Source organism: Mytilus californianus, unplaced genomic scaffold (assembly GCF_021869535.1).
Source record: "Mytilus californianus isolate M0D057914Y unplaced genomic scaffold, xbMytCali1.0.p SCAF_6, whole genome shotgun sequence".
Classification (NCBI taxonomy): Eukaryota; Metazoa; Mollusca; class Bivalvia; order Mytilida; family Mytilidae; genus Mytilus; species Mytilus californianus.
This window is the reverse complement of record NW_026262712.1, coordinates 82,198,724-82,342,902: the sequence shown is the minus strand read 5'-3', so window position 1 is coordinate 82,342,902 and position 144,179 is coordinate 82,198,724. Positions and strand designations below refer to the sequence as shown.

At 32.0% G+C, this 144,179-nt stretch overlaps 2 protein-coding genes and 2 long non-coding RNA genes across 6 annotated transcripts; 1 reads left to right on the top strand and 3 right to left on the bottom strand.

The window, feature by feature from the left end:
* Positions 1-978: 978 nt before the first annotated feature.
* On the bottom strand, positions 979-3,585 carry LOC127705854 (uncharacterized). The gene is made up of 2 exons (XR_007984070.1): positions 3,406-3,585; positions 979-1,134 (listed from the first exon to the last, which is right to left on the bottom strand). It is a non-coding gene; the product is annotated as an uncharacterized LOC127705854 (long non-coding RNA).
* Positions 3,586-45,059: 41,474 nt separating this feature from the next.
* On the bottom strand, positions 45,060-134,245 carry LOC127705843 (excitatory amino acid transporter 1-like). 3 transcript variants are annotated; one of them, XM_052210194.1, is made up of 11 exons: positions 133,951-134,245; positions 131,826-131,900; positions 130,449-130,571; positions 128,908-128,986; positions 127,073-127,115; positions 125,628-125,754; positions 125,065-125,191; positions 47,086-47,319; positions 46,030-46,224; positions 45,705-45,839; positions 45,060-45,505 (listed from the first exon to the last, which is right to left on the bottom strand). In XM_052210194.1, exons 1-11 carry the CDS (start codon positions 134,093-134,095, stop codon positions 45,298-45,300), a joined length of 1,491 nt encoding a protein of 496 aa, XP_052066154.1. In that variant the 5' UTR covers positions 134,096-134,245; the 3' UTR covers positions 45,060-45,297. The 3 variants fall into 3 exon arrangements, with proteins under 3 accessions (XP_052066154.1, XP_052066155.1, XP_052066153.1); XM_052210193.1 differs by lacking the exons at positions 45,060-45,505; positions 45,705-45,839; positions 46,030-46,224; positions 47,086-47,319 and adding exons at positions 120,097-120,889; positions 122,692-122,826; positions 123,068-123,262; positions 124,071-124,304; XM_052210195.1 differs by lacking the exons at positions 45,060-45,505; positions 45,705-45,839 and having other exon boundaries at positions 46,121-46,224; positions 47,210-47,319.
* Positions 88,094-96,697, top strand: LOC127705853 (uncharacterized). The gene is made up of 4 exons (XR_007984069.1): positions 88,094-88,271; positions 88,846-88,971; positions 89,624-89,749; positions 96,682-96,697. It is a non-coding gene; the product is annotated as an uncharacterized LOC127705853 (long non-coding RNA).
* LOC127705844 (excitatory amino acid transporter 1-like) lies at positions 101,144-115,154 on the bottom strand. The gene is made up of 11 exons (XM_052210196.1): positions 114,863-115,154; positions 114,169-114,243; positions 113,065-113,187; positions 110,271-110,349; positions 109,504-109,546; positions 107,677-107,803; positions 106,996-107,122; positions 105,912-106,145; positions 104,768-104,962; positions 102,830-102,964; positions 101,144-101,599 (listed from the first exon to the last, which is right to left on the bottom strand). Exons 1-11 carry the CDS (start codon positions 115,005-115,007, stop codon positions 101,413-101,415), a joined length of 1,470 nt encoding a protein of 489 aa, XP_052066156.1. The 5' UTR covers positions 115,008-115,154; the 3' UTR covers positions 101,144-101,412.
* Positions 134,246-144,179: the final 9,934 nt, after the last annotated feature.

Genomic DNA, 144,179 nt, shown 5'->3' with positions numbered 1-144,179 from the left:
GTGTTGATCAGGATTAAACACTTGTCATTATATGATCCAATCAGAGCTTACCGTCCAAAATTGATGACATAAGTTGAATGATTTTCTTCCAGATTTGCTGCCTATTTGAACATGTACTACACGGACTCTTTTTATTTATAGGATCAATCGTGCATTGGTGAGTTGATAGGGATTTTATCTTTTGATTATATTTGATTTTTTTATATATATTTCCTGTCTTTTTTATTGAAGTATAAACGTTGGTACCAGCATTTCTTTCAGCATTGTCCAGAATACTATTCATGTCCATATATTGAAAAAAAAAAAACATTTACGGACCGACCATTTAGCTTCAAAAGGGGGTGTGTTCTTTTCTGAGTAAGAAAATTATTTAGTTTTTCAACTATATAATATATTATATATTTTTTCTCATAAAATTGGGGATCAAAATGTTTTTTTAGGAAAAAACCATAACCCACCTTTTGAAGTTAAATGGTCAATCCCTTAGTGTACTAATATGAATAGTTACTGGAATTGTTTGAAAAAAAATATAGTTATTGATGCTAACGTAAATATTTTAATTAAAAAGACAGGAAATATGTCGGTGAAACAAAAAAGTTCAAATCTAATTGAAATTTAAAGTGCCCATGAACTCACTGATCATGCACGAGTGATTCTATTCATAAAAAGTGTCCGTGTAACAACTAAAAAGTGTCCGTGTATCATCTAAAAAGTGTCCGTGTAACACCCGTTAATGTACTGTTTTTCTATAGCTCTGCTGGGGGCAAAGTCGTACAATTTACCTAAACCAAAATAAGTAAATATTTTTTTTCAATGTATTTGAAAATTTGAGTTTTCGAAAAATACGACGTTTCTTTTGCAGTTCAGTATAATATAAAGAGACTCACTTCGGAGAGCTTTTCTACCAAAACAGATCTAGCAGGATCGAACCAGTACAATTTGTTTGACAGTAACAACCGATGGGGAAAAAATCAAACATACGACTATTTCTTTATTATACAAGATTCAGTTCAAAAGATAAACCATTGAATTTCCACAAAAATGCCCGAAGTTACGACTGAATTGATCAATCGATTCTCTATGAGTTATATGCGCAAGATGTGTACCATTTGTAACCAATGTTAGAACCTTCGACTGCAAATATAAAAAATAAGAGTATTAATACTAGTAATAAATCTATGGAATAGAAGTGTGTAAATTTTACGAATAGCCTTATAAAAAGTAACTTGTACATTTATTATAATTTTTTATGACATCTATCATAAAACTTATAATGTATTCGTTTTGACAAAAAATTAGATATACTATGTGTACTATATACATATATAAAAAGGAATGAAGCTAATATATTTTTATCTGAAACGAAAGAAGAAATCATCAAACTTTGCATCTTTCAGCTTTCACATGATTGGAATTGTTTAATCGCCTTGAATCTATGTAATGCAATGTATGAGTTAAAGTTATCTCCATATTGTTTTAAAGTGCACAGCACTCATTCGGTACATCACAAGGTATATTTTGCTTTTTTTTTCTAAATACCATCTCTTTTGCGTTAAATAGGATTCTCTTCAAGAACATTTTAATATTGTTGTGTAAAACTTCTCTTTGGTATTAGAGTCAGTCGAATTTTTAGTTCGGTAGAACACTATTTATGTCACTTAACCTTTGTAATTCTATGTTTAATTTTTTTAGGAACATTCCGATTGTTGAGTATCCTAAGGTGTCAGTGTAAAACTATATCCCAAACTAGTGGCGATATCGGTCATCGTTTTAATCCAATGAAAATATGCAAGACTGAAGAAGTACCTCACAAGGTTCTCTGAGTTTCTTTAAAATATAGATTCAATCAAGTCTGAGGTAAAATATTAACCATAAGAGTCAATGTGAATGTTTACCAATCGGCTTGTCATATTAGTCATATATATGTCAAGTACCTCATAAGGAATGCCACCGTTAAAATGTAAGATGGGTTTCTCGTAACATTTTTCAATATAACCTTCTATGTGAAATGATACACCCGAGGTTTCATAATAGTTGATTATTCAACTCCAAAATGACAAAAAATCTTTCAGCACATCAGCCCTTACCTTTCCTTTTTGACTGGTGCCACTAGTGTATCAGGATTAGCTAACCCTTCCAGAGAACCCCATGTATTTTTGTCGAGTTCACGTTCCTCAGTTTTTAGTTTTCTACGTAGTGTTTTGAACCTGTTTATCTTTTTGTCGTAGATCCTTATTTAATTTGATTTTTAAGAATTATTCCTTATTGTATACCAGTAAGAATGTGCATTGCCGTTTTTCACTAGTTATCATTCTTTATATTGTTCACATCTCCGTCATCCTTAATTTCATTACAGGCAGAACATTTGTTTCAGTTATACCTTATTGCATACCAGTAAGAATGCTTGGTTCCGTTATATAACACAAAATCCAGATACATAATAGAAAAACATAGGACATGGGGTATTCATCCATGACACAAAATCAGTACATGTACAGCAAAAAACACACAAAAAGCAAAGGAACAGTGCTTGTATTGCTATTCTTCAACTCAAACTCACAATGAGGCATTCAACACGGAGGAAAAAAAAACAACAAAAAACTCTCACCTCACTGCAAGTTTAAGTCGGCCCCTAGCACCGGTTTGAGCGGAATTCTTTGCAAAATGATTCGGATATACTTTGTATGAAGTATTACCACCAAATCGGGCCCGGTAAAAAATAACATATTGGAAAGAAGTACATATTTAAAACAAAATAGTTCCTACATTATGTTTTGTCATCAACACTTATCTGCAGGGTCAAAATGTCCTGCTCTATACTACTCAACAGTGTTAAAATTTTCCATCGGCTGCAAGGATGACCAGTGACGACTATATGAAATAGTCAAACGACACGACAAGATATTATGCATAAAACTTTATGTAAGATTTTCCGAGGGAACCATCAGGTACTCTCAAAACAGATATATTTGGAAGTGTGTGTGCATAAAAAAAAGGTCCGAAAAGATCACTTCAACCCGTCTACGGTCAACATTTCATGAAGAAGTTAAAGTTTTAGTTTGAGTTACAATTGCATTATCTGTAAAAACTGAAGATAAGAACACTAGACTCAGACAGTATTATATAATTTTCATGTAAAATATTTCTAAAGACTGAATTATAATAGGATTATATTTGATTACATTTAAACTGGTCAAATTGATCAACATATATGAAAAGGTTTTAGATTTTGATATATAGATCTAAAACAATATTTGCATACTAAGGTCAGCTAACAACCGTCTTAAAATGTAATACACAAATTTTCGTAAAACGAACTATACCCGATTTTTATATTTTTTTTTAGTTTTCCACTGTAAATTGACCTTGTAATATTCTTGTATACAAATTTGTACCAATAAATACCTCTACTGATGTCAGGCCTCTAGGGGTATGTATCAATGAATGCTCCGACTCCGTCATGTTGTAAGCGTAGCACTTTTTCTGTCGGTGTGCTGTAATTTTCACTCCAAACATTCTCTGAAACAAGTATTGAATCCACATTCTCTGAATCTTTTCAGTCGTGTTTGTCCATAGAATAACTACAGTATTATTAAGATGCACAAATGATAATATAAAAAGTTGAAACACTTGAACTTACATCAAATAAATGGTTTGTTGTGTTTACTGAATGAAGGTCATTTATACTTTCTCCGTAACTAAAGTTTTCATGGTGTACATGTATACATTTGTATGTGTATTACGCCGCTGCTTTGGGTGTCACGTAAAAGTGTGAGCTATTGTGTACAGATTCAATGAGCATTTGTCAAGTAAGGACTATAATCAAGTATGGTCAATCCTTCAACAATAATTCAATTAATAACAGATTTTCGATTGCTGCAGATCGAATCCTTCTAACGATTTTTGTCTGCCATTGTTTTGGATGTGGCACCTGTGTTGCTATAGAATTGTAGTATCAACATTTTTTATGTAATGTGTTTTATTTGTTTGTTTCTTGTTTAATACACTGTACCTCTCCTTTACCATCTTTACAATTTTTACTTACCGAATCAGGCTCATATAGAAATTGTAGGTCTGTATGTTCTGGGTGATCTGACAAGCATGTTTTGAAACCATATCCAACCTTTAATACAGAAATACAAATGGGTTACAGGCTTGAAGTTAATAAAAAATACATGTGGTATAATCTTTCAATAAAGTTGGAACATGAAGACATCATTTGATATATTTGTATGAGGGTGCAGCTATTTTGATCCTCAATGCTCTTCAACTTCGAACTTTTTAGGTCTTTTAACTTTTTTATTATAACATTACTGACGAGTCTTTTGTAGACAAAAAGCGCGTCTGGCGTACACAATAATAAGCCTGGTATCCTCGATGAGTTTTCTACAAATGATAATTTGTTTCTCGAAAATTACTTTCCAAAATTTTTTTTTTAAAAGGAAGTAAAATGTCTTAACCTTATAAATGGTATACATTATCTATAACCATTAATTTGATTCATTTATTGGCTAAATGCGATGGGCTTAACGCAAAAAGAAGACGTTGATACTCTTTCGAAATGGGTTATGGCTGTGAAGTTTTCGATTTGAAGTAGCATTTAAAACCTAAATGGGTCTATGAACACTCATACTACATCGATCATCAAAGACCAAAGTATTGATTATCATCTCTTGGATCTCCTTTACAAATATGTTGGTGTCTCTGCAGATAAGCCTCGAAGGCTCCTCCTGCCAACCTGTCCCTTTATTTCATACAGGAATTTCTTAGAAAGTATGAAAAGAAGATAGTGTTATCCTTTAACTTCACTTTCCGCTATAAAGATGATGTCTTCTCATTAATTAGTTCACAGTTTAGTGACTATGCCTCATATCTTGACTTTCATCTAGAAATTGACAATGAGTGGCGGCTGAGAATAAAACTTTACGACAAGAGAGAAGATTTTAGCTTGATAATTCTGAACTGTTCACTGCTATGTAGCAACATTCTAGCAGCGCCTGTATATGAGGTATATATCTTCCAGTTGATACGATATTTCGGAGCTTGCGTTTCACTATTGAACTCAACAGCTCTTAAAAGACTGAACAAAAAATTATAACGTCATGATCAGTCTTTCAGTCAATTTTCAGTGGTGGTAAATTCAGTACTGTTCAGACAATAAAATTGAGAATGGAAATGGGGAATGTGTCAAAGAGACAACAACCCGACCATAGAACAGACAACAGCAGAAGGTAGACTACTTTCGGGTTCGTTGCATTTCGTCAAAAACTTTTGTTTTAGTGAACATCATTCGTGCGTTTAGGGGCATTGTCACTTCCTTCCCATGTTGAGCGAGCGGTGGAAAATATGATGCTATATTGCACGAATTATTCGGCAAATTAAATTCTTATAACTGATAATCAGCACTGCTGTCATTAGGGAATTGTGAATAAGTAGCAATGGAACACACATTATTTCTAGATTAGCCTGTATAATGACGATCACGAAGGCGCTTGATGAAATTAAATAGTGCAGGGATACAGGCGGTCTCCCTCTATCTGGTAAATGACGTCATAAAGGCGCGCACAATTGACGAACTTTTCCAGGAAGGACAGAACTCGAAAGTGGTCTTGTTTGCAGTCAATTAAGGTCTGGTCCGAGGACACAGTTATATATATATATATATGTTGGTGTCATATTTCAAATTTCAAATGTGACGTCACTTTGTGCGTTGAGGCTTTGGCTAACCCGGCTGTGTATTTTTTTATGTGTTGGATTAAGTTGTTTTATGTAATGTATCCGTTTTTATTCTGTAGTTAGTCCCCACTTCGGTTTTATCATGTATATCTATTATATAGTCATTTTATAAAATTTACTGTTTGCAAAAGTATAAATTGTTCTAAATAATAAGGGACGTTCTTGTCCCAGGCAGAAAACCCTGGCCGTGTTAGGCGCAACTTTTTGGAAGTTTTGGTCCTCGGTGCTCTTCAGCTTTTTACTTGTTTTGGCTTTCAAACTTTTTTCATCTGAATGTCACTGGTTAGTCTTGTGTGGACGAGACGCACGTCTGGCGTATTAAATTTTAAACCTAGTAACTTTTGTTAGCTATTATTCGTGTGTTTCTTTGTCCTATATGTTCTCCCATTTATTTGTATTGTAGTCATGTCATGTAATGTTGTCATTTTAATGTTATATTTAACATTGCAATAAAAGCTGGAGGTTTGGCATGCCACAAAACCAGGTTCAACCCACCATTTTTTTCTTAAAATGTCCTGTACCAAGTCAGGAAAATGGCCATTGTTACATTATAGTTCGTTTCTGTGTGTGTTACATTTTAATGTTGTGATTTTGTTGTGTCGTTGTTCTCCTCTTATATTTGATGCGTTTCCCTCAGTTTTAGTTTGTAACTCGGATTTGTTTTTATCTCTATCGATTTATGAGTTTCGAACAGCGGTATACTACTGTTGCCTTAATTTATTGTCCTTTGATTTTCGTTGCCTACAAATATAGTCCCTAGTGACGACAGTGCAAATTTTTTTCATACACTTTCCAAATTTATATCTTTATATTTTATGCATGAAATATTAATTAAGGGGATGAAATAACATTTAGAAAAAATTTGGGTGCTGAATCTTTATGTTAATTAGTGATTTGGTCCAGTTAAAAAAGGTCAAAAATTAGTATGTCTGAAGCTGTCAAACTGAACTTTAGACACCCTTAACATAGAATTGTCAATATTTTGAGGGAGAGCTGGTAGAATTTTCTATAATTGTGATATTATTTGTCCCAATAGTAGTACACTACACTGTAAAAATCTTTTTGAGCTAGAGCAGGTGCTATTTTTTAAATTTGAATGTATTGTCTAAAAGAAATGCACTACGAAATAACTGTGTTCTCGGGCCATCTGTTTAGTCTGCGTTTAGACTGTTCAGTAGTTGCTATTTACCAGTACAAAATAACACTGTATATAGTTTCGGACTATCAGCAAGAAAATATCTGAAAAAAACTTAAATCCTTCAAAAGACAAAAAAAAAAAAAACGTTTTTAAGTTCAAACTTCTCAGATGGTGTAAAATTATCGTTAAAGACTTAAATTAATTTGTTTGTTTTTTGTATCATGATTTCCATGATTAAGGGTTGCTGCTTACAATGAAGCTATAAAACAAAGGGTTCCAAGTTTGAAGTCATCTCTTCAAAGCCATGACGAGTTGTTTAACCGTTATGGAGTATCTGTTTCACAGATGACGATGGATATGTTACATTATCGTAACTTCAATCCCGTCTTCTTATCCTCGAATGTGACATCACAGAAGGTGACTTATCACCGATTTAATTCTTGTATGAGAACCAAAACGTAGCACCTGAGGTCACCCCCAGTTTTTTTTGGGTTCGTGCTGCTCAGTCTTTAGTTTCAAATGTTGTGAATTGTGGGCTGTTGTTTGTCTTTTTGTCTTTTTTCGTTTTTTGCCATAGTGTTGTCAGTTTGGCTTCGAATATTCCTTTGGTATTTTCTGCCTCTTTTTGCATGTAAGATAAAACATATTATTTCTGAGCGTAATCGTAACTTTAATTAGTATAAGGTACATTTTTTAAACAATCATAAATATTTCATGCAAAACGCTTCCCGATAGTTGACAGTCACTTTTCACATAATGACTGTTTAGATAATGAAAACTTCAAAAAAAGGAAAGATGCAACAGTAACTGATGTATGCAACATATCAATTTTGATAGTCAACAATATTCAAAATTCAGAATTATTCATAAAAAAGAAGCATATATACTTACCAAGATAATTGTTAGGGACCATAGAAAATATTCAAGCTTCATTGTCAATTTAAATGTTAATTAATGTATAACAACCAGATTTTATTGACTGGTGACCGTATAATGTATTGATAAGAAAGCCAGCAGGATAAATAAGAACCAAATTTAGGTCAAGATCAGCACGTAAAGTACAAATGTCAGCAGAAACAATTGAATTGAAGTCAAAAGAAAGTGCGATGTATTTTATAATTGTCTGTTGTGCTCACACTCGCTCATCCAATCAACTGAGAAAGGTAGATACTTTAACGAAGTGCAATAGTTTTTTGCAGTGCAGTGTTTATTACGAAACAATTGTGACCGAAAGTTGTTTGTAATTGCACTAGTATCGTTGCGATATTTAACAAACTATTAACTTGTTAGGTATGCAATTATATTTTTATGAAGCTAAGTAGTCTGTGGCAATGGTTCAGGACTAGGATGTTGCAGTTGATGTCTCAACCTCGATCCCGTTTATTAATATAATCTGGGGTCAATACAGATTTACAAATAAAAAAAACCACAATTATTATTAAATATAATATAAAATAGTTTGAATGAATTCAAGACGTAAATCGTGCACGACTATAAAATGTATATTAGGCGTTGTAAGAGAAAAAAAAAGAAGATAATAAGACAAAAATAAAGATATGTTAAAAATTTGGTTGATAGTTGTTTGCATAAGAACAAAAATCGACATCTTAACATCACCAGATATTTAATAATAATACCATCTCTAATTGCTTCCTTGTAACAAATATATAATGTCATCATGGTTGTAGTCCGAGTGCCTGCAGTGTTGGCACACAGGAAACTATGGCTTCCTTGTAACACTAACAAATGAGATTTATATTCTAAAATGTTCCGTCTGTGACGCTAGATGTAAGTGATTCAAAACTTTCAATAACATCTTTTTTTCAACACAGGCTTGCTCTGTTTGATGGGATGAAGGAATAACAAACAAACAAATATGTATGAATTGAAAAAGAGGGACGAAAGATACAAGAGGGACAGTCAAACTCATAGATCGAAAACAAACTGACAACGCCATGGCCAAAAATAAAAAGACAAACAGACAAATAATAGTACAGATGACACAACATAGAAAACCAAAGACTAAGCAACACGAACCCCACCAAAACTGGGGGTGATCTCAGGTGCTCCGGAAAGGTAAGCAGATCCTGCCTCACGTGTGGCACCCGTCGTGTTGCTTATGTTATTACAAATCCGGTAAATAGTCTAATTCGGTAAGTACATTCGTGAAAAGGGAGGGTATTGTAGTTACGACATAAGGAACATATCCGATATCATCTGTGAAACGGTTATTCCATAACGGTCAACCAACTCGTGATGGCGTCCGTAAAATTTACGAAGAGATGACTTCAACTTCACCATTTGGAACTCTTGGTTTAATAGCTTCCTTGTGAGCAGCAATCCTATATCAAGGAAATCATGATAGGAAACACAAGCCCGGGAATATCGTATCAATTGGGAGATATATATTCCGTATGCAGGCGCTGCTGGAATGTTGCTACATAGAAATGGAAAGTTCACAATTGGGAAGCTGAAATTATCTCTTTTGTCGTAAAGTTTGGTTTTCAACCGACCCTCATTGTCAATTTCTAGATGTAAGTCAAGATATGAGGCAGACTTAACTGTGTCTGTAGTATCACAGTCATTTATTATTAAAATGACGAAGAAGCAACACAATGAAAAACATGTATAATAATTAAATCAATAAATCATATTTATAAACAATATATATGGTTATAATGACAAAACCTTATTGACCCTAGCATAATTAGCACAGGAGCAATGTTTTAAAGAAGTCTTAACTCTCAGTTGGCCAACAAATCAGACAGTCGGACCATAACTTCGATACCTTCATTTGCACGAGAGTTGTGATTAAACATAACAGTCACCAGAATGATATTCTGCGTGAGGATCGGAAAAGATTTAGGTTAAAGGAACTAAATGTGGTTCACCCAAATTGTATTAACAAAACAAAAACAACTGCTTTTTCTAAATGTAGTTTAAAAAAAATGTGTTAAAATTGGCGTTTTCGGATGTATAAATCCATACACACTTACAATAGACACGTTGCTCATTTTGAAAACAAAGTTACAAGAATAATTCATTCTTTTGTAATTTGATAAATAACTATTTACAACCTACGAATCAAAAATTACAAAGTGATATTTTGAGATACAAAAGAGAAACTTTCAAATGAAAACCATGGAAATAGATTCGGTAACAACATGCTTTATTAATTGTAAGACAGTATATTTCTTTAATTTGTACATTCTGACAAGAATTGAGAATATATATATATACACACACACACACACACACATCCTAAACTGTTTCTGAGTACTTTCATTATGATATAAATCTAGTTCTACATTTGATTCATCCTTTGTTCTTAAAAAAATATTTATATCCCTACCACTGCAGGCAAATGTTCATTTCCCCTCTCTTTAAATGTACCTCTAATACATGATAAGTGAACTACTGCAACTATCGACTTCTCATGAGGGTCTCGCAAGGTCGGATATAAATAAGTCGCAAACGTTTAGGCTGGAAAATAATCTGATTTGTCGCCCTTTTACTGATAAGTTTGTATAAAATAACCCTGAGATTACAAACCGCATTATACAGGCAACAGTATAAAAACCAGGAAACTTTTATTATTCATTCGTTAATTTATTAATTTGTGTTAATGTTAAATACAACACTGTTCATTTTTATACCATAACAGAACTGCAATCTTCATGTTTACTAAAAACTTGAAAACATTGAAAAATAATTCTTCAATACTTTTTTCATTTCAAATACTTAAGAATCATGAATCGTTTACAAATGAATTGGAATTACCATCTTATTTAAATTATTTTCGTGCTGGTAAACATTTCTTTTATATAACTTTACCTAGGCCTTGGAGTCTAGAAAAAAAAACATTTAAAAAAAAAAAGAATTAAGATAACACAACAGAAGCGTACTTTCTGCACCAACAAAGTCAGCTTGTATCAAGCGTCATGCGAGGTATTATCATCACTTAAAACTATTAGACATCTTTTAAGAAACAATTTCGAACATTTAAACTAAATCTTTCACTAATGATACTGTGATGATCCTAAACTAATGTACAGTTTTTGTGGACAAACCCAGGTAAGAAATGACCACCACGAGGGAACATAATTAGAACCACAGGAAAACACGATCAAACATACAAATATACTATCCACACTGATCTGTGTCCACACTTGTAACATATGAAAAAAAAATGCTTAAGATTTGATTATTTTCATATATTTAAAGGTTAAATGTCGATTCATAAACACTATTAAATCACATTTATATAAAACCTAATATCTAGATCGAGTTCCATACCTTTATAAGGGGACGACTAGACCGTTTGATATTCTGGGGAGGGACACAATCGGATTTTTTTTTCGGATTGATCTTTCAATTGCTTATTTTATACAGAGACATATAAGACAATCTGGTGGAGTGTTGTCTCATTGGCAATTATACCACATCTTCTTATTTTCAAATGTACTATAAATCTCTGTTTTAAACAAAAAGAGAAGTCGGACGAATATACCCCGCTCCCCCACTACCCTTCAATCTACTCCTTTTAATATAGGCCAAACAGAATTAACAACAGTCTTTTCTTTTCTATCTAGAAAATAAAAAGTGGTATATTTGTTCTTTTATCTGTCCTCATTTGGTTACCACACATTTATAGTCTGTCGTAAAAGTGATATGTATCATTCATATTCCCCCTAATTTTCAACGAAAACAAAGTATTTTGATCACTTTTTTTCTAAACAAGGAACTATTTAAATTATACAATCAATAAAATTTAAAATCAAATAATGAATTAAAAAAACAGCCCCAGAAAAGATGAATGGTCGGCGTTTCATTGAACTTTTAAAAATTCGCCCTTACAACAAATAAGACAGCAGTTGTTTGAAGTATAACGACACATGAATACAATTAGGATAATGAGGTTAAAGAAACAGTTTTTTTCTTTCAAAACACAACGTTCAATAAGTGTATGCAATGATGACACCTAAATGAAATCAACGGCATATATTTTATGATAGTTTTGCTATGTAGTTGATTTCGTATATTTGTAAGCTGGTAACGCATTGATATGTACATAATATCCCCCTTGTTATTATCTATATAATTATAAATATCATCTTTACATTACAGTATATTGCAAGACGCCGTACAGAAAATAAGTTGTTAATTTGCAATTCGCCGTATAGTAAAGAAGAACTGTTTTAGTCCAAATTCTTTAGAAAACATCTTTTCGATAGCGAATTTCAGTAAATATGAAGTCACAGTATCATGATAATCTAAAAATGTGTCTGGAAAAAGAATGAAAAACAGTTGAATATGGCCAGCGGGACCTCGGAGGGCGATTGACCTCGAAATTTTCTGATACTTAGTTCACAGTTTTGGAGTATAACACAAAATATTGTCCTTGTTTGCTTTTATTTCGATAAAATAATTAAAGAGATATAAGAAGATGTGGTATGAGTGCCAATTAGACAACTCTCCATCCAAGTCAAAATTTATAAAAGTAAACCATTATAGGTCAAAGTATGGTCTTCAACACGGAGCCTATGCTCACACCGAACAGTAAGCTATAAAGGGCCACAAAAATTACTAGTGTAAAACCATTCAAACGGGAAAACCAACGGTCTAATCTGTATAAATAACGAGAAGAGAGAAACACTTATGAACCACATCAACAAACGACAACTACTGAACATCAGATTCCTGACTTAGGACAGGTGCAAACCTTCAACCTTATCTGAAACAATAATGTAACTTCACAACATAGAAAGACACACTATAAAATATCAATTGAAATGGCTTAACTCAATCAAAAGACATATTAACACCAGTGAACATATACCGAACAAATAAATTTGATCTATGATACAATGTAAATACAAAATAAATAAACTAAGGGAAGAATAATCAAAGTAACATGTTATACCGCTGTGAAATGTTAAACAATTTAAGAAAAACAATATGCTTGAACAAAAATATCAGCCATTTGCAATAACTTTAAACACAGGTAAATGAAAATAATTGTGTTGTTAGGTATACGTGTACAGTTCAAATGGAGAAAGGAAATAGTTTTACAAAATAAATACTTTTAATGTTAATAGTACGAAGAATTGAAAATTTATAGTAATACCAAACACTTATCAAAGCTGGTATATAGACCAGATATAACCCCGAAGAAGTAAACATTAAATAACAAAAAAGCATTACAATTAGTATCAACAGGTCAAATAAACAAGAAAGTTCGATTTGAGAGTACTCGCAGTTACTGACAACTAGTTAAAAGCCAAAAACATTTAATAATAAAAAATCATGCATCAGAGACTAAAATCAACTAAAACACATCCCAGCACTATATATCAGAAAATCGTTTCATGAGCGGTAACCTCATCAAAACAGTAAACACGGTTTAAATTAAAGGAATTCTTACCTTGTTTATGTTTTCTCCTTATTCTCTGCTTCGTTGGTACCCAATTTCCGGTGGCGATGATACACAGTGACCATGATATATATTTAACTGAAGATATGACATCAATATAATTTTCGTCTTTAATACATTCATGATTATTCATGCAATTTTGCATAAGCTTTTATTATCAGTGTTGTTCGGTCACATGTGAAACTATTGTTTTTTATTTTACATGTGAAATTATCGGGTTTGTTTTCTCTGGGAAATCACGGTAATTCATTGCAACCAATGTAAAAAGATTTTTTATTTCTTTGTCTGTTCATTATAACATTTCATTAATTTTTCTCTTGGTAATAAATCTGTAAAACAAAACTTGACAGTTCATGCGACAAGATAAACGATACGGAACTGAATATTCATATATTGAGATTCACTTTGTAGAGCTTTTTTGCCAAAACAGATCTAGCAGGATCTAACCAGTATAATTTGTTTGACAGTAATAACCGATGGGCAAACAAATAAAACATATTGCTATTCTTTATTATACAAGATTCAGTTCAAAAGATATACTATTGTATTTCCACAAAAGTGCCCGAAGTTACGACTGAATTGATTAATCGATTCTCCGTGAGTTATATGAGCAAGGTCTGCACCATTTGTAACCAATGTTAGAACCTTTGACTACAAATATAAAATAATAGTAGTAATAGTAGTAATGAATCTATGGAGTAAAAGTGTGTAAATATTACTAATAGCCTTATAAAAGTAGACGGTACATTTAAAAAACTGTAATGACAGCTATCATAAAACTTATAATATATCATAGTTTCGAAAAAAAGAATTAGATATTCTATATGTATCAAAAAGTAAAAAAGCTAATGTATTCTTATTTTAAACGAAAGGAGAAATCATTAAACTTTGCAACTTTCTGCCTTCACATGATTGGAATGAGTTTATTTAATCGCCTTGCATATATGTAATGCAATGTATGAGTTAAACTGATCTCCATATTGTTTTAAAGTGCACAGCACTCAATCGGAATATCACAAGATATATTTTGCTTTTTTCTAAATACCATCTCTTTTGAGTTAAATGTGGTTCTCAGCAACATTCAAAAGATTGTGTAAAATCTCTCTGTGATATTATTTTCGGAAGAACACTGTTTACGTCACCAAACCTTTGTCATACTAGGTTTAATTTTTTAAGGAACATTCCGAAGGTGTCAGTGTAAACTATGTCCAAAACTATTGGCGAGGTCGGTCATCGTTTTCATCCAATGGAAATGTGCAAGACTGAAGAAGTACCTCAAAATGTTCTCTGAATTTCGTTAGAATACAGATTCAATTATTTCTAAATTCTGAGGTAAAATATCAACCATAAGAGTCAATGTGAAAATTTACCAATCGGCTTGTCATATTAGTCATATACATATGTCAAGTACCTCATAAGGAATGTCACCGTTCAAAAGTAAAATAACAAAAATACCGAACTCCTAAGAAAATTCAAGTCATTGTAAATTGACCTGATGAAATTTTTGTAAATGGATTTGTACTAATAAATACCTCTACTGATTTCAGGCCTACAGGGGTGTGTATCAATGAATGCTCCGACTCCGTCATGTTGTAAGCGTAGCACTTTTTATGTCGGCGTCCTGTTGTAATTTTCACTCCAAACATTCTCTGAAACAAGTATTGTATCCACATTCTCTGAATCTTTTCAGTCGTGTTTGTTCATAAAATAACTACAGTATTATTAAGATGCACAAATAATGATATAAAAAATTGAAATATTTAAAAACACTTGGACTTACAACAACTATATGTTTTGTTGTGTTTACTGAATGAAGGTCATTAATTTTCATACTTTGTTACTAGATGTACATGTGTATATACGCAACTGTTTTGGGTATCAAATAAAAGTGTTAGCTATTGTGCACAGTATCAATGTGCATTTATCAAGTAAGGACTATTATCATGTATGGTCAATCGTTCACCAATAATTCCATCAAAAACAGATTTTCGATTGTTGCAGATCGACCCATTAAAGAATTTTCTAACGTTTTTTGTCTGCCATTGTTTTGAACTTTGCACCTGTGTTAGTATCGACATTTTTGTGTCTTGCATGTCTTGCGTTTTATTTGTTTGTTTCCTATTTTCCTACATTGTACCTCTCCTTTACCATCTTTACAACTTCTACTTACCGAATCAGGCTCATATAGAAATTGTAGGTCTGTATGTTCTGAGTGATCTGACAAGCATGTTTTGAAACCATATCCAACCTTTAATAAAGAAATGTAAATGGATTGCAGGCTTAATTTCGATAAAAAATAAGTGTGGTATAAATCATTAAAACAAATGGGAACAGAAAATCATTTAATATTTTTGTATGATGGTACAGTTATTGTGGTCCTCAATGCTTTTCAACTTCGTACTTTACTTGGTCTTTTAACTTTTTTTTATTAGAACATCACTGATGAGTTTTTTGAAGACAAAATCCGCGTCTGGCGGACGCAATTATAAGCCTGGTATCCTCAATGAGTTTTTTCTACATGTGATGATTTGTATCTTGAAAAGTTGTTTCCACGGGTATTTTTAAAAAGGAAGTAAAATGCTTTAACCAAATAATTGGTATATATAATCTACTAGTATTCAAGTTATTTGATTCATTTATGAGCTAAAGGCGATGGGCTGAAGCAAAACGAAGACGTTGGTATTTTTCTTAATGGGTTAGGGCTGTGAGATCGTTGATTTAAATTAGAATTAACAACCTAAATGGGTCTATGTACACTCATATTCAATCGATCATCAAAGACCAAAATATTGATTAGCATCTCTTAGATCTCCTTGACAAATATTTTGGTGTCTCTGCATATAAGCATCAAACACCATAGTGTCTGTGTGTAAATCACAGTAATACATTGTACTGTTTGATAAAGGAATTAGGTATTGCAAATTCACTTAGAAACTTAACACTTACCAAAAAGGAAATTATAAATAATCATATATAGGTCTGTTCAATGTTCCTTTTGAATTGAAATCAAATATGAAAATCTTAATTTTATTTCACTGTATTGGATACCTAAAATTGTTCGTACAACCAACGTTATATTGCTGGGTTTGTCAAGTGTTCTACGAAACCTATTTTAAAACTATTCCCATAAGATTTATCAGCAACCAAAGTTGGATTTCATAGTTAACCTACCTGCCATAGGGGCGCTGTAAATCAGATATGGATACTAAAACATTTTAAAGAGCTGATAGGGTTCATGCAATCTAAATCCCTTTTCTCTTGCAAATGTATAAAATCATTTGATGTTTGTACTCTTTACACAAGTAGTCCTCATTCAAATGTTGAACACAGATTGAAAGATATGAATATCTTGATTTAGGGAGGGATATATCATACGTTGTAAGAACCACTCTGATTCAAACAAAAATTCTTTGAAACTGACGTTATCAATATTGTTGATTTCTTGATTGACAACATATTTGTTATGTTTGAAGGACGTTTTTTTTAACACTATGAAAACCACCTGCTCTCCTCTTGCCGACCTGTTCATTTATTCATATCAGGCAGACTTCATACAGGAGTTTCTTATGAAGTAGGAAAAGAAGCAAGTGTTATTTGTTATGATTTAGAGACAGTTTAATTTACGTCAAACGTTAATGGTATTTTTAACGCCTTTTTTATTTTACCATTGTTAACGTCACTATATATTTTGTTAACGTTGCTCTATTAATAGTATTATTATGTAAGACGTTATTATATAGAGTTGAGATTACACAATCAAATAAAATAGACGTTGTTTACTGCCTGTCCATACATCGAGTTTACACATCCGTCTCATTGGTGCCTTTACCAGAGGATATAATGACGAAAAAGAAGGCCAATAGAGTTGGTCATCGAGGAGTCGACAGAAAATTAATTTCCTAAATAGAAGAAGAGTTGGATAAATCATCAACAGAACGCGACGAAATCGAATAATTTGTGAGACTTTGAAGGAGAAAAGGGACATTCTTACACAACTGGACAATGACATTCTTGAAGAAATTACTGAGGAAAACATAGAAGCTGAGATAAAAGACGCAGATCGGTATGTTTTAGATATGTAGAACGTATTTTGACAAAAGTTCGCAATTCATCAAGCTCAAAACAGAAAAACAAATCAAATGAAACTAGCTCTAATCAGAACTTAAATCCAAATGCAGCAGATTTCGTTTTTATCAACTCCTCATCTACATGCAATACTTCACATCCCATGCAGCGTAATGATATGCACTACAGATCGTCAATAAGAGCAACAAACTCTAGCATCTATCACAAGCTACAAAAATTAAATCTTCCATATTTTAATGGCAATTTGTTGAACTGGCAACCTTTCTGGGATGCGTATCAATCAACAATACATGATAACCAAACATTAACAGACGTGCAAAAGTTTACGTATTTGCAAAATCAAATTCAGGGATAAGCCGCGCAATGTATCGCCGGATTACCACTCACATATTCAAATTACTATCAAACCGTAGCAATACTGAGAGAGAGGTTTGGTAAGAACCACAAAATCGAGAACGCATATAATCAAAATTTGATTGATTTTCCTGCGCCGAGGTCAAACGCAGACAGCTTGAGAAACTTTCTGACAGAATCGAGTGTAGCATACGCGGTTTAGAATCTTTAGGAACAAGTGAGAGCACATTTGGAACCATTATTACTCCTATTATATACAATAAGTTGCCGTCCGATGTACAAAACACATAACCCGAGACCGCGGAAACGACGACTGGGACATCAAATCATTGAGGGTAGTATGCGTACAGGTCGCAAGACAATCAATAGGTCCAAGTAATGAAGAATTAGAAATTTTACCGACCGCTTCGTGTATTGCCGGTTATGCCGGAACGATTAACGGAAAGAACGGAAAACAGCCGATGACACGTAAGAAACACTTTTTTTGTAAAGAACAGCATCATCCGAATATATGTAAAAACGTGAAAGATGTTGAGAAAGGCATAAAAATTGTGAAGCGAAAAAAACGTATGTTTTAACTGTTTTGGAAATCACAGATTAGCTGAATGTAAATCTGAATTTAAATGCCGACAGGACGGAAAGAGACATCACACGAGTTTACTTGTACATAACACAGAATCAAGAGCTTGACTGCAAACGAGAAAATCGCATACAAGACCTAGCACATACTGCCGTTGAGGAAACGCCCGCATTATTGCATTCTACTGTTACCGCACAAACAGATGTTCTACTGAAAACTGCCGTAACACTAGTTTGGTCCGATAATCGATGCATCATGACAAATATTTTACTTGACGAGGGAGCGCAGAGCTCATTTATTACTGAAGACTTAGCGCGCAAATTAAAAATTGAGACCACTGAAAAGATTGCACTTAAACTATTTTGATTTGGCGGAAACGAAGGACAGGTTATCATCTTGATAAAGCAAAAATAGTGATTGAAACAGTTGATTATAACAGAATAGAAATTGAAGTAATCATGGTACCAAAAAATTGCCGCTCCTATTCAGACGAAATCAAGGAAGGACATCAAAGCACTGCCATACTTACATATATTACGACTCGCACTTCCGATATCAGCAGAGGACAAATTCAACATATTCTTGTTTATTGACGCAGACTGTTACTGGTCAATAGTTGAAGATGAAATAATAAGAGGAGATGGACCGACCGCAGTAAAATCTATAATTGGTATTCTTTTGTCGGGACCATAATGACTTAGAACGGAAGTAGTACATATAATCTGACATGATGAACATTTTAAATGATTTTTTGATGAGTCATTGCTTGCGACTTGGAAAAGGTTTGGAGCTTAGAATCGTTAGGAGTTTCAGGAAGCGATCACATAAAGAGTCAGTCGGAAGTTACCTTCGAAACCAGACTTCCGTCTGCTGCCGCATAACATGGACTTGGTTCAACAAAGAACAGCTAATGTTATTTAGCGTTTAGCAAACAAGCCCGATTTACTAAAATTTATCGAGTTATTATTAAGGAGCAGGAGAGGAGATACTTTATTGAAAAGGTTGAGGAAACAAAGCTTCCCATCGATCAACCCGTACACTATATTCCACATCATCATGTCGCCAAGGAATCATCAACTACGCCGATGGTAATTGTTTATGATTGTAGCTGCAAAGATGGAAGAGGTAATCTAAGTCTTAATGAATGCTTAGAATCACACCGCCTGTTATGAATGACATCACGGGAATCCTTATGAAATTTCGTGCTAAAAATATGCTACAACCGCAGATTTAGAAAAAACATTTCTACAAATACAGCTCGACGAGAAAGACCGAGATGCAACGAGGTTCCTGTGGCTTAGCGACCCTGCAAATACACCAAGTCCGCTAATAACATCGCTTTAAGTACGTACTCTTCGGAGCTACATGTTCGTCATTCATATTGAGCGCCACATTTTTCTAGCACTTTAAGGAACATCCGGGAAAACTTTCAGATACTCTAGAAAATGGATTATATGTGGACAACATTTTAACTGACTTTGATAACGAAAACAGCGTAATAGATTATTACAGGAGATCGAGGGAATTACTCTCGAATTCGAACAGTCTGAAATTACAAGAAATCGCTTGCAAAGAAAAAACCTTAGTCAAAGATGAACTCACTAAAGTTCTTGGTATGCAATGGAACGCTAAACGGACAAATTGTTTTATCAAAGTAACAACTTCGAGATAGATGAAAAAGGAAAACTGACAAAACGATATATTTTACGACAATCATCCAAGATTTTCGATCCGTTAGTATTATAAAGCTCTGTAACTGTAAAAGCAAAAGTATTTATGCTATCACTTTGGAAGCTAAATCTAGAGTTGGACGAAATATACCCGGACAATATTCAATCGACATGGATATTAATTTCACGAGATCTTGCATCGAGCTTAGAAAAACTAGAGTAACACATAATTACAAACTCTACATGTATTTACCGATGCACCAACACATGCTTACGGCGCATGCGCATACATCAAATATGACAGAAACCAACAATAGTGATGGCAAAGAATCGAGTTGTGCCTATTAAGACTATTACTTTACCGAAACTAGAGCTCATGAGTGCTGTAATTGGAGCAAGTCTTGCTGATCATATCTAATAAAACTTTCCGGGAACTTTGAGTGAAATACAATTTTTGAATGACAGTCAAATCGTGCTAAGTTGGCTTGCATCCGCAAAACCACAAAGACAATTTATTGAAAAAAGATTTGAAGAAATCAAAAATGTGTGTGGAAACAATTTATGGAGGTACTCTACAAAGTACAATCCAGCAGATCTGCTTATCCGTGGTATAACATCTGAAGAACTAAAACAGAATAAAATATGTTTTAGTGGGCCTCAATGGTTGAACAACAAAAAAAATTGACCAACATGGAACGGAAACAATGAAACGTCTAGCGTATGTACAACAATGTCGGATGACGATGAAAAATTAAAACAACGGAGACCGATCAAATTGTAGGTATAGAAGATATCATAGATATCGACCGGTACAATTCTTTTAAAAAAAATTAACCCGCATTACCGCATATGTGATGAGATTTGCAGCAAACTGCAGAGCAACGGAACACGAACTTAAGACAATTTTGTTACATTTTGCTGAAATTGAATATGCTAAATAAATATGGATTTGATATGCACAAAGCAAAATACTTAGAGACTAAATAAATTATATAGATAATTCTACAAAACGTAAAACACTCGTACGACAACTAAAGCTCTTTCTAGACAAAAAGAAACTATTACGTGTGGTGTCCAGTTGCAGAAAAAGTCAAGTTTCCATATCTTTTACCGGCAAAGGATCGTCTTACACATTTGATAGTGTTAGAAGCACACGATAACACTCTACATTCAGGTATAAATGTTACTCTAGCTTACATACAGCAAACGTTTTCGGTTCAGAAATTAAGACAGTGTGTGAAATCTATATTAACGTAAAATATGAAAACAACACGCTATAAATTTCATGTGTCCGAAGCGCTTTTCTAGATTAACCTTCATCAGAAACACCCAAAGCCGAATATTTGAAAGGATATATAAGAACCGAAACAATTGAAGAGCTATATATTCAAAAGAACCTATAAAAATAGTCAAATTCATCTAGGGTCTAAAGTAATCGGGAAATCTTATCCCGCACCAGAAAACCACCATTACCGAAAAAGAAAGTTCAAGCTGCTACACCCTTTAGCACTACCGGTGTAGACTTTACAGGAGCTTTAACGATTAGAAACCGACACAACGAGGAATCGAGGGCTTACATTTGCCTATTTACATGTGCCGTCATTCGAGCTGTGCATTTGGAATTAGTTTACGATCTCAGCGAATAATCTTTTTTATTGTGTTTCCGGTGATTTGTAAGTCGATGTTCAGTGCCGAAAATAATGATGTCAGACAATGCGGTAACGTTCAAAGTTGCATCAAGCGAAATTTCAGGACTTTGCAATTCTAAAAAAGTATTCAGTTATGGTTTGAATGATAATGTATCCCAAATAGAGCTCCGTCGTTCGGGGTCATGTGGGAAAGGTTGATTGGCTTGACAAGAACATAACTTAAGAAAGTATTAGGACGCGCACATGTCAACGATGAGACTCTAAGGACTGTATTAACAGAGATCGAAGCTACGCTCAACGACCGTCCAATCACGTATATATCAAGCGTTACGACAGAAACAATTGATTGAGGATATCTGGACAAGATAGAAAAGAGAATACCTTACTTCATTCTGAGAATTTTACCAGAGAGTGAGAGTCGACATTCGGAAGATTAAAGAAGGCCATGTAATTCAAATAAACGCGACGAATCTAAACGCGTTCATTGGACAGGTGTTGTGCAAGACACTATTAAAGGCAAGGACGGTTTAGTGCGCGTTGCTGTGGTGTGTACCAAGTTAGGAATAACAAATAGACCGGTGACGAAACTGTTCCCATTTGAAGTCAACAGCATGGACTGTTATCTGAGACGAAGTGAACGAAGAAACTAACGCGTGTGAACAGACTTGCTAATTTTACTTATTTGTGAATAGACTGTCAAAGTGTTAACGTAAATTTCGAAATTTATATATATTGATGAGATAAATCTATTTAAGTTTGTTCCGCATGCCACAATACATCACAGCTAATGAACATTGTACCTTGTGGCCTCGAATATGTCGATGATATATTAGAGACAGTTTAATTTACGTCAAACGTTAACGGTACTTTTAACGCCGTTTTCATTTAACCATTGTTAACGTCACTATATCTTTTGTTAACGTTGGTCTATTGTTATGTAAAACGTTATTTTGTCGGCAATTTGTACATTTTCCCTTTGATCTTACTGCCAAATACTTTTAAGACCATGGACATGACTTGATACTCGAAAATATACTAGTCAACAAAAGAAACGATACAAGGCAATGTATTTTCCATATATAATGAAATTGAATACACTGTACCAAGGTAAATAATTGCCCTATTGGTCTAATATTTACAGAGTGTTATTTTCTTATCAAAACCATTGATTAAAGGCAAATACGCGATTTTTTGTTGTTGCAATTTTTGTTATTTCAAAAATCGTATTTAAAACTTTAAACTTAAACATGGTCTGCTTAACATTTTGAACGCCTTTGCAGATATTTGAATACTTAATTCTCATCTTCGAAATTAAGGTCCGACTTTTGTCATCATTTTCTGCAAAACAAATTTGCCCCGTGTGTTCAATAACACAGTATTTTCTCACTTTCCAATTTGGTCAGATTCTTTTAATCATATGCATTTGCTTTGCAAATGAATGTTTTTCATTGGATAATTTAACAGTTTTTCCTATTTATTATATTTTTTTTAATACTGATTTCAACTGCTCCAATATAAACTCGCCCTAACGGGCTCGCTTGATATTCTTGCTGATAAAGTTAGTATCAAAAACAAAATTGCCATTATTCTATATATATTCAGTTGAGATTACACAATCAAACGAAATAGACCTTTTATTCCTGTTCATACATCGAGATTACACATTCGTCACAAGCAGCGCCTACATATGGGGTACATGTCTCCCAGTTGTATGTTGTATGAATAAATTTGCGTGCATTTCATTCATATTTCAGAGCTTGCGTTTCACTTCTTAACTGAACAAAAATTATAACGTCATGATCAGTCTTTCAGTCAATATTCAGTCCTGTCCACTGCGCTAAATACAGTACTGTTCAGACAATTTGTTTGCAGTCAATTATCATCCGTTCAATCTGTGTTTAGACTGTTCAGTAGTTGTTATTTACCAGTTTAAAAAATAACACAGTATATAGTTTCGGACTATCAGCAAGAAAATATCTGAAAAAAACTTAAACTCCTTCAAAAGACTTAACGTTTTAAGATCAGACTTCTCAGATGATGTTAAAATCAAAATAATCGTTTAAGGCTAACATTCATTTCTTTGTTTTTCCTATCATGATTTCCATGATAGAGGGTTGATGCTTAAAAGGAAGCTATAAAACAAAGGGTTCCAAGTGGAAATGTCAAAGTCATCTCTTCAACGCCATGACGAGTTGGTTGACCGTTATGGTATATCTGTTTCACAGATGACGATGGATATGTTACATTATCGTAACTTCAGTTCCGTCTTCTTATCCTCGAATGTGACATCACAGAAGGAGACTTGTCGCCGACTTTGTTCCTGTATTAGAATCAAAGCGGAGCACCTGAGGTCACCCCCGGTTTTTATTTGGGTTCGTGCTGCTCAGTCTTTAGTTTTGAATGTTGTGATTTGTGGGCTGTTGTTTGTCTGTTCGTCTTTTTTCATTTTTTTGCCATAGTGTTGTCAGTTTGGCTTCGAATATCCCTTTGGTATCTTCTGCCTCTTTTTGCATGTAAGATAAAAAAAATCTTTCTGAGCGTAATCTCAAGTTTAATCTAGCAGTAGAGAAATCTTTGAAAAAGTCATAAATATTCTATGCAAAACGCTGCCCCATAATTGACAGTCACTTTTCACATAATGACTGTTTATGCAATGAAGGCAATACATTATTTTAACTTCAAAAATAAAGGGAAGTTGCAACAGTAACTGTAGTAGTTCAATGATAAATACAAGTTTTGATAGTCAACTATATTCACAATTCACAATTATTTATAGAAAAAAGCATATATGCTTACCAAGATAACTGTTAGCGACCATAGAAAATATTCAAGCTTCATTGTCAGTTTGAATGTTTATTCTTGTATACTAACCAGACTTTATTGACTGGTGACCGTATAATGTATTGATAAGAAATCAAACAGGTTAAGTTGGAACTAAGATTTAGGTCAAGGTAAGCATAGACATCACGTAAAGTACAAATTTCAACAGAAAGAATTGAATGGAAATCCAAGGAAGGTGCTATTTCTTTTCATAGTTGTCCTTTTGCTCACACACGCTCATCTAACCAACTGAGATACGCAGATTTTTATACGGAGTGCAATGTTTTGTTGCAGTGCAGTGGTTATTATCAAACAATTTTGACAGAACGTTTTTTTGTAATTGCATTTGTACCGTTGCAATATATATACCAAACTGTTAACTTACTAGTTATGACATAATATTTTGATATAGCTATGTGGTATAGAGCAATGGTTTAAGAACAGAAGTGTTAAAGTTGATGTCTCAACATCCCGTTTATTCATATAATTAGGGGTCATTACAGATTTACAAATTTAAAAATTACAGTTATAAAATTGTTTTTATGATTGATGTTTGCTGAAGAACAAAAAAAAAAGGACATCTAAACGTCGCCATATATATGATAATGTCATCTAGGTTGTTGTCCGATTCTCACTGGAAAATAGGACTTTTTTGTAACATTTATTTAATAATGTTAACGAGGTTTTGGTCCGACTGCCTGATCGAAGTACTGGCTCACAGGCAAATATGGTTTCCTTTTAACACCAGCGAATGACTTCTCTGAGATCTGTGTCTCCAATATATGTTAGTGAGCCAAAGCAGCCTTCAATAACGCATCAATGGCAATGTTTCAAAGATTAGCCAACAAATCAGACAGTCGGACAATAACGTTAATGACTTCAACTGAAAGAGAGTTCTGTGATTGAACATAACAATCACTAGAATGATATTCTGCGTGAGGATCGGGAAAGATTTTGGAACTTAATGTGCTTCATCTAAATTGTATTAGCAGAAAGATATAGCTGGTCTTTTTTTTTCTAAATGTAATAAAAAAAATTGGGTTAAAATTGGCGTTTAAAATAAACTTATAAGAATTATTTATTCTTTTTTTGTTTTAAATTGATGAATAACTATTAACAACCTACTAATATGATATTTTGAGAAAGAACAGAGTAACTTTCACATGAAACCGCGGAAATAATTTCGGTTAAAACGCGCTTTATTAATTGGAAAATCGTATATTTATTTAATTTTTACATTCTGACAAGAAATCAGAATGTGTACACATATATATATATACACACACACACACGCAAACATCAATATTAAACTGATTCTGAGTACTTTTATTATGCTACAGAACTAGTTGTACACTTGATTCATCCTTCAACTTTGTAGTATAGGGTCAGCAGATGGTCCATTTCTGTCAAGTTTTTGTATTGCTGCGAGTAGAGTATACAAAAGACCAACTTACTGAAGTTCCTGGAAAGAACTATCGCTCCACATCAACAAGTGGAAACTCGTCAAGACATCTATAATTCGTAGATGTCACACCGTGACATGATCAAAAGCTATTGCAATAATGAATACTAGTTTACGTATTTCTTAAAAATAAAATTATATCCCTACCACTGTGTGTAGATGTTTATTTCCCCTCTCTTTACATGTATACCTCTATTACATACAGATTTAACATCTACTACTACTACGGGGTGTTTAATGACATCGACTATCCACGAGGTTCTCACACGGTCTGATATAAATGTATAAACTCATCATATATGCCATAATTAAAACTGAGAGAACCCAAACCATTTATTCTATGTATGATTTCAAACGTTTAGGCTAGAAAGTAATCTGATTTGTCGCCCTTTTATCGATAAGTGAAATAACAAACCGTTCATTTAAAAATAGTTGAATATGCTTGTAAAAGAAAATCCGTTAACTTATCAAAATCTTTAGAAATGTACTACTATTAATTATTTTTTCTCGTCCTCTAATTCGCCGATATTTTTCCGTATGCAGTGAACTTAACTACGAGACCTCGCGTATGATATTTGTCCACCGTATAGCGCAAGTGCGCGGAAAAAGCCAGCCTGGGATCTTGGCACACTGCTCGACAGTACTGATGCGGAGAGGAGGTTTGACAAGGATGCCAGGCTAGGAAAATCCGTGAAGAAACAATGTAAACAAACGTGCACTGGAAGGTAAATATTACACGTAATAGTTGATTCTTAAAGAACTGCACCAAATCATTTAAGAACTATTATAAAAAAGTTTAATAAATAAATGGGAACGCATGGAAAATATATAAAAACATAGCATTGCTCTATCAATACACTTATTTTTCACGAGCTTCATGATTCTGTGATGATTGTTTGTCAATGTCCCGATCCGGTAAACTTAAGCAACAAACTCGAAAGTTAATAAGTTTGCAATAATCAATCACGGAATGAAATATCATTTGTCGAACCTACGTTATCACGGCCGTCACTCGGCTAACCGAGAGATTGGTCGGTTAATCTATATTGAGTATGCGGCTATATCGGCGGTTGGTCTGTTAATTGGTTTGGCTAAAGTCTGTTAATCAGGTGTTATCGAGAAAATACTTGCAAGTTCAGTATGTTTCTTTGTATAACTTTTTTAATATATTTTTTATCATAAAAATTATTCATGTCTGACAAAACAATTCAATGTACTGAATCCAGTGGTGTAATTTTTTTTTTTTTCTAGCTTCGATAAACAATCAATAAAATGAAAAGGCGGGTTACTCACCAATAAATTTATACACATTTTACACACACAAAATGTACACAAAATGACAACTTGGCTAAATTTACTTGCATGCAATATTTTGAACATCGAAAAAAGACAGGCATTATGTTTGTTAACCATATTAATATCGTTGTGTGAAAAATCTACACGAAAATCTGTATTTTGGTGATATTAATCAATTTTTATTAAAAACCTGGTCTGTTAATGGGTCGGATGTATAAAACCCGGTCTGTTATTTGGTCTGTTAAGAGTTATGAATGGCAATGAAAATATAATTTGATTGCTTTATGGGGAGTTATCGGATCAAATGGGTAGGCTCAAGACGAGTGGCTAAAATATACGGAAACAACACATGAACAATGAAACATAAATTTAGACAATGGAAATTGGAAATTGATAAACATGGTTTCAAAAAGTGTAATATGAAAGTAATATTAATTTCATTCAAGAATGGTCGCATATATCATGTGAATTCTGTTTCGTTGTTATGAATGACACCAATTTGTCATCTACATTGGTAACCAGTATATACATAATTTTTATAGTTCGTTCTTATGTTGTACTGTTATACCACTGTCCCAGGTTAGGGGAAGGTTGGGATCCCGCTAACATGTTTAACCCCGCCACATTATGTATGTATGTGCCTGTCCCAAGTCAGGAGCCTGTAAATCAGTGGTTGTCGTTTGTTTATGTGTTACATATTTGTTTTTCGTTCATTTTTTTTTATATATAAAAAATAAGTCCGTTAGTTTTCTTGTTTGAATTGTTTTACATTGTCATTTCGGGGCCTTTTATAGCTGACTATGCGGTATGGGCTTTGTTCATTGTTGAAGGCCGTACGGTGACCTATAGTTGTTAATTTCTGTGTCATTTTGGTCTCTTGTGGAGAGTTGTCTCATTGGCAATCATACCACATCTGCTTTTTTTATATCAGAGATAAACGTCGTAATGTAACTAAACATCAGTAAGTAAAATATATTGGGATGCTAAAATATAAAGAATAGAGAAAGAATAATGAGAAAAATAAATAAAATGTAGAGAAAAGTGACATAACAATTTTAAGAATACAGAAATAAACAACACCCCCAATCCGGACCCTCATGGTATACACGAGAATCTGGATGGAGACGCAGAATATAGAATAATAGATAAGGACAGTAGAGAGTGATGCATTGCTAAAAAGAGAGAAAAATAACAATTGTTTAAGAATACAGACATGAAAATGCATTTTATTTTACTGTATATCACTTTATGTTATTTGAGACTGGAGTCCGATAAACATTGGCCTCCTGTGAACCGCTGAATCTGATAGCTCAGTAAATATTGTAAAGTGCAAACAAAACAAAGTTTCAGGGGGAGGGGGTGGTTGAAACAGTAACGGATTGCGATGTACTCAAATTGGTGACAAATGCTAGAATTTTACAAGCGCACAACTGCAGTTCTCCTCTGCACTTATGTAGAAAGGAACTAAACGGAATAAAATGAATTAAAACTTAAGATAATCCAATGTAGCTGCATTCGCTTCTTTCCATTTACTTCTTTAAAATGTTTTGTAAACAAAATATGATTAAGTAATAGAACAAAAGAACCAACTAGATGATGCTGACGAATTAGAGTTTAACGTCCAGAGGCAAATATCATGTCCATATGAGAACGACAACACGTTATATGTACCCGGTGTTGTATAAGACAGACACTTTCAGTCGGATTTTTGAACGTGCTTCTTTGAACAGACACAAAAATCAAGGCTGATTGAAAACGTTAATAATAAATTCAGGCATATTCCAGCGGCCAATCCATATCACGCTATATTGCAGTGACACACCTTTCAATAAAAGATGCAAAGAAAGTCAAAATAAAAATGCCCTTACTACAAGGATACTGTTGCACCGTATTGTCATTTTTTTTTACTCATGACAAGTACATCTCATTTTTAACTTTTTTAATGGGAAATTATTAAGGTAGCAAAACTATTGTCATGGCTAAATAACTCTTAACTGACACAATTTTAATTGTCCAACCCATTAACAGACTTTATTCCCCTAATAGTCACTAAAACGTGGTATTACTCACGTTATATTACAATTATGAAATATTTACTAATGTCAATTTATTTTTTAGAACCAAAGTACTATTTTGTGTCCTTTAAATGATATCTAAAATTGTTTGTTTCGCCTTTTATTTAAACAATTGCTATGCGTATAAGCATAAATACCACATACTTGCGCGACGCCTTTTAGTTTTACTGAAGTTTGCGCAGACTATGAAATGTTTTTACAGGTGGAAAATGTTCTATGATAGATATCATTTTGTCAGACACTTTTCTTTTTTTTATTTTGGTTCTTATAATATGCCAAAAATCTGTATATTAAACAGAGTTGAACATTTAAATTGTGCGTTTTACTCTTAACAGACGTATAACCGACCCGATTAACAGACCAACCGCCCATATAGCCGCATACTCAATATAGATTAACCGACCACTCTCTCGGTTAGCCGAGTGTCGGCCGTGGTTATGTAAAAAACGTGCATAGAGGACTTAGTTGGGTATATACATGAGTATGCATGCATTGGTTCAATAATTTTCTTAACATAATTAAAAGAAATTCGTTTCATATGACTTTAAGTAACAAGTCTAATTCGGTAGGTTACTTTCGAGGAATGTAACATAAATATCGGACAGAAATTACTAAATGGAAAAGCACTGATACACGTGCGCTTTGATTGATTGATTGTTTTTCTTTCTTTCTAGGAGTCTAGACTAAGTAGCAAGTATTTTATGTACGTTCGTGACGAGAACAATTTACAATTATAAATACAATAGATAGGTCCTATATATCATAAAGTTTGATCGGAATGAATGGCGAGAAATTTTTAATGGCACTGGGAAATGAGGGTGAATTGGATAGGAACAGAAATTAAGCCTCGAAATAGGCCACCTAAGGGTCCCTCAAAGAGTTTTTGCAAGCGTTCTTTACGTGCAGAAAGCGAAAAACTCTCTTCACGAGGCATCGATTTAACGTCCCAATCCCTGACCATATGAGGCGGAGAATGTATACATCACGCACAGCCAAACTGACGCCCCACTTTGATAAGGGTTTAACTGTCGATCGGAAGAAAACCAAGAATGACAATTTTTCTATAAACCAGTCAATACATTTGGTTTACACATGCATTGTGATTTTATGATCTCGTTTGCACATGCATTGTGATTTCATGGTCTCGTTTGCACTTTTGCTCGCGAGAAATCAAAGAAAAATGAAATTGGAAAGTTCGCATTTATGACACCCCCAAAAAAATTCTGGATCCACCCCCGCAGAAATACACAAAATCAGTACGGGAAAAGAACTTAAGGATGTTCGCTCCTCTTGTTTTTGAAATTTTGCCAGATTTTCGGAATCCTCTGGTTTTATCCATGTTTTGCAATTAAATAATTTTGTCCACTTACCCCTACTTTTCTTTTCATAATTTTATTTCATATAGTTTTAAAAGCCATATTTGAAAATCTTATAAAATCCTTGTTATTTTTTCATAGTTTTTAAAAGAGAAAAGCGGTCAATGTTAAAAGTATGAAAAATCTAGAGAGAATCATTTCCCGCCAAATTTTCAATGGCTTATATCTATAAAACAAGCACACGGACCCTTCATTTTTTTCTGCTTTTTTGGTTCCTTTATGTATGTACTATAAATTTAGAACAGTCTTTTAAAAAGTTTGTTATTTTAAAACAGAGTAGCGAACATCCTTAACTCTTAATGACGGTGTTACAGATAACAAAATGTATTACATCTAAGAACGCTCGAAATTACGAAGAGCCTGCTCCAATACTTGACCTGATATGAATTCATGGCGTCCTACACTGTAAATGAAATTATCAAACTTTATCAATTTCGTGCGTCCGACGTTTTCTCTGAGTTCACTTTCATCAGGAACGCTCAAAATCCAAAATTTGATTTCAAGCCAAAGATGTATAAATGCCTTAATACGTGAGTGTATATCGAAAGCTGTATTACAGCATATTAAAAAATAACGACACGACACAATCTTGTGAAATACCTACAACAAACTTTGTCATGTCGGGGTCTTTTACAGCATACTATACGATTACAGCATATTAAAAAAATAACGACACGACACAATCTTGTGTAATACCTACAACAAACTTTGTCATGTCGGGGTCTTTTACAGCATACTATACGGTATGGGTTTTGCTCATTATCAAAAGCTGTACGAGGAACTATAGTTGCTTGCATCTACGTCATTTGGTCTCTTCTGACGCCGTGGATAGTTGTCTCATAGGAAATTCTACCACGTCTGTTTATTTTTATATTTAAAGAATTAAAAGCCAAAAAACAAAAGAAACATTTTTTAGTATTGCTTCACACCAAAAACTAACAAATGTATACTTATCCCTAAGAATACCAGACGCGGTGATTGAACTATAAACTATATAAAGAAGTCAATTAAGTCAGAATACAAGATTTTAAGGTCAATATCTTAACTTGTCAGCTATATAAATAATGTTAAAGAGAAAGATCTAAAATACATATACATCTTTTTGTTAAGTGCCTGCTGGCGAAATCAAACTTGCACAACAAATAATCTTATTTTTTTATGACAACTAGAATATATTTTTGTTTTGGCTCCCGTCCATGAGTTTAAAAATCCATAAATTTAATCAAAAAAGTAACATCAGCTTAATAAAACATCATGGCATTGGTATTATATTAGAAAAATTGTCCAGCTTTAATTGCACATATGCACCCAATTCATCGTTTTGTGACTCTTTTTACAATTTTAGTAGAAATAATTCCTATTTTGAAAATAATACTATCAACAGAACTCATCTGTTCATTAGTTAATGAAATAAAAATTCTGAAATAAGATTAATACATACATTTATAATACATTTTTCTATCTTTATTATATTTCTAACATTCATCAAGATTTTTTGGCGAAGTAAAATTTTTACAAGAATACACCTTTTCCACAGGTTGCAGCTATAAAAAGTGTATTTTCCGACAAAGAACAATTTTGGCTTAATATAGGTACGTCAAATACTGTTGAGGGGAATAACCGTAAAAAACGGTGTACACACAACAATAACCACAAAGTCTTGGTGAGACTATGTTAGTCTCTATAGGCCATTTTCTATCGTGTTTTGGTTTGAGAGTTCCTGATGAAGGTAAATCCAGAAAAAGCACTTCGGACGCACCAAATTTATGAAGTGTTATTTTCATTCCCCGACATTGTAGAAAAAAAAATCAAAATAATCTGATTGAAGTCTATTACATGGTAAAAAACAAAAATAAACAAAATTCAGTTATGGTATTCCACAATTGCAACAATGTACCTGCATTTCAAATAATATGATTGAAAATGACAAAATGCAAAGCCGCTTACTTTAAATTCGATGTTGCTTATCTTCACCGAATACTAAAGTAAGGGCAACGCATATCGTCTATCTGGAAACAGCTGCAGAAGAATTGTCTATTTCAATAATTTCCATCTAAAAATAAATAAAAAAAATAATGATGATCATCGCAAAGTTATTTTTTTCTCGAGTTCAAGTACTGTTGCGTTCAATTGTTTTGCATTTGTTTCTTTATATATTAAGATTTGAACGTGTAGATTGTATAGGTACAAACGCGTAGTACATATATATATGTATAACTTGTACGTGTATCTGTAGTTGCATTGTAAAAAAGTCATTTACTTACTACATGTAAATACAAACAGTCTACATTAGACGTGATCAATGTTTCCTTCCTGTTTTTATACATTTTTAGTCTGTAGTGGGATGATGTAAAATATGGATTCGATAATAGTATGTGTGAGTCTATTTAAGCTCCGCTAATTGTTTTACATGTAGAAGATGGTAATTAACGACATTTTTAATTTTCTTATTTTTAGAATATATAAACATATTTTCGGTATTTGATAGTACAAGTTCAAATTTAATTATCAATCATACAGTACAGGCAAAAGAATTAAGTTAAATCGTAAAATTCAGATATCAAAAAATTATTAGAACGATTATAAAGTGATTACTTTAACACACCATGAATAAAATGAAGAATATATATTTATAAATATATTTTGACAAAAGCTGTGATCCTATAAAATAAATACTGAAAGTCTCTCATTTTCCAAACAAAATCATATTCATCCAGACAAGTATATATATGTTGCTATAATTAAATTAAGATAATTCATATTTGTCATTTATTCTACTTTTAAAAGAATATGCTGACATAAAATGAAATCAATTCAATGTATATAACAAGATCAAAATTAATTTGTTTCTTAAATGTATCAAATCTAGTCTTTTACGAACTATCTCATTCGTAAAAAAAAATATCAAACACTTAATGAACTATATAAACCTAATAGTTTTTCTTGATTTATAATATTTAGTTTGTTATTCGAAAGAGAAACATCGAAACTTGTGTTTGATAATGTGAACAGTTGTACAAAGAATATTATGGATGATATATTTAAAAAAATTAAATAATAAACGTAGATTACAGAATATTCGTTTTTGTGATGGATTATGGATATAATGATTGTCGTCGAACTCCAAGTCTCATATCGTCGAACTTTATATTGAACTTTATTCCACTGCATTCGTATCTCCGCAACATTTTATATTTTTTAGGATGAGGACAATAAATGCGCCACTAAAATTGCTGAATTAATCCATTACTATAATTGTAAAATCACAGTTTATGAATTTTTATAAAACCCAACATAAGGCCTCTTAATAGAATTTGTAACAATATCAACAATATATTTTGTGTAAACAGACCTTATTTTTCTAAACATAGAAATGTGATTCCATTCGTACTATGGTGACCATCGTCTCTTGGTTATATAGTTCTCATAGTAATCTTCATATCAAAACAAGACGACTTTTACTTCCTTTCGCTTATTTTTCTGTATTATTTGTGTTGCATACTATTATGAAATTGTCTGAGTGGTACAATATTTTATTGTTTTTCAAATTTAAAAAGGGGTTTATTTAATTTCCTATGAAATTCTGTCCATCATAGGGCAAACAATACGAAAGGTTAAATCAAATTGAATTGTTTCGATAATACCATTATGAATAAAAGATTAAAAAAATCACACTTATCTATAACATATACTAGTTAAAATGTAATTCAGTATTATACATTGTTGTTGATAGTAGGTTCGCTGCGATATCGAACCCAATTTTACATTTTTTTTGTAAAATTTAAACCCACCATAGATAATTTGTACCTGAAATCAAAGCTTAGTTTTAGTTCCAATATGATTTTGTTGTTTAATAGTAATGACCTGTCTATTTATCTCTCTAATGAGGAGTTTAAAAGCCACAGGTCAAAGAAAGATGAGCAAAACCATGGCCCCATGATGTCTGAATCGACATGGCAAAAGTATGTAATAATGATGTTTTATTTAAAAAAAAACCGCGACTCAAAAATCACCAACAAAGAGTAATCCCAATAAGGAATGTCTGACATTGGCGCCTCAACAGAGTTTCTCTTCTTGCTGCAGTTTTTGGTGATATTACGAAAGTAATTTGCATTTCACATCCGTATTCTGCTTTTAGTAATGGCGGCCATGTTTGTCGGTCTTTGAAACAAGAATTCAACAATGGATGCATTTCATCATTTAGTCGCAAAACTCCTACAAAAAATCAGTTGACAGCAAATGTTGTGTTGCTGATCATTTTTTGCTATCTAAGTTTCTGTCTATGCTAAGAAGATAGATTTATACTGTAGGCGTTATATTTATTAAAAAAAAAAACATCATACGCGGAAGAAATTCTCAATCTAATACGAACTTATACAGTGGTAAGTACCACCGACGCTAATCTGTATTTAAAATAAAAATAATTAATTTTTACTTACTAAACTGCGCAATTAGAAACAGGAGACTTACTATATTTAAATATTTCTATATAGTAAGACGTTATATAAAAATTCGCTGTAATATATAATTTGTCATAGAAGGTCTAAATCAGCTGAGAAGAAATATACTGTATAGACAACAGAAGTTTTAATTTCAAGTCACGAACCGGATTTATCGTCTACATTGTACATTTGTAATAAACAATAACACTATAGCTATATTCAAATTGTGTAGAGATAAATATAGATTCTACCTCTGTTTCGAGTGTGATACGATATTTATCCTCTCGAGACAGATAAATTTTCAAAGGAGTAGGTCCGGTACGGGCCGATTTTGACCTCAATCTTCAGGTTCATCTGATGAAAGATTTTGGACACTTTTTACATACTTAAGTGTCTACTTCAGTCGTTTCATTTAGTTTATGTGAAAGATTTGAACTGATATAGTCATTAAAGACACTCAAATTCAAGCTTAAATATGAAAAATCTATCAAATATGCCATAATATGTCACTTTTCAGATGGTTTTTGTCACAAATGAAAGTGGCCGCATCCGTGTTCAGTCTCAACCTTTATATATGTTATGTATTATCATCACATACAACATTTAAATATTAAGAATGAACACAAATGCGTCCACTTCCATTAAGACAAAAAACCGTCTAAAATTAACTCAAATGCTAAAATTGTGAAGATTTCAGTAATTTAGCATGACTTAATGATGCTACATGTAGTACCCGATACATGTTCATTGTATTGTCAAAAACAGCCCATATTTATGTAACAGAAGTAATCTACTTTCAAAAAAATAGCTAAAAGTTTACATTTAACAATTTTGTAAAACTGCTATATTTTGGGGCCGAAAAGGGGTCTTACTGGGTCTACTCCTTTAAAACGCGAGGCTGGCCGAGCGTTTTAAATATTTAAAATTTAACTGTCGAGAGTGGATAAATATCGTATTGCACGAGGTTTGGTGGTGGAATCTGTTTCTCTAATGATTTCTCGACGATATGCATACAAACTTAATCCTTATTTTCGAATGATCTGCCACCGAAAGCTTTATTATTGAAGCCTAGGTGGTCGTGTGGTCTAGCGCGTCGGATACAATGCAGGCGATTTGGTGTTACGAAATCTCAGTAGCATGAGTTCGAATCCCGGCGAGGGAAGAACAAAAAATTTGCGAAAGCAAATTTACAGATCTAACATTGTTGGGCTGATGTTTAGACGAGTTGTATATACAGAATGTACACAGCCATGTATTACCATCACTGCTGGTGATCCGATGGATAAATCTGTTGTAGAGTTGTCACTGGTTCAGACGTACTTATAAATATAATTATTTCTGTGACTGTATCTTGCATTAATTTGTAGGATCCTTTACAATAGATATTTCAGCTGATCTGTAACAATTCCATCTTCATGCCTTATATATCATGTACTGTATTACGACGCTAGATTAAAACTGACGAGGAAAGGTAACACCCGGCCACATTTATCAGATGACAATACGAATACCCAGGCTATAATTAAGGGTTATAGGTACTTTAATTCGGTCACGGACCCGCGATGTTGCGCGTGTGATCTAGTTTATCTGAAATTCAATTGAAAGAACCTTTTTCCATAGTCGTAAACCAATACAAATTTAGTATAAATCATGAGTTATCATAACTATAAAAAAATGATACATTAGAATATAGGAAAATAATGAACCTTCATCAGAATCTCTGACTTTTGTCACAATTAATTGTAAACCTTTATTTTTTTGATCATCTAAAGTGTCTTTGTGGATTCAGATAGCAGATATTTGATTTGGAAAATTGCTTACAGAATGAAAGTTAAACTTATAAAATTCAAATGTCGATCTTCTTTTATTTAAGGAATTAAAAGAAGTGTTTGAGTTTAAGATGTTTTATTAATTTAAAGGCCTATAAGACTTCTGGTTATAACAAAAAAAAATTTAAAAAAAGTTAAAAAAAAAGCAAAAAAAAAAAAAAAAAAAAAACACACACACCTTTATGTTGTAGGTGTTATCAAATGGAAATATGACTACGACATTCTCAGTTTGAAATTGGCGTATATCCTGAAGGTGATACGGCCGACGCTAGTTTGTACGGAAATAAAATTATTTCAGTTTATAGATATTTTTGTTAGGTTAATGCGCTTTAGATAGTTTGGTTATAACGAAAAAAGGAAAGAAAAAACCCCACATATGTATGCTTTTTTTTTATAGGTGTTATCAAATGGACATCTTGACTACGACATTCTCGATTTGAAATTGATGTATATTCTGAGGGTGGTACCACCGAGGCTAATTCGTACCTAAATAATATTATTTGAGTTTATACGTTTTTTTTTTTGTTAAGTTAAGGCTCTAAAAATATACGGATATAACGAAAAAAGGGAAAGAAAAAAAAAACACAAATTTATGCTGAAGGCGTTATCAAATAAACATATGACTATGACATTCTCGATTTGAAATTGACGTATATACTGTGGGAGGTACCGCCGACGCTAATTCGTACGTAAATATTTGAGTTAATACATTTTTTTCGTTTAGTTAAGGCTCTATAAACATTCCGGTTAATACAAAAAAGAAAGAAAAAAAAAAACTCACAAATTAATGCTGTAGGCGTTATCAAAAGGACATACCACTATGACATTCTCGATTTGATACTGACGTATATCTTGAGGGATCGGAGGTATCACTGACGCTAATTCGGACGCTATTTTTACACTTAACTAAGTGCAGAAATTATAAAACAGGAAACACAATTCATTTTAATATATTTGTTTATTCTAACATGGTGTAAAATACTTAAGAATATATATTTTGTCACTTGAAGGAGTTAACAAATTCAACAGGAAATGTATTAAACATAACACACTGAAAGATTATAAAGTATAAAAATCCTAGTCAGGATTCAGATGCATTGTCTTTGTACTAATGTACTACATTTTGTTATACACATACACATGAAATTAGTGTTTCGTTCATTAATCCAAAATTAACAACATTTTCTATTTGATATGTTATTGGTTAATTACTGTTTCTATAACATATTTAAATTATCTATGTTCAGTTATATTACGCATTGTATTAGACTGTTTTCAACGATGATTATAACATTCAGTTAAATTATTAGCATAGTGGATGGTGAATAAAGTTATATGTGGGTATAATAACGTAAATAACACGGCAACCAAACAACACAGACCCCCCCCCACCCCCAATTTATCTGAAGTTAAAAATATGGTCTAAAAAATAGATTCCAATAAATCGCTTCAAGCTCCAAATAAATCTCACTGCGTTAAAAACTGTGAATAAAAGTAATAGAAATTTGAGACAGTCATCAACACTAAATTCCCATAAAGAAGAAAAAAAAAGGACACAACAATCACGGTCTAGATTCCTGACTTAGGACAGATACATGACGCTCTGAAAACAAATGAAATTAATATATTAATATACGCTCATCAATCATTGTATACAGTATTTTAAAATCAGAATATTTGCCTTTTTCTGTAAGATGTCACTAATTCTTATTTTTGCAGATAAACGTATAGTTTCAAAATATTGATATCTTAAATAGAATTCTTTATCTTTTTTTACTTTAATGCTTTTATAAAGAAAAACTATTTTTTTTATGTCCATCACTGTGTGTAATATGCTGTTATTGATTCAATTGTACGCTTCTTATTCATTTTTCCGTATCAAATCCGCTGCTGGTTGACATTTAGTCTCCTCTAGGGTATCATTTGATGGTTTTGAAAACAAATGTTTTGGTTACTAGTACAATGTCCACCTTTTGGTCATACAGAAGTTGTTCTTCGAGTATTTATAAAGATTAAGCACCAAACAATTGGGGTTCGAGAGCTACTGTTGAAAGTTAACAAAGAAAAGCGCTGCGTGCACACCAAATTTAAATTATAACTTTCATATTCATCGTCATAAATATTTACCGAGTTATGAACTCTTTTCAGCTTAATATGTATAAGATTTTACTAATATTTTGGCTTATTTCTAAACAGGTCATCAACGTTATAAACGGCTGAAGAATTCCAAAAACGCATTTTTGAGAGATTCATGCGGACTTTTTATTCCCAAAATGAACAAGAATGACTTCGTTTACCAAAACCAAAATTATGTTCATTGGTAGTAAAGTTATGTATTTTCTTTTGCATACAGATTAATTCTTAATGATTAGCGATGTCCGTCGATACTGAATTTGACACAAATATGTAAATTTTACAATTTTATTTCAAAATGCTTTCAACAGCAACATGAAGCGCTGAACACTTTTTTTTTGTTGATTTTATGTAAATGTGAACAAATATGAAACACTATTTTAAGTAAATGATCGAACTCGCTAGTGATCAATTTCCAGTATGATTTGACATCTTTTATATTTTGACTCTGTAAGTGAAACACATACAGAGAAAGTTGACTCTATTCCTGGGCAAAGATCTGACAAATTAGGGGAGGGGGTTAACGACCTTAGTACTTACAAATATATCAATATGGAAAAAAAAAATTAGCCAATTAAAATATATGAGCGAGCAAAGTCCTTATATACCTATTGTAAAGTGAAACTTTCTCAATGTTTTTCACCAATAAATTTTACCAACAGCACTCAAATTTTAAAGTTCAGAAAAAAGTTAACGACCTTAGTACTTACAAATATATCAATATGGAAAAAAAAAATTAGTCAATTAAAAATATGAGCGAGCAAAGTCCTTATATACCTATTGGAAAGTGAAACTTTCCCAATGTTTTTGACCAATAAATTTTACCAACAGCACTCAAATTTAAAAGTTCAGAGAGTGAGGATGAATAACAACATCTTAATTATTATACCATACACAAGGACTAAAAGAGATAGCTGACAATGTTTTCTGTCATTGGTTTTCTATGTTGTGTTTTGTAGACTGTTGTTTTTGTTGTTTGTATTTTGATCGTTTTTAGTTCTTGACAAATGAGTTTGAATTTCCCTTTGATACCTTTCGGCTCCATTTGATTTAAAATCCTACCTTGTGTTGAATCGCTTTTCTGGATTAACTTAACACGGAACGCTGTTGACAAAACATAGTAACAGGAAAAGATTTGGATGAGGATGTGGATGGAGGTTTATAGAATAAAGAATCATGGTAAAAAAATATAAAGAATAGAAAAAAATGCATCAACAAAATAAAGAAGGGAATAATGAGGTTTTTAAATAAAAAGAATAGAGAATGATGGTCAACAAGTATAAAGAATAGAGAAAAATGGCCCAAAAGATTAAAGAAAACAGAAATGAAGGAGCCCCATCCAGACCCTCATGGATAGTTATGCATGAGATAACTGACATAGAAAAGTAGAGTCAAAATACTCTTAGTCAACCAAATGGAATGTCAGATTTCAAAGATTAATGAATTAAATGAAATAAAAGTTATAATTATCAAAATAATAAACCATAGGAGCACTGCCTCTACATGTAGGCCTAAGATATCAGTCGGGACTTAAACTGCTTCGACAGTCTTTCCATGTCATTAAAAGTAAATCAAAGAAGTATGACCTATTTGCTTGAAGCGCCTTTACTGGATTAACATATTTCATAACCATCACGATTGGAAAGCTATACACGTTTCGATACAGAAAGACTGCATTACCAAAACTAACCTAGATAATAGTCTGAGCTAAATTTATAAAACGTCGAGGCAATTTGTTTTTAATAAGAAAATTTATCAACTCTGAATTTATAAAAATAGAAATGTATATGTGTGTGCATGATGTATATTTCATTAAGAGTAAACTGACGTGTACTACTAGAGGATGAGGTCTGCTTACCCTTCCAGGGTATGTAATCATCTCCAATTTTTGGTTTCGTGTTTCTCAGTCTTTATTTTTCTGTGTTATATCTTGTAGATTTCTATATGTCGTTTCTTCATTTTGTTCTTTTATTTTGGCCACAATATCGTATTTTACCCTTGGTTTTTCTACCTCCTATTCAGTAAATTGAATAATTCATAAATGATATCGAACAGGATTTTCCAATTTGTACAATAAACCTAGGTAGAACGTTACTTTAAAAATTTGATTCATATAAACAAGAAGATGTGGTATGAGTGTCAATGAGATAACTATCCATCCAAGTCACAATGTTTAAAAAGTAAACAATTATAGGCCAAAGTACGGCCTTCAACACGGAGCCTTGGCTCACACCGAACAGCAAGGTATAAAGGGCCCCAAAAAAGACTAGTGTAAAACAATTCAAACAGGAAAACCAACGGTCTAATCTATAAAACAACAAGAAACGATAAACACTAATGAACCGCACCAACAAACGACAACCACTGAACAACAGGTTCCTGACTTATGACAGGTGCATAAAAATGCAGCGGGATTAAACGTTTTAACAGGCGACAACCCCCACCCTAACCTGAAATAGTGGTATAACATTACAACATAAAAATACACACATGGTAAGATGAGACATTCTATATGTTATTTGCATTCTACACGTTATTCTTAAACAGTTGTCATTCTTAGAACAATTAAGTCATAAAGAAATTTTAGCGAGCTACTCATTGATTAATAACATGTAATGTATATTCTATCATGTCTATATATTGAAATATTGTAAATAGTTTAAACCTAATTATCTTTTGGTAGAAAGTTACATTAAGTATAATTATGAGATATGACGCGGTAAGGCGGAACTTATTTTTCTTAATTGACATTGTTTCTCGTCCACTGCAATGTTAACTAACGCCTACTACAGATTATAAAGCATATATAAAACCGGACTTAAATTTGATTATTCATAATCAGCACGATAGAAATCATGGTATACACGGTATAAGTAGCTGTTTGATGATTTTTAAATTTAAAGATAAAAAGGTATAACTATCATTATTTAGCAGTGCTTACTTCAACATCGAAAAACAACGCAACGTGTAAGTAATTTAAATTTGAGGTATGCTTTAAGTATTTCTCAACACATTAAAATAAATTTTACATTTTTTAAATTCATCGTTTTATTCAGAATATAGATGTGCGTTGATCTTTGTTAGATTCGAGGAATTGGAGGAAAGCGGTGATGCATTATTCCCTGTCATAAAAGATGGTGAAAGTCTCGTTTTGGATTCTTAGCAGTATTCATTTTAATTTAAATTATTCATATTTATCGAATTGGGAATGAGAAATGCATACTAAGTATCATGTTGAATAATAAGATCTCTCAGAATAACAATTTGCATTGCCCTTACTTTAAGATTCGGTGATGTTGTAATGAACATCGAATTTAAAGTAAGTGGCGCTGCATTTTGCACTTTTCAGCGGGTGCTCATTTTCGCCTTTACATTTTTTAGTTTTACTTCTGCATGCAGTTGTTTTTTGTTGTTTTCTGTTTGACTTATTTCATACTTCAGCATTTATGTCATATTAGAAAATGTTCATATGAGTATAGGCACACGTCTCAGACAGTGTAAGTTCCATTTTAACAAGAACTATCTAACACACATATTTTCGTACGTGCGCTCTGGTAAGAAAAACGACCTTTTTATCTTTAAAAAGATGAACTGATTTGTTCAAGCTAATTTTTCCAACTCTAAATGGTATAAGAATAATTTATCGAACTTGCATGAAGCCATAACAATTACAATCAATCAATATCTAATTTATACCCAAGAACAAACCAGAGGTTGTGCGAATAAAATTCAGTAAATTGTTACAATGTATCCGTCCCTTTCAAAGTCCACGAATTGATAAAGGAAAGACCAAAAATGATTCAAACAAAAATAAAAGAGGCGCACAAAGGCATTTATGATAAAGATTTTGATAAAGATTCATTAAATTATGATTAGTGGTCTAGATGGAGAAGTGGATACAAATATGTACTATAGTTAGCACATATGACGAAGTCCATGTCATCCCAAAGTTAACCCCACAAATTTTTCTGATGAAAACATGACGTAGATGATGCAAAAATACAGAACATCTTGTGTGTTAATAAAATTGTGTCAAGCCGTTTAGGATCAGTTGCGAAAAAAAAATTGATAAGATGGACGAATAAACGGATAGACAGGCGGATGGATTCCACCTGATCACTATATACCGCCTTAAACAGCTGGAGTATAACAATATAGTAATAAATGAAATGATCCAATAACATGCATATTAAAGACTTCATTATATAATTTTTACCCCTGTGTATGGTTTTACAATTTCAGTTACGTTTTCTGATTTCAATACATAAGAATAGCATAATACATTTCGTGCAAATTGTACCGAACTAATTACACTGATAAATCGATTAATCGATTAAGAAAAGAAAAAAATAGGCGACAAACCAAAAGAATGTGTTTTGTTCATAATATCTCGCACCTTTGATTATACCATACTTTTAAGCATACTTTTTTGCAATATCCAAAACACAATTATAAACATTTCAATATGACACAGCTTTTTTCGCATGTAAATAGTAAATGCAAAGATAGTAAACAAAATGGTTTCCATGCTTTGTTCAGCAATTCTTTTATCAAAACCATGAAAATGGACATAATAAGACAGTTTTGTGGTTTCATATTCCGTTAAGATGAACAGTATGGATGCCAGAGTAAATGTAAAATTTTAACTGGCTTATTTTCAAAAATCAACTCTCAAACAACAAGCGAAATGTATTGAATGTTTAAAACTTTTGATGATTGGAAGACCCATTGCAAACGATCTGAATCTCAGCTTGATCTGGTTGCAAACATTGTGGCAATTGTGGCCATAGTTTTCATTAACAAATTGTGGGAAATCTCAATTTTCATCTTTTTTCTGAAACTTTACGGTCAATTTCGACCAAACATAACGGTAATTATATATCAGCGGTTACCGGTTGTGATATTATTTGAGTCTGATTCCATGAAATACATGGCCGCCAAAGGCAATCTTAGATTCCGATTGGCCAAAATTTAAAACTCTTCTCCTCTGAAACCTGAAGAATTTCTGGAATTTCTGGATCCAAAGCAATCCGAACTAGAAATCTTTTTTATGCAATTAATGGATAAAGTTTCTAGGAGATTCAAGACATCGCTTAACTGTACAGTGCATCAATTTTTGATCAAGATACAACGTACACGTGTATTACCTTTTTACGTCCAATTTGGTAATTAGCACATCTTTTCAATTATGCGCCTTCTATGCTAGGTTTAAAAATTAAAACTTTTATTTGAACTTGTTTGTATTTTTTTTTATGCTTTGATTAGCATAAAAGCATAAAATATAACATCTTCTATTATATACTTACCAACCCACATGAGTACTGTCTGTTGGGTTTGTATTCCGAACAACCACGCCTATAATAAATCCAACTGCAGCTACCGCTAAGGTCAAACGTACAAGCAAGTTTACTTTAACAATCTCCAAGCATTTTTCTTTTCCTACTGCCATGTTGAAAAAAACTTAAGAACAGTCGGTATGCATGTGTTTCATCAATTAAAATGTTGGACTAACACAGCTTTATATATAATAAATACATTTTAAGAACTTCATTCGTTGAATGAGAAAAGGTGTCGGTTATTCGTTTTAAAACTGTGTGTCGAATTTCATCCTTTTACATATAAAGGATACACAATATACATTAAGATTGAATCCGCTATGGTAGAGTCATTACTTTGAAAACAAATATGTCACTTTTGTTTGTTTATAAAATGTTTCGTGAGATAAATATGGGTTATCGAGTGACAGGAAATAATCAATATATCTGAAAGTGGAATAAAAGACCTTCGCAAGAAGATTTTATCTTTTTTTTGGAAAAGTGACTATAAGATTTTTTTTACATGAGGTTTGTAAATGAAGATGACCTGTCAATTAATTATTAAACATCTTTTCTGATTTCATTGTTGCATTATTTATTAAATATAAAACATAATATAGTTTCATAACATTAAACATTATGTTACATAAAACATACAACGAGGTGCAATTTATTTTATCAATAATTATACAATGGGCTGTATTTATGAACAGAAGATGTAGTGAGTTTAATAATTTAAGGCAATGATCTTTTAATGTAAAGAAATATGCAATATCTGTCTTTTTCAAATACATTGACTACAATGAAATACAAAATACCCTTGGTGTGCTAAATCCTATGAAGACTTATATTCAGTTCAATATTTATGTAGAACTTCTATTTACGAGTGTGAGTTGGGCAATTTCAAAGGCATTGATCAAATGTGTTCTCTTTGAAATATTCTTCGTTGTCAACCATCTCAGCTATTTGAATTCCATTTTCTTTTTCATTTAATGCCTGTGATGTTTCATCATCGTTGTTTTCAGTCTTTAATGAGGATAAACATAGCCTTTGTGTAAATACTACACATGTCACTTGTACGCTGTAGTTTGTAATTGTCCTCGTCCTATCTCTGAAACAAGAACAGTATTTACAAAGTATTGTACGATGACAGCACTAATACCTCAACATGTGCCTCTTTATATTTGTAATAAAAAAAATAACATTTTAATCAAACACATGCATGTCATGCCATCCGGCATAAAAAAGGTTCATATTTAAATTTTCGAAGGATAAGACACAATTCGGATTGCATCGTACGATATACTTACAGAATCCATTCGAATGTGTAAAGAAGTGCTGCCGCTTCAGGTGTAATATTTAACGCAGTGAGTATGATGATAACAGTAATCAAGCCAGCCCCTGTCACAGATGGTATCGCCAAGGACGAAAATGTTGTTAGAATGCTGAAAAAATTATTTGTCAGTAATCATTTATTGTTTGGATGTCAATACAAAATTACTAAAACTTTGTTGTTTCAATGATCATGTTAAACATAAGACTTTTTGGAATTAAAAATAAATGAATGAAATTTGATTTTCAAAAATAAATTTATCTTGTATAAATGTAACGAAATTTTACGATTAAGAAACTTACATGACTAAAATGACCGAAGCAGCGTCCACTTCCTGGTCAGTGATTTGCATAACAAACAAACATGATATACTTATGTAAATACAGGTTCCACAACGTCCAATAGCAGCACTTAATGGAATGACAAATCGAGTCACTCTACGATCTAATTTGTTCGGTCCTTCTAATTGCCGTATACTTTCAGGAATAGACATAGCTCTTAAACGAGAAATGGTTATGTTTATAATACATGCATGCTTCATATATTTGAAAATGCAACAGTGCAACTGATGAAAAACAACTTTATATCATTTTCTAATGAAATGTTTCACATTTATCATCAATGTTTAGTTTCATGAAAAATACGATTGCCACCATGTTGTATGTTTATTATAAATCTTAAACCTTGCGGATATGATACTGTAGATAACTTCTTTTGAATATTTGTATTACAGATTTCTTTTTAAATTTTCGATGAGATTTTTTTTATAATATTTGGAAATCTGTCTGCTTATACAATGTAAGGATTATCTGCATCAAATAACCACGACATCTGGATTGACGGCGTGTTCATGCTAGATGAATGCTACTTTGAATAGTTTTTCTATTTCTTTATATTTATAGTCGGTTCACACATATCCTAGTCCACAACACTCACTATGTCTTTTATTATCTACAATCTAAGACTAATAGTATTGTCTGACGATTACAATCGAGCAACCGTGCTTTAAAACTAGTTTAACTCCGCCACATTCTGTATGTACCAGTCACAAGTCAGGAGCCTGTAATTCAGTGGTTGTCGTTTGTTGCTGTGTATCATCTTTGTTTTTCGTTCATTATTTTTTACATAAATTAGGGCGTTAGTTTCTCGTTTGAATTGTTTTACATTTGTCATTTTGGGGCCTTTTATAGCTGACTATGCGGTATGGGGTTTGCTCATTGTTGAAGGCCTTATGGTGACCTATAGCTGTTAATTTTTGTGTCATTTGGTAACTTGTGGATAGTTGTCTCATTAGCAATCATAACACATCTTCTTATTTTTATATTTTATGTACTACTACCACAGTGTTAAGTACGTACGACATAGAAGTAGCAAACACTATTACAAAAGCATGAATCACAGTAAAAAGAAATTTAAACGGATTCATTTTCATCAATATGAAATACGTAATTGGCACTACTACTATCATAAAGAGAACATAACCAATCATTTGTGTTGCTATGTATAAACCAAGTCTATTGAAATCATCCTCCAAGTTCTTTGTTCCTCCAATAGTTTTACCAATCAGACTCGCTACACCAATTGGTGTAAACCTGAAATAAAATTTCCCTATACGAATAACATAAGTATCTGTTAACGCCAATGAGGTAACAACCAGACTGCTCATGCAACCTAAGACACACCAGATAAATATGCAGATGTTAACATATATGATAAAAAATGCAAACGCGTTCATCATAGATTTTACTGAATCTACATAAGCTCTGAATTAATTCACTACAGAATATTTTAGATCTTTCATCAACATCATCCTTTTTATTTAATTTTCGAGTATTTTTTGATCTTCTGATTAAATATATGATATAGTCTTTGTATGAAAATATACAAATTGATCCCTTCAATTTACTGGTTCTTTTTTTTTTATTTTTGCGTTAAATCGACCACAGTCACATAAAGAACCATTTAGTTTGACGGAAGTCAGACATGGTATCAAATATAAATGTACATTTATGATGCAATTTGGCTACGTAATTTCTCACACATTACACTTTGAATAAATATATATCCCTAACAAATATTTTTTTTATCAAATCGGTGACTGAAATTTGAAATGTGGTCAAGTCGATAAACAGCATAATGCCATCAACCCAGCTACCGTATCAAAGTATCAATAAACATAAAAAAGAGGACATTCATCAAAATGGCCTTTTAAACGTTTTTGATTTGAGCGTCACTGATGAATCTTTTGAAGGCAAATTGCGCGTTTGGTGTTCATAAGTTTGAGCCTGGTTTCTATGATGAGTTAAGTGTCATTATTCTTGAATCCTTACCAAACTAATTTTCCTAAAATCACCAAGATGATTTCAGTAGCTGAGTAGAAGAACTTGAAGAAAGGTTGCCCAATTTCTTTTGTTGACGCAGTTGCAATGCCAAACACGGCACTGGCAATCAAAAGACCTAAATAAATAAAGTTTCTTACAAATATATAAAAAACGTACAAAAACCAGACTTACATTTTCACAATTATGGATCAAAATAAATTAAAGTTAATTGCTGTATAAATTTATAATGTAACAATGAAAAAAAGTTTCAGCTTTCTTTTATGTGATTGCTATGATATGAACAAGAATGTTGTGGCATGTTCCTATCGTAAAATAATTATTTAAGTGATTGCCATGTTGTTTAAGTATACACTGAAACGTATGTTTATGTAAAGTGTATCACTTCTGAAGGTTGGTAGACTGAACGCGTCAACATGACTAGAAATACAATTGTAGTTGTAAAATACAGTACTCCATATGGTTTCTGTGTTTCCTCTTATTTCTTTTTAAAATAAATAAAAATCCATATTCGTTAATATATATGTATACATTGTTCACATGTTATCTAACAAAACTAAAACAAAGCAACTTGGCAGAACTATACCTAGAATATTTGTGCTATTCAGCACTGGATAGATTTTTTCCAGTCACCATAGTCTTTATGACTTTTACAATTGTCCCATTTATAGTTTCATTTGCTTTGTATTTCTCTATATCATAGCTCGTTAGTGTCTGAAAAACAGCAAATAAACTTTTAGAATTCCTCTGAAGATGTCTACTCTAAACAACGAATTAAATTAAAGCTCAGGCATGGAAGTCAGACTTTCTGTTGATACCGGGGTTTTGCTATGCTATGCAAATAAAACTATTTTTATAATTTTTTTTTATCAAAACAGAATAATAAGGCCAAAAATCAGGTCAAAATAATAATAAGGTGGCAAATATATAAAAAAAAATATCACGAGATAACGCAAAACATTATAAGATATTGCTAAGTACGTCATTCCATGAATACCCACATTACATCTCACTCATTTAGCATACCCGGTGACCTTCAATTTTCACCGAGCATTAATCCTTTCAACGAATTTGGGACTTATTTTTTGACCTTGAAAAAAAAAAAAAAAAAAAAAAAAACGGGATCCAAGCTTTCTTCAAGGAAAATTAATAAATTGTGTTCGATTGGATGATAAGCTAGAGTTAAAGTTTTATCTCGCGTGTGACCTATACATGAACCTATTGCGCCCTCTTACCTTGAAAATATATCTGTCTCTAAATAATGCCTTTAAGAGTGTAACAAATACGAAGAGATAGCATCATATATAATATCTTTTTCCCGGAAATTCACCGTATGTAGTATTTTCATAATTGTAACAAATAAGAAAATATTGATTGAATATTTTTTGGATAAATCGAACATTAATCTTAGTAAAATATTTTATTTCCTGAAATGCGAGCAAACCGCAACATATTACTCTTGATTAGAAACGCATTTTATTCTTATCCCTAGAATATCTATTAATGTTTTACTATGATGAGAACAGCTTTAAAAAAGTACAACTCTTATGGATGAACTAAATATATTAAACAGAAATAAGGGAATGGCAATCTTATATATAGTCCTTCGGCAACTTTGTTTCGAGAAGATGATGAATTGCAAATTGAATAATATTTTAAGATGAAATAAACAACAGATTTTTGTTTAAAGACTTGTTTCTATGTCTCATTTAATAATAATTCATCTGTACCTATATATTGTTAGTTAGAGACACGTAACACTTAAAAAATGAACGTTTAAAGTTGATCGCGCTTCTGCAACATCACATTATAAAAAATGGTGTTTCAGATTTTAAAACTCTGTAAATAGCTTACCTTGCGAAAAGTTGCAGATATCAAATTGTCGGGGAATATATTTCTGTAAAACGAAAATCAGATATTTGATATATCGATTAATAAAAAGAGATTGGATAAAAGAGTCCTCAACAGCCGTAGTATGTTATAAGAATATGAAAAATAACAGTCCATGTATAATGCCTGGAATATTTAAACAATATTTGCAAAATTTTGATGAAATAAGATGTCGGGTATACTTCAGCAACCCAACAACACAAAAAAAATATTTAGTCATGCAAGCCATTTTTTTTTATAGTTAACCTGATGTCATTAAAGTTGTCTGGCATTCTTGTAAGAGTTTCTTTTTTATATGTTTCAGAGACACAGGTCATTTATATTGTACCTTAAAGAAATTATTGAAGTTTTTCACTCGTATTCAGTATAGTACATGTTAAAATCGGTATTGATTATGTTTAAAAAGGCGTGATCGTGAGAATATATTTTTATTGTGATTAAATTAAATGGAAATTTGCCTTCACATTACCGTATAGTATTTCACCTTTACAATAATTACATCAACAACCACATTATAACTACCACTTCCACTACTAATACTGATAATAATAATAAAAATCAAATATGATTTTCAATCAGGCCGTTGATCTACCTCTGTATAATGTTTTATTTGAGAAAAGTACATGGAATCAGTTGGCTATTTGTGTATGGAGAGTAAACTCTCATGCTTTTGTTTGGAGATTTTTTTCATTGTACGTGTTGTTGTTTTTGTACAGAGTATTGATAAGGGTTGAAATATTTAGATGTTTTTCAGATGCTCTATACATATGCATTCCTGTCGACAGTTTAACTTTTGAAATTAAATAAACAAAAATTTGGATACAAATCATTTTAACTTGTATTTGAAGTTATAATATACCTAAAATATACTTGCCATGGTAAATTCGTTATTTGAAAGTAAACTCCTATACAAAAAATGAAAACAACACGTTATAAATTTAATGCGTCCGAATCGCTTTTCTGGATTTACCTATATTTGAAAGCCAAGGATGTATAAGAACTAAAACAGTTGAAGAGTCATATGACTTAAAAGGACAAAAAAAATAGCCAAATCCATCTAAGGTCAACTTTTCTTATACAATAACAAAGGTCAAATGTTACATGTGTTATTAGTGGTAGCACCTTTACTACACCAGGTGCGCATAACGTGTATCAAAACATTTCAATAGAACAATATCCATATTTTCATGAACATACCGAAGAACTGAGCTACTGATACATTAATGTCCTAGTGGTAGTAATAACATTAAATGGTGTCAATTTTACTGCATCATATAAGCATTTCGACAATTAAACAGGTTTTCATTTACACAGGAATTCAATCTGGTTTTGATGGGTTTGAGTTGCTCAATCTTTAGTTTATTGTAGTGTTTTGCGTACTGTTGTTTACTTTGTCGTCTGTAATAGTGTCGTCTTTCCTGCTTTGATTATTTTGACTGTCCGCTTGGTATCTTCTTATTTTTGCAACAGTGTTGCTTTAGTTAATCCACTAGAACTAACCAATACATTTTCGGATACCAAACTGTTATCCATTATAAGTTTATAGAAGTGTGTATTAGTCGACAATAAACTAATTACATCCTTCTTATTAGATGTTAAAAAATGTATTTGTACTCAAGTGTAAGAATGCCTGTCTACAATAAAAATGCATTATAAAAAGGTAAGTCTAGATTGCTACTTATTTTACCTCAGTAAATCAGCGAAAATGTCCTCCGTTTCTAAAGGAACCGAGTTAAATGCTTTAACTTCTGTTTTAGCGATTTCACCTGTAATTAAAGCACAAAACACACTATTCGAGACTGTATTAGACCAGTAAACTTGAGGTTAGAAAATATAAACCATTTATTGACAAATAAAAATATACCAGAATCGGATTTATCTGGGTTATAGGTTTTCGACGTATTGAACATGTATTTATTCTATTAATGATGCAGGTTAAACATGTTGCATATTTTTAAAATTGGATATCTCGGGAAATGTAAAGCATATGACATATTTTAGGAGAGGTAACAATTTATCCCAAGTACAGCATACTTTAGAAAATTTAAAAATTAATGACTAACGGATTAAAAAGGTTACCAGTACACACTTCGTTGAACTTAAATAGATATAAAGTATTTTTGCTTTTGCTCATTGCGAATCAACAAATGTGAAAATTATACAGCTTGTTTATTTGTTAATGGTCTAAATTATTTACGTAAAGTATTATATGACTATGATATGAATATCTTACCTGGTCGGATGATCACGCAAAGTAAACTACCAACTAAACATCCAAGGAAATTTGTTAACATAATATAACCCAAACTAACTAAGCTAATTTTTCCATTTGATTTAGGGTTCAGGGTAGCTGTTCCTGTTCAATCAAATGAAGTACAATAATAAATAAATAAAATTTAAGAAAAGTAAGTCTTCTTATGTACCACATTCTTTTTGTGTCTGTCTATAATCATGAGTGAAATTTGGTGGTTGTCGTTTGTTTCTGTATATTATATTTGTTTGTCGTTTGTTCAAGGAGGTTGTATTAACTTGGTTTATTGTTTTGTTCATAAATCTGGCCGTTAGTTTTTTCGTCTGAACTTCTATTAGCATTTTCCGTGTCGGGGCTTTTAAGTACTTGCGATAAAGGTTTTGGCTCAATTTTGAAGACCGTACTTGTGACCTATAGTTGCTAACGTCTACGTCAAATGGTCTTTGGAGAAAAGTTGTCTCATTGGCAGTTATACCCCATCTCATTATTTTATATTTTTAATTAAGCAAGGTTATTTTACATTTTCGTTTACACGTATCGTCAAAAGTAGCTGGTTTGGCAATTGAACCATGAATAAAACAATGAATAATTTTCTAATAACTAGTCTATGCATGTCCAGTATAGCAGTTGTAACGAAATCAGTTTAATGGCAGTCAAAATACGCAACTAAAATTTCACTTCTAAACAGTTAACCATAAACATCACCGGAATCTGGCAAATGGCAATTCATAACATTAACGGTACAAATTTCAATGCACCAATTCACGTTTCAACAAGTCTCTTCCATGATGTTCAAGTCAAAATATTTGAAAGTACAAAACCTAATACAAACGTTGAACACAAGAAGGACATATTTATAATCATATTATTTATGACGCACGTTTTGGATATTAATTTCCATACTACGGAAGACACACATTATAAAATATGTGAGAACAAAAACCATTTAGAATCATCAGAATGCTTAACCCCGTCATATGTTCATGATAAAAAACTCCTCAAAGATAAACCTATCAGGAAACTCGTCAGTACATGGTTGTCATCTATTAAGTCTTTTATTTGAAGAGTTGCTTGGACCTTTCCTATTTTTTCACTTCAATTTCAAAATTTAAAAAAAGTCCCGACTGTAATCACAATCGTTCAACCTGCTTACCTGTTATAACTGAGGCTACTATCAGAGGAACTATCATCATTTTCAGCATGTTTAGGAAAATCTCTCCTAAGATACCTACAAACACAAATTAAAGCTTTAATAATAAGTTGTTATACATTTCGTAACCAGATATGTTAAGTACATTTAATGAGCAAACATTTTTTTTTTATACATTCTCAAATATTGTTTTAAACATAAGCATTAAAATGTACCACTTATTCTTACTAGATGCCAAACTCTCTTCTTCAAATTTATTTTCACTCTTCAAACAAGAAAGAGTAACAAAACAAAAAACTAACTATTATTGTGTGATTTGATAAGGTAATATTGTTTTCTACTGGCTGTCAAACCATAAGCTTTAACTGGAAATATTAGTTTCCATGGACACACATGATAGATATAATAAGTATTTGATGTAAGCCTCTCATATCTGAGGGGCGTCAGCCCCGAAGATATGAGAGGACTACATCTGATATAATAAATAAATATTTTGTCTTTTATCTTGTTCTAAAAAGAGCAATTAGTTTTGATAAAACGGGAAAGGTGTCATTATCTCAAATTTTCCAGATGCAGTAACACTTTCAGAAGATGTTTTGTAGTTATTGATTTGGAATGGAATCTTAATTGCATCTAGTTTTCTGTTATCAAATTGATACCTCAGCACTGTTTTTGTGTGGCAATACGAATCTCTTTAATATATTGTCTTTTTCTGTTTTAATTGCAAAAATCTGGACTTTATGCTGATAAATGAGAACACTTCTATCTAAATATAAATATAACTGTTTTATATTTTTATATATTTGTTTAAAAGCTTAAATTTTTTTTTTTTTTTTTTTTGCATTGGTCAAATCAAAATACAAGAGTTACTATAATTTACTTACCAACCCACATAAGAGTGCTGTCTGTTGGGTTTGTATTCCGAACAACCACACCTATAATAAATCCTACTGCAGCGCCGAATAAGGTAAAAAATAACAGCAAGTTTGCTTTTACAATCTCCAAGCATTTTTCTTTTCCTACTGCCATTTTGAAATACAACGACACTCAAAGATCAGGGCAATAGAATTTTACCTTTAAATAGCCAGGATAGAAATCTACATTAATTCTAATACGCTGAAAACGATATGGTAGATTTATTACTTTGATAGAAAAAAATTGTGCAGTCATATATGAAATGTATCAATTAAAGTTATATCGCTAAGTTACATGGTTCCACTATGTACAATTGCATTCACCTGTGTCATACGTAAACAATTTATAAACATTTCCGCAAAATATACTTGTACAAGAACTTTCGTTTGTATTTGACTGAATTTACTGCTCAGGACTATTGAATGGCTGCTGCAGTGATCAAAACGGGATAGCACATCATAAATTTTACGGCCATGTTGTTTACCGAGCCCTTAAATGTAGATAACATGCTGGAAAACTTGAGATCCTTTCAATAAACTTATTCTTTAAGGTTATCAATTTAACACTGTTCTCTGTGGGTCATGATTTTCATAAAGATAAATGTATGAATGAGTGTTTTTGTTTTGAAAGGCTGCACGCTTATATAGTATGTACTCACCCCGTTCATTATCTGTTGAATTGAGATTTCTAATTATTTTCAGTAACTGAGCTTTTACACATTTCTTTTTTACATTTATTGCGAATCCATAGCATATAATGGTACATGAATATATTTAATAATGTTCAGATTTAGGAATACTCGATATTACAAAGAACCAGCTCCATTACTCAAATGACACAGATGTGGATTTTTTAATATTAAACAAGGATTTAATACCTAAATTTTTAAGTATGATATTCTAATATTATTACATTGTCTTTTAATATTAAATATTCAGTCTCAATGAAAGACTATAAAACATTTCAGCTATATAAATAATATTACAGAAAAGGTTGGATCCAAATACTTGTACCTTTTTTATTAATTTAAATCCGGTGAGAACAAACTTTCACCAAATATATCTATAATTAAAACTACTGAAAGTATATAGAAGCATACACTCTATTTCATAGTAATTTAAACAAAAGTTATATATACATAATTGTTCTGAGATCGCGTTAAGGAGTTGTTTAAAAACCCACAAATTGAAACTCAAAAAATTACATAACGTCATGGCATTGGTTATTGAGCAGGCTTGCTTTTTTTGTACATATGCATATAATTTTTTATTTCGTGACTCTCGCAATTCTAAAAGAGGTAAATCCAATTTTGAAACCAAACTACTAACAACACCCATCTGTTCATTAGTTAACGTAAAAAGAAAAATAAATCTGAAATTAGAATAAGATATAAGATAATAATACAATTTTTGATTTCATATCTTTCTGATATTTATCAAGAACTTTGAGCGAAAGAAAAGCTTTACATGTACGCCTTTTCCACATAGGCTGAAGTTATAAACAGGGTTTTTCCGACAAAGATCAATTTTGGCTTGATATAGATATGTCAATGAACACAACTGAAGAGAATTACTGTATAAAATGGTACACAAACAACAATAACCACAAACTTGGCCATAAATTGCCTTGGTGAGACTTTTTCGGTCTCTCTTGGCCATTTTTAGTTTTATTTTGTTTAAAATAGGGCTAATGTAGACTTACCTTCTGTCGGACGCACGAAATTTATAAATTATTTTTTTCATTTTTATGCATCAACATTGTAGAAAAAAAGAAAAAATCTGATATGGTAGAAAATGACAAAATGCATAGCCGTACTTTAAATTCGATGTTCTTTATCTTCATCGAATATTAAAGTAAGGGCAACGCATCATCTATCTGGAAACAGCTGTAGAAGAATAGTCTATATCATTAATTTCCGTTTAGAAATAGATTTTAAAAAATGAAAGATGATTTTCGCAAAATAATTTGTTTCTTCAAGTTCAAGTACTGTTGCGTTCATTTGTTTTGGATGTTTTCTTCGTATATTAAGATTTTAGCTTGTAGATTGGATTTGTTCAAATATATAACTTGTACGTGTATCTGTAGTTGAATTGTAAAAATAATTTGTTTATTTACTACATGTAAATACAAACAGTCTACATTAGACATGATAGATGTTTCCTTCCTGTTTTTATATATTTTTAGTCTATAGTGGGTGGAAGTAAAATTAGGATCGATAATAGTACAAACGTACATGTTATATTGTAGACACGATTAAGAGGTTATTCATTATTATACGTATGTGTGAGTCAGTTTAAACTCCACCCATTTTGTATCATCTCTTTTTGCTCTTAATGTTACCGAATTTTTATATTTTTATTACTTTTAACTAATTATATATGAGAAAATATGAATATCGAACAGACTGCTAGCAGCCGGTGTGATATTGAAAATCGAATAACGAATAATGAACCGGCCGCTAACTTCACATACATTTTTCATAGACGCACATTACAAACAAAATAATCAAGTTAAACTGTTAAATTTAGATATGAACAAATTTATAAAATAATTATGTAGTGATTTCATTAAAATAATATGAAAAAAATGAAGAAAAGTTATTTATAGATATGCTTTGACAAAGACAGTGATCGTAAAATAAAACTAACGCTGAATGAACTGTTCTGATTACATACATGTGAATAATTATACTTATAATCACAATTGTATATGAATAAATCAAAATTGTGAATGAATGAACCTAATCTGAAAAATGTGTCTTTTAATAAAAAGAACTAAGAAAATAAGTAAGCTTCTTTTTGTTTTCTAGCAATACTCAAAATTTTAACCAAATAACACTTTATATAATTTGTAACTTCACTGAGTATTAGCCAAATGAATCGTGATTTTTATTAATTTTTAGCTATATTCGTAATAATCAAAAGTCTCGCATTGCTATAAGACGTGTCACGGTACCTTTCTATCCCAAATTCATGTATTTAATTTTTACGTTATATTTGTTATTCTCGTCGGATTTTGTCAAATGTCTTAACGTCTTTTCTGTTATATTCGTGTGTTATGGTAAAGATAATTAATCACCCCCTTCATTTATTAGATTTTAGTTTGGTTCAACGAAATTTATACGATATATTTGGTTTACAGTTTGATTTAGAAGAAACACCGACATAGCTAGATAATACAATTAATTATCTAGCTACTACCACAATTTGATATTAATAAGTATTGTAATTTTCATTGGTATTAATAAATGTAATGTCAATATTACAAATCTAATCTTGAATCAATCCTAATCCTATCTTATTTTTTGGGAAATATTTTTAAAAATTCAAATGTGACGTCACTTTGTGTGTTTTTTAGAATTTCAAATGTGACGTCACTTTGTGCGTTGATGCTTTAGCTAACCCGGCTGTGTATTTTTACATGTTGGATTAAGTTGTTTTATGCAATGTATCCGTTTTTATTCTGTAGTTAGTCCCCACTTCGGTTTTATCATGTATATCTATTATATAGTTATTTTATGAAATTTACTGTCTGCAAAATTATAAATTATTCTAAATTATAAGGATGTTCTTGTCCCAGGCAGAAAACCCTGGCCGTGTTAGGCGCAACTTTTCGGAAGTTTTGGTCCTCGGTGCTCTTCGGGTTTGTACTTGTTTTGGCTTTCAAGCTTTTTTCATCTGAGCGTCACTTGATGGTCTTGTGTGGACGAGACGCACGTCTGGCGTATTGAATTGTAAGCCTAGTACCTTTTGTTAGCTATTATTCGTGTGTTTCTTTGTTCTATATGTTCTCCCATTTATTTGTATTGTGGTCCTGTCATGTGATGTTGTCGTTTTGGTGTTGTGTTTGACGTTGCCATTAAAGCGGGAGGTTTGGCATGCCACAAAACCAGGTTCAACCCACCATTTTTTTCTTAAAATGTCCTGTATTAAGTCAGGAAAATGGCCATTGTTATATTATAGTTCGTTTATGTGTGTGTTACTTTTTTAATGTTGTGTTTTTGTTGTGTCGTTGTTCTCCTCTTATATTTGATGCGTTTCCCTCAGTTTTAATTTGTAACCCGGATTTGTTTTTATCTCGATCGATTTATGAGTTTCGAACAGCGGTATACTACTGTTGCCTTTATTTCCAAACAAAATAGCATTCATCCAGACAAGTCAACATATTTTGTTAAAATTCAATTAAAATGCAATATATTTGTCTTTCGTTCGACTTTTAAAAGAATATGCTGACATAAAATGAAATCAATTCAATGGTACAAGATCAAAATTAATGTATTACGTAATTGTATTTAAAGTACTTATTTACGAACTATCTCATTCACAAAAATTACAAAAAACTTATTGAACTTTATAAACCTAGTAGTTTTTCTTGATTTTTAATATTTAGTTTGATTTTGTTATTCGAAAGAGAAGCATCGAAATTTTTTTTAGATAATGTGAAGAGTTGTACAAGAAATACTATGTACATATATATTTATTTAGAAACTACCCTTTTACAACGGGGCACTTGCGGACGGGGTATGCACAAATGCATTTAACAGCATATACAATAAATATATACAGACAAGTAGAAATATTCATATGCCATTTTCAGAGTTAAAAATTGGTACATTATACAATAAGACATCTTACATAAAAAAAATACACCTTATGTACAATATAAAAATATGAACTAAGCTAAGAGTTACGTAAAACGTATTACATAAACACAAAACATTTAAAGTTTAGGTTCCAAAACCAAAGATCTCTGAGAGTACATTTCGCTCAACATTTTCTTACTTTAACTGTCCAAAGTATTACTGATATAAGGATCATCCTGATAAAAATATTTTATCGTAGGACGATAACTCTGTGAAGCAGAGGCCCGGAAAAGTAAAACTTAGATATTCATTTATATCAGTTAAGTATTTATTTCGGATTGAAGAAAAGCCAGAACACTCTTGAAGGAAATGTTCAATAGACTCGTCAGAATTACATAAACATATTTGGCAAGTGGGACTCTCGCTAAGATTCATCCTATACAAGACTTGGTTCACAGGTAAACAATTTGTACATGTTAACAATTTTAGTCTTGCAGACTTAAAGTCCAGCAAGTTCGACAGATAGGGTTGCCTTCCTTGTGCAAAATAAAATTTGAAGAAAATATCTAGACTGCTTTTATCATTTATTTCTTGATATTACCTTCTACGAACAAACCTTCCAAGAAACTGTTTAAATAAATTAGAGTTAACATTCGAGTTGTAGAAGTGATCCAGACCAACCATATTAAATAAATCTATCATATATTGTGGATAATCCCACCCCCTTTGAAGCGTTAGGGACTTAAGCTCTTTAAATACAAGTCGACACAATTTACTTGTGTCAAGGCCTTGAATCCTAGCAAAATAAGACACCCTTTGTCTATCAAGAAAAACGTTTATAGGCTCCCATCCCAAGTCTAGGAAAAGAGCAGCTTTTGGGATATTCTTCTTAGTATTAAAAATCAGTTTCGCCGTTTTATATTGCCATGTTTCAAGTATTTGTTGACTTGAAGCGGATGACGGTAGCCATACGACACATCCGTGTGCTAGAGAAGGTCGGATGGCCGAGTTATAGAGAGCATCCCCAAAAGATATGCGATTAAAAGATCCGTGCTCATTAAGTAGCTTAGTCATATAATTCAGTTTGCGCTCGAAAATATCTTTTAAGAAATGATTGATATGGTAAGCAAAGGTCAAAGAGCGGGTAAAATAAACTCCAAGATATATATATTCACTAATCTCGTCCAAATGCTCATCTCCTAGGTACCATTTCTTAGTTTTATCTAAGCGTTTGCCTACTATCATAATCTTGGATTTGTTTGGATTGAAATTTAAATTCCACTTTGATGCAAATTTTGCTGTTATATCTAGCAGACACTGCAGTTCCTTCTCGGACTACCCGATAAGAACTACATCAGCAGCAAACATTAAACAGTTCAAAATTTGTGAAGAGAGCTCGACGCCCAAATTACTGGTTTTAGCATACCTACGAGGTCATTCATTAAAATAGAAAAAAGTGTTGGAGACAAAACACAGCCTTGTTTCAGGCCAAATTCTTGGTCGAAGAAACCTGTTTCACTAGCACAAAACAAGACTTTATTTGATACATTGATATGAAGAGATTTGAGTAATTTCCAGCACTTGCCTTGAATGCCATTTTTCCACAATAGATAGAAAAGGCCATCTCGCCAGACTCTATGAAAAGCCTTGGACAGGTCTAGGAAAGCGAGAAACGTTTTATGTTTTTTAGCTTTATGAATAAAACAAATACCTTGCAGTGTAAAAATATGGTCCTCGGTTCTTCTGTTTTTTCGAAATGCTCCCTGGACCTCGCCTAAAGTATTATTTTCTTCCAAATGGGACATTACAGATTCTTCCAAAATTTTTGCATATACTTTATAAACATTAGAAGTAAGCGTGATTCCTCTGTAGTTATTAATATCAAAAACAGATCCTGATTTATGTAATGGTTTGATGATGCCTTTTTGCCAATCATCAGGTACAGTTTCGAGGTCAGATATTATTGTGAAAAGATCAACAAGTGAATCAACTAGCGCATGCCCGCCAAATTTTAAGAATTCATTAGGAATCTCATCGATGTATGTATTGTAAATATTAAACTTGTATTAGAGAATATTCGTTTTTGTGATCAGCCAAATCGGTTATAGATATAATGATAATGGTATAACATTATCGTCGAACTCCAAGTCTCAAATCGTCGAACTCCAAGTCTCAAATCGTCTAACTTTATATTGAACTTTATTGCACTGCAATCGTATCTCCGCAACACTTCATATTTTTTTTGGGATGAAGGCTATAAATGCGCTACTCGAATTGATGAATAGTAACTATAGATTTGGCATAAACATGACTAAATATTTGACACAGCAAAGGTTTCTGACACAAAATGAATGTGGTGAAAAAATTGAAAAATTTGGAATTGAACTTTAACCTTTTATGTTCCAATATCCAAAATTTAAATACACGGTTAGATTCAGCATATCCAAGTACACCAATAATTTAATTTTTTTATTTATTAATGGACAATATTAGCTAAGTTTTTAAAGGGGTTTGCTTCATCAAAAAAAAAAAAAAGAAAAAAAAAAAGAAAGAAAGAAATAACCTTTAATTATTTTTCGAAATATCTAATACTGAACAGTAAATTTCAAACTACATTTATACATAATTTCTTCTCTTAAAATAGAATTTAATGCTATATCTATTTTTGACTATAAATCTTATTATCTCTATTAATTGTGCAATACAGCTTTGCATTTGGATTTTGATAAATATTTGACATAGCATAGGTTTCTGACACAGAATGAATGTGGTCTAAAAAGTTACAAATTTGAAATTGGACATTTACCTTTATAGTCCAAAATCCAAATTCTAAATTCACGGTTAGATTCAACATATCAAAGAACCCCAATAATTAATTTTTTGTTGAAATCAAACAAAAAAAAGTTTAATTATTGACCCTTTAGACCTTCGTGAATACCATTTTGAAAACCGGGCCCAAAATCCAAATCTAAATACTCGGCTAGATTCAGCATACTAAAGAATCCCAATCATTCATTGTTTCTTGAAATCAAACAAAAGTTTAATTTTGGACCCTTTGGACATTACTTTAGACCAATTTGGAAACGGGCCCCAAAAGTTAAAATCTGAATACGTGGTTATATTTTTATATTTCGGCATATCATTGAACCCCATTAATTTAATTTTCAATGAAGGCAAACAAAGTTTGATTTTGACCCTTTGGACCTCAATGCGGACCAATTAAAAAACGGGGCCTAAAATACAAAATATAAATACACGGTTAGATCCAGAATATTAAAACCCCAAGAATTCAAGACTTTGAATTAAACCCCATTGAAATTGGTCAAGAAATAAGCAATTTATGCAAAGTAGTAGAAAATATTTTTTTTGGCCCCTTTTTCCTAAATGATTAGGGCAATACACTATTGCTGCATACTTTTCTGGATCATCATCGTGAGGCACATTGATAGTTAAAAGCCGTGATAAGTCGTAATCAGTGATTTCACAATTGAGAACAAGATTTTATTATATGCAGATTCTACCACTGCATCGAGTGTCATACGATATTCCTCCACTCTAGACAGTTAAATTTTTGTATCTTAAGATGTAATACCACCAAATCATAGTACGTCACATCCGGTTGCATACGAAAATAGGTCGAAAACAAATATTCCCTTGAATTTGACAGTTGTAGGTAATTGATCCTACATTTCATTGCAGTAAAACATTTCTGGGTCATAAACATATATCCTGGGTATTTCAAAGCACCATTATTTTTTTATTTTGGGTTTCTATAGAATATTTTGGAAACTTGAGGTTACATGGTTACTAAAGCTTGTATACAGGTTAAAAAAGGGGAAAATTTGATTGGTTAACTTCCAGTGATGGTTATTTTCTTATATGCAATGAAATGTTATGTGAAATTTTTTCTATAGTACTGGACAGGATCAAACTTTACTCATGCCAAGTATTTCTTTATTTGAAACAAAGATAAATTCTGCACAATTTTTTGAAAAGTGCAAATTTAACAAAGACTAATAGGGGAAAATCAATGGTGGTATTACACCTAATATAGGAAGCTGTACATGCACCTTTGACCTTGTGAGTACTCTCATGTGTTAAAATTTCTTGCTATTTAAGTGAAATATTACTAATAATGAAATATTCTGAGTAGATTGAGTCTCCAAAACACATTTTATGAGAAAATTTCCTTGAAATAGGACTTTACCATGAATATTAGTTGACAGAATAAGCCATACTTAGAGTTTTGGGGAGCTTTTTCTCCTTTTTTCTTATATTCTGCTATACTAGAAAATTTTTCCTAAGAAATACTTTAATAAATATATAGTTTTAAGTAAATGAAATTATTTTTAAAGCAGTAACAACAAATTATTCACCAAAAGAGAAGCTTTTTATGTCCCTCTCTGGAACGCGGCGTAAATTTAAGTTTTACGTAAGGACTTATTGAAACCTCCTTGGAGACAGTAAACTTTTATACGGATAGTTCATTCGGCTTGAATACTTCAATTAATCATTTATTATAACATTTCTATCATAAATGAGTGAAAGTTACCCCAAAATTTTTATTTATTGGCCTATAAAGTAGAAATTTTGAGGAAATGAGAGGTATAAATGGACCAAAAGAGACCTTATAAGGAAGACAAAGAGGTCCATTGGTAGTATTTATCATCCTAAAGTCATCTTTTGTATCATATTCAACTGTTTGTAGGCAGATGAGATAAATATTTGATCATTTATTGGTCCACACTATATTCTATCATGATGCGGCTTGGTTTGGATTTTTCGAAGAAATTGAGCACGAATCGCTGCAGATGTCGTCTTACATTATACTAGAAAATTTTCAAACTATTGAACTGATTATGACAAAACTTGACAGGAATGCTTGAAATAACCAGTATAACAAAGGAAAAAAGTCACATTCAGTTTATTTAACAAAAAAGTCTTCTTTAGGTGTAATACCACCAAATCATAGTACGTCACATCCGGTTGCATACGAAAATAGGTCGAAAAAAAATATTCCCTTGAATTTGACAGTTGTAGGTAATTGATCCTACATTTCATTGCAGTAAAACATTTCTGGGTCATAAACATATATCCTGGGTATTTCAAAGCACCATTATTTTTTTATTTTGGGTTTCTATAGAATATTTTGGAAACTTGAGGTTACATGGTTACTAAAGCTTGTATACAGGTTAAAAAAGGGGAAAATTTGATTGGTTAACTTCCAGTGATGGTTATTTTCTTATATGCAATGAAATGTTATGTGAAATTTTTTCTATAGTACTGGACAGGATCAAACTTTACTCATGCCAAGTATTTCTTTATTTGAAACAAAGATAAATTCTGCACAATTTTTTGAAAAGTGCAAATTTAACAAAGACTAATAGGGGAAAATCAATGGTGGTATTACACCTTAAACGCGAGGCTTGTTGAGCTTTTCAAATATGTAAAAAAAATAACTGACGAGAGTTCGGTTAAGTATGATGAAGATCTTGCTTATATTATTGACCTGAATACCTATAAGTTGCAAACAGGTTTAGAATGGAGCTATTCAAAAGGGGGCAGAAGACAGAAAAAAGCCACTGCAAATGACGGTTGTACGAAACGAAAAGCGAAAACGAGCATACTGAACTTCAACGAATATAAAACAAGTACATTCTAACCAAAAGTCGGGACAATCTTGATGTATTAAATGATGCAAAAAAAAATTGCTTTCATTTTGGTGCAATGGAATGAATTTTGTTAATAATTGACCTGTAGTTTCAAAAAAAATAAATGATAGATTCTATGTTATGTATGAAGCAGGACCACGGCAGATGACTAATGGCTGTGTACCGCTCAGGGGAAAATCTAACGTATTTTCATGACGAGAACATGTACATGTTAATTTGATATAAATATGAATGTAATTTTGTACCAGAAATATATGCTGAGCCGGAATTTTAACGTTATTGTTCACAAGATAAAAGTCCACATGAAGACATGTCAGACGCCCTGTCGCTAGCATAGCGAAGAAGCAGTAAGTATGAATTTTCAAAGCCTTTAATTTGACCCGACCGAGAATAGAACCTATAGCTCATATTGGGAGTAATATTGATGGTTCCAGTCATTATGATTTTTTGTAGGTCTTGTATTGGTTATCATGTTTGCTGTTACAATGAATATTTCTTTTTTTTTTTTATAGTTTTGAAGACAACATGTAGGAATATCGAAATCGCAAAAAAACGCTTCATTTCAGAGCAATTACTCGAATAAGGAGATATAGATAGTTACAGAATATTTGCATGTTGGTAGATCTTATATACTTGATCATTTCACTGCTTAAAGTTTCCGTTTATCTGTTATTGTTTGGAAGATAGATATCATAAAATGCTTGAATTTAGAAAAAATAAGTATTTTAGAGGCTTTATTCCTATCAGGAGTCGATTGGTTTGTGTTTCCTTTGCTTATTTTTGTTTTAAGTGTTCAATTTTGTTGTGCTTTTTTTAAACATGTTAAATGTGTTGTTTCTTCTAGAATATGTTTACATTGAAGACCCATTGATGGCCTTCGGCTGTTGTCTGCTCTATGGTCGGGTTGTTGTCTCTTTGACACATTCCCCATTTCCATTCTCAATTTTATTTTATATCATTTGTACTGAAAACATTTTTTTTCATTTCAAAAGTTTAATTCAACATGTATTTTTGGTTTTTAGGACTTTTTTACCCTGAGAAAACCTTCTGTTCTTGGTAAAATCTCTATTTTCATTATTTAATGTAGTATATTATCAATCAATTGGACTATCTATGTCTTTGTATGTGTACCCAACAGTTGTTTGGCTATAGCTGCCAGAAGATGTTTTTATTTACAAAATTAGTAATCTTAAAAAAAAATAAGAAAGCTTTTCCGCCTGCTCTAAGCCTGTTTTTTTTTATTAAAAGTCACAGTTTTGCCTATGTCGTGTACAGTTACATGTAGCTAGTTACACCCTGAAAATGAGTTTTTTCGATATTTTAATTTGAAATTGTTGATCAAACAGTGAGCACAATTATATCAATTTTTATTAAAAGTAACAGTTTTGCCAATGTCGTATACAGTTACATGTAGCTAGTTACTCATGTAAATGAGTTTTTGTGATGTTTCAATTTGAGATTGTTGATCAAATAGTGAGCACAATTATATCAGGAACTGAATTGAGGTTTAGTTAATTTATTTTTTGGTGATAATTGCCGAAAGATTGTAACGCAGCAGTATTTATAAGGTATTAGAGCTATTTGCAAGAGATTACTAGACGATTAACGAAAAATTTCATCGAAATAGATAACTCAAGCGTTCCTTTAGGGTTTCAAATCAATAAGATTTTAGTCTTTACTACTGTTTTTAATAAAAAAAAAAGTATGGCCCATATCGTTTATTCGTATTGAACAAAATATAACATTTATTTAGTTATTATCTCCCTCGTTTCACTCCTCCGAAGTTAAAATGATTCTTACCTAGAAATCGTTGGTAGTGAAGTTATGTATTGTCGTTCACATACAGAATAATTCAACTTGGTTAGCGATGTCCTTCAATGTTAGATTTGACTAAAATATGTAAATTTACAATATTTTATCAAAATGCATTCAACAGCAACATGTAGCGCTGATCGTTTGATTTTTATGGAAATATGTAAAATTATGAAACACTATTCTAAATTAAAGATAGAACTCGCTAATATTCAATTTCCAGTAGGATTTGACATCTTTTATATTTTGACTCTGTAAGTGAAACACATATAGAAAAAGTTGAAACTCAACATATACCCTCACGACACTTACCAAACAGGAAATCCTGGATAATCATAGGTCTGTTCTATGTTCCTTTGGAATTTCAACCAAAGATGAAGAACTGGATCTTCCATCACTGTATTGGATACCTAAACTACATAAGTGTCCTTACAAACAACGGTATATTGCTGGGTCTTCCAAGTGCTCCACGAAACCTCTTTCGAAATTATTAACATCTATTTTATCAGCAATCAAAGCCGAGCTCCAAAGTTATTGTGAAACAGTCTATTCTAGAGGTGGCGTGAATCAGATGTGGATACTTAAAAATTCCAAAGATCATTTAGAGTACATACAATCTAAGACTCTCTCATCTTGCAATAGTATTAAAACATTTGACTTTTCTACACTTTACACAAGTATTCCCCATTCCAAACTAAAAGACAAATTGAAAGAGTTGGTATTACTTTGTTTCATTAAAAAGAATGGCAAACGTAGATACAGGTATCTTGTCTGGGGGAGAGATAAATCCTACTTTGTAAAGAATCAGTCTGATTCATACAAAAATTCTCTGAAACTGACATTATCAAGATGCTTGATTTCTTGATTGACAGCATATTTGTTACGTTTGAAGGACGTGTTTTTCAACAGACTGTCGGAATTCCAATGGAAACCAATTGTGCCCCTCTTCTTGCCGACTTGTTTCTTTATTATTATGAGGCTGACTTCATACAGGAACTTTTAAGGAAGAATGATAAGAAGTTAGCAATATCCTTTAACTTTACATTCCGCTATATAGTGTTCTCTCACTAAATAATACAAAATTTGGTGACTATGTTGAACGAATTTATCCCATCGAACTAGAGATAAAGGATACTACAGATACAGTTAAGTCTGCCTCATATCTTGACTTACATCTAGAAATTGACAATGAGGGTCGGTTGAAAACAAAACTTTACGACAAAAGAGATGATTTTGGCTTCCCAATTGTGAACTTTCCATTTCTAAGTAGCAACATTCCAGTAGCGCCTGCATACGGAGTATATATCTCACAATTGATACGATATTCCCAGGCTTGTATTTCCTATCATGATTTCCTTGATAGAGGATTGCTGCTCACAAGGAAGCTATTAAACCAAGAGTTCCAAAATGGTGAAGTTGAAATCATCCCTTCGTAAATTTTACGGACGCCATCACGAGTTGGTTGACCGTTATGGAATAACCGCTTCACAGATGATATCGGATATGCTCCTTATGTCGTAACTACAATACCCTTCCCTTTTCACGAATGTGACTTACCGATTTAGACTATTTACCGGATTTGTAATAACATAAGCAACACGACGGGTGCCGAATGTGGAGCAGGATCTGCTTACCCTTCCGGAGCACCTGAGATCATCCCCAGTTTTGGTGGGAATCGTGTTGCTTAGTCTTTAGTTTTCTATGTTGTGTCATCTGTACTATTATTTGTCTGTCTTTTTGTTTTTGGCCATGGCGTTGTCAGTTTGTTTTCGATCTATGAGTTTGACTGTCCCTCTGGTATCTTTCGTCCCTCTTTTTTGATCTAACTCTTTCTTTGGGCAAAATCCTTGCATATATATCAATAAAGAAAAAACAATTCACAAATATGAGCAAAGTCCTTATGCACCTATTGAAAAGTGTCCTGATTTTCCTCCCAATATTTTACCAAGAACACTCAAATTAAAAAATTAGAGAGTGAGGACGAATTAAAAACTATACCATCAACAAGGACTAAGATAGATAGCTAAAATGTTTAATATCATTGGTTTTGTATGTTGTGTTTTGTATACACTGTTTTTTTTTTAATCGTTTTAAGTTTTTTGCTATGGCATTGTCAGTTTGTTTTTGAATAATGAGTTTAAATATCTCTTTTGTATCTTTCGCCTCTCTCAATTTGGAATCATAGCTGGTGTTGAACTTCAATCACACTGACTACTTATTGGATTCTACCCTCATACATTGATATCATCCAGCAGTGGTTAAGTTTTTACAAAACAATAATAGTGAAAGTACAAAACTAAATTACAAGTCGCTTTTCCAGATAAACTTAACACGGAACGTAATAATAGCCAAAGATTTCTAAAAACATAGATAGTTATACATGAGATACATGACATAGAAAAGAGGAGTAAAAGTAAAAATACTCTAAAGTCAACCGAAGGGAATGTGCACTATAGTTTTTTTAAATCAGATTATGATAAATTATTTCCAGATGAAGAAGTCCAGGTGAAAAAATTTTATACCAAGACAATAACAAAGGCCTACAAATGAATCTTTGTTTGTTATAAAGAAATTATTAGCATATTACTCATTAATTAATAACATATAATGCGTATTCTATCATGTCTAAATATAGAAATCTTTTAAATAGAATAAAGATGACTATCTGTTCAAAGTTACAGTAAGTATAATTATGAGATATGACGCGGATAGGGCGGAACTTATTTACTTTATTGACAGTGTTACACGTCCACTGCAATGTTAACTAACGCCTACTACAGATAATTAAACATATATAAAACCGGACTTTAATTTTATCATTCATAATCAACACGATAATGATCATGATATAAACGATAAAAGTGTAGCTGTTTGATGATTATTAATTTGAAGATGAAAAGGTATAACAATAATTATTAAGCAGTTTTAACTTCAATATCGGAAAACAACGCACCTTTTGATTTAAATTTGAGATATTATTTCAGTTATTTCACTGTGTTTTATTCTCAACACACTAAAACGAATTTTACACTTTAGTTATTCATTGTTCTATTCAGAATATAGGTGTGTGTTGATCTTCAATAGATTCCGATGCATTTTCCCTGTTGATAAGATGGTTTAATACTCGTTATGGATTCTAAACCGTATTCATTTTAATTTATATTATTCAAATGCATAGCTGTTATGTAACTGTTGTTAATTTATCGAATTGTGAAGGAGAAATGTATACTAAGTATCACTCAGAATAACAATTTGCGTTGCCTTTACTTTAAGATTCGGTGATGTTTTATTGGAACATCGAATTTAAAGTAAGCGGCGCTGCATTTTGCACTTTTCAGCGGTTGCTCATTTTGCACTTTTCATCGGGTGCTCATTTTCACTTTTACATTTTTAGTTTTACTTCTGCATGCAGTTGATTTGTTGTTTTCTGTTTGGCTCATTTTATACTTCAGCATTTATTTCATATTAGAAACAGTTCATATCATTATAGGCACACGTCATGACAGTGTAAGTTCCGTTTTAAGTAGAATTTTCTTAAAGAAACATCTTTTCGTACGTGCGCTCTTGTCAGAAAAACGAACATTTTTTCTATCAAAATATGAACGGATTTTACTCAAGTTAATTTTTCCGATTCTAAATAGTATAATGATAATTATCAAGCTTGCATTTAGTCATGACAATTAATCACTATTATACCAAGAACAAACTAGAGGTAGTGCCATTAAAGCTCAGTAAATTGTTATCCGTCCCTATCAAAGTCCACGAATTGATAAGGGAAACCCCAAAAAAATTCGGACAACAAATAAAAGAGGTTCACAATCTCATTTAGGATGATGATTTTGAGAAAGTGTAATTAAATACTATGATAAGAGTTCTAGAAGGAGAAGAGGATACATATGTGTACTATATTGTATATATATGACAAAGTCCATGTCATGTCAAAGTTAACCACACAAATCTTTCTGATTAAAAAATTAAATAAAAGATGCCAAAGTCCATCATGTGTGTAGGATACTGTAAATGATTCACAAAATTTTGTCAAACCATTCAGGATCAGTTGCGGATACAATAAATGGTAAGATGGACGAACAAACGGACAGACAGGCGGATTGATTCCCCTGATCACTGTATACATCCAGCTTTAAACAGCAGGAGTATAACAAGATAGTAGTAAATGAAATGATCTAATGCCATGCATATTAAAGACTTCTTTATATATGTTTTAACCCTTTGTATGTTCTTACATTTTCAGTTATGTTTTCTGATTTGAATACACAGGAAAACACAGTCAACTAACAAAAGGACTTTTTTCGATTAAACCATACTTTGATATATCAGTTCAATATTTTTTTCTAATTGTTTCCTGTTGTCGTCTATCAAAATTACTGCTGGTTTAAATTCATATAAACCTTATTTCTAATCTGTTTTAGCTAACAAAGATTCAGTCTATACACTTTGGAACTGATTCAATACACAAACAACTTGATAACCTTAATTGGGATTTTAAATACTTTCAATTTATAATTTGCGTCAAATAAATGTCATTTAGACTAAAAGATGCACTTTGTAATAATCTGATGGTAGAAAATAGTGGCACTTTTTTTAATGATATTTTCTTCAAGACTTTTGTTAGTCTTTCTTCGACTTCAGATCTCAATACTTCTCTCTAAAATATTTGATTAAACTTTTATGTATACTTCGATCTCAGATCTCAAATCTTCTCCCTTTAATTTTGATTATCTATGAAACTTTTATTCATACTTCTTTTGCTGTGGATATATATATATATATATATTTAAACCCCTCTACCTAGAAATTTGTTTTGCATGCACACGTATAAAATTACGGTTTTTATCTTACGCAATCATAGGTTTGAACGTTGTTTTCAATTTAGACTTATTTATATTTTTCCGTAAGGGCTTGTATTATATTTGCCTTCGGGTTAATATGATCCGTTCATCCTATTTCGACTCTTCAAAATTCAAGAGCCTATCCTAAATTGAGGTAAATTATATGGCCTTCCAAATACTGTTTCGATTCCTAACATCACTGAAGATACATTAATTGTCGAAATCCGGATATGGTGTACAAAGTTTTGCACCTCATGTTTGCGGTATACCAACTTTTCCGCAAGTTTATTATTTTCTGTTTTGTATTAAATTAATTATAAAGATCCATTTTGTTACATCTTGTGATCCGTTTATTTGGTAATCGCCAATGGCAGTCAGCAGGGTTTAAGAACATCCGTTGTTCGACATGTTAGTCAAATGCGTTTTGTTTAAATATACTTTTTCACTTTTTTGGTCTTTTGGAAAATGTTGTTTGTGCATTTTCCAAAAGACCAAAAAAGTGAAAAAGTATATTTAAACAAATGAAATGTTTGCACCTCATGTTTGCGGTATACCATCTTTTCCGCAATTTTTTGTTTTCTGTTTGGTATCAAATTAATAATAAAGATCACTTTTGTTACATCTTGTGACCCATTTATTTGGCAATCTCCAATGGCAGTCAGCAGGGTTTAAGAACATCCGTTGTTCGACCTGTTAGGCAAATGCGTTTTGTTAAAATATACTTTTTCATTTTTTGGTCTTTTGGACAATGTTGTTTGTGCTGTATTTAGACCCCTCTACCAAGAATTTTTTTTTGCATGCACACGTATAAAAATTGCGGTTTTATCCAACGCAATCGTAGGTTTGAACGTTGTTTTCAATTTAGACTTATAAATATATATATATATCGTATGTCCATTCATGAATTTGGTGTCGATCGTAGATTTTTTAAATGCTTTCAAATTTCGTTTAATTGTTCAAGTATAATGTTTCGTTGTAGTATAGGTGTACAACGTTCCATTTAAAATTCAAGAATAGTTCAGAACACGAGATACTTTTTCATCTGAAAATGTTTGATAGTATTACAATATATTGATAAGACATTAAAATATGGTCCAAAAGGATACATTAAATTGCCGTGGCTGACATAGTTAGCAGTCTGATGGGATTTTAAGTAAAACCATTTCGCTTTAGTCATACAACAACAGACAAAAAATTGAATTATGTGAATCAGACTGCACGCCTTTATTGTATCTGTAAATAGTCAAGATGGCAATTTGGTTTGTACGAATCTTGCTTTGAGATGTTATCATCATATAATAGACAAAATATGAAATATTTCATGAAATTGTTCAATTGCGACCCGGTAAATTTGTATCGTTAGTGTTGTCATTGGCATTTCCAGTCACTGCTAAAAGGCATTCATGACGATATAAAAATCAGCTGAAATTCAACACAATGTTTATAGTTTTTTTCGCGAAAAAACACGGAAGGTACAAACTAATCTACATGAAATATGAAAATTGAAAAAGGATAAAACGTTTATTTAAGGGAAATAAAGCTTTCATTTCGTTCAAGATTTTTTCAGCAGTATAATTTCAGTTTTTTTAGGTTATCCAAATTGTAGTTTATCCACAGTCATGACCAATGTTGGTTTCTTTGCTAGAGGTTATGGCAAAAAATATGGGTACGAGAACATGAACTATGCTTATCCAATCAAACTTAAAAGACAATTTTGATTTTGAATTTGAATTTTCACAGTACTTGTTTATAAAAAAAGTGTCGAAATGTAGTGTATGTATGTGAAAACAAGTGCCCTTGTTCAATGTAACATATTTTACTGCAATCTTCAATGTTTCTGTTATATTGTCTTTTTTGTAAGACTTTCAAATTTGCTTGTTAATATACTGATACTCATATTTGATAATGAATCACTTAAAACATGTGGTTATCGGATTTCTAATTATCATACACACATTTCCTGGCTGACATTAAACAGACCTGAAACCAGTCCTTGCATATGTCGAAGATAAAACGTACCATATACGGTTTTCCTGCAACAAAGGGTATATAGTCACCTCTTACAAGTAGATCATTAATTTTAACAGTTCTTGTTAGGTCCTATTTCCAGATTAGTGCACAATCCTAGTAAATGAACTTTAGTCGGATTTGGCTTTGTTGATCTTATGATAAATAGAATACAACAATAATAATGTTCAGTATTTAGAAGATATAAACATGGCAGTAAATCCATTACTGGTAAAAAAAGGAGGAAATGCCACAGAGACGGTCGAATACCACAAGTTCAAGAAAAATAGACAATAATGAAAAAAAAGAAGAAATTACCTAAAAGATAAAAAAATCCATACAACACTACACCGTTCTTGAACTGGTCTTCTTAGAAAATCTGCAGTCCCATATCTTATTATGATACCAATGGTGTTGCTTATTGCAAGTGAAAATGCAATGATTTTATAATCACCAAATATAGGTGAATAGAACGGTTTTGTGACTACGACTAATTTAACATGTCCAATTTCACAAATATACCATCCCATTCATATTTGGAGAAGGGATGATATAAACTTCATCAAGATGTTTATTTTTGTTCAATAACACTCTATAGAGGAAATGATAGCATTACCACTTTTTAGTGTAATGTCAAGTATACGTCATTTTGGCAGTTTTAAAAGATATAATGAAATGGTGTTTAACGATATATAATGAACTCGTTGAACTGCATCTAGACATTAAAGAAAAAAGATATATGAATTATGTACTCCACCAGAGGTAAAATCAATTAAATATTGAAAAAAGCCAATAAAGTTTAAAAATGTAACAGAGTTTTAACAACGAAATATATACATGTTTTACCTTAAATTTCGATTCTCTTAATTCCATATGCAAGATTTTGTGTCGAATAGATATTTCATAGCATCGAATATTTTCGTTTTAAGAATAGGACAATATCAAGGAGCGTTGGATTTGGTTATTTGTCTTTTGGTTTTAGAAATGTGTATTAATATGTTAGTCTTCAAAAAAGACAAATAAGGAGAATGTTGTGACGGTGTCATGTTGCAGTATTATAGATTGTCATGTTTTATATGCTTCGCTCATATTCAAATTATTTAGACAGAATACACGAAAACAGTACCTATTTTTTTTTATCTGTAAAAGTATAAATAATATTTGATCTTTAAACATAATTATCAATTCAGTTAGATGGAATTTCGAGAAATCGTAATTAAAAGTAAAATGTGTATTATTGTGACAACGCCATGACTAAAAATGAAAACAAGACAAACAGCAGTACACAAAACACAACATAGAAAACTAAAGACAGAGCAACACGAATCCCATCAAAAACAGGGGATGATCCTGGGTGGTCCGGAAGGGTAAGTTGATCCTGCTCCACATTTGCCACCCGTCGTGTTGCTTATGTACACGCCCGGTGATAAGTGCAGTAGTCTCATTTGCGAAAAAGTGGACGGTTTTGCAGCTAAGACAATTATAACAAATCTTATGTCATCTGTGAAACGGATATTTCATAACGGTCAAGGAACTCTTGATGACGTCCGTGAAATTTACGAACGGACGATTTCAACTTCACCACATGGAAATCTTGCTTTAGTAGCTTCCTTGCAAGCAGCGACCTTATATAAAGGAAATCATGGTGGGAAATACAAGCTCTGCAATATCGTCTCAAATGGGAGATATATACTCCGTATGCAGGTGCTGCAGGTATGTGAAGTGAGAAATGAGAAGTTCATAATTGGGAAGCAGAAACCAGTGGTGAATGTATTTTCAGAAGTGATACAGTAACGGTACTGTTGTCAGATTAATAAGGATGGCATATTTTGATATCAATATTGATTCACTCAGGGTCTGGTAGTCCTTTTTTTATTTATGTATCATTGTCATTTTGCTAAGTTTCTTTTGTTACCTATTCTGACATCGGACTAGGACTTCTTTTGAACTGAGATTTACTATGTGTTTGTTTACGCTAGATTAGCTAGGGTTGAGATATTACAAAACATGTTTAACCCGACTGCATTTTTGCGCCTATCCCAAGTCAGGAGCCTCTGGCCTTTGCTAGGCTTGTATGTTTTTTTTAATTATAGTTTATTTATATGTTTTGAAGTTAAGTGTGGCGTCCATTTGCACTGAACTAGTACACATTTTTGTTTAGGGGCTAGAGGAAGCCCGCCTACGGGTATTGGATTTCTCGCTGTGTTGAAGACCCATTGCATTTTTGCATTGGTGACATTAAGTTTTTCTGCTCTTTGATCGGGTTGTTGTCTCTTTGACATATTCCCCGTTTACATTCTCAATTTTATTAAAACAGTATCTTTTGTAAAAAAAAAAAAAACGTAAAGTACTTCAGACATAATAATGCGCTCTACATAAATCAATTCTTTGCGATTTGTTACCTTCATATTCAAAAGTAATGTCTAATACCTGACACAAAAACTCCGAATCCGACTGCGTTTGACTAAGGAGATATTTACAGATAAAAAAACTTACTGACAATATCGGCGTATGCCAAATAGATGAATGCTAATCATATCTTAAATCTGTGACCAATATACAACATATAAGTCTCGTCTTCAAAAGTTATTGGAATTTAATATCAAGTACAGAAATTAGCATTATGTAGATATGAAATCATATTTAATAAGAAATAATATGCTATGACAGACAACGGCTGCATTTCCTATTTTATATCAAAGTATGATATCTAAAATGTACGTCCAGTTCAGATCCAGAGACAAAGATGTCCAAAGTATTAATATTAAACAATATAAATAAATTAACTGGTCACTAGAATCATTTAGAACATATTTTTTTTTATTTATAAAACGTCATCATCATATCTGTTATACTAAACTAAGTCCTAAATCTTATAGTGAAACTTTTTTAAAGTATTATCTGCGAACTCGTATGTACATTGTATTATATTCTGTTACAATGTTTCTTTTATGTTATCGTTTTGTTAACATAGAACAACCTATTAATGTGTATACATACCAACAACTGAGTTACGTTTTCAATTAAATTTCTGTTACATCAGACGTCAGTATCGTAAGTCATGCTCCTTCAACTTGAGACCGTGCATCATCGAATGTTCAATTTGATTCATATGCCTATGTAAATAAGGGTTACCTCAGCATCGTTGAAGACCAATATTTTTTAAAAGAACTAAAATATCGTCCATCTAATATGGATTAGAAACAGTGCCAACATGTAATAAAGGGCGCTTTTTCATCCTATTGTAAACCTTGGATTTACAGGAAAAATCTGAGAAAATATGTCTTGATTCTTTTTTGAATTAAAGTATTAATTTTGTGGTTATTCGATAATTGCTTTTGAAAAAAAAAATCAGAAATAAATAAGAGGATTTATTATACGCCAATTTATAGAATAAGAATTTCTCCTAAGGCATTTGTGTTCGTACCGACTGACAAAACAAGCAAAGATTGCATGTCGTAATTACTACACGAAAGTTTCTGGTTTGAAAACATCCTTCTACATTGAATTCTACAGAGTTATGTAGTAGACAATCATATAATCACAACATCTCGGCTTGATACCTTTTCAGAATATTTAAGGGTTACTACTATGTATTGGTTTCCTAAACTACACAAAAACCTGTAAAATATCGTTGCATCTATAGCTACTGAACACTCAAATTCCCTTTAACACAGAATAAAATAAAACCGGAAAGAACACGAGAAAACGAGAACTGAATGACCGTGAACGAACGATTGTAATCAATCAAAAATCTCCACCCTTTTCGCATGTTTAAGACGAATCGTTTTTATCTGCTCAAAGTCATGTGTGGACGAATCGATCAATTAAATCCGTGCTTACAAAATTGTTTCGTTCTGAGACGATACTATCTCACCTGATAGGGTGTTTGGTAATTATGCTTGTTTTCGAAATTTTAACCAAAACTAATAGACTGACTGGTTAACCGTTAAAATCTAAAGTTAATCGGTAAATTTCTACTATTCTTTATTTATATTTGAATAGTTAAATTCGTAGAAATATTTCGTTATATCATTTATTTAATTTATTATTTTTATCAATCTTCATGTATTTATTTGTTCAATTATTCATAAAACATGCAATGTTGTATATCATATTTAAAAAGAAAAATGAATTCTATAGTTTGACATTTAATTTTGACTATCGTTTTCTCTGTTTTGAGCAGTTTTGTTTCCAAACAAATAATAAGTAAGATAAACATGGTTATTCTAGGATAAATAAGTAATTAGATAGTTTAGTTGATCATGTAAATAAACATAAGGACAAATAATGAAAGACTGACAAGATCCAGCTTACTATAAAATGTTCACTTTATATTCAAGAGCTTGCAGCTGCTACCAAGACTTAATAAATCGTTACCAGTAACTGAACAGAAAGTTGATGAACCAGGGTTATTTCATAGAACGTCTGGTCAACTTTCTAAAAAAAGTTCATCGGACGATTCTAAGATCTTGTTGATAAATATTCCGTATCAGCTTCACAAATAATACATGATGGTCTTGAAGTATATATTCTAGGTACTAACGTTGTTTTATCATCTTAATTGCGTGTTATAGTGCTTTTTTATTTGTCCTTATAGAATATTAACCTTTCCTGTTTATTCAATTTTTGGTAATTTGCTCTTGACGTGGCTCGGTACTTATGCATCCCGCCAATGTGTTGTTGTGTTGTGGTCTTTTTTTGTATTCTTGTCTATCATGTTTTCCTATGTGTTTTGTCTATATGCCATTTTGTTTTTCTTTGCTGACATATTTGTTTGTTTTACAGTGACTAAGATTATAACACAATGTCGACTGCTCTTCCCCTATTGTTGATATTTGTTTCTATTCTGTCTGTTTATATGTTTACACATTGTTGTCAATTTAATGGAATTTTATGCGGCGGTCATACAGATGAGAGGTTTAGCTAGCTTTAAAACCAGGGTTAATTCATCATTTTCTAAATAAGGAAATGCATGTACAAGTCGGAAATAATACAGTTGTTTTCCATTCGTTTAATGTGTTTGAGCTTTTTATTTTGCCATTTGACCAGGGACTTTCCGATTTGAATTTTTCTTGGAGTTCGATATTTTTTCTTTTTCTTTTCTTTTTTTTTTGCTTGCATCTTCTTATTTAAACACGTAGTTCTTGTAAGAAAAAGCTGACAAGAACATTATTTATTCAGTTAATTTTTTTTAATCATAGTTATCTTAATTATCATTTTTAATTCATTTGTTTATTTTTCACTGTTTGATCTTCATATTGTTTTGTGAGATGTAGTGCAGAGAAAATGTGTATTACATTGAAGAAGTATGTCAAAAACCTGTTTTGATGGCCAATGCAGTCGCTTTTCTTGGCTAATATATTGAGAACATAATGTATTTATTTCGCTCTCCTCATTTTATGATTTGCAAAGTTTTCTCTATCAAAGTAATGATCCAACTCATATTGGAAAATGTTTAAACTAAGCTTCAATGAAGTTTTCACACAATATTGAAATTTCTCTTATTTTGATTCACTTGATAAAGAAATATCTTTATGCTGATTATCGTGTAAACATTTCCCAAAATTTTTCATTTTTATTAACGGTATATTATTATGAATATGTTAAAGCAAAATAATTTACATTATTCATATGAGTACAAATATGGTGAGTCTACGTTGAAGCGGGTAAATATCAATACATCTTAAATAACGAGGTCCAATTTGTTAGCTGTCGATTTCAACTTTATATATTACTAAGTTAGGACAATGTTGTTGATTAAATTACACCATTCGAGGCCTTTTTATTTTGCACATGATTAATATTACCAACAACTAACAAGCTACGGGTCGAATCCGATACCAATACCAATAGTGCATGTTACCTTTTACCTGAAACTAAGTTTTTAACGCCCTCAGGCAAGGTTGGTCCTAGAAGGATAAAGCTATTATTTTAGATATTTTGTTATTATATCGCTCTTCAACTGTTTCTATGTCATAAGTCCTTGGTTTTCAAATATTCGGCTTTGAGCGTTCTTGATGAAGGTCATTCCAGAAAAGCGCTTTGGACGCATGAAATTTATAACGTGTTGTTTTCATTATTTAATTGTATACACTCAATTTTAAACATAATGATCAACAAAATAAATGTTGATAAAAACTATCTAAACCTTTTAAGTTTGATAATGGTAAATCATACCAGATTACTGTCGTTAGCATATTTTAGATAAATAATATTTAATTTGATTTAACCTAGCGTCGTTTACCGAAACAATGTGTTTGACTGTTTGCATACGTTTTATTTGAAAGCTATTTTTTTTTTGTTTAGATTCATTTTGGTATGATATCTTTGGGAGATAAGTCAGGACATTTTTTTCTTTTTCTTTAACGTTTACTTCTTTGGAATATAAAATTCATAACACAAGAATTTAAGATTAATTTCAATTACGGGTTGATCAAGTTACAGTCAGTTGTATGCTCTACGGAAAAATTGTTCTTTTAATTCTTTATCACCCGTTTATTTTGTCGAATATTTCCAAATATGAATTTCTTTCAGGTAAATTTTATAAAAACCTGTCCTGCAAATAAAAAAAATATATATATAAATCGAAGAAGTTCATAGATATTTTGTGTATCTTTTACATTATGTACATACGACATTGGAAACAAGTAAATATGAGATTCAGAAAAGAACTTCAATAATAACATGATAAAATTACAACTTTGCCTGTTCGCTTACCAAATTTCTATAGCATGCAGTTTTTGAAACGGGTACAAATTGACTTCTACAATATATGTTTGGAGCTAAGGTGCACGTACATTTACCTCAAAATGTTAACGTATTATTGAAAACTCGTTGTAAGTATATGAAGAAAAATTGATTCGAACGATGAAACTTTACTATGATAAAATTATATTGTAAATGATACAGGATTTAGAATGAAATTTTTAAAGTTTAGCTGATGAAACAAATCGACACATACATACTAACACACAGATATATTATCTGACGTTCCTCCTAAATGAAACGCGTTTGAAGGATTGAAGGTTTAGTTCCATTCAAATCGGTGTTAGGGGTCGTCTTAAACTGAGGTGAAAGTTTTCTTTCTCGTTGTAGAAGGCCTCACTGTGACTTTGAGACAAAGAACCTCTACACAAGCGATGTTCATTTGCTCTTTGTATTTTTTCCTGTACATACATTATTGTGTCATGGATGAATACCCAAGTATTAGCATAATTCTATAATCTATTTGTAACAAAAAACTATGTCTAATCGAATTAGTACGCTTAAATTGTGAATTTCCTTCAAAATAGGACAAGAAAGTGCTAGCTAATTCCGGTTTATAAGTTTGAATGTCCCTCGGGTATATTATCCCCTCCCTTTAGAATACAATGATAGCCACGATCTCTTTAATTAGGAATATAAGTGTACGCTATAACAATCGATTTGATTGCTATTGTTGAACATTGTTACTGAGGACACTTTACGAAATCTTTTGATTTTTTAAGAGTCCATAAATGAATAACACTGATTTTTAAGCACACCTCTTAATACTGTTTGTGAAGATGAAATAGCAATAAAAACAACAACGTATGCCATATATATGCCAAAACATGTTCTTCAATAAAGTCTAAGCCTTTAGGACTGCAACTAAACTAGAAAATGGCTTTCAAATAAAGCTTATGCAAACTGACAAACACATTGTTGTTTTTGTATTGATTAAGATTATAACACAATGTTGACTGCTGTACTACTATTTTTGACATTTTTACCTATTATGTCTGTATGTTTTGTTCACACATCGTTGTCAATATAATGGACTTTTATGCGACTGTAGTAGAAGTGAGAGGTTTAGCTAGCTATAAAACCAAGTTTAATACACCATTTTCTACATAAGAAAATGCCTGTACCAAGTTAGGAATATGACAGTTGTTATCCATTCGTTTGATGTGTTTGAGCTTTTGATTTTGCCATTTGTGTAGGGACTTTCCGTTTAGAATTTTCCTCGGAGTTCGGTATTTTCGTTATTTTAATTTTATTGTGTTTATATCGAACATCTGTTCTGAATCTTTTATTTACTTGTTTCCAAAGTCGTATGTACATGATGTAAAAGATAAACAAAACATATCTCCTTTGATGTTTTTTATATTAATTTTCAGGACAGTTTTTTTTTATTAAGTTTACCTGATAAAAAATCCTATTTGGAATGATTTGACAAAATAAACGGCTGATAAAGAATCAAAAGAATATTTTTTTTTCTTCGTATAGTATAAAAAACTGACTGTAATATAAAGATAAAATTGAGATTGGAAATGGGGAATATGTCAAAGAGACAACAACCCGGCCAAAGAGCAGATAACAGCCGAAGGCCACCAATGGGTCTTCAACGCAGCGAGAAAAATCCCACACCCGGAGGTGGTCCTCAGCTGGTCCCTAAATGAAAATGTGTACTAGTTCAGTGAAAACGGACGTCATACTAAACTTCAAAACATATAAATGAACTATAATTAAAAAACATACAAGACTAACAAAGGCCAGAGGCTTCTGACTTGGGACAGGCGCAAAAATGCAGCGGGGTTAAACATGTTTTGTGAGATCTCAACCCTCCCCCTATACCTCCAGCCAATGTAGAATAAAGAAACACACAGCGATACGCACAGTGAAACTCAGAATACGGTAGAAGTTCAATTACATACCGTAGATTATGATCATTCTGGAATCATTATGTAGGTCAAATAGAAAGTTATAATCATTCTATCAGTATCTATAATTGTTCCAGTGATTTTTAACTGCAAAGTTATAACATTATTTTGTGAACAACTATAAGGCCAAGATAAAACTTAATAAGAACCCGTAATTGAAATTGTTTCTTTTTCTAAGATTCTTGTGTTAAAGAAAAAAAAATATGTCCTGACTTATCTCAAAAACAAATATCATACCAAAAGGAATCTATACAAAAAAAAAAAAAGCTTGCAAATAAAACTGATACAAACAGACGAACACATTGTTTAAGTAAACGACGCGAGGTTAAATGAAATACAGTATTATTAATCTAAAATATGTTAACGACAGTAATCTGCTATAATTTATACCCTTTTTAAAATTGTTACTGCCAGAAGTCACCATTAAATTGTAGCCAACTAAAGACACAAATCAATAATAAAATTTAACAAGATTTATTATACACAAGTTTACAAGAAATATCATAAAATTGAAATGTAAACTTAACTGTAAAAATACATGTCCGATGCTTGGTCTTTTCTTTATCCGAAATTTTCTCATAACTGTAGGGAATATGCCCTCTCTAGTATGATGTAGTTAATGTAAATAAAAGTGTCAATCGAACAACTCCAGAGAACTTCTATGAATCCAAGTATATTAATGTCTGATCTGTCCAACTTTGGTTTTGGTATATGTAGCTGTCACGGAAACCTCTAGAACAGTGTAGTAAGGAAACTCCTAGAAAACTTCAGAACAAAACTTCTAGAATACGGTAGAAGTTCAATTGCATACCGTGGATTATGATCATTCTGAAATCATTATGTAAGTCAAATAGAAAGTAATAATCATTCTATCAGTATCTATGATTGTTCCAGTGATTTTTAACTGCAAAGTTATAACATTATTTTGTGAACAACTATAAGGTCACACAACATAAGTTAGGCCAAGATAAAACATAATAATTACAATATCATAACAAACTTAAAAGGTTTAGATCGGTTTTATTGACATTTATTCTGTTTATCATTTTATTCAAAATTGAGTGTATATTTTAAAAAAAATGTAAAACAACACGTTCTAAATTTCATACGTCCATAGCGCTTTTCTGGATTTACCTTCATCAGGAACGCTGAAAGCCAAATATTTATAAGCCAATGATGTGTAAGATACCAAACAGTTGAAGAGCTTTATTGCCAAAAAAGACCTAACACGATTTACTACAAAATATGTTGACGACACATTCTTTTTCGGATAAGTTGTCTAGTAATTTCTTAACCTCATATACATCCATGAAAATACATGAAGTGGCTGTAAACGACATACAATTGGAAATTTTATGCATTTGATTGTATAATATTTGTATATTTTACATTGACTAACAAATATGAATAACACATAAAATGTACACACACAGTTACAATGTACATATGATATGATGAAATTTCATAGTGTTCCTATCTAGTGATAACATTTGTTTAATTAACTGTCATTTACTTAATTGATTGTCAGAATGATTCTTATTGTTAATTTAACAATAGTTGGGTTCCCTGGCCATACATTCGTCTACTCTAGAAATATTTTCAAAACTTTAATGAAGGTAATTGGCTAATAAAACATAGTTAGCCTTTCAAACTTCTATAATATAACAGTTTTTGAAATGTCAGATATTGAATCTAATTCTGTAAGATTTTCTCACATTTACTGAACTGTTTACTTTAAATTATCTCTTCAAATGCGAATTCCGTCGTATATGTAAGTCTAAAAATTAATTGTTTTTTTTTCCTAAGAAGGACTTGTTGTAAAAATAATGGGTATCTAAACCAAAGTGGTAATTATATAATCCGAGCGTCTGAATTAAACCGTAGAAAATGTCTAAATGGGTTATTGTAGAAACTATGTAGTGGAATATAAAAGCTCTATTAAGAAACAGAGATAAATTTCGTTTAATCTATAATTATATAACATGGAATACCATAGACCATATGGATTCGTGGTGTATCTGCACTCATGGAAACCATGACAACCACTACCCCAAGAATACAAACAAATCCACAGTAATTACATGTTTAACCCTTTTGAGAAACAGTAAACAACTATAAATAAACGAATCCACCGTACATTTTAATTTTGAATCGTACCCACAAAAAAACTCGGTTACTTATTACTCTCAAAATGGTTTTACACAAAACCCAACTCAAAGGTAATTTCTTAAAGGAGAAGTCGATTAAACTGAAAAAAAAACCGCTCGACTTCATCAACCGAGTCATTATTCCCATAATTCTGTTATATTGACAGAATTGTGGGAGAAGCATTATATTGTATTTGGGTTATCCATTTGTTTTACATGTTTTAATGACAAAATATTAATCACGAAAAATCGCAAATAATTACAGATACATTTTTTTTAAATCAAAGTTCAAATATATTTTTTTCATTAATACTTGAGGGTTACTTTTAGAGAAGAATTATGCCCAAGATATGAAACATACTTATAATATGATAGGTCATACTCGTATTTCATCTACTCTATGACTCATTAGGAGCGCTCGATTCAAACAGATGGAAGGCAAAAATTAACAGAATAAATTCAAATGTTAATTTGAGGTAAAAGACATCATCCTGACAGAATATAATATACGATAATAGAAACTATTAAAAAAAAAATACGACCTTAATATTTTGACAGATTTTAAACTTCATTTATATAATACAAAGTCAAATCAATGGTGATAAGTATTATGATTTTACAATAATCCCGGGCTATTTCTATGTCAAACTATCTTTTATTCCTAAGCGTCAATTAAATAAATAAAACTTTTGAAATAGTCATCATAGGTGAAATTTGAAAGTTTATTGTTAATATAAAATTTTATTTAGAAAGGCCGATAATGATTTAATGAAGGTAAACAGTTTATAAAGAGATAAGTGTTTCAAACCAGGATAATCGGCACTTTCTGAAATGTCAGTAATTATATGTAAACATTTAAATTCGTCTTCTACTCACTTTATGATTTACTTGAAGTTTCACATCTCGAATGTATTCTACAAAGTGTAAGTATATATTTTATTATTCTTAAGTCAGATAATTCTTGGAATTAATGAGACAGGACGTTAAGCAATCCTCAATTTATCATAGAATTTAATCTGAGCTAAACATTAATGGAAAAAGCCATTAATCAATATCCTTCCTTTGTAGTGTTGTTTTTGACTGCAATAACAGGTAAAGTATACTTGTATCTATGCAAGGTTGCACTTAAATGAGTGTTTTCATTTTTTTAACTGTATTGTCTTCAAGTACAGTCGTATTGGGTCGAGGTATGCTGACTGATGAAAAACACGACTGTAGGAAGACTCATACATAAAAGGATCAATGTGAACTATTTGCGTTAAATTTCATTTTAATGAAAGGAATGATTCACCGATAAAAAAAAGAACCTCTTTTAAGTCAAAATAATTCTCTGGCATAAATATTTTGACAAATTATTTGTTGCTACAGTAAGACATGTTCAAAAGCTTTTTTGACATGTATTTCCAATGGAACAAATAACCTGTGCTGTAAGTACACAAATGTGGCCATTCGAAGCGGTGCATATCAGAAATTGCCAATTTTACACATTTCTCTCACTTCGGACTGCGCTGTCAGAGAAATAATCTTTTATTGTTGACAAATCTGGATATTCACACTTTCTGCCGTCCATAATTGAATATACTATCAACAATAGTATAGCATATGGAAAAAAACAACTCTAACATCAAACATGTTAAAATCTAATATTTCGCGTAATGTATTTATTCATTTTTGACACATTTACATTTGTTTTTGAACCAAAATAAATCCTGTATTGAGGCCAGTAAAAAATATGTACTTTCCGTTTTTTTTTCTGTATCAATGACCATCTCGTATACACACTGAATCGTATTAAATGAACAATTTATAATGTTTTTATGTCATAGGTTGATAAACTTGTGTATTGATGGCTGCTTATTTCACAATGTAATAATTTCGAATATTGGGGTGTGTTCTATCATTTCACAAGCAGCACGGATCGTGTATTCGAAGTTTTTGTTTGAAATGCACAGTATACGTCTGTTTTGTCATTAATCATCTCAGTTGAATAAATGAATATACAGTTAACAAAATTACTAATCTAAACAAACCCAAATATCAAAAAAAGTTTTAATTTGTAAAAAGTAGTTGATTCTATACATATTTGTATAAAACGTTAGATTTCAGGAGACTAGAATATTACGATATTTTTATTAAATTTCCAGAAACAGGAATCTGTTCGTGCATGTTTGGTAGATAAGTATACTCAAAAAGACTGCTTAGATGTTTAAGACACATGTAAAGCAGAGCCCAAAATAGTTACAATCGTACAACACTGTGAGGGACAAATTTGCCATTCCAGAATTGGCAAATCTGAATTTGTTGTTTTAAAAGATTACAAAAATATTTTTTGGCAAAGTGATAGAAAAATAATTTCCCCATATGTCCCAACATGTCACTGTTATCTCTGTTGTCACTACAGCTGATTAAAAGTACATTTCCCATATTAGAAGTTCCCATCGGAAAAATTAAAGTTCCCATCGGAAAAAGTACTTTTCCCATGGGAATTTTAAAGTTCCCATCGGAACTTCAAAGTTCCCATGGGTACATTAGTAAATAGTTTCTTCCATGGGAAATTCTAAATTTCCCAAGGGAATTTTTGTTCCCAACGGAACAAATTTTTCTTCCCATGGGAACATCTTTTTCCCTTGGGAAAATATATTCTTCCCATGGGAACCTTTGTTTTTCCTTTATTATTTTTTTCCGAATTTGTAAAAGAGCTATGAAATATCGCAATTAACTGACGGTTACTAATAACCAGTAGCATTTTATAAAAATTTTCAATTGATAAAAAATAATATGTAATTACAATAAATTAAAGGTATTTCTATCCTACTTTTACATTCAAAAGTCTTTTATTGATTGCAATGTATCGTCGTTTATTGATTGGTTACTATTTAACGTCCAGCGGCTGATTTTACAATTTGAATCTTTCACCTTTGTTTTCGATTAATAGCATCGTGCAGTTCATGTAATATTGTTCGCTGAACTGCCAAGGATCAGAGCCATGCCTGTGTATTTCAGAATTTAATTTAATAAATCTGTTCAACTTTATATACATGGGAAATCACAAATCGTGTTAAAGGTTGTTATCTATTTATAATCCGTGAATTTATGAAACTGACATCATAATTATTATTAATATACTTTTTCTTTTTCATCTACGTAACTCGATATGCGTGTTTTTCGCCACTAGAAAGATGTGCACTGATTTTAAAATTTAAATCTTACTTATCATTGCTTCAAATCTTACTGAATAATCAGAGTTTAATGGAAGTTGCATGTTGAGTGCAACTTTAGATACGAAACCATATTGATATTTTATAGAAAACCTGCTTTCAGCAATAATTTAACATAAATCCTGTATGTTCAACACATTTCCATTCTTCTAGCAGAAAAACCAGTCAAAATGAAAAAAAAATTCCCGTTGTAAAATATATGTTCCAATGGGAAGAGAAATTGTTCCAATAGGAAGAAAAAAATGTTCCCATAGGAAGAATAAATGTTCCAATGGGAAGAAAAATTGCTCCTATAGGAAAAGTTAAATTCCCATGGGAACAAACTATTTACTAATGTTCCCATAGGAACTTTTAAGTTCCGATAGGAACTTTAAAATTCCAATGGGAAAAGTACTTTTTCCGATGGAAACTTTAAATTTACCCATGGGAACTTCTAATATTCCCATGGGAAATGTACTTTTAATCAGCTGTAGTGACAACAGTGACAACAGTGACATGTTGGGACATATGGGGAAATTTATTTTTTTTTATTAACTTTCACCTGACCAAAAAATATTTTTGATATCTTGGAAAACAACAAAGTCAGATTTGCCAATTCTGGAATGGCAAATTTGTCCCGCGCAGTGTTGTACTATTACTCGTTGCAAATAACACATCGATGAAAGCAGAATTTAGTTATTTCACAATCGAGGATATGTACTAGATTTTAGTTCAACAACGGATAGAACATATCCTTGATCATATATAACAATCAAGCAAATACGTATATATACTTTAAAACATCCATTGCTTGAAGTTTGCAACACACAAGGAAATTTCACATTGGTGGAATGAAAGCGTTGTAATAAATTAAGAGATGTTGTCATTGATTATTGTTTAATCTAAACAGGTGGGTGGACGGAAGTTATTCCTCGAGGAGAATGTAGAGAATGTTCAGACGGTTCTGGTTGTGCTTATAGATGGTAATTCTGTAATAAATGGAATACTTGTGACAATGGAGAGGATGAAAATTAGGATATATGTAAAGGTACCAATGTTAAATGTTTAGCTGTAACGGGAATCTGTAATTTGTTTATGAAATAATTGTTTCGTTGCATAACCTCATATTATGGGTTTTCTTGTTATCCAGAATGATCTGTGACGTCATAATTTCCACTGAAAAAGAATGCATAGTAAGAATTCATGTGACGTACGAAAATGTTTAATTCATATTTTGTATGAAAACAAGGCATTCTTTTTTTTTTTTTTTTGTCTTTTTTCTTTCAATATTTTATACTTAATGGCCTTTAATAATTTTAGGAAATTCATCGAATCAGAGATTTCAACAAAATAACCTACAATTAAAAAAAACCCAAAAAAAAACCCACAAGCCTTTACTGTTTAACAAAGAAACTACTTGTAATCATCTGGGTTCTTTTAGAAAGCAACATGAACGTTAAATCATGCTCACCAAAATTCATATTAGACTTAACTGGATGTCATATGAATATAACCGGTCAATGGGTGCTAAATCAATATTCTGTACCTAACAATTCTGTATCTAAATCATTCAAGTAGTGTAGTTCACTCATTTATTTTATTATTTGCTTGTTTTTATTTAGATTTGGAATGCCAAAAAGGAAAAATGAAATGTAAAGACGGGATACAGTGTGTTCCGGCATATACTTTATGTGATTACTACGCCTACTGTAAAGATGATTCTGATGACGATCCTGAAATGTGCAAAAGTAAGTACATTTCTTGTAGTGAGGTATAGCTGGATAAACTAATTTAGACATTGTGGTGTCTTGTTGTATCTCAAGATAGAAACAGTTTGTTTATTTTTTTCTTTTTTGTGCAATATGAAATATTTTACTATAAAGAACATTCGGGTTTTTTCAAATGAAATTGCAACCAGAACAGTGTCATTAACTAAATGACATTTAAGCTATTAATTTTACTGCAAAAGATACGCATTTATTTTTAATGTGGCAAGTTCAATATTATTTCAAAAATACGAAATTGATATGGGTTTCTTTTAAAAATCATTATCGAAAACCTTGCTACTGTGTTGTGCTTTTTTTCGTTTTCTTGTTTGCTTCTTTTATTATATTCAATGGCATATATGATAGTTCATTCAGAAACCAAATCGAACTAACTCTGGTTATATCTAAATATGAATACATGCATATCTGGCATGGAAAGTGTTATATTTGTAACGACAAGTAGGATAACTCAAATTCTGTAAAGTCAAAGTAAAGGTACGTGTAGTAACACGTTTATTACGTTATTACACTGCTACTACTACAACAGTTTAAAGTAATATCATTTTAAAACTTAATTTCGTAATTGCATTACTGTCATTATTAAGTCACCTTACTGTTTCTACCAATTCATCAGATCGAACGTGTCCAACTGATACAACGAAGTGTAGCGATGGTATTGCCTGTTATTCGGAAAGAGATCGCTGTAATGGTGAGGAATTTTGCAAAACTGGTGATGATGAAGATATAGAAATGTGCAAAGGTTGGTTCTTAAGAGCAAAGTTTAATTAAATTTACTGTCGTTTGTTAAAACACTGATTACTGTTAAGATACAATTTTTGAAAATACGGTTCTATGACTACATATTGGTGAAGTCCTAACCTGTACAGGAAGTTAAATTGCTAACCAGTCATTTTGACTAAAGTTAACATGTGACAGGAATTAGGACTGCTCTGACCGGTCCTAGGACCACAATCAAGTTAACTTGAAAAGCGAACTTGGTCCTAGGAAAAAAGTAAAATAACAAAAATACCGAACTCCGAGGAAAATGCAAAACGGAGAGTCCGTTATCAAATGGCAAAATCAAAAGCTCAAACACATCAAACGAATGGATAACAACTGTCATTTTCCTGACTTGGTACAGACATTTTCTTATGTAGACTGTTTGTATGACTGCCAAAAAAAAGTTAACTTGGGAATAGGTCCGCTACTGTTATCAGTTAACTTCGAAACCAGTCCTGCCATAAATTAACTTTGATTTTGAACCAGACCTGATCTGAAGTTAACTTGTGGCTGGTCTGTTCAACACTAAGTTAACTTTTAACCAGGACCGCTCTATATAGATTTTTTATAAAATATTTTTAAACGTCTTTGTTTCTTGATAAAAACAGATTAAATACATTTGTAAATAAAGTACGCTTTAAACTTTGCTAGTTATTCAAATTTCTCCGTGATCTGCCTTTTCATAAATTGAAAACGATATTGGTTACACTGCTAACGTGCATTGAATATATATTTCAATAAATATTAAATTCTTTAAGTTGTATATACATGTACTTTATATAAAATGTTATAAGTTTGAAACTGTTTTAAAATGTAGCATTAATCATATAAAATGATAATTTCATCAGATAAAATCGATAAACAATGACAAAAACGCATAGCAATTAGTTTGTATTAAATGATCATAATAAATGTGACCAATATTGGTGCACAGTTACTAATGTTTATCATGTTTATGGTCGGCTATAATTCAGAATGCCCACATTACTAAATTAAATGTTTCTTTTTCTGTGCCAATTAACAATGAATCATCAACAAAAATCAACAGTTTTCATATCTCAGGCTGGCTTGCAAAACAAAATTATTTGACCGCATCAACCAAAACTGATCATATTTGCAATTTACTATGTAAATTTATATAGCAGCATAATAAATCAGGATGAAATATATGATACAAATGACAGTAATATTCAAACACAATGACTGTAAAATTTTGTCCGCATCAATTCAGAGTGCCAGCATGTTCTCGTTTTACTAAAATTATTGACTCGTAACAAAAATTGAGTAGTTTTGATACCTCAGGCTGGCTTGTTTAACAAAATTGTTGTACCGCATCAACCAAAACTGACCATATTGTACTTTATGATGTAAATTTATATAATGAATCAGTAATAATTTCATGTCAGAATGGATTGTATAATACAAATGACAGCAATATTACAACACAATGACTACAAAATTTTGTTTGCATCAATTCAGAGTGCCAGCGTGTTCTCTTTTTACTAAAATTATTGACTCGTAACAAAAATTGAGTAGTTTTGATACCTCAGGCTGGCTCGTATAACAAAATTGTTTTACCGCATCAACCAAAACTGACCATATTGTACTTTATTATGTAAATTTATATAATGAATCAGTAATAAGTTTATGTCAGAATGGATTGTATAATACAAATGACAGCAATATTTCAACACAATGACTACAAAAATTTGTTCGCATGAATTTAGTGTGCCAGCATGTCTTCTTTTTATACAACATGCTCAAAATATTGACCCACCACAAAAAAATCAGTAGGTTTCATACCTCAGGCTGGCTTGTATAACAAAATTATTTGAACGCATCAACAAAAACAGACCATATTTGCACTTATTTATGTATATTTATATACCGGCATGAAATTGGTTTTATGTCAGGATGGATTGTATAATAAAAATAACAGCAAAATTAGAACACAAAGACTATAACATTTTGTACGCTTCAATTTATAGTGCCAGCATGTACTTATTTTTTCAACAGGTTCAAAATATTGACTTGCCCCTAAAAATCAGCAGTTTTGATATCTCAACCAAAATTGACCATATTTGCACTTTATTATGTAAATTTACATGGCGGCATAATGAATCAGTATTTTTTTTATGTCAGGATGGGTTGTATAATACAAATGACAGCAATATGAAAACACAAAAGTTTGTCTGCATCAATTTAGAGTACCAACATGTCCTCGTTTTATTCCAAATATTGACTGTTACAAACATTCAGTAGTTTTGATACTTCAGGCTGGCTCGTATAACAAAATTATTTGACCGCATCAACCAAAACCATGAAAACTGACTATATTGCATTTTATTATGTAAAGTTATATGGCTGCATAATAAATCAGGATTTTTTTTTGTATCAGGATGTATTTTATAATACAAATGACAGCAATACTGCTTCACAATAACTACAAAATTTTGTCCACATTATATAAATAATTTAGGGTGCCAAGCATATCCTCTTTGTATTCAACATATTCAAAATATGACTCGCCACAAAAAAAAAATAGTAGTTTTGATATCTCAGGATGGCTCATATCACAAAAATATTTGACTACATCAACCAGAACAGACCATATTTGCACTTTATTATGAAAATCTATATGGCTGCGTAATAAATCAGTAATTTAAATCGGTATGGATTTTATAATACAAATGACAGCAATATAGGAATACAAAGACTACAAACTTTTGTCTGCATCAATTTACAGTACCAGCATGTCGTCTTTCATTCAAAATCTTGACGCGTCACAAAAAATCAGTACTTTTGATATCTAAGACTGGCTCGTATAACCAAATTATTTTACTGCATCAACCAACACTGACCATATATGTTCTTTATAAGTAACAGGTTACATGTACAAGGCATATAACGTGTATGAGGTGACATGATCTGGGAATCCTTTACTGACTGACCATAATATTCATGATCATTTGCAATTTTATAGCCGCATCATAAATCATAAATTTGTCAACCCAGGATAGCTTGTATAAAGTAAATGACAGCAATATTTGCACATATTTGGCCATGATGACTACAAAATATTTCTGTGTCAATTTAGAGTGCCAGCATTTCCTCTTCGTATTCTTAATATTGAACCGTCACTAAACATGCTAAAGTCAGTAAAAAAGGATGGTTTGTATATCAAAACTATTTGACCGCATCATCCAGCAATGACATAACTGAATATATTTGTACTATATAATGAAAAGTATGATAAGTTCTCATCTGCGAATAGTATACTGACTGACTAAGTTTATTATGTCAGTTAATTGATTTGGTGGTATCTGAACGTCCAGGGGTAAGCATTTCATGTTCAGAACGAGTCTATTTTTTTGGAATTCCAAGATATGATTTATAATCGGTAAAGATGATTAATTAAGTCTTAGATGCATGATTATTTTTATTAGCTGTTATTGGCTTTGAACTATCTGTTAGTAACTGGAAGTACTCTCAGATCTGTACACATGCTTCTGCCGAAATGGCCAAATGACGAGATGATTCTTAACTATACAACACCTTATATATCCGGACACTATACAATTTTCTTTCGAACATTTTGTCAAAAACAGAATCGTAAGTCCAAGGCAAACAATGTGAAATGCGATGAATAATCCATGTAATGCATAGAGTTATATTTAGGAAGAGACTGTAAAAAATGGGGAACGAAGCAACGTAATGTTTATTTCTAATCGTATAAAAATATTTGTCCGATGTGTTGGATAACCTTTCTATCCTCCTTCTGATAAAAAGAAAAAAAAACTTTTGATAAATGCATGTATATTTGTCGATTTACAAGTGTGAAATTATTTAATGTTTAAAAAAATATGAAATGAAAAAAAAATTGTTTAATGTTGATAATATGTATACAGAGTCACCAATGAGTATAGTAATTTGCTATACTGGAAAAAAAGAACAAAACGATTATTATTTACATAATGAAAGCTCAGGTCTCATATGAAAAGTCGTAAACATGGTAATCTGTCATAAGCAGACCTGTCCTGAGGTGTGGTCAGTAGCAGACCTGTCCACACGTCTGGTCAGGGGCAAACCTGTCCTCAGGTCTGGTCTGGGGTAGACCTGTCCTCATGTCTCGTGAGGGACAGACTTGTCTTCAGGACTGCTCCATAGCAGACTTGTCCCCTAGTTTGGTCTGGAGCAGACTTGTCAATAGGTCTGCAGCAGTCCTAAAAAAGCAGAACTAGGTCTGGTCTACCAACGACGAAGTTAACTTGCTTATCTGCTTTAAATTTCTCAAGTTAACTTGGAAAGCAGTCAAAAAGTCTACTCCAAATTAACTTTTGTACTGCACTCATCTATATTATCATATAAGTCAACATATTTTTATTGATTAAAACATTCTAGCAATCTTCAAGATATAAGAAGCAAATTTAAAAAAAAAACAAGTTTACTGTCTTGAGTTGTTGAATATTTACAATTAGGTCGGTTCACTAAATTGGAACGATTTAAAGATAGACATGTTTAAACAATTGCATTTACGAATGATACAGAAAAAATGGCCCTTCATTTGAAAATTTTGTCCATATATACAAGTCAATCTTCATATTAGAATAACGAAAAGTGTAGGAATAATTTGAATTTATGAGAATAGTTTAACCCCACCACATTCTGTATTTGCCTGGCCCAATTTAGCAGCTTGTATTTCATTGGTTGTTGTTTGTTGCTGTATATTATATTTGTGTTTTCGTTTATTGTTTTGTACATAAATTAGGCCGTTATGTTCCTTATTTGAATTCATTTAGATTTGTCATATCGGGGCTTCGCTCATGAAGGCCGTACAGTGACTTGAAGTTGTTAATTGATATATCATTAAGTCTTCGGTGGAGACCTGTCCCATTAGCAAAAAAAAAAAAAAATCCTATTTCTAAAATACAAATCAAATATGTTTTTTAAAATTTTCAGTGCCTACCAGATCATGTCAAAGGTGCTGATGGTTTGCAGTGTATTAGAAAGGAAAACCTCTGTAATGGATATCCAAACTGTAAGGATGGATCCGACGAAAGTAAAGAGACGTGTGCAGGTCTGTATATTCCCATTCAGGTACCATTGCTAGCATACTTTTATATTAAAATTGTTCTGTGTATTTCACGGGATAAATATGCTACCTATAATTGCTTCTTTGATTTTCAATGTTTGTTATCTTACTATCTTATGGACCTATCTTTTTGACATCAGCTCCTCATAATACCTGTGTTGTACACTACTTTGAAAGATTTATTCTAAATTCGATTACGGATATCTGTCACATTTCTGCATTTTGAGTTTTTTTTAAGCTTATATAGATTCTTAAACTTCTTAGAAGGGTGTACATAACTTATAACGCCAGTACACACTTTTCTGTTTCAACTGGCTAAATTGATGGGATTCAATTTTGATATTTAAATATTTGAAGACATAACTTAGTTATGATTAAGAAATCCTTAAGTGTTCTTCCTTCTACAACGTTTCACGATTGAAAAAATATAGTAATGACAAATTGTTCATATACTTTGCATATGGTCAATTCATAACTTCATTTTTTGGTTATCTGTGCGTAACAAGAAATGGTCTTATTTCATGAATAAAACTATATCGTGGTTGATTTCAAACACAATGATAGAAAATTACATCGTAGCGAAATTTGATTAGAATAACTTGTAACATGTAACACAAATATCAAAGTCAGCGAAAGAGTTTCCCTTTATTATTGTCATAACAAATTCAATAGTCTTAGATACATTCTTTTTAAGTTGTTTTAGGCTTTAAACTAGCTGTCAGTAACGACGAGTACTTTCATATCTGTACCTAAAAAGGGGCGAAGGATACCAAAGGACCATTCAAACTCATAAGTCGAAAATACACTGGGTCATGGTTTTTTTTTCTCTCTGACTGTCTGTGATGGCTTAACACTAAATCCATTGGATGTAAGATGTACACTGATTGATTATTTAGTCTTAGATGCATGATTGTGTTTATTTGTTGTTATTGGCTTTAAACTAGCTGTCAGTAACTGCGAGTACTCTCAGATCTGTACTGAGTGTCTTTTTGTTGTTGGGATATACAAGTACCCGGCCATGTCCACTCTGTGTTTTTGTAAGATGTATTTCTATTTGTGTTCATCTGATGACTTAATCTTTCAAATGATTTTTTTTTATAGTTTTTTCTTATGTTGTATTGTTGCACCACTGTCGCAGGTTAGGCAAGGGTTGGGCGCCCGCTTACATGTTTGACCCCGCCACATTCTGTATGTGCCTGTCCTATGTCAGGAGCCTGCAATTCAGTGGTTGTCGTTTGTTACTGTGTTACATATGTGTTTTTCGTTCTTTATTTTGTACATGAATTAGGCCGTTAGTTTTCTCGTTTGAATTGTTTAACGTTCGTCATTTCTGGGTCTTTTGTAGCTGATTATACGGTATCGGCTTTGCTCATTATTGAAGGTCATACGGTAACCTATAGTTGTTAATTTCTGTGTAATGTGGTCTCTTGTGAAGAGTTGTCTCATTGGCAATCATACCACATCTTCTTTTTTATATTGACAGCGCCATGGATAAAAAATAAAGAAAAGACAAACAGACAAACAACAGAACACAACACAACATAGAAAACCAAAAACTGCGCACCAGAATTCAGTTAGGAGCCTGTAATTCAATGGTTGTCATTTGTTGTTGTATATCACATTTTCTTTTTTTTTTTATAGCCGACTATTTTTTTTTTTATAGCCGACTATGCAGTATTGGTTTCGCTTATTGTATAAGGCCGTACGGTGACCCATTATTGTAAACATATATGTCATTTGGTCTTTGGTGGATTGTTGTCTAATTGGCATTAAATAACATCTTCCTTTTCATATAATACAAATCAAATATTTTTTTAAAGATTTTCAGTGCCCACCTGATCATGTAAAATGTGCAGATGGTTTACAGTGTATTAGCACTTATATCCTCTGTAATGGATATATCAGTTGTAATGATGATTCCGACGAAAGTAAAGAGACATGTGCAGGTGTGTATAATCACATTCGAGAATCGTTGCAAGCATGATTTTATATTATTTTACATAATCTTTTTTTTATGGTTGTTCTGTGTATTTCACGGAATCATATGTTATCAATCTGCTTCTTGGATTTCTAATCTTTGTTATCTTACTTCTATGTCCCCATCTTTCTGAGATCAGCTCTTCATAATACTTGTGTTTAAAGGATAACGACGTCAAATATTCTTAACCCGGTTTTAATAACTCTGAACCGAATTGTACATTGACCTCTTAATATTCCAAAGAACGTTGATAAATCTTAACCAACATTATAATGTCCTCCACCTACGATTTGTTTGTATAATCAAAAGTTAAATTTATTTTTCATGAGGAAATCATACAAATATATTCCGAAAAGTAAATTTCAAGATTGTCATTATATTGATATTATAAAAAGTTAGTCACTTGAAAACATACACAGTTTCGAGTCTCGTAAATTGCGCTTGTTTGACAACAAGCCTCGTATTTTGACTAGTAGATGATATTCAAATTCCAAATATACTGAAAATCTAATAAGAATAACAATATACTGATACAACTACCACATTATCGACATTAAGTTAACGAGATAAGTGAATACAATTCCATTCAATGTAACCTTACGAATAAGACTAATCGCTGGGTTTGTTTTAACAAGATCAACACGACCCGTGCCATATGGGAAGCAGAATCTGCCTACCCTTCCATAACACTCGAGATCACCTCTAGTGTTTGGAAGAGTACGAACTGATCAGTCTTTAGTTTTCTTATGTTGTTATTTGTATAATGTTCTTTAGTCTTTTTGTCGTTTAACGCTGTTTTTGTTTTTGTCATTTACTTTGTCATTTCATTTTGTACTTTTTTTTAATGTCATATTTAGTGTTTTACGCCTCTATTATTTCATTACAAGAACAAAGCATTCAATGTCGTTTGTTCATACCATACATTGAAGGAAATGTGATATTATTTCAATTTCTCACTGTCGTCGTGTATTCACTTTATGTTTTGTTAGTTGTGAAAAATTAATAATAAGATACACAGATACACAACATCTCTTCTTTTACATTATTTAATATGTTAAAAGCCACTTATTCCTGCTACGTTACTATGTAAAGTGTTTCATGCAGTATGAGCATTATTCTTGGATATATGAAATTTTTATATGTATTCAAATGAGGGCTACAAAATTGTCGACTAGTAGCACCGATATAATAAAGATATAGAACACAGTGCTCACAAACTTGTTTTTTTTCATTTGATTATCAGTTGAAAAGTATAGATGAGGGATTTATTTTCTGATTAATATTAAGATTTCGTCTGTGGTGAAGATAAAGTCAAATGCCAGGATGGTATCCAGTGCATACATAAAAATAATCTATGTTCTGGGTGGCCGGATTGTAATGATGGATCTGATGAATCATCTGAAGTCTGTAATGGTAAGAATACAATTAAATTAAGGGAGCAATTTATATTTTAAAAGTTAAATTTTGCAGCACATTGAGCTAGGGTCAATCGGGGAATTAGTCATTTTATCGAAGAAATCACTCATTTTTATGTACATCACTGTCCCAGGTTAGAGGAGGGTTGAGAGCTCACAAACATGTTTTACCCCGCCTTATTCTTTAAGTGCCAGTCCAAAGTCAGAAGCCTATAGTTCAGTGGTTGTCGTTCGATTTTGTCTGTCATACTTGTTTTCCGTAAAGTGTTTTGATATTAATTAAGCTGTTAGTTTTCTCAATTGTATTGTTTTATATTTATTATGTCGAGGCCTTTTATAGCCAACTATACGTTACGGGTTTTTCTCCTTGTTGAAGGCCGTATGGTTGCCTATAATTGCTTACTTCCACTTCATTTTAACTTTGGTGGATAGTTGTCTCATTGGCAAACATACCACATCTCTTTATTTTTATACCAATCAACGAAAATCAAAACAATGAAATATCAATCGTACATAAACAAATATCAACATAGAAATCTACATAAATAGTCCTCTGTGTAATTAAAGTAACACAAAGACATATATATTTCAACAACTTATTCCTTTAGGTCTAGAGAGGTTGATATATCAAAACAAGATTAAGTTTACGCAAGTATTCTATCATAATTGATAGGTTATATTGACACATATTAACACATTTCTTTGATTCGATTGGTATTGAGAAACGAAAACTGTTCAGTTCCGCTGTAAACTGCATTTACTAATTGTCCAACCACAGACTTGTCAACCTGCCAGAATATCATATACTCCGACGTCAACAGTTGTAATATGATATTATACAATTTATTCAAGGATTAATGTTTCAATTCATTAGTGTCGGGGTCTGTTCACTTTAGTTTGGGTTTGTCGTTTGTCTTGTATGATTTTGTACCCCACCACTTATCACTGCTACATAATATGTTACTCAATCAGAGCTGTACAATTGTCGATTGAAAGCACCGATATAAAACAGGTAATGTCCTTTAAATAACAACAGAAAACAGTGTGTTTTTAATCATTTTGTCATCAGTAGAAAAGTAAAGACATGATAGACGCAGCAACATTTTTTCTTATTATTGTTAAGATCTCGAATTTGATAAAGACAGGATCAAATGCAACGATGGTATCCAGTGTACATATACGGGTTACCTTTGTTCTTGGTATTCACAATGTCTTGATAGATTTGACAAATCACCTGTATTCTGATTTTTTATCAAAAAATGACCACTTGCACATTCCATGGCGTTTCGTTTAAAAATCAATAAAATAGTTCCACCGTAAAAAGATGGAGAAAAGTTATTTCATACAGATTTTGACTTGTTAAGAAATGGTGGTTGAATGAAATTTAACCGTTTCATTAACGATATTGATACGTCGAAGCTATTCTGGAAATGTTTATACATTTAATCTATGTTTATTCTCTTTAAATTATAGATTATATGTGTCCAGATCATCAAGTAAAATGCAGGGATAACATACAGTGTATTTCTAAATCAGGCATATGCAATCACTATCCCCGTTGCAATGATGGATCTGACGAGGATGAAGAAACGTGTAAAGGTCATTGAGGATATGTGCATCTATTAAATAGTCTTTAAAAAATAAAACTTCAAAATATATTTGATTTAGGTTTACTAAAGACATCTATGGTTAACTATTGCCTCATCAGTCAAGCATTTAATCGCGTTAAATATTCAAACCTTTAACAAATGTTTATTTAAGACTCAAATCATCTGCCTGATAGTACAAACAAACAAGTGTTCTGCTTGGTTATATATATAAAAGTCTAAATTGAAAACAACGTTCAAACCTATGATTGCGTTGGATAAAAACCGCAATTTTTATACGTGTGCATGTAAAACAAATTTCTCGGTAGAGGGGTCTAAATACAGCACAAACAACAATTTCCAAAAGACCAAAAAAAGTGAAAAAGTCTATTTTTTACAAAACGCATTTGACTAACAGGTCGAACAACTGATGTTCTTAAACCCTGCTGACTGCCATTGGCGATTGCCAAATAAATTGATCACCAGATCTAACAAAATGGATCTTAATATTAATTTAATGCCAAACAGAAAACAATAAACTTGTGGAAAAGATGGTATGCCACAAACACGAGGTGCAAAAATTTGTACACCATATCCGGATTTCGACAATAAATGTCTCTTCAGTGATGTTAGGAATCGAAACGGTATTTGGAAGGCCATATAATTTACCTCAATTTGGGATAGACTCTTTAATTTTAAAGAGTCGAAATTTTGATTATAATTTTTCAATTTATCAACGGACAATGTAGGAAAAGTATGTTACAGATCATGTCAGTACCGAAGCACCGACTACAGAGCTGACGATACCCTCGGGGACAAAGATTTCAACAGCAGTGGAATTAACACAAAATTTTCTGGATTATCTTCACTAGGAACGCTTAAGCCTTATCATTTAAAAGCCAAGGATATTAGGCAACAATAGTTTACCGAAGTATAACTTTCATAGATCGATTAAAAAGAAAAATCAAGGTAACAAACAAAAACTAACAGAATCAATGTAACTCCAAATGGATCGAAACTTGGTGCGTCGATAGGATACGCGTATCCGACGTGACGCGCTTTAAAGGTGATACTGCTTTTTGTGGAAGAGACTTGGACCATTTCTTTACGTCTGAATCATTGATGTTTAGGTTCATAGGTCTTGGAATGTAGAGACATATTGTTAACTTCAGTTATATCAACCTTATTGATTAACATATTTTATTTTTTCATGTTTGCATAATTATTTGAAAGTTAAAGAAAATAAAGTTACAGTAAATACATACATAACAATACATTTTATATACAACATACATTTATGTGCAGTGCATTTAATTAATTACTATGCAAAGGTGTGTATTTTGAACGTAAGCTTGAATTAGCATCATATTTTTAACAATAATTATTAAAGAAATATACAATGGAGGTCTTTTCCAAATATGATGAGTACATAACATTGTTATTGATAATGATAGACTTGGCATACTGATCAGAAGAAACCTATTTCAATGAAGAACTACTAGATGCAAATGAGCGTTTGGCTAATAAGGTACATAAAGCAAATAATTATAAAGGCATTGATTGGTTAAACGTTTACTCTTGTAAGTGTTTTTCGTCATCGACCACTTGAGCTAATTGTATTACATTGCCGTTTTCATTTATTTCATGAATGTCTTCCTCATCTTTCTTTTCGGCCATTAACGAAGACATACACAGCTTCTGTGTAATCACTACACAGGTTGATTGTACGCTGTAGTTTGTACATGACCTCATCCTGTCTCTGGAAAGAAAATACGAAAGTGTTGTACGATGTCTAAAAAAGTACAAGACATATGTATTGCTTAATATTTGTCCTAAATACTATACCGTCCGATATTAAAGAAAACAAATGGGTGAATAACCTCAGGCTTCTTTGGAAGATTATAAAGATTACAAAACCCAAGAACTTACAGTTTCTTAATTCCTTTCTGATTTTCTGTTGTGTTTCACCGACGAAGATCTATACACAACAAATACATTCAGTACCCTACGCAGCATTTGAGACAGTACAATTCATATCCTAGTAAAGTTCTACGTCTAACAACATTTGATGGTCGAGTTAATTTGAAAATAGATATCAGATTTTACAGTTTTTTCGTTAACACTTAGAAATAAAACAATTTTGGGAGCTGTTGGTTTCTTATATCCGAAAATGTTCTTAATTTACGGCTGAATATAAATGAATGTGTCTGACATGATGAACTCAAAATGAGTTTAGAGAAAACTATATTATTCAGAGTATCTGTGTTCTTCATAACATTCAATTGGCACCTTTATATCCTTGGCGACATAAAAAATCCAGTATACCGATTATTGTTCTAATATTTTGCATGCTGTTAAGCAACCGGGCTGGTGGAAATATTGGAAAATAAATTGTTATCCACAAGTTTAACAGTCATCGCAAATTAGTTGACCGATACGATGTGTCTGCCTCTCAATTAAACAAAAGACATTTTGGGACAGCTATCCCGATGTTAACAATAGTTGAAAGTAATGATAACATAATTTAATGTTGCTTGTAATTTTTATGACGCAAATTTAACAACCATCCTATTGTCCATACGTATCTAAATTCGTAAAGGAAGACCTAAGACGTTTTTTTTTTTTAAATAAACTATTCAACATTTAACTATGTAAATATGTCTATTAATAAGAGTGACTCCTTGTTGTAGCGGTTTAAGAAATAATAATTCTAATTTGTAAATGTATCCAATTTGTCTTATTCACTCTCCTGATATTTTGATGTTTCTGGTATTTCGTGGCGACATATCGTGAATAGTAAGAGACGTTTACTTTTTTGACACACCTTTGCTCCGTCTGATTTGAGATCACGCGTTTCCCGGAGTTTCACTTTGTTTTTTTATGATCAAAATATAATTACGAGATACGAACATTGGAAACTGTTTTTGGCTTTTATATAAATAATCTGTTAATAAGACAGAAGTAAGATTGAATCGTATGTTATACTTACAGAAGCCATTCGAAAGAGAACAGAAGAGATGCCGCTTCCGGTGGGATATTTAGTGCTGTGAGCAAGATGATCACAGTAATTAAGCTTGCTCCAGCTACAGAGGGTACGGCCAAGGACGAAAATGCTGTCAAAATGCTGAAAAAGTTATTCAACAAAATTCAAAATTGTTTTGCCACTCAATGAATTGAATGTAGAAAAACCTTTTCGCAGCACATATGAAATATTAGATTGTTTTAAATGTAATGCTTTTTATAAACAAGAAGAAGACAAAAATCTATTTGGAAATAACACAAAATATTTACAACAAGACCAAAACCATAAATTATCCCACGTTTGAGACCTTTAGACGTTTTAAAAGAAGAATAACATTCAACGCCATAACGATTGGTGTTTTGAAAGGGAAGCTGATCCTGCGCTACACGTGGCATCCGTATGTCCGTATGTTGTGTATAAATGTTGTGCAAGCTTTCTTTATGTTTTTGTTGGTAGATGACTAGTTGTGATGCTGATATTCAGAATCCAGAGACACGCTTTGAATGATGTTTTATCAATCTAAGAAATAACTTTATCTTTGTAGCACTGAATATCACTAATTTTAGCGAGATTTTATGGTCTTTTGTTCATATCTTTTATGTGTTAAATGGCAATTTCAAGTCAGATATATCAGTGTCAAAAAGTTTATAATATGACATCACAATCGACTGCACTATGGTGACGGGATGATATCAAATTGTTCATTAATCACTGGAATATAATTTTGAAAAACTAGTTTTGCAATTTCATTGGCCAAATAATGACTTATTATACCTCTTTCTTTATAAAAGTTAAAATGGGTATATGTAACCCCTAAATGTAAAATTCAATAAAACTTTTCGTAAAAAACATGTTGGAGGTACAAATGACACAAAAAGGTAACCGTTATATCACTAACTGACAAAAGTTTAAAGAATGGTTAATCAAGAAAAACTTCATTGGACGTTCGAAAATTAAATGCGTTATTTCATTTGAAGGTCATCCGTTGAAACAGCAGATAGTACACAATAAACACCTATACATATATATTCAATTGTAAAAAGACAAACACAGAAACCAGAGAAAATAAATTCAAATTTGTTTAGAGTATGAACACTTTTATTTACGTGCAACCTCTGTATAATGTTTAAGGGATATCAGACGACTGCTTATGGATGACACAAAATAGGTTCTATTTTTTCCACAGAAAGGAATGACGGATGAACGGACTTGAGATGGGGTATTATTGCCACTCAGACAATATCAACAGAGTCCTAAAAAATATCCACTAAATTACAGGTTTCTGATTAAGGACAGGCACATATAGAATGTGTCAGAATTAGATATTTTTGTGAGCGATAAACCCTCCTCCTGAAATTGAGACATTAATGTAACAACACTACATAAAAAAAAAAGGTTAGTAGGAAATGGCTTGAGTCCTCAGATTGGCATGAAGCACAAAATCAACTAATATAAAGATAAAAGACACAAAATGTTTATCTAAAAGTACTCGCAGTTACGGAAAGCTAGTTCAAAAACTAATACCAACTAACAAATAAATCATGTTCTCCCAGAAAATCAACCAGTACACATTCAACGGATTAAGTGTTTAGACGTCGTCAACAGTCTAAGAAAAGCATGAACTTATGCAATATCAAAATAGAAATACCTGATTTCTAGAGGAATCGATGAAGGACCATGTTCAGTTTTAATAAATATATGGCAATTTAGTTATGTTTTAATTTATCAAATAGAAAAGCAATGTAGGTACCAACAAAACAATGTTTAAAGATCTTACTACGGCGTCAAAGAGCTATCTTTTAGGAATAAGTTCATTAAAGGGTTGATAAGTAGACTTGTTCTCGCCTATTCCGCCTTATAATATAATTTGTACTATTGTAGCATATTTGAATGGTGATCACTTACATGACTAAAATAACTGAAGCAGCGTCCACATCTTGATCAGTGATTTGCATGACAAACAGACATGATATACTTATGTAAATACAGCTCCCACAACGTCCAATAGCTGCACATAATGGTATACCAAACCGAGTCACTCTACGGTCCACTTGGTTTGGTCCTTCTAATTGCCGTATGCTCTCAGGAATAGCCATGGCTCTATTTCGATAAATGGTCAAGATCACCATTGTATGTATCATTTATATTTCTGACCACGCAATAGTATTTCTCACGAAGTTCATATGAAATGGCTATTGTAACAATACCATGTTTTCATTGTTGGTTTTTTTAATTCAAATACGAATTAAATATGCTTTGCTTGCACTTTTGTTATTGGTATATGATAAAACAAAATACTACGGTACACATAATGATTATTCCAATCAAATATTGTCAAATTACAGATCATTGAAAATATAGTGATGAATTTAGTCTGTAATGTTTTTTGCACTATATGTATATAAAGCTTTTGAGTCGGTTTCACAAAAAAATCTTACGACTAAGATTGATCGTAAGTATACTGAATTCTTCATGACTTACGATCAATCATAGTCGTAATTTTTTTTGTGAAACCGACTCCTGTTTCTTGATCCAATATTTCGATCGAATTTCATGAGTGGTGCAATTGCCTATGTAATACCTTTTCAGATACACAGATAATTTTGGCCTTTTTTGAAATTTTCATGATCCATTATCTTAAAAAATTTTATAAGATGTTAATATACGATACACATATTTTGCTAAATATTTGAGATCGAATTCCCGACGCAATATGTCAGCTCGACCTAATGAGTTGTTAAATAAATCTATGAAACCAAATTTTATAATTTTAACGTGATTATGGTATGTCTTGTTAAATTCTATTTTTTTGTATTCGTATGGCATGTTTATGTTATTGCTTTCATTTATGTTGTTCGTAACATCAACACTTCATGCGTGCTATGTTGAATGATTTTTTTGTCAATTGCTTCAAACATGTAGCTGTAATTTTAAAGTAAAACTTTTGATTCCATAACTCTCTATGTGTATCTCAGTAAATTAAGTTATTGATCAATAATACCAGCATATTTATTGTTATTTACACGTATTAACTGTTTGCATTACTTACGTGCTAGAAGTAGCAAAAACAATAACAAAAGCATTAACCAATGTGAAAAGAAATCTAAACGGATTCGTTTTCATCAGAGTGAAATACGTAATTGGTACTGCTGCCATCACGATGAGTAAATAACCAATCATTTGTGTCGCTATGTATAAACCAAGTCTACTGAAATCATCCTCCAAGTTCTTTGTTCCTCCAATCGTTTTACCAATCAAACTTGCTACGCCAAATGGGGTAAACCTGAAAAAAAAGTTTGAAATTATATGAAAAATTACAACTTTGACCCCAATAAAACGGTTCAAATAACTTGGACATGAATAGTACGAGCTAGGAATGGCGTCATATGTTCACATATTCTTGTTTTTCAATTTTCTTTTAAAAATAAAATGAAAACAACACTTTGTAAATTTCATGCGTCCGAAGGGCTTTTCAGGATTCACCTTCTTCATGTATGCTCACAGCCGAATATTAAAAGCAAAGGATGTATAAGAATCGGACAAATTGAAGAGCTATATGACAAAAAAAAAAAAGGAATTTGATGTGCCTACAACACAAACTCTGCTCTAGCAGGGTTATGAGGACGAACGACTGAAATCAATAGTAAACAAGTTTATGGTCACCATCTCGAATTGATTGACCGACACGAAGTGTCCGTGAATGAACTGACGAGTGATATGTATCAACCGTCTAAAATCTGAAGAAACAAAGAAAGTCGTCTGATCTGTAAATCTGCCGATTGTATCAAATTCCAATCATTGAAATTTAGAACGAGGCTGGATTCAAATGGCGGGTAATGTGTGAATAGCAGAAGTCGCTTACCCCATTTACTTACCCGGACATGCTCCTTGCATGTAAGACATATTGATTTAATGGCACACGCAATGCATTGCTGCATAACTTCTTGCATGTTACTTAAATGTGAATAATTTTGAACAAAGCATCAAATGGAAAGTATTTGTGTATAAGATCACCATTATAAGTGACTCCTGGTGAGTGTTCTTATGTTTTCCCTTAAACCAACTACTAGACAAAAGAAACCAGCACTTTGTTAAAACACAAAAAATTACATACACAAATATTTTTTTCTTACCAAACTAGCTTTCCTAAAATCACCAAGATAATTTCAGTAGCTGAGAAGAAGAATTTGAAGAAAGGTTGTCCAATTTCTTTTGCTGAGGCAGTGGCAATGCCGAACACAGCACAGGCAATTAAAATACCTGTCATTGAATAAAAGTAGTAATTTATAATATTTTAAGAACATAAATTAAGCTGCGTGATATTTTTACAAGACTTTTGGATCGACGTTAATTCAAAGTGTTACATACGAATAGATTATAATGGTGAAATAACTGTCTCAATTTTATGAGAGTGCTTGGTGTGATGAAATGGGTTGTGAAAACGAAATTTTAAAATTGTGCGATTTTCCATTTTAGTCAATTTTAGTTGTTTAAAGTGATATTAAATGACAAAGTGACATAACTCAGATCCATATTCAATTTGGTAAAAACTGTAAATGCTTTACTTCGATGGTTGTTGTTCTCTTTGTTACAGGTACTGAATACAAAAAGATGATGCAAAAATGGATGAATTAAGTATATATATCACCATCCACCGTAATAGAAATTAAATTCTATATTTGTAGAATACCTCGACTCATACTTTACTAATAGTTTCCTGTTGACATAGAACTTTCCTTATCCAGTAAGGTTTACACATCCTCTATGTGTTTTATGATAGAAATAATTTCAGTTACTAAGCTCAACATCTTTACCTAGAATGTTTGTGCTATTAGCAGTCGACAGATTTTTTCCAGTCACCATAGTTTTTATTACTTCTACGGTTGTCCCATTTATAGTTTCATTTGCCCGGTATTTTTCTGTATCATAGCTCGTCATTGTCTGAAAATCAACCAAGAAAACAAAACAAAGTTGTAAGATATATACTTTTGTCCTTCTCAATATGATGTTTCGGGTAGCAATTTTACTAAACCAGACAAATAATGTCTCTTCAGCTATATATGATCAATGCCCAAACATTTGTACATTCAAATCATGATGAAACCTTGAAGAACTGATATACAAGAAGAGTAACAAAACTAAAGCGAAAGCCGGACAATAAATCAGAGATACATTAGGGAGATACATTCTTTGATTTCAAATGATATCCTAAGTTTTTTACTGCAAATTTGATAACAATCGATATATGCTTTTTTCACATCAGTACCCGATGTATTGAGCTATTGGGTTGATATTTCCTTCTTGGACTAACAGTCATCCATTGAAACTCAATTACAGGGGTTGTATTATCCTCGTGAACTAGCAAACTACAACACGAACTATATTAAGGCTATTATTATTATTATTATAAAGCTCCAGTATTTCGACGGAGGTATAATGAAAATAATATGATAACCTATACAATATAAAAGATACAGATACATCAGCCTTCAATTACGATAAAAGAATGAAAAAGACTTAGCAAAATACAAAAAAGTTATAGAATATAGCTAAGCAGTGAATCTTGGATTCCCACATAGTATAAATGGTTGTTAATTAACCTATTTAAGGACCTGTACTTTTGACATGCATTAAAATCTTCAACAAATTTGTGACACTGCTGTTTGACCATAAAATATAAAGAAAAGGATTCTAGCTGTTTCTAATGACAACCAAATCCTCTGATGTTCGGAGATAATTTGATGCTTAATAATATTGTGTAATTTTTCCCTACACCCCTCTTACTTTGGAATTAAATGGGCATCTTAAAAATGTCTACAATAATGTTATCGAACAAGAAATACTGAGGACATAATCTTTTAATCAGTTTCATTGAGGTCTTCAGCTGGCATGTCAGTAACTGCTAATAGTCCCTTGTTAATTTTTGTTTTATTGTCAATTTGATTCTGTTTCCTATTCTGGCATCGGACTCGGACTTCTTTTTAACTGAGTTTTACTGTGCGTATTGCAGTCTGTCTGTTTATTCTACATTGGCCAGAGGTAAAGGGGGAGGGTTGAGATCTCACAAAACATGTTTAACCCTGCCGCATTTTTGCGCCTGTTCCAAGTCAGGAGCCTTTGTTAGTCCTGTATCTTTTTTAATATTAGTTCATTTATATGTTCCGGAGTTTAGTGTGACGTCTTTTTTCTTTGAACTAGTACACATTTTTGTTTAGAGGTCAGCTGAAGCCCGCCTCCGGGTGTAGGATTTTCTCGCTGTGTTGAAGACCCATTGGCGGCCTTGGTCGGATTGTTGTCTCTTTGACACATTCCCCATTTCCATTCTCAATTTTATCTTTCCGCAATTTTATTGCCTGATTATATTAGATGCAGATAAATATAACATGAATAACGAATACAATATGGTCACTTTAATACTTAAATTCGGTTTTCAAAACCGATTTTTTAGGACAATAATCTAAAAAAAATTAACATGCTTTTTATGTAAAAATTTGTCTCAAATATGATTAGAGTAAATATGCACTTATATTGTAAGAATTATAAATTTGTCACCTTGAACATGAAGCTTTAAGGTTCAACGTGCTGTCATAAATATGATTAAAAGTTTAATTTATGATTCCATATCTGCATTGCTAACTTACCTTGCGAAATGTCGCAGCTATCAAATTGCCAGGAAAAATGTTTCTATAAAAAGAATATAAAAATGACAACACGATCTATTGTTAAAAAATCGAGGAATATGTTAACTCATCATAGATACCAGGATTAAAATATATGAGAATTGTCCTTAACGGACTGTTACGTAATATATATTTGACACAATACCTTCTGTTTGGCCTTTTAAACATTTTTGATTCGAGCGTCAATGATGAGTCTTTTGTAGACAAATCGCGCGTCTTGGTACAGGCATTTCCTTATGTAGAAAATGGTGGATTAAACCTGGTTTTATAGCTAGCTAAACCTCTCACTTGTATGACAGTCGCATAAAATTCCATTATATTGACAACAATGTGTGAGCAAAACAAACAGACGTTATAGGTAAAAATGTAAAAAATTGACCGATGACCTGGAATCACAGCTAAATGATCGAAGACCTGGAAAGCAAATGTAGATCAACGGACTCAGTCCTCGATACATACAAAGAAACTATATAATTGAACTGAATTGTGTAAGAATTCATTTCTTCAATTTTAAAGATATATATAGTTAGCTATGTCCACAGTAATGTTTGATGATAGGCAAATTAATAATTTTAATATATATCTATAGAGGCAAAATAACAATGATAAAAACACCACAATGTTTTTAAAAGAATTACATAAAAACGCTGCTTATTATTGCAGTTCGATATGTGCGTGTGATGGTGTGTGTGTGTGTGTGTTTACAGCTTATTTCACCCTTAATTTACCTCAGTAAATCAGCAAAAATGTCCTCTGTTTCTAAAGGAACCGAGTTAAAAGCTTTCACTTCTGTTTTAGAAATTTCACCTGAAATCAGAAACACAACACACTTTTCTAGACTGGTCTTCTTAATTTCGATTCGGAGAAAATGCATTAATCGATAGTATTCTGAGACAAATAAAAAATTATTAGCAAGAATAGGCTTTCATCGGGCTTACAGTCGATTCAATAATATTCATTTGATTATATTTTTCATGTTAAAACATGCAGATGCTTTCTAATTAAGACATATAAATTCTAAAGCAGCTAATAGCTGTAAACATGCAGAATTTATACAATTTGTTTTTGTTTTATTGTAATGAACAAGACTGGCCATGACAGAGGTACTAACAAAGCATCGTCAAATGAAAGAATGAACTTGTGACTTTTAAAGTCACCTTAATTGATATCTTCTGATCTTTTCAAAGGCTACAACTATAAATCTAATCAACTTGCAGAAAAATACATTGCCCAATCCATAGAAAAAACTTCTCTATAACGACATTGCTTCTAACAAATTCACGGTCTTTGCATTAATTTATGAAATAACCAAGACAGGATACTACATGTAACTAGTTACTTTACTTATGCTGTTTATCAGGATAACGGATTGAGATATCAATATCATTAAAAACTCTTTCGACAAGATTTTCCTCTTTTGTGATAGTATTTGCAACAAAAGCATAAGCATGATAATAATATGATGGGCACCAGGTTTGGGTCAATTGTAATTGTAATAATTAATCAGCTGTAATCGATTACAATATTTACAAGTAATCATTGAAATCATTGATCAGCCAAAAATCTGATTACATGTAATTTAATTTAATCAATTACTTACTAAATACTGTGTAATCCTGATTACGTTTTGATTACATTTGATTTAAATAAAAAAAATCTCAAATTATGTTTATTGTCAATATATGTCATGTCTTAAATGAGCATTTTTATTATTCATATTTAATGAATATATAGCTTGTTGAAATAGTTTTGGTTTCTTTATGCATGTTCAGATATTATGAAATATGGATATACAAGTAATATGAAACCAACACAATGTTATTTCAATGATGTTTTAACTTTTATTAATTAATATCATTCAAACGTTTAAAGTTCATTGCATTCAGATGTTATCATGATTACCTGCCGATGTAATACTTATTTATTTAGGTACTTTGATAAATGGTGTTATCATTAATTTGATTTAATCGTACAATTGACAAAGTAATTGTAATTTAATCAATCACTTTGAAAGTAATCAGACCCATCTTTGATGGTCGCATTAATCAATAAAAAGGCTATTGATAAAATAACATAAACATAAAAAGAAAGTTGGAAGATACCAAGGGGATATTCAAACTTATAAGTCGAAGACAAATTGACGATGGCATTGCAAAAAATTAAACAACAAAACAACACCCTACTCGTGATGGCGTTTGTAATGAATGATTTCAACTTCACCACTTGGAACTCTTGGTTTATGTGCAAATTTCGGTGATAAGTCTAATTCCTAGATGTCTATGTCGAGGAAAGAGGACGGTATTGTTGTTACGACATTATAATATGTATCTGAAGATGTGACATTACCACTAATTCGTTTTCAGCGATGTGCCTTGTTTTATAACATATGATACTCTAATAATGATCTTTCAGAAAGATTATAGACACTTTAATCAAATCACCTTCTAAATAGTCGAAATATCCTGCTTCCTTGTAATTAAGTATGAATTATCATTTCCCTTGTAAGTTTGAATCAGTTAGAAGAAATAACATACCTCCTTATAAGTAAATATCAAATTATCATAAACATTTATTTTCTGTTGAATGTGTATCATAATGAGAGACGTATTCATCATTCAATCAAAAAATATTATTATTAGAACTTCCTTTAATTTTTCTATACTTATGCCTTTTAAGTAGTAAAATTATATCCCGATTTTCATTTCATTTATGTCTCAGTTTCAATGCAGCATTGCACCGTTATTTTTGAGAAGTGATTATCAAATACAGTATGGTGGTCTTCGGTTACCGAGTGGTATAAGTAGAAAATTTTACAGCAAACACTAGCTTGTCAACACTGAGGTCGGGAGTTCAAAGCCCGCCCATGGAAGATGCGTTTGAATCTTAATAGACTTGGATTGCCAGTTTTCTTGCCTAAGGTCGCTGGTTCTCCCCCCAAAATCCGGATCCTTCACCATTAAGAACCCTGCGCTAAGTGTATGCTGAAAGTGGTGTTAAACACCAACAGTCAATCAATCAATCAAATACAGTTTTACAATTTTTTATTGGATTCATTTCATTTAAAAAAATAACCCAGATCTTATTATCATTTGAATATCGGCATTGTCGTTTGACAATGTTAACCCAAATCAAACCGCAAACGTTTTCCAAACGTTGAATATCCTGACAACACTAATAACTGTCTCTTGAAAGGTTTTTATTTTGTGATGAAAAGAATAGCATAGTTTAAAATAGGTCTGCAGCTATAATCCATATTAAAACATTATAGCAACAGTGTAAGGTTAGGTACCACGACGCCTTTTAAACTATACTGCACTCTACATATTGCTGCCTGTTCGGTGCTTTTTTCGTTTACGACTTAAAGTGCAGCAGTTATTGAACTCAAATCAACTAATACAATTTATTTGTAAAGCATTTTTAATTTTGCATATTGTATAAACACATATATTTAGCTAATTAATTGTTTTATTTATGTTTAAAAATATGGAAGTATGTGTAATTCTACAGATATAAGTATCTCACCTGGTCGGACGATAACGCAAAGTACACTACCAACTAAGCATCCAAGGAAATTCATAGACATTATATAACCAAGACAAACTAAACTTATTTTCCCGTTTGATTTAGGGTCTAGGGTAGCTGTTCCTGTTTAGAAAAATTACACGCATTTCATCAAAGAAAAATATTGTAATGGAATGTCCAACGAATAATATTGTTCTAGACACAAGTGTAATCATTTATCAAAGATTGTTGCAGTTGTGAAAATTAAACAACAGTATCACAAAGAAATGCAAATAAAATGCTTTCTCCGTACAATAAGCAGTAATAAGGTATTTTATCAGGTTTATGTCAGAAGGTAAAGTTTCATACCTATGCAGATGACCACAACCTCTGTTTTGTCGTGAAGTGATTGTCTCACTGAGGCATACTTCCCTTTTTGTATTCCTATATGTCTGTTTGGGTTGCTCACCCATTTTTGTCAATTTAACGGAAAAATTAACAGCGGGTATGCAAGTGGAAGGTTAAGATAGCTATAAAACCAGGTTAATCCACTATTTTCTTCTAAAAATGTTTGTATCAAGTCAGGAATATGACAGTTGTTTTACAATCGTTGGTTGACAACGTACAACTTTGGTTTTCTCAAATTGATGGACAACCACTTCTTGAATTTACCTTGAAGTTCGGTATTTTTGTAATACATTTTATACATACTTACAATTTCTGTGAAAGACGTAGGAAATTTATATTTTGAACATTTTATATTTGGAAAATAATTTCATGAAATTGTTCTAAATCATTTATTAAGGATTTGCAAAGTATTTTCTTATATTATAGTAAAAATGTCATCAACTGATCATAATTTTATGAAGGATAAGCAACATAAAAGCGAAAGGAGAAAAAAAAACCCAACGAAACCCTTAATAGTGTCTGATTTGTATTACTTTGCATGTACATCTAATAATTATGTCACAATTTATGACTCGTTGTATTTGAAACGTGAAAACGTGTCCGGTCTTTTTTTCCTTATAAAATTTTGTAATTTAAAAAATGTATTCAACGGTTTCTTGAATTGAAGAGTCACACCTCAAAATCACGTACTCACATTAAAGACCTTTAGGTTATTACCTGTTATAACTGAAGCTACTATCAGAGGAACAATCATCATTTTCACCATGTTTAGGTAAACCTCCCCTAAAATACCTGGAGAAATACAAATAATTATTGGTAAACATATGATTTGTTATAAAAAAATATAAGTGATATTCAATGTACTAAAACATTACATCTATATATCAAACGAGTAGGATATATATCAAGACTTAGTATTTTCTATTATAGTTTATTTTTAATGGCTCTAAAACCAATTATTAATTACATATAAACAATAAGAATGAATTAGAATGAAAAGAAGTTGTGTGTGTTTGGATTTTTATAAATTAGATTCTGTGCAAATGTATTTACATGTCATCAATGATGTAGGAAGTGTTTTGAACATAAAAAGATGCCTATTGGTTTAAGTATCCCTAATTTGCTTTGGAAAATCGCCTGTAAAAAATTCAGACTTGAACTTTTAATTGCAGGTCCTGAATAGGAATATGTTATACTAATGGGGTATATCAAAAGTTTATGGTTTAAATGGGGGGAAAACACCAAAAAAATTCTTTCCATAAAACTTTGATAAAGAAGATGAACAGTTATTACAAACAGATTTTTCTGAATGCTTTATTGATATCAAATAATAACCCTTATCTAAACTTGCTTGTATTTGTTACAGCTTATGTTAGTATAAAGCATACAGTATAAAACTTAGTTTACTTACCAACCCACATGAGTGTACTGTCTGTTGGGTTTGTATTCCGAACAATCACACCTATTATAAATCCAATTGCAGCCCCTACTAAGGTCAAAAGGACCAGCAAGTTTGCTTTCACAATCTCCAAGCATTTTTCTCTTCCTACTGCCATGTTGAAAAAACTTTCGAAGAATCGGTATGGATGTGTTCAGCAATTCATCAAATGATGGACAAATACAGCCAGATTTATATATGTATCCCTGAAGTACTTCATTCGTTGAATGAGGAAAGGTGTCGGTTTTTCATTTAAAACTGTGTGTCGAATTTCATGCCTTTACAAATCAAGGATATAAATCTTGATTAGGCTTGAATTCACTGTCGTTTCGACATAGCTAGATGATCGCAACCAGGAACAACTCATCATTGACAGATGGATTCCTAGGCGTGTTATATAGAATATGAAACAAAAAAAAAACCTAGCATGATCATCTTTGAAGTAGGCGTCAAATATATTCTTCAAATTCAAGCACTGGAGACACATGCAGCTTAAGTGTTTTTTTCACTGAACTGGGGCCAGTCTCCAAAAACAATTGACCATTTAACGGTTTGATATCTTTGTTGTAAGCACCGAGTCCCTCTGTTAAGAAAGAAGTAGTCATAGAAAACACAAATGTTGGTACCTGTATAATCGCGAAAGACAAAGATATACATATAGTTGTATGCAAATTTTGTTTATCATAACTTATTAGGATTACCATTAATGTTGATTACAATGATAGGATGTATATATATATATATATAATATATGTAAGTACGTCTAAACAAGTGAGAACTCTACGACAGATCCATCCATTTGATCACCAGTGAAGGTGATACACAGCTGAAAACACATATCATATTCATAATTACTTTAAATATCAGCACAACAATGTTAAATCTCCAAATTGGCGGAAGCAAATGTTTGTTCTTCCCTCGCCGCGATTCGAACTCATGCTATTGGGATATCGTGACAACACCACCTGCACTGTGTCCAGCGCTCTAGACCACTCGGCGACCTAGACTGAACTCAAATTCAGCTTTCGGTGGCCTAGTGCTACATTTCCTCGTCAGAAGAATCTAGTGGTGTAACACAGTACATGATATATAAGGCATGAAGATAGAATTGATTGCAGAATAGCTAATCTGTCGTAGAGGATCGTAAGATGCAGTCACAGAAATAATATTTATATATATATATATATATCTAAATAAGGAGATGTTGCTAATGAGAAAACTTTCCACAAGAGCCAAAATGACATGCATTTAAGCAAGTGTATGTCGTTGACGGCCTTCAACAATTTCAAAACATATATCTTATAGTCAGCTTTAAAAGACCCAGACACAACAAAATGTGAAACAGTTGAAACGTGAAAATAGACTGGCTAATTATGACACTGGAGACACTGTCGGCGTAAACTGTCTCGCTCCTTTTAGAGATTATGCAAGTCCCTTTTTTTTTTGGTTTGTTACCTGGATTTGTCTAATTAATCGATATATGAGATTTGAATATCGATAAAATACTGTAGCCTTAACTTATGACAAATAATTTAACGGGGAAAAAATCTAAACGAATATAAAAGACAGCAACAAATAACAACCACTGAATTATAGGCTTCTGAAATGGGGCGTGCATATAACAATGTTGCGGGGTTAATAATACTTTATTTCCGTAAGCAAATACAGCTTATTTGATTTACACAATATAAATATCCAATAGATAATATACAGCATAATATAACATTTATACACAAATTATACAAATCAATGAAAGAATTATATTTAAAAGTGTGGTCAAAGGGCAGTATGACATATAGACATATTAAACTAAAAATAAGCATTTGAATAATTAACCATTACGTGCTTTTTCTGCAGAAAATAAATATTTTCCCAGGTTGTTTAGCTCTTTGATATTTCTTACAGATAACAGTTGCACTAATTCAAAAGTAGATGTACTCTCATAGTAATAACTACATATTTACATCTGATGTCGTTATATTTATCACATTCTAAAATAAAATGATACTCATCTTCAATCGCATTTTTATTACACATACTACACAAACGTTCATTTTTTGCTATACTATAGTATCTGCCTGTTTCTATACATAGTGCATGAGCATTTACTCTATACCTAGTAATATAAGATCTATACAAACTGTTTAATGGACGACTAAGGTAAAATTGCATAGTGTGGCCATCGTGTAAATACTGATACAAAGTACATTTTGGCGAATTTTCAAAATACAATAAACCTTCAGATATATAATTATCTATAACTCTTTGTTTAAATTTACTCAAAAATAATTGACTGTTTCTAACTCTCTGTGAAAACCAAATATCACTAAAACCATATTTACATAATATATCTCGAATGTTTGTGAGTGCTAAACCCTAACATTACCTGGGACAGTGGTGTAACAGTTAATCATAAGAACAAACTGTACAACTCTGTTGTAAATAAACTCATCATAGATACCAGGATTAAATTTTGTATTTACGCCAGACGCACGTTTCGTCTACAAAAGACTCATCAGTGACGCTCGAATCCAAAAAAGTTAAAAAGGCCAAATAAAGTACGAAGTTGAAGAGCATTGAGGACCAAAATGGTTTGACTCATCTGATTGACACGAAGCACAAAAATTAACTAATATTAAGGCAAAAGTAACAAAGTACCAAACATAAAGACAGTTAATATGCCTTACAGCCTACTCTATCTAGTTCTGGTATTGACTAATCTGTTGCAGTGTGAAGACAATTCATCGAATCTATATGACCCCAGAGGCAAGACTAAATCAGTACATGGTGATCTCAATAAACCTAATAAATCAAATTGAGGTCAGGGCTATCTAAGGATGCTTCCTTGTGAGGCTATCTCCTTCAGATGTATCATGTATACAACACATTCTTCGAGTTTCACTCCAAGTGTAAGTCTGGATAAATTACTATATCGCCATACCATGGAATATAGCTCCATTGTTCGAGTATATTTTGAAGGTCCAATGTCGTCCACATTTTTACAGGACCTTGTTTGCTCATGCAAATTAAAAACTACTTGTAACAAATCTTGCGTATGCAACTAACAGAAATTGTCGTGCACAAGGATATGTTGTTGTTAGGGCAGTGGTGATTACTCATCAGACTGTTTTCAGAAGGTTGCTACAATGAGGGTGATGACTGAGCGCTGAATCTCAAGGCTCAATATGTCATGTATTTTACTACTACTGGCCTCCGACTTGACTTTAAAAAAAACCTCACAAAACAACACCAAAAAAAAAAAAAAGCCTGCACGTGCACGTGGTCTTGGACCTTGCCGTGGTTGTTAGGTTTTCAAACCAATTGGAGACACTTTTATATCGACCATTTCAGAAGTATTACATGTTGGAAGCGAAGGTATACGTCATTTATCTCTAGCAATAATGCGTTAATATGATAAGCTGAATTTGTGCAACGATTCTAGAGCATGATTCCATAGAAATATGCTCTCAGTTATCAAGAGGGATGGCCGATATATTGTAAAAGAATATGATTTTTTAAAATCCACCCCTCTGCCCTTTGACCACACTTTTAAATATCTGATATTTTACGACAGGTTTAATCAAAGGGCATCAAATTTATCTTCAAAATAAGACCAAAATTATCCGTAAGGTATTTCGGTCCATAAAATATTTAATTTATCCTACTTGTCATCGTACTATAAAGGTTAAAAAAAACCGAGGGTTGCTGGATATCTAATTGCGAGACCGGGAGCGTCGACCGTAGAATTTGTTCACAATTCCAAATATAGGGAAAAGGGATGGCATATCAGACCCTAATGACTAAGCTATAGTGTACGCCTTGTCCAGGAAGCCATTTTTGCCAAGTAAACATCAGGTAAGCATTTCTTGCTATGCTATGCATTAGCCGCCATGCTAATCCACATTCTGTTAAATTTCGGGTAAATTACAGATCAGACTATTCTGGTATCTAAAGATCTAGAACCAACAAAACATTTCGCTAGTGAGCTGCGACATAGACGTATTGTATCGTTCAACAAATTCGTGATAGCGATTGTAAACTAATGTAGGGTCAATATTAGTATCTCTTCCTCATAACTTTTTTTGAATAGTGTTTGTGTAAGGATCAGCCTCATGTTAATGCAGTCCATCTAATGTGAATAAGCACGAACGTAACGTGTCTACTGATATATGTGAACACCTTGCGATGGGTCAGAAGGTATGCACGAACGTAACATGTCAATTGAGATATGCAAACACCATGCGATTGGTCAGAACGTATGTTAATGTTGAGAAATTGGAGTTGTATATTGTTATGTTTGTCATAGATTCAAATTTGAAGTCGTCTATTTGTTTCAAGATCGAGGAAAATGAATTTGGGGGACAAATGAATTTCTCTACAAAATTAAAGTTATATAAAACATTAAAGGTACGTTATGTATGGACTCAATAGAAACCATTAAACACATCTTCTGGACTTGTTTAAAAGTATTTGACGTGTGGGAAAAAAATAAAAGATGGATATATACAAAAGTCCAATTTAAACTACCACTTGATTTAGACATAGTTTTATTTGGGATATTCGAAAAAACCGAAGAAAAAAACTACATAAGAAACCTCATAATATTGTTAACAAAATATTATATATACAGAACAAAAAAGCAAGGCGGACAAGTAAATATTGTAGCTTGATAAAAAATCTGAAAGAAAATTTATTTATTGAAAAAAAATCATATTTTATAAACATTAAACAGTGCAAAGAGCGTACTCCTGCTGGAACCCCTGGCTCCACCTAATAGAATAATTATACAAGTAAACTTTTAAGTAATAAAAATATCCTCCCAATCCAGACTGCTGCCCAGGTTTTTTACCATCATTATTTATTAACAAGTTAGTCAAAGGTTTCAACAATATACATTTGTCTTGATTTTACCGATGAAACTATTATAATGGACGAATTACCGTAATTATACCATATAATATATATATATATACATGTATTTTGTGCAAATAAATACATTTCAAAAAAAGAACATCGAGAAACAAACCAAGATATGGAGCAAACCTTCTAGGTTCGATTTTATCATTATTTATTCTTTTCTGTCAATTGAAGTTGAACATTTCACCTTAATTTTTTGCGTTTGAATCGTCGATTTTCACCGAGATATGTACATGTTCCATTTCTGTATAAAACAACCTAGAATTTGTGGAAATGTGGCTACTAGAGGTCGATTTGTTGGGGTGGAAAAGGAAAGGGGGCAGAGGACCAGCCCCTTTAGGGAGCTTCATATATGGTTAATGCATAGACTTTTTACAGGTCTCATTCCTAATGTTTTCTTCCCGCCCCCTTTAAATTGCAGAATCAGCACCGGATTATGATTTTGTACATTAGTTCTGTAAATGAAGATAATTGATAAGTGTCTTGACATTTCAATAATCTATAACATCTTTACTCTGTTCATTGTTGCATTATTTATTAAATGTAAAACATAATTTTATAGCACTTTTACAACATTTAACATTACTAGTATATTATATAAAAACATACAATGAGGTGCAATATATATTCTATAAATAGCTATGCAATGTGGTGGATTTATGAACAGAAGATATATTGGGTATAATATTTTAAGGCAATAATTTTTCAATTAAAAGATTATGCAATATCGGTCTTTTATAAATGCATGAATACATTGAAGTACAAAATAATTTGGTGTGCTGATCCTTGTGAGACTTGAATTCAGTTCAATAGTTATGTATAATTACTACTATTTACAAATGTAAGTTTGACTAAAATAAATTCCACGGAGTATTTCAAAAGCGTTGATTAAATGTTTCCTCTGAGAAATGTTTTTCGTCGTCAACAATCTCAGCTATTTGAATTCCATTTTCTTTTTCATTTAATACCGCAGATGTTTCATCCTCTTTATTATTAGTCTTCAACGAGGATAAGCACAGCCTCTGTGTAAATACTACACATGTCACTTGTACGCTGTAGTTTGTAATTGACCTCATCCTATCTCTGAAATAGGAAAAGTATTTACAAAGTGTAGAAATTAAAGAAACAACAGACACGGCTTCCTCCGCCTCATTTTTAGACTTATATCTCGAATTTAACATACACAGTCATCTCAGTTACGATTTTAATTTTAAAATTATAAATTTCCCCCACCTTAGTAGCAATATACCAACTTCACCTGCATATGGGATATATATTTCCCAACTTATTCGATATTCAAGAGCTTGCAGCTCCTACTCAGACTTTGTTAAACGTCACCAGTGTCTGAGCAGAAAGTTGATGAACCAGGGGTATGTCAAAGAACGTCTCGTCCTTTTTCTAAAAAAGTTCATCGGAAGGTAACAAGGCGTGTTGATAAATATTCCGTATCAACTTCACAAATAATACATGATGGTCTTGAAGTATAGATTCTGCATACTGACGTTGTTTATCATCTTAACAACGTGTAATATTGTTCTTTCATTTGTCTTTGTTCTATTATTAATATTACTTTTACTGTTTGGTTTGTTTTCTGTGATATCCATTTGACGTGGCTAGGTACTTAGACATCCCGTCAATGTGTTTGTATTATCTTTCATTTTTGCTGGTGTGTTTTGTATATGCGACTTTTTGTGTTTCTGTGGTTCTTATAACGTGACTCTGTACTTTAAAAGATCCCGTCATTATGTTCTTGTTCTATTATATGTCATTATGTTATTGTTCTATTATAAATTTGAAAATACTTTGAACGACAAACGACAAATTTATTTTACTCCCGTAGTGGTATTAACCATATGTGGATTCTTAAAAATTCTAAAGAACTTCTGGACAATTTTAAATCTCGGTCTATTTCTGAAATTTATTCTAACATAGTTTTTGATTTTTTAACCCTGTATACCAACATTCCACATGTGAAATTATAAAATTGTTTTAAATAAACATTGAATGACAAAATTTCTTCTTATGTCACGTTTACATTTTCTAACGTCAATAGATGCTTTTGTTCTTTTTTGTAAATAATTGTTTGTTTTGATATTGTAACACAGTGATGACTGCTGTACCCATATTTTGACTATTTTATTTATAATGTCTGTTTTGTTCACGCATCGTTGTAAATATAACGGAATTTGATAAGACTGTCGTACAAGTGAGAGGTTTAGCGCTATAAAACCAGGTTCAATCCACCATTTTCTACATTTGAAAATGCCTGTACCAAGTCAGGAATATGACAGTTGTTGTCCATTCGTTTGATGTGTTTTGTCATTTGATTTTGCCATGTGATTAGGGACTTTCCGATAGAATTGTCCTCGGAGTTCAGTATTTTTGTGATTTTACTTTTTGTGCGATGACAGCATGAATACATTAAAAAGAATAATAAAAAAAAAACAAACTTCAAGGTAAATTCAAAAAGGGAAAGTCCATAAAACCTGACAAAATCAATAGACTATGTCAACCAACGGAACGCATAGAAAACAACTATCATATTTCTGACTTGGTACAGGAACTTTCGGAAGAAATAGTTGTTTAAACCTGATTTTATAGCTAGCTTAACCTCCCACTTGTATGACAGTTGTTTATCGTTCAGTTATATTCACTAAATCAGGTTAGCGACCCAAACAAACATTAGCGTTTAAAGTGACAATAATTGGGATCCAGCTTCCTAAACTGTGTAAATATACATCACAGACATACAACACAACTGACGAAAAAATTCAAACAACATACAATAAATATGGCAATGACGCCAACAAGAAAAGATATTGTAGTAGATTGTAAATCTGAAAAAACTAAAACACAATCTAGATTACATCGTACAATATACTTACAAAAACCATTCGAATGAGTAAAGAAGTGCTGCCGCTTCAGGTGGAATATTTAACGCAGTGAGTAGGATGATCACAGTAATCAAGCTAGCCCCTGTCACAGATGGTATGGCCAAGGACGAAAATGTTGTTAGAATGCTAAAATAATCATTTGTCTATAATCAGTCATTGTTTAGATGTACATAATATTATTACTAAAACTATGTTGCTGTTACGATCAGCATGATGGAACATAAGTTTTTTGTATTAATAGAATGATATTTATATATATATATATATTTGGCGGTCGTCTTTTGGAATTTAAAATATATCAATGTTATTTAATTTTCAAAAAATTATCTTGTACGTATGTTATTTAATCTAACGGTAAGAAACTCACATTACTAAAATGACCGAAGCAGCATCCACTTCCTGGTCAGTGATTTGCATGACAAACAAACAGGAGATACTAATGTAAATGCAACTACCACAACGTCCAATAGCAGCACATAATGGAACAACAAATCGAGTCACTCTACGGTCTAATTTGTTCGGTCCTTCTAATTGTCGTATACTTTCAGGAATAGCTATAGCTCTGATACGAGAAATAGTCAGGTTTATAATAGATGTATGCTTTGCAACTCATATCAACTTTATATCAAATAATTTTCAATTCAATTTTTCTAATTTTCCATCAATGTTTTTTTCAAGCAAAATACGATTGCTGCCATGTTGTGTATTTCTAAATATTTCAATGAAATTATGAAAATACTTATTATGTTAACCAAAATTAGTAAACCTTTACTTTATTGAGTTATCTTAATTCCAAACACTACATACCTATCACTATTACTCTCATTAACGCGAAATTCTTCATTAATTTTGCAAAATATTAGATTGAATTCCATGAGTAGTTTTACAGTTCCTTAGATTATACCAATTCTGATACTCATTGGAATTTTTCTACATTCTAGTTTCATGATGCAACAATAATTTATTTTCTGATGGATATATTTTCACGTCTGTGATATAAAGACTTGTTGTCAAAGGACACTGTTGCAGAGTGAAATATATATCAGTCGAGCAATTAATGGTAAATCTTTAACCTTTATAAATTAGTGTTATAGATAACTAATTTTGAATATTTGTATAACAGATTTCTTTTAAAACTATTGATGTGAGTTTTATAGTATCTGCAACTATATCTGCTTATATAATGCTATAGTTATATGCATCAAATAAATCTTTAGATATGGATTGACTATATGTCTGGCGTATTCATGCTAGATGAATGAATGCTATTTTGAATTCATTTTCTGTTGCTTTATATTTAATGTTGGTGCAGAAATATCTGTGTTCTTAACACTCACTATGTTTTTTGTTTTGTCTATACTCTAACTTACGTGCTAGAAGTAGCAAACACTATCACAAAAGCATGAATAACAGTGAAAAGAAATTTAAACGGATTCATTTTCATCAGTATGAAATATGTAATTGGCACTGCTACTATCATGAAGAGTAAATAACCAATCATTTGTGTTGCTATGTATAAACCAAGCCTACTGAAATCGTCCTCTAAGTTCTTTGTTCCTCCAATAGTTTTACCAATCAGACTCACTACACCAATTGGTGTAAACCTAAAATTAAACTTCCCGATATGAATAACCTAACTACCTAACTTCTAATAAGGTAGTAACCAGACTGTTCATGCAACCAATGACAAACCAGATAATTATGCAGATGTTAATATATAGGCTGAAAAATTCAAAGCCTTTCATCTTAATTTTACTGAATCTTCATGAAGCCTGAACAAATTCACTACAGAATATTGTAGATCTATTATCAACATCATCATCTGTCTTTAATTTTCGATTTTTTTTTATCTTCTGGTATATCATATATGATATTGTCACTTTGTATAGAAATAAACAAATTGATCCCTTAAATTTACTGGTTCATTTTCATTTTGCGTTATTAGAACACAGTCACAAAAAGCATCGTTTAGTTTCATACACGTCAGACATGATGTTAAATATAAATGTACATTTATAATGCAATTTGGTTACGTAACTTCTCTTACATTACACTCTGAATAAATGTATCCCTTTCAGCGAATTTTTTTTTATCAATCGGTGACTACTGATGATTTAAAATGTGGTCAAGTCGATAATCAGCATAATTCCATCAATCCAACTACCGGATCAAAGTATAAATAAAACTTAAGAAAGAAAAATCACAACAACGAATGACCTTTTAGACGTTTTTGGTTCGAGCGTCATTGATGAATTTTTGGTAGACGAAACGCGCGTCTAGTGTTCAAAATTTTGAGCCTGGTATTTATGAGTTGTTTGTCATTTGGCAATAAATAACGTTCACAAATTATTTTCAAATCCTTACCAAATTAATTTTCCTAAAATCACCAAGATAATTTCAGTAGCTGAGTAAAAGAACTTGAAGAAAGGTTGTCCAATTTCTTTTGTTGACGCAGTTGCAATGCCAAATACGGCACTGGCAATCAAAAGACCTACATAAATACATTGTATTATAATAAATAAAAAAAAATACTGATTTACATTTTCGCACATATTTATCAAAATAGATTAAAGTTAATTGTATAAATTAATAATGTAACAATGAAAAAAAGTTTGCTTCCTTTTATGTGATTGCTATGATATAAAAAAAATTATTGCCGCATATTCCTATGGTAAAATAATTATTAGAGTGATTGACATGTTGTTTTAGTATACACTCAAGCGTATGTTTATGTAAAGTTTATCATTTCTGAAGGTTTGTAGAATGAACAGGTTAACATGGCTAGAAATACAGTACTCCCCATGGTTTCTGTGTTTCCTTATCATTTCTTTTTGAAATAAGTAAAATCCCTTTTGGTAATTTTATGTGTATACATTGTTCCTATGTTAACTAATAAATCTAAACAAAGCCCCTCGGCAGAACTATACCTAGAATATTTGTGCTATCAGCACTGGATAGATTTTTTCCAGTCACCATAGTCTTTATGACTTCTACGGTTGTCCCATTAATAGTTTCATTTCCTTTGTACTTCTCTGTATCGTAGCTGGTTATTGTCTACAAACAACAATCACGTGTTACAATCCTATGAATATATGTATGTTTTCTTCTCTATACAACGAATAAAACTTAAGCTAAGGCATGAAAGTCAGACTTTCATTTTTGCCGGGGATTTGCTTTTGTTGCTATGCAAGTAAAATTGTTTTGATGAAAATTTTATGAACACAAAATAATGAGGCCAAAAATAAGGTAAAAAGAAAATATTAAGGTTGCAAATAAAAAAAAATCATGAGATAACCCCAAACATTATTAGGTATCGCTAAGTACGCCATTTCATGATACATACAAGCTCATTCATTTAACCTATCCAGTGACGTTGAATTTTCACAAGCATTAATCCCGTAAACAAATTTATGACATCATTTTTTTGAAATGAAAAAGGAGATTCCAGCTCTTTCCGTGGAAAAACATTTAATGATGTTCAATAAATATTAGATGCAAAGCTAGAGTTAAGACTTTAATCTCGTGTTATTTTGTGACCTTTACATGACTCTTACCTTGAAATTATATAGGCTTCTAGATAATGCATTTAATAGTGCAACAGATACAGATACGTATGTAATACCTTTTCCCTAAAAGTTTCCGTATTCTAGTTGCACTTAACTATTAAATGAAAATAGTATGTCGGTCGTTTTTCGTTTTTTGACATGGGAATATCACTTTTTCATCGACTTATGCATTTGAATATCCCTTTTGGTATCTTCCGCCTCTCTTTTATAAAGCAATTTTCGACGATGCAAATTATTTTGTTATAGGACTTTTCATATGATTTATAATAAATTATTAAAAAGTTTATATGCAGTATTTTCATAATTGTAACAAATGGGCAAATACTGAATGAGCTTTTGTTTTTGATAAATGCAGTATTCATTAAAATATTTTATTTCATTAAAAGCGAGGTAACCGCAACATATATTGTTCTAAACTAGAAACACATTTTACTTATATCCCTAAAATATCTATTAATTTTTTGCTATGATAAACACAGGTTTGAAAGAGTACAACTCTTCTGGATAAACTAAATATTTTAAACAGAATTAAGGGAAAGGCAAACTTATATATAGTCAGTCGGTAACTTTGTTGCGAGAAGATGATAAATGCACAAAAAACAAAACATATTTTAAGATAAAATAAAATAAAGAAACCTTTTTTAAGACTTGTTTTTGTATCCTCAAATATGATAATAATTCATCTGTACCTATACATATTGATAGTGAGAGACAAATAACACTTAAACATGAAATTGTAAAGTTGGGCGCGCTTCTGCAACATTACAGCATGAAAAAAATATTTTAAAACTCTGTTAATAGCTTACCTTGCGAAAAGTTGCAGATATCAAATTGTCGGGGAAGATATTTCTGTAAATAGAATATCAGATATATGCTATATAGATTGACAAAAAGAGAATGCATGAAACAGCTGTTTTATGTGATATAAATATGAAAAATAACTGTCCATGCATAATGCCTGAAATATTCAATCAATATTTGCAAATTCTAATAAAATAAAATGTCGGGTATTCTTCAACAACCCAACAGCACAAAAAAACTAAGAGACATCAAGTCATTCAAGACAATGTTTGATAGTTAACCTCATGTCATTAAATTTGTTTGGCATTCATTTAAGATGTTCATTCTGATATTTTACAGAGACAAAGGCCATTTATGTTATACAATAAAGAAATAATTGAAGTTTTCACTTGTCTTTAGTATAGAACATGTTAATATCGGTGTCGATTATGTTTAAAAAAGCGAATCGTTAGAATATATTTCTTCTTTCTATTTGTATTAAATTAAATGGAAATTTAACTTCAAATGACTATATCGTATTACATTTTTGTAGCAGTTATATTAACACTACCACTACCACTTCTGATAATAATAATAATAACAATAAAACTAATATGACTCTCACTCAGGCCGTTGGTCTACCTCCGTATAACGTTTTATTTGAGAAAAGCACGTGAAATCAGTTGGCTTTTAGTGTATGGAGAGTAAACTCTCAAGCAATTTTTGGAGATTTTTTTCATTGTACGTGTTTTTGTTTTCGTACAGAGTATTGAAAAAGTTGAAATATTTAAATGTTTTTCAGATGCTCTATACATGTGCATTCCTGTCGATAATTTAAATTTTGACATTACATTAAAAAAAAAAGAGCTGCACCATGAGCGAATGATATGCCATAACTTCTCAATGTCATATCAGAAATTATAAAAAATCTAAAGGGAGATTATTTCAATAGATGTAAATCAGTCACCAAAGTTTCATGAAAACTGCTCACTTTTGAGTTATTGTCCAAAAACTGGAAAATCCACCCTTTTTATGAATAGAACCCATAACTCGGAAACGTAAAATCTAAAATTTATAAAACACGAAAAGGAGCTTAAGTCAATAGATATAAACAATTCACCAAAGTTTCATGAAAACTGCTCAAAGCATTTTTCAGTTATTGTCTGAAAACTGGAAAATCCCCCTTTTTTAATGAATAAAATCCCATAACTCGGAAACGTTAAATCCAAAATTTATAAAAATCGAAAGGGAGTTTACGTCAATAGATATAAACAATTCACCAACGTTTCTTGCAAATTGCTTAAAGCGTTTTTCAGTTATTGTCCGACATGTGGACGACGGACGGACAAACGGACGGACAGACGGACGGACGGACGGACGGACGGACAACGGTATACCATAATACGTCCCATAAACGGGCTTATAAAAATTTGTTTACAAATTATTTCAGCTTGTATTTGACCTTACAGTGTACAGAAAATTAATTTGCCATGGTAAATTCGTTGATTTGAAAGTAAACGCTTATAAAATATAACAATGGTCAAATGTTACCTGTGTTTCTGTTGTAACAACATTCCTACATCAGATGCGCATTACGTATAACAAAACATTATAATAATTTCAATAGAACGATATCCATATTTTCATGAAAATACCGAAGTACTGAGCTACAGAGACAGGTATGTCCTCGTAGTATAACAGAAGTGTGTATTAGTCAACAATAAAACTTATTACATCCTTCTTTAAAGGTGTAAAACAATGTATTTGTACTTTAAGTTCATGTGTAAGAATTCCTGTCTTCAGTTTATTGTCTACAATAAAAATGAATTATAAAGTAAGTCTAAATCGCTCCTTATTATACCTCAGTAAATCTGCGAAAATGTCCTCTGTTTCTAAAGGAACCGAGTTAAATGCTTTAACTTCTGTTTTAGCGATTTCACCTGTAATTAAATCACAAAACACGCATTTCAAGACTGTATCAGACTAGTCCAAATAATTATGACATCTTGAAAGGCTATTATAATTTTTTTTCTGTGACGCCTTCCTACGACGTCATAACGCTGAAGCCATTTTTTCCGTCTGGACTTTGAGAGCGAATTCTGGGGGGAACTTTGAGACCTAATTTTGGCATAAAATTTTCATTGCCAGCTAGACATTTTTGCATAGTTACAAAGTCCTACCTTTTTGTGCTTATTGATGCAAAATATTTCCAGAAATATCCAAAAGATATGATAAAATAAGATACGATTCCATTTGAGGTGAGCAAATATTTACTTAATTTCAAAATGGTTTCCCAGAATTTCCAAAATACGTCACTTCCGGAGAGTATAAAATATCAAACTCGGTAAAATTTGATGGACCAGAATTTCCGGATAATATAAATCGAACGTTCCGGAAATTTTGGTGCATCAAGTTTTACCTAGTTTGATATTTTATACTCTCCGGAAGTGACGTATTTTGGAAATTCTGGGAAACCATTTTGAAATTAAGTAAATATTTGCTCACCTTAAATGGAATCGTATCTTATTTTATCATATCTTTTGGATATTTCTGGAAATATTTTGCATCAATAAGCACAAAAAGGTAGGACTTTGTAACTATGCAAAAATATCTAGCTGGCAATGAAAAGTCCATGCCAAAATTGGGTCTCAAAGTTCCCCCCAGAATTCGCTCTCAAAGTCCAGACGGAAAAATGGCTTCAGCATTATGACGTCGTAGGAAGGCGTCACAGAAAAAAAAATTAAAATAGCCTTTCAAGACGTCATAATTATTGGACTAGTATCAGACCAGTAAAAAGTAAAATCACAAAAATACCGAACTCCGAGTAAAATTCAAAACGGAAAGTCCATAATCAAATAGCAAAATCAAAAGCTCAAACACATCAAACGAATGGATAACAACTGTCATATTCCTGACTTGGTACAGGCATCTTCTTATGTAGAAAATGGTGGATTAAACCTGGTTTTAAACTTGAGGTAAGAAAAACTTGAGGTAAGAAAATATTAAAATATAGCCATTCATTGACAAATAAAAATATACCAGAATCGTATTTATCGGGTTTACAGTTTTTTTACTAAAGAAGATGTATTTATGATGCAAGTTAAAGATGTTGCATATTTTCAAAACTCGATGTTTTAGGAAATGTTAAGCAACTGGCAAATTTTAGTAGAGGTAACAATTCATCCCAAGTACAGCATACTTTAGAAAGTCCTTGATTTATGACTAACGGAGTAAAATGGTTACAAGTACTAACGTCGTTGAACTTCAATAGATGTAAAGTACATTGATTTTGTTCAATTGTGAATTAACAAGTGTGTAAATTATGGATTGTGGATTTTTTGTTTGTTAATTCATTAAATTATTTGCGTCAAGTATCATATAACTATGATATGAATATATTACCTGGTCGGATGATCACACAAAGTATACTACCAACTAAGCATCCAAGGAAGTTCGTTGACATGATATAACCCAAACTAACTAAGCTAATTTTCCCATTTGATTTAGGGTCTAGGGTAGCTGTTCCTGTTAAATCAAATAAAGTATAATGATAAATGAATTAAATTTAAGAAAAGTGAGTCTTCTAATGTTCAACATTCTTTGTGTGCCTGTACCTAGTTACGAGTCTGAAATGTGGTGGTTGTTGTTTGTTACTGTATATCATATTTGTTTTTTGTTTATTCAAGGAGGTTGTATGACCTTGTTATATTGTTTTGGTCATAAATCTGGCCGTTAGTTTTCTCGTTTGAATGTTTTGTGATTTTTTTCGTCTACGTCATATGGTCTCTGGTGAAAATTTGTCTCATTGGCTGTCATACCCTATCTCATTATTTTATATTTTTAATTTAAAAAGGTTATTTACATAATCATTACAAAAGTGTTTTCGTTTACATGTATTGTCAAATGTTGCTTCAACTGTTGCTGTTTTTGGCAATTGGACCATAAATAAAACAATGAATAAATAGCCAATGATTAGTCTATCCATGTACAGTAAAGCAGTTATAATGATTTCAGTTTGATGGTAGTCAACTAAAATTTCATTTCTAAACAGTTGATCTTTAAACATCCCCAGAATCTGGCAAATTGCAATTAATAACATTAACGTTACTTGCACAGCACAAGATGCACGTTTCGACAAGTCTCTTTAATGATGATCAAGTCAAAATATTTGAAAATACAAAACCTAATACAAAGTGGAAGCGTTGTTTATACCAAAAAAGACAAATAATAATGCAAAACCCTGACAAGAATCACACCCATACACGAGGGAGTAGTTCATAGGAATGACCCAATTATCCACTGTTTACAAACATATCGCTCTTTCATCTCTTACAAAACATATGTGCATAATTTTTTTAGCATAGATAGCTAAAAGTGTCATTCATTTTTTCAAAGATCAATGTAAATAAACAAAATCTATGTTATCAATTTATCTAGTAACAAATCATAATTGTCAGATGTAAGTAAAAATGTTAAATAATCATATAATTATATGACCAAAGTTTTGGATAGTAATGGTAATACTACTGAAGACAAACATTATTGAATATGTGAGAAACGAATCCCATTAAGAATCATGCATAAGAATGTTTAACCCCGCTATATGTTCATGAAAAACCTCTTCAAAGACGAACCTATCAGGAAACTCGTCAGTGCATGGTTGTCATTTAATAGTTTTTTATTTGAAGAATTTGATGTTGATGGGGCCTTTCCTATTTTTCACTTCAATTCCAAGTAAAAAGCAGTCCATCTGTAATCACTTTAGTTCAACCTACTTACCTGTTATAACTGAGGCTACTATGAGAGGAACTATCATCATCTTCAGCATGTTTAGGTAAATCTCTCCTAAGATACCTACAAACACAAGTTAAAGCTTTAATAATTGTTTATACGTTTTGTCACTAAATAGTTAAGTACATTAAATGAGCAAACATTGTTTTATACATTCTCAAATATTGTTTTAAACATAAATATTAAAATGTACCACTTTTTTTTTTACTGGATGCCAAGCTCTCTCTTCTTCAAATTTATTTTCGCTCTACAAACAAGAAAGGGTAACAAAACAAAAAAACTAAATATTGTGTGATTTGGTAATATAATATTGTTTTCTACTGGCTGTCAAGCAATAAGCTCTTAACTGGAAATATGGAAATATTGTGAGGGAGCTCACAATTTCCTACACCCGCTCCTCATCACAATATATAATTCAATCTTTTAAATGTGACCCCATCCCAGAAAAAATGAAATAAGAACAAAATGATAAAGACAAAAGAAGATAGGCAACAAAATGATAAAGACAAAAGAAGATAGGCAATAGCACTATGCAAACAAGATTCTATACAAGTGTCGTGATTCCGTCGGTGGTGTAGAAATTTATGGGTTGCCTATCGACATTCGAAGATTTGACAAAGTCCATCATTTGCAATAGAACAACTCAATTCATTTAGATTAGAACTTCATGGAGCAGCTAGATGCACAATGACATTAAATGCAGGTTAGATGTTGTATCAAAAGTTCATGTTTTATCAATGAAAAATCTCGAAAATCATTTGCATAAATCAAAAGTCAGAATAAAAAAGGAACACGCGATATAAGAATAATTAAACGTTTGATTGAAATACAGACATTGCTATTGCGAGGACTAACAAACTACTTCCATAAGCGAATGTATCGTTAAACGTATCTGCGGCCTAAACAATCTGATCAAATTATTTTAAATGGTGAACAACTTACCAACAGACATGCTAATATGCAATGAAATGTTAGAAGAAGTGACCACAATGAATGTACCTTTTCATTTGTCTCAAAAATTGAATTTTTATTCTAATTTTCTTCAATAAGAATAAATAAGTATTCTCGTTGAAAAAATAGAACTTGCAAAAACAAATGATCTATGCGGTACTTTGTTAAAAATCACTTACGGAAGTAATTTTCTAGCTGAAAGCTGAAAACAATATATTGTATTTTTGTTATTGGTCTATAATTTGGTAATAAAAATGTGAAATATACGTCAAAACGGCTGATACACAATGGCACGAAAAACTCAAAAGGTCATATAAAGGTCAACATAGTTTTCTGTTCTTCAAGAATAGACAAGTGTTTACATACTAGTATACAATCTATCTATCTCAAGATCTACATCGTCCGAACTAGAAAATAAAATGTATATAAATTTTACATCGACTATCTAAGATCTGCCACAAAGTTTTAATCAAAATAAGTACGTAATCAGAAATTTATGGTCGAGAAAATATGTCGGGTGTAACTTTTTTGTTGACTTATTTTTGCTTCAAATAAAAAAGCAGTTGAAATGTATAAAAGAGAATACAACCTTTTTTTTTAAATTAAAGAAGAAAATTGACCTGCAAAATTAATTATCATAGAAAAATAATTGAATCGTATCAATAACAGTTGGCATATACTACTAATGAAATCATTGTTACAACATGTACAAGTCACTCCGCTCCGTTGGCTGGCCGAATGGTTGAAAATGTACATCGATAAGTTCCATGCAATATTAAACATCTATAGAAATGCACGTACTAAATTTATTTTCTAATTCATCTTTCTTCATTTTTACAGTCAAATTGAGATGTGCAATATGCAGGACGTAGCTTCAACTGTTGAAAGCATTACTGATATTACAAAGGGTGCGAGAATGTATTTCATTTTCACTTTGTTTATAAGCAACCGAAGGAAATTGATTACAAGTCTTATTAATAGATAGTCAGACGCTGGATACGTTAAAGACAAGCTAAAGTCATGAATATTATAAATATATAAATAACTGTTTTCTGTTTGTTTGAAGCTTAAGTTTTGTTCAGAGTATAAAAAAAATGAAAATTTTGTTGTTTGTTTTTGCATCGGTCAAAATAAAATACAAAAGTTACTATAATTTACTTACCAACCCACATGAGTGTGCTGTCCGTTGGGTTTGTATTCCGAACAACCACACCTATAATAAATCCAACTGCAGCCCCCACTAAGGTCAAAAGTACCAGCAAGTTTGCTTTCACAATCTCCAAGCATTTTTCTTTTCCTACCGCCATGTTGAAATATAACTACACTCAAAGATCAAGGCAATCGGTATTATTTTCATCAAATACAATGAACTTTCGACAAAATGTAGGACAAACTAATGAGAAACAAGTAAATATACATCTTAAGTGCTTCATTCGTTGAGTGTGGGAAAGGCTTGAGCTTCTCATTTAAAAAATAAGAGTCAAATTTCATCGTTAAATACAAATGAAATATTAAGGATAGTAAATCTAAATTAAGGTGCATTTATTACTTTAATAAAAAACGATGTGTGCAGTCGTATATGAAATAAGACATTAGAGTTATATCGCAAAGTTACATGGTTTTTATGCATTACATTTACCTGTGGCGTACGTAAACAAATCATCAACATCAATGTTGCATACTTTACTTGTATTATAGTCCGTCTATAAATGTTCAACAATAAATTATTACAAACTCTGAGATTACAAATTGGATTTGTTTTATTACGTTGCTATTTAGGTAGTGTTTATTTATGTATATATCTAGTATATGAGCTCTGACAATAAATTTCATTTTATCACAGTCAAGGTGAATGAGAGGCTATAGGGTGAATGAATTGACCGTAACAGCAACTGGTCAAGTGTTCTAGTCAAAATTCTTAACATGACATTTGATGATCTTTGTCAAGAGTCTTTCAATTGTATATAGGATTGAAATGTACTGCTAATGTCGGAGGTTTGTATAACAATTAGAAAATATTGTATATAAATTCATCTTCGGCTAGTGAATTTTGGATTTTTAATAATTTATTTTTGAAGATTTATAGAACGGAAACGGACTATATATTAGATTGCGACACGTATTTACGAAACCTTTTAAATCCAATACCTAAGACATTTCTTTATAAGAGGACGACAAGTCCATAATGAAAGTCAAATCTCTAAGGTAGATGAATGTGTCCATAGAAGACAATTTTTACCTTTTCATAATATTTTCAGACTAAATACTAAAGTGTACTTGTCTAGATACTATCATCTTTATCATGTTTATACGAGGGAGGGGCGCTTTTCTCTATGATGATGATGATGATGATGATGATGGATGGCTGCTTAACGTCCAGTGGCAAATTGATATGCATATTCAGGACGAGAACATGTTAATGTAATATGAAAATTCACCCTGCTTTGTACTAGACCGGACTTTTAACGTGCTATTGTTCTCAAGGTAACAGTCCGCAGGAAGATATGTCACCTTACCCGGACACATTATTCTGACTCCGAGCCGACCAGTCTTTGCTCTTACTCCTAAATGCAGCGTGCTTAGCGGAGAAGCAGCAAATGCCAATTTCAAAGTCTTTGGTTTTGACCCGGCCGGGGTTCGAACCCACAACATCTCGCTCTCACGAGACTACCGAGGCGGTTCTTTTCTTTATGAAGGCTTCTCCCACGTGCGGCTGGAATTGGTAACTTTTTTTTTATAATTACATGTATGTCAAATATTTCAGCGGGGTGCAATTTCATTAAAGTTATTTTTTAAATGATCTGTCATTAATTTTCACCCTCTGATTAAATGTATGTAAACATAAGAGTTTTTCGTTTCTCGTTTTTTATATAGATTAGACCGTTGGTTGTCCTGTTTGAATTGTTTTACACTAGTCATTTTGGGACCCTTTATAGCTTGCCGTTCGGTGTGAGCCAAGGCTCCGTGTTAAAGGCCGTTTTTTTTTTTTACCTTTAATTGTTTACTTTTTACACATTGTGACTTGGATGGAGAGTTGTCTCATTGGCACTCATACCACATCTTCTTATTTCTAAACACTGTGCACCACTCCTTTCTTATCTTATGAATGATATATTTTTTTAAATAAAAGCTGCACGCCTGTAATCGAAATCTTGTATAGTTCGCACCCACCCCGTTCATTATCTGTTGAGTTGTGATTTCCAATTATTTCAGTAACTGAGCTTATATATATACATATTTAAAGGATCAGTAATGCTGATAATTATCGTCATTTATCATATGTTACTGTTCAATATACCGACATAGTATGTTCATCCGGATCTTTTTGTCTATCGACAGTACTTGAGAAATTCATAACATCAAAGACTTGCGGCAGTAAGCATTTCGTTTCATTTCATATTATTTTGTCACTAATTAATTAAACAGACATGAGATATATACGGGTCATTTTCAAAAAATGTCGAATTTTGAAATTGCAAAATTGATTTAAAGTTACTTATTCAAACAACCCTCGTCATTAACAAATCAAAACAAACAGTACTTATAGAACAACATATAAAAAGATGCAATCTTGATAATGTCATACAAGAATATATTGAAACATTTTTTGATAGGTAGTGCAATATTTTGTCTCTCATGTTACCATGTTCAAAAGAAATTTCGGGTTATTTAGAAAAGGTTTCGATAAAATTTTAAGCTTGTTTTTCGTAGCCAATAAGATGGTTTTCAAGAGTAAAAACTTCTAAATATATTCATTCTGTGAAATAGTAGATTATTTGCCAATATTCCATATTGTATTGAAAAATGCCTCTAAATGTTGGTTTTCAAAGTTTATAAAAATAACCACCAGTAATGCAAGTCTAAGATAGCAATTCATAATGTTCAGCATTTGTTCTCTCTTTCAAATAAACCCAACATCAAGTAAATCCCTCGCACGTTGGTTTACTTTTGTCTTTATTTTATTGGTAACAGGAACGTACGTTAATGATATATCACTATATTAAGATCTATCCTGTTACCTTTTTGTCTATCCTGTTACCGATAGCAGTATTGCACCTGCAAATGCTAAATTGGGAAGATTAAGACGTTATAACCTTTAGATGAGTTCAAACAACGAAACATCTCATTATGTGTGCAACTATATGTTATTATAAACTTTTTAGAGACGTTTCTGTTTACTATTGTCTATCCTGTTACTGTAACCATAGCAACCATAGTAACAGGATAGACAAATGTCTTCATTTTTGAATGCTGTTGTGAAATGACTACTCCCTTTGATGAAGTGATAATGTACTTATGTTGTGATTTTGGTTTCCAACAGGTTATTGCACTTTTTGCAAGTATAATATTGGTGTAATTAATCAATTTGTTGGTAACAGCATAGACATGACAAAAAGTACCCACTAATTTTTTTCACTAAATGTCTTGAAATTTCTTTTCTCTACACTGTTATACAAGAAACGTGCTGTGTTAAATGTTTAGGTTTCTTTGCGCTTTTGAAATCAACACTGACTAGTTCAATATTCATAGAGAGAGAAATAACGTCTGATTTAAGTAGCGGTAACAGGATGGACATGAACTTCATGTACGCTGATTGAATATAGTTTGTAGAAAAAATGTTACATATAATAATAAAGAAACTACGATTTTTTGTTAGAGTTATTATTTACGTTCTAAAAATAGTCTCTTTTGCAGATATCAAGGCGATCAGAAAATAGGAAAAAAAATCATTTGAATTGTGTTACTCGGACACTACGCACATAAATTACGCAAAAATCGGACTTAAATATATTTTAATCTTATCAGAATAGATCTAAATCGTGTTTATTATTAATGTTCTGACTCATAAATCCTACAAACTTTGATTTAACACTTACAACTGTATTTTCTATTAGAAATAAAAAATTAAGCATGGGTGTACTGAAAATTCGACATTTTTTTAAAATGACCCATATACGGAGAACTTGGAGAAGTCATATGTTGATTGGACATGTAGTCTGTTCAACTGTAGTCGACATCCTTTTTTTATATTATATTATTGAGAATGGAAATGCGGAATATGTCAAAGAGACAACAACCTGACCAAAGAGCAGAAAACAGCCAAAGGCCAACAATGGGTCTTCAACACAGCGAGAAAATCCCGCACCCGGAAGCGGGCTTCAGCTGGCCCCTAAATAAAAATGTGTACTAGTTCAGTGAAAATGGACGTCACACTAAACTCTACAACATATAAATGAACTAAAATTAAAAAAAAAAATTCAATACTAACAAATGACAGAGGCTCCTGACTTGGGGTTTAACATATTTTGTGAGATCTCAACCCTCCCCATATACCTCTAGCCAATGTAGAATAAACAAACACACAGTAATACGCACAGTAAAACTCAGTTCAAAAGAAGTCCGAGTCCGATGTCAGAATAGGTAACAAAAGAAACTAAGCAAAATGACAATAATACATAAATTAACAAAGGACAACTAACAGTTACTGACTTGCCAGCTCCAGACTTCAACTGATATATAGTTTATTAATGGGATAGTCGACATTTAACATCGGGCAACTGATATCAATATAATATTGTGTAAATTAATCATATACTTAGCGCATAATTATGATATTTTTTGCATATACGAGTAACAAAAGAAAGTAAACTAGCCATAAATTCACACCAAAGGCTGATAACCTAATACAGTCATGTTCTTTTCCATATCGACCCGGGTACGTATCACCCCTCGACACATATCAACCATAGACTCGGCCTTTAATGGGGGTCTCGAGATGATACCCGGGCCGCTCTGGAAAAGACCATGTATTAATCTAAAAATAAGAAGGTGTGGTATAATTGCCAATAAGACAATTCTCCACCAGAGACCAAATGATATAGACATTAACAACTATACGTCACCGTACGGCCTTCAACTATGAGCAAAACGCATACCGCATAGACAGCTATAAAAGGCCCCGAAATGACAAATGTAAAACAATTCAAACGAGAAAACTAACGGCCTGATTTAGCATACATTTTTATGCACCTTTCCTAAGTCAGGATCCTGTTGTTCAGTAGTTGTCGTATATTGGTGTGGTTCATAGGTGTGAGATGAGGCTATGTGTTGAAGGCCGTACTTTGACCTATAATTGTTAACTTTTTATACATTGAGACATGGATGGAGAGTTGTCTTATTGGCACTCATACCACATCTCCTTATTTATATGATATACATCAACAAACGACCACCTCTTGACTTCGGACAGGCACATACAGAATGTGGCGGGGTTAAACTAGTTTGAAGGCGCCAACCCTCCCCTAACCTGGGACAGTGGTGTAACAGTACAATATAAGAATTAACAAACTATAAAATTCAGTTGAAAAGGCTTAACTCACCAGATCGATACAAAGCAGATATAAATCTAACAAAAATACAGACCGGACGTGGCAGGGTACTTATACATCCCAACAACAAAATGACACTAAGTACTGATCTGAGAGTACTCGCAGTTACTGACAGCCAGTTCAAAGTCAATAACAACTAATAAAATAATCATGCATCTAAAATATCAATCAGTACACATCCAACATCCAATGGATGTATTGTAAAGACGTCATTAATAGTCAGAGAAAAACATGACCTTGTGCAATGCCAAGATACAGGTATCGACAGATTGTAGAACCATGGATGTATACAAAAATAAACTTTAATATTTAATGATAACGAGATCGATATTAGTACCAATAAAAACAGTATTCAGAGATCTATGTATAGAACATCGAGATAATAGATAACGATTATTTCTAACTAACAAAAGCAAACATGAAATGATACAAATGTATGGAAGAAATTTTTGAGTCTCCTCACTTTAGGTCTAATGACCGTTTAAGAACATGCAGACAATTATCATTAATTGAAAATAATTAAATTTTATCAACATAGTTTATGTTTTGTGGTCTTTATAATAATGTGTGTTATACTCGTTTTATAAAGGAGTATGGCAACGAAGGCCTGAAAATGGCCCTAAAAATCAAATTTTATAATACTACATGTGAAAACCTATTTTTGGAATCTTAAATAAGCAAATTTAGATAATCTTGACACTTTTGTTGATTTCTGCTTTATTTAAAACAATGTTGACAGCTTCAAAAGTATGATATTTTACTAGTTTTTAGCCAAATTGGATATTTATACTTATTTGTAAGATAAATTTCCTTCTGAAAAACATTGGCCACACCCTTTGACCAAAATATGGGTCAGATACACACCCTAACAAAAAATCATGGTGGTCCTTGAATGTGGCCAAATTTGTTGAAACAAAAACTATAAAAATTTAGACAAAAATCTGTCAAAATTACGATTTTCTTCATTAAGGTGCACCTACGATATCATAATGACATCACAATTTTTCTAATGCTTCAGAGTTTGTTTATTTTGTATTTGTCAGATATTTTCGATATTTTTTCATCAAATTTTTAATTGTATTACTAAAATTCAATTTTACAGAATTTTAGGACCAATATTTGTGAACCTATTCCTTTTATATAATGAATAACTAAAAAATAAGTAGATGTGGTATCACTGCCAATGAAAAAACTATCCAACAAAATCCAAATGAAGTGGATGTAAGCAATCAGAGGTCAATGTATGGCCTTCAACAATGAGTAAAACCCATACCGTATAATTAGATTTTAGAGGCCCCGACATGAAAAAAAAAAAGTTTGAAAGGCAATTAATGTTTTTTTTTCTTGTTTATATTATCTTTGCAAAACCCAGACCCAAGCTGGCGTTTTAACTATGGGGATCATGAATAAAAGTAATATAAAAGCAGGATAAAAGTAGATTGATTTGTTCGAATCTAATTTCACTGAAAGAAATAGACCTATTCGTGCGAAAAATATACGATCCAAAGCAGACACTATAACTACAGTTTGTGAGACCACTTAACGATACACGTTAGGGTTAGACTTACTTAACTTAACAGAGAGCGAAGATCAACCAAAGCAGACACTATAACTACGGTTTATGAGACCACTTTACGACACACGTTACGGTTAGACTTACTTAACTTAACAGAGAGCGAAGATCAACCAAAGCAGACACTATAACTACAGTTTATGAGACCACTTTACGACACACGTTAGGGTTAGACTTACTTAAATTAACAGAGAGCGAAGATCAACTGAAGCAGACACTATAACTACAGGTTATGAGACCACTTTACGAAACACGTTACGGTTAGACTTACTTAACTTAACAGAGAGCGAAGATCAACCAAAGCAGACACTATAACTACAGTTTTGGAGACCACTTTACGACACACGTTAGGGTAAGACTTACTTAACTTAACAGAGAGCGAAGGTCATCTGAAGCAAACACTATAACTACAGTTTATGAGACCACTTTACGACACACGTTAGGGTTACACTTACTAACCTTAGCAGAGAGCGAAGATCAACCAAAGCAGACACTATAACTACAGTTTATGAGACCACTTTACGACACACGTTACGGTAAGACTTACTTAACTTAACAGAGAGCGAAGATCAACCAAAGCAGACACTATAACTACAGTTTATGAGAGCACTTTACGACACACGTTAGGGTTAGACTTACTTAACTTAACAGAGAGCGAAGGTCATCTGAAGCAAACACTATAACTACAGTTTATGAGACCACTTTACGACACACGTTAGGGTTAGACTTACTTAACTTAACAGAGAGCGAAGATCAACCAAAGCAGACACTATAACTACAGTTTATGAGAGCACTTTACGACACACGTTAGGGTTCGACTTACTTAACTTAACAGAGAGCGAAGATCAACCAAAGCAGACACTATAACTACAGTTTATGAGACCACTTTACGACACACGTTACGGTGAGACTTACTTAACTTAACAAAGAGCGAAGATCATCCTAAGCAGACACTATAACTACAGTTTATGAGACCACTTTACGACACACGTTACGGTTAGACTTACTTAACTTAACAGAGAGCGAAGATCAACCAAAGCAGACACTATAACTACAGTTTATGAGACCACTTTACGACACACGTTACGGTTAGACTTACTTAACTTAACATAGAGCGAAGATCAACCAAAGCAGACACTATAACTACAGTTTATGAGACCACTTTACGACACACGTTACGGTTAGACTTACTTAACTTAACAGAGAGCGAAGATGAACCAAAGCAGACACTATAACTACAGTTTATGAGACCATTTTACGACACACGTAAGGGTTAGACTTACTTAACTTAACAGAGAGCGAAGATCAACCAAAGCAGACACTATAACTACAGTTTATGAGACCACTTTACGACACACGTTAGGGTTAGACTTACTTAAATTAACAGAGAGCGAAGATCAACCAAAGCAGACACTATAACTACAGTTTATGAGAGCACTTTACGACACACGTTAGGGTTAGACTTACTTAAATTAACAGAGAGCGAAGATCAACCAAAGCAGACACTATAACTACAGTTTATGAGACCACTTTACGACACACGTTAGGGTTAGACTTACTTAACTTAACAAAGAGCGAAGATCATCCTAAGCAGCACATTCCAATTAGATTAGAAATAATATTATTTCCTCACATAAAACAGACACGTAAACATACCGTGGTGTTGAGTTAGTGTTGTATAGATAATTTTCAATCTCATCTAAAGTATTTAAAGAGAGATAACTCTATGTTTAAGTAAGGAGAGGGACATGGGCTTAAACACAAAGGACATTGTGCGGCATTCAGCAAAGACAAAACCCATACAATATAGTACATATAAGATATAAAAGGTCCGGACCAGTGTGAAAATATGTGACCCAATTTACTACAGATTAAATTATGGCCTAATTCAAGCTCATAAACATGATAAACTAAACGAAAACATTTAGGACTGAGGACAGCCTATGAAAACACTAGACTACAGGGTCCACCTGGCTTGAGACATTCGCATACAGAATGTGGCGTGGTTAAACATGTTTATTAGCACCAAACCCTAAACTAAACTGTAGAAGTGGTTTAACATCATAACATCAAAGTTGTTAAAGGAAAGGGCTTGACCCATGAGATCGGTACTAACAAAACCTACTTGGCTACTGAAAGCTAGTTAAAAGCTTAATTACAACTGTTACTACAAATTGTTTTGTATTTTTCAGATCCCTTTCTCGGTTAACAAACAAATACAAAGGCATATGCGGGGTGTATTAAAATTTTCGAAACATTCTAGCATAATTTTTCGGGATTAAATAATTCCAATAAAATGGAAGATGTTAGACAGCACACAAAAAAGACAGGTTAAGCCTTTTTCAGCATTATGAAATAAAAAAAAAAAACATTTTCACAATTCCTGGGTAACGGAAGGAAATTTCTGGTTTGGTGTTTGGTCATTGGAAATATTTATTTTGAAATCTATATAGCTAGAGACTCTATTTTGTTAAGATTTTCAGCTATTTTTTTTTACTTTGTGTCAAATGAAAATCGGAATAAACTAATGAGTAATGGGGATATTTTTTAACCGACTTGTTCATTTTTATAAGAATATTTTAGTCACTGGATTTAAGAAGAAAATAAATTCGTTATAGTTAAAGTGATTGGATTTGATTTTAACTGTGGGTTTCTATCTGTTCCATTGGTTCTTCTATTAACTATAGTAATAAAAAGTAAGGTTGACGCTTTGCAACATTATTTTAATGCCGTCATAGTATATGTACAGCCATGTTCTATTTCAGGAACCTATATAATCTTTGTTCTAATCAGAATGTTATGCTTCTGTTGATCCTCAATCGTCTCTGTAATGTTACCACGCATCTAGCTAGGGACTCAAGCATAGTTTGAGGGCTTGTCCATCGAAAACGTCTTAAAAATGATTTTTAGATGCTTATTATGGTTGAATAGTGTTGTTTGATAGCGGTATCTTGGGGTTTATCCGACACTTTTTATTCACATTCCAAACGAAAGATAAAAGGGCCCATATTAGGTAAAACTAGTGCTAAAGAGAGATAGGGGGTAGGTGCTGAAATTAAAATGACATTGTATACAGATTTATCTTTACGATAATTGTCCAAGCTTGTTAGCTATGATTTCCTTGATAGAGGACTACATTTAACAAGGACTTATCTGGATCAATGATTCTTAACAGTAAAGTAAAAGTCGTCAGTTGGAAAGTTTATTATACATACATTTTGTTAATTTTACGATATCAATTTTGATCTATTTAAACTATGCCACAGATATAACTATGAATGTGTTCCAAATCCCAACCTGCCGTTCATTACAAAACATTGCTTAATGCTCGAGCTTTTCAATCCATGCATGTATCATTTGAGCAGGTACTGGATAGATGTTAAGTTTATTGACCACTTGTAACGACCGCCATTTTTTGTTATTCCAAAA

Excerpts from the sequence above, each read along its gene's own strand:
- LOC127705844 (XM_052210196.1), bottom strand. The coding sequence starts at position 115,007 with ATGGCAGTAGGAAGAGAAAAATGCTTGGAGATTGTGAAAGCAAACTTG. Across the intron at positions 102,965-104,767 it reads GCTTCAGTTATTTTAGTCAT|CATTTTGACAGCATTTTCGT; the intron begins GTAAGTGATCAC and ends TAACTTTTTCAG. Across the intron at positions 101,600-102,829 it reads TTCTCTTTCGAATGGCTTCT|AGACAGGATGAGGTCATGTA; the intron begins GTAAGTATAACA and ends TTTTCTTTCCAG.
- LOC127705843 (XM_052210194.1), bottom strand. The coding sequence starts at position 134,095 with ATGGCGGTAGGAAAAGAAAAATGCTTGGAGATTGTGAAAGCAAACTTG. Across the intron at positions 130,572-131,825 it reads AGTAGCCTCAGTTATAACAG|GAACAGCTACCCTAGACCCT; the intron begins GTAAGTAGGTTG and ends TTGATTTAACAG. Across the intron at positions 47,320-125,064 it reads ATTTTAGGAAAATTAATTTG|GTTTACACCAATTGGTGTAG; the intron begins GTAAGGATTTGA and ends ATTTTATTTCAG.